Genomic DNA, 121,896 nt, shown 5'->3' with positions numbered 1-121,896 from the left:
CCTATCCTGAGGAGAAATCTGCCCTTATCACCCCTATCCTGAGGAGAAATCTGCCCCTATCCTGAGGAGAAATCTGCCCTTATCACCCCTATCCTGAGGAGAAATCTGCCCCTATCCTGAGGAGAAATCTGCCCTTATCACCCCTATCCTGAGGAGAAATCTGCCCCTATCACCCCTATCCTGAGGAGAAATCTGCCCCTATCACCCCTATCCTGAGGAGAAATCTGCCCCTATCACCCCTATCCTGAGGAGAAATCTGCCCCTATCCTGAGGAGAAATCTGCCCCTATCACCCCTCTCCTGAGGAGAAATCTGCCCTTATCACCCCAATCCTGAGGAGAAATCTGCCCTTATCACCCCTATCCTGAGGAGAAATCTGCCCCTATCACCCCTATCCTGAGGAGAAATCTGCCCTTATCACCCCTATCCTGAGGAGAAATCTGCCCTGATCACCCCAATCCTGAGTAGAAATCTGCCCCTATCACCCCTATCCTGAGGAGAAATCTGCCCTTATCACCCCTATCCTGAGGAGAAATCTGCCCCTATCACCCCTATCCTGAGTGGAAATCTGCCCCTATCACCCCTATCCTGAGGAGAAATCTGCCCCTATCACCCCTATCCTGAGGAGAAATCTGCCCCTATCACCCCTATCCTGAGAAGAAATCTGCCCCTATCACCCCTATCCTGAGGAGAAATCTGCCCCTATCACCCCTATCCTGAGGAGAAATCTGCCCCTATCACCCCTATCCTGAGGAGAAATCTACCCCTATCACCCCTATCCTGAGGGGAAATCTGCCCTTATCACCCCTATCCTGAGGAGAAATCTGCCCCTATCACCCCTATCCTGAGGAGAAATCTGCCCTTATCACCCCTATCCTGAGGAGAAATCTGCCCCTATCACCCCTATCCTGAGGGGAAATCTACCCCTATCACCCCTATCCTGAGGAGAAATCTGCCCTTATCACCCCTATCCTGAGGAGAAATCTGCCCCTATCACCCCTATCCTGAGGGGAAATCTGCCCTTATCACCCCTATCCTGAGGAGAAATCTGCCCCTATCACCCCTATCCTGAGGAGAAATCTGCCCCTATCACCCCTATCCTGAGGAGAAATCTGCCCCTATCACCCCTATCCTGAGGAGAAATCTGCCCTTATCACCCCTATCCTGAGGAGAAATCTGCCCCTATCCTGAGGAGAAATCTGCCCTTATCACCCCTATCCTGAGGAGAAATCTGCCCCTATCCTGAGGAGAAATCTGCCCTTATCACCCCTATCCTGAGGAGAAATCTGCCCCTATCACCCCTATCCTGAGGAGAAATCTGCCCCTATCACCCCTATCCTGAGGAGAAATCTGCCCCTATCACCCCTATCCTGAGGAGAAATCTGCCCCTATCCTGAGGAGAAATCTGCCCCTATCACCCCTCTCCTGAGGAGAAATCTGCCCTTATCACCCCAATCCTGAGGAGAAATCTGCCCTTATCACCCCTATCCTGAGGAGAAATCTGCCCCTATCACCCCTATCCTGAGGAGAAATCTGCCCTTATCACCCCTATCCTGAGGAGAAATCTGCCCTGATCACCCCAATCCTGAGTAGAAATCTGCCCCTATCACCCCTATCCTGAGGAGAAATCTGCCCTTATCACCCCTATCCTGAGGAGAAATCTGCCCCTATCACCCCTATCCTGAGTGGAAATCTGCCCCTATCACCCCTATCCTGAGGAGAAATCTGCCCCTATCACCCCTATCCTGAGGAGAAATCTGCCCCTATCACCCCTATCCTGAGAAGAAATCTGCCCCTATCACCCCTATCCTGAGGAGAAATCTGCCCCTATCACCCCTATCCTGAGGAGAAATCTGCCCCTATCACCCCTATCCTGAGGAGAAATCTGCCCCTATCACTCCTATCCTGAGGAGAAATCTGCCCCTATCGCCCCTATCCTGAGGAGAAATCTGCCCTGATCACCCCTATCCTGAGGAGAAATCTGCCCTTATCACCCCTATCCTGAGGAGAAATCTGCCCTTATCACCCCTATCCTGAGGAGAAATCTGCCCCTATCACCCCTATCCTGAGGAGAAATCTGCCCCTATCACCCCTATCCTGAGGAGAAATCTGCCCCTATCACCCCTATCCTGAGGAGAAATCTGCCCCTATCACCCCTATCCTGAGGAGAAATCTGCCCCTATCACCCCTATCCTGAGGAGAAATCTGCCCCTATCACCCCTATCCTGAGGAGAAATCTGCCCCTATCACCCCTATCCTGAGGAGAAATCTGCCCCTATCACCCCTATCCTGAGGAGAAATCTGCCCCTATCGCCCCTATCCTGAGGAGAAATCTGCCCCTATCGCCCCTATCCTGAGGAGAAATCTGCCCCTATCACCCCTATCCTGAGGAGAAATCTGCCCCTATCACCCCTATCCTGAGGAGAAATCTGCCCCTATCACCCCTATCCTGAGGAGAAATCTGCCCCTATCACCCCTATCCTGAGGAGAAATCTGCCCCTATCACCCCTATCCTGAGGAAAAAAATGGATTTTTGTAAGATCTTACCGTTAAATCCTTTTCTCTGTCGCTCATTGACAGACGCAGTCCTCTTGATTAGTAACACATTGGGTTATACTGCCCTCTACAGGAGTAGGACACTAGACGGAAGGAAAACGTTCTGGCCACACCCTAGGGGCAGTCCCAGAGGGTATATCCTCTCTCTCTGCTACAGCAAATCAGTTATGTCACAAAGCAGTGTCAGAGAATTTAACCCAACCCAACTAAAAAAAACAGAGGGGCGGGTACTGCGTCTGTCAATGAGCTAAGAGAAAAGGATTTTACGGTAAGATTTTACAAAAATCCATTTTTCTCTGTCGCTCATTGACAGACGCAGTCCTCTTGATTAGTTACAAATTGGGACGTCCCAAAGCAGTGCCACAAATGAGGGGTGGGATAACAGAAATCAAAATTTAAAACCAGAAGGCCCAACCGGTGCCGACTAGAAGTCTAAAAGGCTCATCGGACCAAAGGATGAGACTCAACTGAAAACCCAACAAACCCTCGAGGTAGACCACCGGTCTCCTCAAATTGCGGCCTGCAGAACCTTGCGGCCAAAAGACGCATCCGCCGATGCCATCACATCAACTTTATAAAATTTAGTAAAGGTATGCACCGACGACCAGGTAGTCGCCTTGCAAACCTGGACCACTGACGCCTGATGGCGGAAGGCCCAGGAAGCACTAAGCGCCCGAGTGGAGTGCGCCTTAACAGGGAACGGAGGATTCCGACCCTTAATAGAATAAGCCTGTACCACCGTCTGTCTAATCCATTTGGCAATGGTCGCGGCAGATGCAGGCAACCCCTTTCTGGGGCCATCCGTGATCACAAAAAGTGAATCCGTCTTACAAAACGATTCCGTAGTTTTCAGGTATACCCCGATTGTCCGAACCATATCCAAGGAATGCAACGCACATTCCTGAGGATGATTGGGCTGAGGACACCAGGAAGGTAACACAATATCTTCATTCAGATGAAATTCTGAAACCACTTTAGGAAGGAAGGATGGATTCGGATGAAGAACTACCTTATCCCTATGAATCACCAGATATGGGGAACGACAGGATAATGCGGCCAGTTCTGAAACCCTGCGTGCAGAAGTAATGGCCACCAAGAAGGCCACCTTCTGGGATGACGTAAGCAAGGGAATCTCCCTAATATCTTCAAAAGGAGGTTTCTGTAGAACCGACAACACCAAATTAAGATCCCAGGGCAGTAAGGGCGCGCGCACTGGCGGAGCCAAGTGCCGCACCCCCTGGATGAAATTCCGCACCAAGGAATGAGTAACCAAAGGCTTCTGAAAGAAGATTGCTAACGCTGAAAGCTGAACCTTGATAGTGCTCAAGGCCAGCTTCTGCTCAACCCCCTGTTGCAGAAAAGCCAAGATTTGGGTCACCGAATATGCACGTGGAGGAAATCCAAGGGATTCACACCACGCGATATAAGTCTTCCATGTGCGATGATAGACTTTTCTGGAAGTCGCTTTCCTTGCTTTAATTAAAGTGGGAATAACTGAAGTTGACAATCCCTTGTCCTTCAGCACCTGAGTCTCAATGGCCAGGCCATTAAAGCCAGCGATTGTAAAGCAAGATGGAAGATCGGTCCCTAAGACCGCAGATCCTTCCTGGGAGGAAGTTGCCAAGGAACGTCCGTGACCAGCCTGACCAAGTCGGCGTACCAGGGTCGACGAGTCCAGTCCGGAGCTACCAGGATAACTGGAATTCCCTCCACCTCTATCCTGCAAAGAAGTTTCAGCAGCAACTTGAGAGGAGGGAAGACATACAGTAGCTGATACTGTCCCCACGGGGCGACCAGCGCGTCTGCTGCATCCGCTCGAGGATCTCGGGAGCGGGCTACAAACCTCCGCACCTTCCTGTTGAGCCGAGCTGCCAACAGATCCATCTCCGGGGTGCCCTAATGAAGGCACAGCTGGTGAAATACCTCTGGATGAAGAGGCCATACCCCTTGATCCAGAATCTGACGGCTGAGATAATCTGCCTGCCGATTTTCCACCCCCGGAGTGAATACCGCAGAGAGAGCCGGAACAAACCGTTCCGTCCAACGAAGGATGCTGGCCACTTCGATGGCCGCCAGGACACTCTAGGTGTCGTGGCCTTGTCCGACTGGATCCGAACCGGGCTGCCCTGGAGCTGCTCGGTCCAGTAAATCAGACAAAGTCTGATCGCACTCAGTTACAATACATTTATCGGTAACCTGGATTCTATCGGAAGAAATGACTTCCTCTGGCTGAGCCTCGGAGACCGAAGCTACCAAACCAGAGACTCCCTGGTCTGCTCGCTCAACCGGATCCGATTGTCCAGATTCCAATTCCATTTGAAAAGAATCCCCTTTTGGAAAATTCGGGCATGAGACTGGGCATACGGTACTGCCTCTAAGCAGGCCACCATCAGCCCCAGGATCCTCATGCAAGTCCGAAGGGAAGACCAGTTGACGGACAGTAACATCCGAATCGTTCACTGATTCTTCCGGAGCTTCTCCGTAAGGAGACACACCCTTGCCAAGGATGTCTCCAAAGTTAGGCCCAGATAGTTCAACCTCCTGGTGGGAACTAGGAATGATCTTTGGGAAAAGTGAAGAAAACGCTGATCTGTTCAGATGGACTCCATCTTGAATTCTTGTACCCGGACAAAATGATTGAGTGTTCTTAAGTCCAGAATTGGACGCACCTTGCCCTCCTTTCTGGGTATTGTGAATAGGTTCGAATAGAACCCCTGAAAACGTTCTGCTCAAGGAACGGGAACTACCGCTCCCTGTTGCATCAAGTCCATTACTGCCCCCCGCAAAGCTCTTAAGCGATCCGGGGATAGTCGAATGTTGGAAGGGAAGAATCGCACCGGTAGAAGTGATCGAAACTCGATCTTGTATCCCGACCGTATGACCTCGCGAACCCCTTTGTCCGGGATTCTGGAAAGCCATGGATCCGGAAACCGGTGAAGACGTCCCCCCACCCCAGAGATGGGTGAGGGCGCACCTTCAGGCTGTATTGGTCTTATCTTCAGGTTTGGCTGAGCCGGACTTTTGTTTACCCGACCAGCGCCCTTTGAAACCCCCTGAAGGGGCTTTGGAGGGCTTCCCCTTATCGCCCGCCCCAGCGGAACGAACAAACTTTTTATGAGCGGAAAAGGAAGGTCCTCGTCTGTTACGAGGTCCTTTACCCTTAGCATTCTGTGGCAAAAAAGTGCTCTTGCCCCCAGTGAGATCCTTTATAATCTCATCCAAGGTGGCCCCAAACAGGCGTTCCCCTTGAAAAGGGAGATTAGCCAAAGCTTTTTTGGAACCTTGATCCGCCGACCAGCACTTTAACCACAACACGCGTCTGAGGACCACTGCTGAAACCGATGCACGCCCTAGCAAGGGAGTGGCGTCCAGGGCGGCGTCACAGATGAACTGTAGTCCTTGTATAATCTGCTCCATCAAATCTGATGTTGCCGGGGGGATACTTCTCCCCTCTAGGTCACGGCGTAACAATTTGGTCCATTCTGTCAATGTTTGTGAAACTAAACCAATGGCAACCACTGGCCTAAAGGCTGACCCTATCAGGGAAAAAATGGAGCGGGATTCCGCTTCCACTTTACGATCCACCAGATCCCAAAAGGACGGAGCGTCCTCCAACGGGATAACAGTGGCTTTATTTAGTCTGGAAATCGGTGAGTCCACCACTGGTGGTACCGTCCATTTTTTAAGGAGGGATTCCTCAAACGGATAGCGTCTAGCAATGCGTTTGGAAATAGCAGGGGTTCGTTTCGGACGATCCCATTCTTCCTTAATTAGATTACCAAAACATTTGGGCAAGGGAAAAACCTTCGCCATTTTGGTAGGCTTGCTGGTACCAAAAGGAATTTCAGTATCAGCTACCTCTGCCGGTGTAACCTCCAGGCTTAAGGTTTCCCGGACAGACACAACTAGTGCGTCCACCAACGCCTCTTCATGTGCTATGGCGGAGGCAGAACCGTCCTCCTCACTATCTGAGGGAGCATTACCTGAGACAGCAGCCCCAGAAGAGGGACCTGCAGCTGCAGTGACAAGCTCAGAATCCATATCTGAAGTATCAGATGAAATAGGGGTAGGCGGGGGTCGCTTTCTTGCCCCCCGTCCCCTGACAGGCCACCTCCACCCGGGATACCAAAGATTCCAAAACTGCTGATAATGCATCAATCATAAGTGGGGCACTGGAGGGTCCTGCGGCCACCTCGAGGGGATCAGGTGGGGATACATGTGTGGCAGGGTCCATGATTAATCCAAGACACTTGCCAGCAAACAAAAAATAATTGCAAAGAAAAAACTTTTTTTTTTTTTTTGTAATCCCCCAGCGCAACAGCGCCCCTCAGTGTTACATGCTTCGGACCCCACAGAGAGAGAGAGAGACCCCAAGGGCTCACCACCTGATGCACAGAAGCTTCTACCAACCTACTCTGAGCGCTGTCTCTTACAGACAGGAAGTCTTTTGGATCGTTTTCCCGGGTAAAGGAGGCGGCTCCGCCCCTTTACACGCCTTCCGGCGCCTCCCATGCTACCCTCGAGGTAGCTGGTCAACTCTAAAATGGCCGCCCCCATGCCGGAGACACGAGGCTACGCCAAGATGGCGGCCCTGCGGGCCCCTGTGGAAAGATGGCAGCGGCCTGCTATATTGTGCGGCCTGCGGGAGGATGGTGGCGGCGGATGGCGGTGTCCAGGCAATTGCAACCTATGTATAAGGTAGGATCATATCACCCTCTTACATGGCCATCCTAACAGTAATGTCAGCCACTGACTTCAGTCATGGTCCCTTTACAGTGCCCACTCATACAATGACTTCCGATAGTCAGCTCCCAAACCAAGCCTCCTGGTTCTCATTCACTAAATCACCCTCTAGAGGGGGATCTGTGACACCTGTTATAGGATGGAGGGGGGACCCAGGATCATGAGGGTCCGATCATCCCAGGGAGGGGCCCGCGTCCACCCACAAACCCGTCAGGGGGAGAGGGGGAACATTTTACTCAACATAGCGGAACCAGGCGGGCGCCAACTCCTGACAGAACCCCTTCTCCACCGAGGTGGGGGGGCTGTCGACCATTACGGACGCCGCGACTCAGTTTCCAACTGGTCGTCGGCGTCCCGGCGAGACGTTTAACTCGCAGGGTCAGTCCCTGTCCAGTGGGACTATGTCGCGGCCGACCCAGCGCGGAGCTATGGTCTGCACGCGCTCGTAGGCTGACTGGGGTGACCACTGGATCTCAACATCCAGCCCGTCGCCCGGCTCCAGCATAATTGCTTGAAGATCTCACAGGAACAACTGGAGAAAAAAGCTGCCTAAAAAAAATTTTTCTAAAAAAATCTTGCCAGGACCAAAGATCCCAGCAAGGAACTTAGGTCCTTACTCCTGACTAGACAGAAAAAAACTGACATCCTGTAGCAGAGAGAGAGAGGATATACCCCCTGGGACTGCCCCTAAGGTGTGGCCAGAACGTTTTCCTTCTGCCTAGTGTCCTACTCCTGTAGAGGGCAGTATAACCTAATTTGATATTAATCAAAGAGGACTGCGTCTGTCAATGAGCGACAGAGAAATCTGCCCTTTTCACTCCTATCCTGAGGAGGAATCTGCCCTGGTCACCCCTTTCCTGAAGAGTAATCTGCCCCTATCACGAGGAGAAATCTGCCCCTATCACCCCTATCCTGAGGAGAAATCTGCCCTGGTCACCCCTATACAGAGGAGAAATCCTCACCTATCACCCCTATCCTGAGGAGAAATCTGCCCCTATCCCGAGGAGAAATCTGCCCCTATCACCCCTATCCTGAGGAGAAATCTGCCCCTATCACCCCTATCCTGAGGGGAAATCTGCCCCCATCACCCCTATCCTGAGGGGAAATCTGCCCCCATCACCCCTATCCTGAGGGGAAATCTGCCCCCATCACCCCTATCCTGAGGGGAAATCTGCCCCCATCACCCCTTTCCTGAGGAGAAATCTGCCCTGGTCACCCCTATCCTGAGAAATCTGTCCTAGTCACCCCTATCCGGAGGAGAGACTGGCCCTCGTCTCTCCTATCCGGAGGAGAGACTGGCCCTCGTCTCTCCTATCCGGAGGAGAGACTGGCCCTCGTCTCTCCTATCCGGAGGAGAGACTGGCCCTCGTCTCTCCTATCCGGAGGAGAAAGCAGCCCTCGTCTCTCCTATCCGGAGGAGAAAGCGGCCCTCGTCTCTCCTATCCGGAGGAGAAAGCGGCCCTCGTCTCTCCTATCCGGAGGAGAAAGCGGCCCTCGTCTCTCCTATCCGGAGGAGAAAGCGGCCCTCGTCTCTCCTATCCGGAGGAGAAAGCGGCCCTCGTCTCTCCTATCCGGAGGAGAAAGCGGCCCTCGTCTCTCCTATCCGGAGGAGAAAGCGGCCCTCGTCTCTCCTATCCGGAGGAGAAAGCGGCCCTCGTCTCTCCTATCCGGAGGAGAAAGCGGCCCTCGTCTCTCCTATCCGGAGGAGAAAGCGGCCCTCGTCTCTCCTATCCGGAGGAGAAAGCGGCCCTCGTCTCTCCTATCCGGAGGAGAAAGCGGCCCTCGTCTCTCCTATCCGGAGGAGAAAGCGGCCCTCGTCTCTCCTATCCGGAGGAGAAAGCGGCCCTCGTCTCTCCTATCCGGAGGAGAAAGCGGCCCTCGTCTCTCCTATCCGGAGGAGAAAGCGGCCCTCGTCTCTCCTATCCGGAGGAGAAAGCGGCCCTCGTCTCTCCTATCCGGAGGAGAAAGCGGCCCTCGTCTCTCCTATCCGGAGGAGAAAGCGGCCCTCGTCTCTCCTATCCGGAGGAGAAAGCGGCCCTCGTCTCTCCTATCCGGAGGAGAAAGCGGCCCTCGTCTCTCCTATCCGGAGGAGAAAGCGGCCCTCGTCTCTCCTATCCGGAGGAGAAAGCGGCCCTCGTCTCTCCTATCCGGAGGAGAAAGCGGCCCTCGTCTCTCCTATCCGGAGGAGAAAGCGGCCCTCGTCTCTCCTATCCGGAGGAGAAAGCGGCCCTCGTCTCTCCTATCCGGAGGAGAAAGCGGCCCCCGTCTCTCCTATCCGGAGGAGAAAGCGGCCCTCGTCTCTCCTATCCGGAGGAGAAAGCGGCCCTCGTCTCGCCTATCCGGAGGAGAAAGCGGCCCTCGTCTCTCCTATCCTGAGGAGAAATCTGCCCCTATTACCCCTATCCTGAGGAGAAATCTGCCCCTATCCTGAGGAGAAATCTGCCCCTATCCTGAGGAGAAATCTGCCCCTATCACCCCTATCCTGAGGGGAAATCTGCCCCTATCAACCCTATCCTGATGGGAAATCTGCCCCTATCACCCCTATCCTGAGGAGAAATCTGCCCCTATCACCCCTATCCTGAGGGGAAATCTGCCCCTATCACCCCTATCCTGAGGAGAAATCTGCCCCTATCACCCCTATCCTGAGGGGAAATCTGCCCCTATCACCCCTATCCTGAGGGGAAATCTGCCCCTATCACCCCTATCCTGAGGAGAAATCTGCCCCTATCACCCCTATCCTGAGGAGAAATCTGCCCCTATCACCCCTATCCTGAGGAGAAATCTGCCCCTATCACCCCTATCCTGAGGACAAAGCTGCCCCTGTCATTCCTATTGTAAGAAGAAATCTACCCTTACCCCCCCCCCTATTCTGAGGAGAAATCTTCTTTGGTCCCCCATACGATTGTTTCCTGGTGTCAGTCTGGATCAGGAAGGAGTTTAATCCCCTCATCTCCTGATCAGGCAAAATCAAGAAGTTGGGTTTATGAACCTCTTTGTGTCCCCATCGGAGGGAGGAGACAATTCCAACACCCAGCCCACTGGCCCCCATTGGACGGAGGACACAATTCCAACACCCAGCCCACTGGCCCCCATCGGAGGGAGGACACAATTCCAACACCCAGCCCACTGGCCCCTATTGGAGGGAGGAGACAACTCCAACACCCAGCCTACTGGCCCCCATTGGACGGAGAAGACAACTCAAACACCCAGCCCACTGGCCCCCATCGGAGGGAGGAGACAACTCCAACACCCAGCCCACTGGCCCCCGTTGGACGGAGAAGATAACTCGAACACCCAGCAAACTGGCCCCCGTTGGACAGAGAAGACAACTCCAACACCCAGCCCACTGGCCCCCATCGGAGGGAGGAGACAACTCCAACACCCAGCCCACTGGCCCCCGTTGGACAGAGAAGATAACTCGAACACCCAGCCCACTGGCCCCCATTGGGAAGAGGAGATAACTTGAACACCCAGCCCACTGGCCCCCATTGGGAAGAGGAGACAAGTACACTCAGAGCACTGGCCCCCATTGGACAGAGGAGACAAGTACACTCAGAGCACTGGTCCCCATTGGATGGAGACAACTTGAACACCCAGCCCATTGGCCTCCTCTTGGCCACCTCCAGAGGGGCTTTCCCTTAGTGTAAGTTGCACCTAGTGTTCGGCTCCTGTAGGTGGCGACATCAAACCCATCCATGAAATAGTGAAGTTGTGTCCTTCAATAAATGATAGAGAAATGCCGCTTGCCTGGCAGTCACACTTTACATCACCTGACTCAAGAACAAATCTGCACAGCAACCAGGCAAGCAGCATTTTCCGAAGGTATTTGTATAAAAGAGCCATGGCGGGGTGGAATACGGAGAGAAGGTTTATTGAAGTCCTGGGTACAGAGGTTCTCCCCCCACCCCCACCCAGCCCTGTAAAAAGGAATGGTCATAAGGGAACACAGTGCTGAAAATCACATTATACCATAAAAATGTACAAAAGCCCCGGGGGAGGGGCACTGGGGGGGAGGGGAGGAGGGGGTTTTGAATATATAAATATGTACAAGAGTAGATGGGACCAGTCCTATCTGCAGTCTCTGTCCTTATAAAGGTCCCTGCGGGGAGGGGACCCCGGCCGCGATGTAGATATAAGGGGAGGTGGAGCACTCAGCAGATTAATGGGCGGAGTTTTGCTAAGCAGTCCAGTTCCAGGATGATGGTAGAGCTGGCCCAGCATTGACGGAGTAGCGGGCTGCATGGCGATGTGGGTGGGTAGCCCATAAAGGCGCGCTCGTTCAAAGTCCTCCCGCAGTATGTGGGCTCGTTCCTCTCGCTGTTCATACAGACGCTGGGGAGCCGCGGAGGGCAAGCGGAGAGGAGGCGGGTCCGCTCTACGGTACACATCTCTCCAGGCTTCCAGTGCATTGGGGTACTGCTCCCCAAGAAAAGATCCTCGCAGCCTTTCAAAAGGGGGAGACGGATGGGGCAAGTGGAGTCCCGGTAGGGGTGAGCGTCCCACCTCGAAGCTCAGCAGTTCCGGTTCCTCCTTCACTTTCACTTTGGAAGGATGGTCCGGCGTCAGACGAGGTTTCATCTCCGAGCTGCTCCCGGGTCTCACCGCAACATAAGGGGAGAGGTTACGGCTGGGGCCACGGTCCTCAGTGCCCGGGATGCGGGGGGTTTGTGTTAGAGGGGACATCCGTGGAGGCAAACGAGAGTAAAGTAAATCCCTGTGATGGCAAAAACAAGAAGATGATTAGAAATGAGAATCCATCGAAGACCTAAAAACCCACCAGAGACTTCACCTACCGCTCCTTCTCCTCCTTCATATGGACTGCGTGTGGATCCAAGTCCCCGACTTTACCACACATCTGAGGTGGTGCCACAGGAAAGGAAGGTGGAGTGCGGTGCAACCGATTCCAAGGATCGTGTGGATTAGGGAAGTTATGAACCGTAGAGGCTTCCTTCTGACTGAACACCGAGGAGGGATCTAGAAGGAAAGTTCGGGGGTGATTATTTATCTCCAGAAACGCGGGTCTTCCTAAGCAAGGTGTGGAAGAGACAAAGTGGACTACGCCTTCACAATTCCCCTACTGAGATACCTCTAGCCCAAAATCTACATACCAATACCCATTACCTACTCCACCCGATCCCTACACCCTTCAAATCATACCCTCTACCCCAACCAACCCCTACACCCTTCAAATCATACCCACTACCCTCTCCACCCAACCCCTACACCCTTCAAATCACTCCCACTACCTACTCCACCCAACCCCTACACCCTTCAAATCATACCCACTACCCTCTCCACCCAACCCCTACACCCTTCAAATCATACCCACTACCCTCTCCACCCAACCCCTACACCCTTCAAATCATACCCACTACCTACTCCACCCAACCCCTACACCCTTCAAATCATACCCTCTACCCCAACCAACCCCTACACCCTTCAAATCATACCCACTACCCTCTCCACCCAACCCCTGGAGCCTTCAAATCACTCCCACTACCTACTCCACCCAACCCCTACACCCTTCAAATCATACCCACTACCCTCTCCACCCAACCCCTACACCCTTCAAATCATACCCACTACCTACTCCACCCAACCCCTACACCCTTCAAATCACTCCCACTACCCTCTCCTCCCAACCCCTACACCCTTCAAATCATACCCACTACCCTCTCCACCCAACCCCTACACCCTTCAAATCATACCCACTACCTACTCCACCCAATCCCTACCCCCTTCAAATCATACCCTCTACCCCAACCAACCCCTACACCCTTCAAATCATACCCACTACCCTCTCCACCCAACCCCTGGAGCCTTCAAATCATACCCACTACCCTCAACCCCAACCAACCCCTACACCCTTCAATTCATACCCTCTACCCTCTCCACCCAACCCCTACACCCTTCAAATCATACCCACTACCCTCTCCACCCAACCCCTACACCCTTCAAATCATACCCACTACCCTCTCCACCCAACCCCTACACCCTTCAAATCATACCCACTACCCTCTCCACCCAACCCCTACACCCTTCAAATCATACCCACTACCCTCTCCACCCAACCCCTACACCCTTCAAATCATACCCACTACCCTCTCCACCCAATCCCTACACCCTTCAAATCATACCCACTACCCTCTCCACCCAACCCCTACACCCTTCAAATCATACCCACTACCTTCTCCACCCAACCCCTGGAGCCTTCAAATCATACCCACTACCTACTCCACCCAACCCCTACACCCTTCAAATCATACCCACTACCCTCTCCACCCAATCCCTACACCCTTCAAATCATACCCACTACCCTCTCCACCCAATCCCTACACCCTTCAAATCATACCCACTACCCTCTCCACCCAACCCCTGGAGCCTTCAAATCATACCCACTACCTACTCCACCCAACCCCTACACCCTTCAAATCATACCCACTACCCTCTCCACCCAATCCCTACACCCTTCAAATCATACCCACTACCCTCCCCACCCAATCCCTACACCCTTCAAAATCATACCCACTACCCTCTTCACCCAACCCCTGGAGCCTTCAAATCATACCCACTACCTACTCCACCCAACCCCTACACCCTTCAAATCATACCCACTACCCTCTCCACCCAATCCCTACACCCTTCAAATCATACCCACTACCCTCTCCACCCAATCCCTACACCCTTCAAATCATACCCACTACCCTCTCCACCCAACCCCTACACCATTCAAATCATACCCACTACCCTCTCCACCCAACCCCTACACCCTTCAAATCATACCCACTACCCTCTCCACCCAACCCCTACACCCTTCAAATCATACCCACTACCCTCTCCACCCAACCCCTACACCCTTCAAATCATACCCACTACCCTCTCCACCCAACCCCTACACCCTTCAAATCATACCCACTACCTACTCCACCCAACCCCTACACCCTTCAAATCATACCCACTACCCTCTCCACCCAACCCCTGGAGCCTTCAAATCATACCCACTACCTACTCCACCCAACCCCTACACCCTTCAAATCATACCCACTACCCTCTCCACCCAATCCCTACACCCTTCAAATCATACCCACTACCCTCCCCACCCAATCCCTACACCCTTCAAAATCATACCCACTACCCTCTTCACCCAACCCCTGGAGCCTTCAAATCATACCCACTACCTACTCCACCCAACCCCTACACCCTTCAAATCATACCCACTACCCTCTCCACCCAATCCCTACACCCTTCAAATCATACCCACTACCCTCTCCACCCAATCCCTACACCCTTCAAATCATACCCACTACCCTCTCCACCCAACCCCTACACCATTCAAATCATACCCACTACCCTCTCCACCCAACCCCTACACCCTTCAAATCATACCCACTACCCTCTCCACCCAACCCCTACACCCTTCAAATCATACCCACTACCCTCTCCACCCAACCCCTACACCCTTCAAATCATACCCACTACCTACTCCACCCAACCCCTACACCCTTAAAATCATACCCACTACCCTCTCCACCCAACCCCTACACCCTTAAAATCATACCCACTACCCTCTCCACCCAACCCCTACACCCTTCAAATCATACCCTCTACACCAACCAACCCCTACACCCTTCAAAACCACTCCCACTACATACTCCACCCAACCCCTACACCCTTCAAATCACTCCCACTACCCTCTCCACCCAACCCCTACACCCTTCAAATCATACCCACTACCCTCTCCACCCAACCCCTACACCCTTCAAATCATACCCACTACCCTCTCCACCCAACCCCTACACCCTTCAAATCATACCCACTACCCTCTCCACCCAACCCCTGGAGCCTTCAAATCATACCCACTACCTACTCCACCTAACCCCTACACCCTTCAAATCATACCCACTACCTACTCTACCCAACCCCTGGAGCCTTCAAATCATACCCACTACCCTCTCCACCCAACCCCTGGAGCCTTCAAATCATACCCACTACCTACTCTACCCAACCCCTACACCCTTCAAATCATACCCTCTATCCCAACCAACCCCTACACCCTTCAAATCATACCCACTACCCTCTCCACCCAACCCCTACACCCTTCAAATCACTCCCATTACCCTCTCCACCCAACCCCTACACCCTTCAAATCATACCCTCTACCCCAACCAACCCCTACACCCTTCAAATCATACCCACTACCTACTCCACCCAATCCCTACAGCCTTCAAATCATACCCACTACCCTCTCCACCCAACCCCTACACCCCTATAATCATACCCACTACCCTCTCCACCCAACCCCTGGAGCCTTCAAAATTCCTTACTGTGCTACCTCCAGCTGAGAATTGGAGCCTCTACACACCAATCTAAACCTAATACCCACTACCTCTACACAATCCTTAGAGCCTTAAAATCATACCTACTACCTACTCTACCCAACCCCTACAGCCTTCAAAACATACCCACTACCTATTTTACCCAACCCCTGGAGCCTTAAAATCATACCTACTACCTACTATACCCCAACCCCTGGAGCCCTCAATTCATACCTACTACCTACTCCAACCAACCCCTACAGCCTTCAAATTACACCCACTACCTACTCCCTCCCCCCCTACAGCCTTCAAATCCTACCCCCTACCTACCCCACCCAACCCTACAAATCATACCCACTACCCTCTACGCCCAACCCCTGGAGCCCTCAAATCATACCCACTACCCTCTCCACCCAACCCCTGCACCCTTCAAATCATACCCACTACCCTCTCCACCCAATCCCTACACCCTTCAAATCATACCCACTACCTTCTCCACCCAACCCCTACAGCATTCAAAACATACCCACTACCTATTTTACCCAACCCCTGGAGCCTTTAAATCATACCTACTACCTATTATACCCCAACCCCTGGAGCCCTCAAATCATACCCACTACCTACTCCAACCAACCCCTACAGCCTTCAAATTACACCCACTACCTACTCCCCCGCCCCCTACAGCCTTCAAATCCTACCCCCTACCTACTCCACCCAACCCTACAGCCTTCAAATCATACCCACTACCCTCTACGCCCAACCCCTGGAGCCCTCAAACCATACCTACTACCCTCTCCACCCAACCCCTACAGCCTTCAAATCATACCCACTACCCTCTCCACCCAATTTCTACAGCCTTCAAATCACACCCACTACCTACTCTACCCTAACCCTGCAGCCTTTAAATCATACCTACTCCACCCAACCACTGGAGCCTACAAAACATCCCCACTACCCTCTCCACCCAACCCCTGGAGCCTTCAAATTATACCCACTACTTATTCCACCCAAGCCCTGGGAGTCTATAATTATACCAACTACTTACTCCACCCAACCCCTGGAGCAGGGGTCTCCGAGCTCCAGTTATTCAGGAACTACAATTCCTATCAAGCCTAGTCATGTCTGTGAATGTCAGAGTTTTACAATGTCTCATGGGACGTGTAGTTCCGCAAACAGCTGGAGGGCCGTAATTTGGAGATCACTGCCCTAGAGCCTTCAAAACATACCCACGACCTATTCTACCCAACCCCTGGAGCCTTCAAATCATACCTACTACCTACTCTACCCAACCCAGGGACCCTTCAAATCATACCTACTACCTACTCTACCCAACCCCTGGAGCCTTCAAATCATATTTACAACCTTCTCCACCCAACCCCTGGAGTCTTCAAATCATACCTACTACCTACTCTACCCAACCCAGGGACCCTTCAAATCATACCTACTACCTTCTCCACCCAACCCCTGGAGCCTTCAAATCATATCCACTACCCCCTCTCCCCCCAACCCCTGGATCCTTCAAAACATACACACTACTTACTATACCCAATGCCTACAGCCTTCAAAAATTACCCAGTACCTACTCCACCCAAACCCTGGAGCCTTTACATCATACCCACCATCTACTCCACCCAACCCCCGAAGCCCTCAAAACACATCTACTACCTACTCTACCCGACCCCCGGACCCTCCAAATCATATCCACTACCCTCTCCACCCAACCCCTAGAGCCTTTAAATCATACCCACCCCCTACAGCCTTCAAATCATATCTACTACCTACTCTATCCAACCCCCGGACCCTCCAAATCATATCCACTACCCTCTACACCCAACCCCTAGAGCCTTTAAATCATACCCACCCCCTACAGCCTTCAAATCATATCTACTACCTACTCTACCCAAGCCCTGGAGTATCCAAATCATATCCACTAGCTTCTCCCCCCAACCCCCAGAGCCTTTAAAATGTACCTACTACCTACTCTACCCAACCCCTACAGCCTTCAAAACATACCCACTACCCTCTCCATAATACTGGACTGGTTCCCCCATCTATCACGTTCACCTCTACCCAGTAATCATGACCCTTACATTAAAGACTCTCTCCTCACTAGAAAATGTAGAGAAATGGGATATTTGACTTACCGTAAAATCCATTTCTCTGATGTTCATTGACTCTTCATCTTCATGACCATAGGGTTATACTGAATCCTACAGGAGTAGGACAACTAGGCAGACAAAAAAACTTGACCACACCTATGGGACAGTCCCTGGGGGTATAATCCCACTCTCTGCTATAGGTATTTAGTTTTGTAACAAGCAGTGTCAGAAGAAAAAACCCAACTCCACAGAGGGGCGGGTGCTGTGTCCGTCAATGAACATCAGAGAAATGGATTTTACGGTAAGTCAAAAATCCCATTTTCTCTTTCGTTCATTGATGGACACAGCTCTTCATCTTCATGACCATTGGGATGTCCCAAAGCAGTGTCAAACATGAGGGTGGGAACAGTAGAAAAAAACTTCACCAAGGCTAAACATAACCAACAAGGTAACTTGGAGTTCAATTAACAACTGGAGCTCAGCTGAACAAAACATAGAAAAACACCCGCAAAGAGGACAAGTCCTCTAAACGTCAGCCTGCAAAACTTTGCAGCCAAAAGAAGCATCCGCAGATGCCAAAACATCCACTTTATAAACCTTTGTGAACGTGTGCACTGACGACCAAAGAGCTGCCTTGCAAACCTAGATCACTGATGCCTGATGACGGAAGGTCCAGGAGGCGTAGAATGCGCCTTAACAGGGAAAGGAGGAACCTGACCCTTAATTGAATAGGCCTGAACCATCGGTCTGACCCATCTGGAAATGGTCGCAACAGAAGCAGCCAGCCCCCTGCGAGGTCCATCCGTGAGGACAAATAGTGAGTCTGACTTTCTAAAAGACTCAGTAGCTGCCAGGTACACCATTTTTGCCCAAACCACTTCCTTAGGATGCTTAGGCCTGGGACACAGGGAAGGCAAGACAATGTCTTCATTCAGATGAAAATCAGAGACGACCTTGGAAGGAATGACGGACAGGGTCAAAGAGCCACCTTATCTCTGTGAACCACCAGGTAAGGTGAACGACCGCCAGTTAAGACACCCTGTGCACAGAAGTAATTGCCCCAATAAGGACACCTTCTGGGACAACGTAAGCAGGGGAATGTCCCAAATTTTTTCTAAGGCAGGCTTCTGGAGAACTAACACCAAATTGAGGTCCCATGGCGGCAATGGAGACCGCAATGGCGGAACCAAGTGTCTCACTCCCTGGAGACAAGTACGCACCAAGGAGTGTGTGGCCAACAGACATTGAAAAAAAACCTTCAAGGTCGAGACCTGGCCCTTGATGGTACTCAAGGCCAGGTGCTGCTCACCCCCTCATTAGAGGAAAGCCAAAATCCGAGTCACCGAAAAGGAGCGAGGTTGAACCCTGAGAGACTCACACCACGTAATGTACCTCTTCCAAGTACGATGGTAAATCTTTCTAGAAGTAGATTTACTAGCTTTTAACAGCGTAGGAATCACCAAGTCAGACAACCCCCTATCCTTCAGCACCTGGCTTTCAACAGTCAAGCCGCTAAAGCCAGCAACTGTAAAGCAGGATGGAAGATTGGCCCTTGGGACAGCAGATCTACCCTGGGAGGAAGTCTCCAAGGAGCATCGGCGACCAGCCGTACCAGATCAGCGTGGCCAGTCTGGAGCCACTAGGATGACTGGAATCCCTTCTGCCTTGATCCTGCGCAGGAGTCTTGAGAGGAGTAAATCAGACAATACTGACTCCAAGGAGCCACTAAATCATCTGTAATGTGGGCTAGAGGATCCCAAACCTCTGCGCTTTCCTGTTGAGGGGAGAGGCCAACAGATCCACTTTGGGAGTACCCCATTGGAGACAAAACTGATGGAACACCTCGGGATTAAGTGACCATTCCCCTTGGTCCAACGCCTGTCGACTGAGGTAGTCCGCCTGCAAATTTTACACTCCTGGAATATGCACAGCAGAAAGCGCTGAAACGAATCGTTCTGCCCACTTTAGAATGCCGGCTACTTCCAGAGCCGCCAGGACACTTCTTGTGCTCCCTTGGTGATTGACGTAGGCCAAGGCGGTGGCATTGTCTGATTGAATCCGTACCGGATACCCCTGGAGACGATTTGTCCAATGATCCAAAGTCTGATCGTTCGGAGCTGCAGTACATTGGTCGGTAGCCTGGACTCTTTCAGAGTCCAGACCCCCTGAGCACACTCTGTGCCGGACAGGCTGGCATCTGTGGTGATGACCGGCCAGTACAGGGGAAGAAATTATTTTCCCTGATGAAGTGCCAGAGAACGAAGCCACCAAACCAGGGACCCCCTCATGCTCCGGCTCAACAGGATAGGATTATCTAGAGACTAAGGAGTCTTGTTCCATTTCACCAGAATCTCATTTTGCAGAGATCTCATGTGAAACTGTGCAAATGGAACCGCCTCAAAGGTAGACACTATCAGGCCCAGCATCCGCATGCATGTCCGAAGAGATGACCGTCTGCTGGACAGCAGAAGCAGAATTGCCTCCTGCAACTTCTGAAGTTTTTCCAGAGGAAGAAACACTCGGGCTGAGACCGAGTCCAGAGTCGGACCCGGATAGTTCAGGCTTGTGGATGGAACTAGAGCGGACTTCTGAAGACTCAGAATCCAACCAAACTCCCTAAGAGTTTGCACATTAATTTCCAAGTTGTCCAATAGAGCAGTCCAAGACTGCTCGCAACAGTAGATCGTCCAGGTACCCCAATACCACGATCCCCTGCTGACCCATTAATGCTAGAACCCGGGCCAAAAAGGGTAATGCCAAAAACTGATAATGCTCCTTGCCCACGGCAAAGTGGAGAAAGCGCTGGTATGCGATACATATCCGGATGTGAAGGTAGGCGTCTGATGTCGAAGGAGGCAAGAAAATCCCCTTGATGTAGGGTCGCCACTACTGTGCAAATTGATTGCATTCGGACAAAGCGTTTAGCACCATGAGGTCCAGAATTGGACATACCTTTCCCTCCTTCCTGGGAACTGTAAACAGGTTTGAGTAAAAACCTTAAAACATTCCGATGTTGGAACAGGAACAATCCCCCCATGAAGTAACAAGTCTTGCACTGCCCCATAGAGATCCCCTAAACGATCTGAGGATAAGTGCAGGTTGGAAGGAAAGAACCTTTCCGGAGGACACGATCGAAACTCGATCTTGTAGCTGGAGCGGGTGAGGGTGCCCCTTCATGCGGATGAAGTCTTGTCCGCCGGTCTGGCAGAACTCACTCATTGTTTGCCGGGCCAAGACCTCTTAGAACCCCTGATGGAGGCCCTAAAGGGCTTAAATCCCTGGTCTTGAGACCCTTAGGGACGTAAAGGCCGCTTGTGAGCCAAAAAGAAGGACCCCCGTCTGTGATGGGACTCTTTACCCTTGGAAGCCTGAGGGGGAAGAGTACTCTTTCCCCCTGTGAGGCCTTTAATGATGTCATCCAAGGAAGCTCCAAATAGGTGATCCCCAACAAAGGGAAGATCATTTCAGCCAGATATTGCACCGCAGGGCTACTGCTGAGACAGACAGCCTACAAATCGAGTTAGCCGCATCCAAAGAGGCATCACAAAATTTAGCCCTTGGACCAACTGATCCGCCAGCTCTGCAGAGGCAGGAGGGAGCTGTTTCTCCTCCAGCTCTCAACATAGAAGTTTTGCCAGTCTGTCATAGCTTGCGACACCAGGGCAATAGTAAATACTGGCCTAAGTGCTGAACCAGCCGCAGTAAACATATGGTGGGTCAAGGCCTCCGACCACAAGCCTGCAATAGACCACCGGGAAGAGGGGGACCCTGACTGAGAGGGAGGGGAGCCCGGGGGTCTGATCATCCCAGGGAGGGGCCCACGTCCACCCCAAAACCCTCCAGGGGTAGAGGGGGGGACAGCTACTTACCACACCAGGAACAGGGTGGGCACCGCTCCGGACAGGACACCGCTCCATGGTAATGTGGGTGCTGTTGCCCAGGAGGAAATGCTGCGACTCAGGCGGAAGCCAGTTCGTATGCGTGATATTTAACTCGCAGGCCAGCCCCGGTCCAGTAGGGCTATGTTGTGGTCGACCTAGCGCGAAACTGCGGTATGCACACACTCACTGGGCGGACTGGGGGATCCTAAAGATCTATTATCCAGTCTGATTCTCAGTCCGGCACTTGGTTGTAGATTCCACAGGAACAAAATAATAAAAAGGAAAAAAATTCCATTTAAAAAGAAAAAATTGCCAGGACCAGATATCCCACCAAGGAGCAAGGTCCTTACTTCTGACTAGGCAGAAAAAAACTGAGTGCCCATAGCAGAGTGGGAATATACCCCAGGGGCTCCCCCATAGGTGTGGTCAAGTTTTTTTGTCTGCCTAGTGTCCTACTCCCTGTAGGGGGCAGTATAACCCAATGGTCAGAGCGGTGTCCGTCAATGAACGAAAGAGAAATTTAGTTATTTGTACACAACGTGCAGTCTTCTCTATATGGGAAATGTGCGACGTCTTCTCTATATGGGAAATGTGCAACGTCTTCTCCATATGGGAAATGTGCAACGTCTTCTCCATATGGGAAATGTGCGACGTCTTCTCCATATGGGAAATGTGCGACGTCTTCTCTATATGGGAAATGTGCGACGTCTTCTCTATATGGGAAATGTGCAACGTCTTCTCCATATGGGAAATGTGCGACGTCTTCTTCATATGGGAAATGTGGGACGTCTTCTCTATATGGGAAATGTGCGACGTCTTCTCTATATGGGAAATGTGCAACGTCTTCTCCATATGGGAAATGTGCAACGTCTTCTCCATATGGGAAATGTGCAACGTCTTCTCCATATGGGAAATGTGCGACGTCTTCTTCATATGGGAAATGTGGGACGTCTTCTCTATATGGGAAATGTACGACGTCTTCTCCATATGGGAAATGTGGGACGTCTTCTCCATAAGGGAAATGTGTGACGTCTTCTCTATTTGGGAAATGTGGGACGTCTCCTCCGTATGGGAAATGTGTGACGTCTTCTCTATATGGGAAATGTGTGACGTCTTCTCCATAAGGGAAATGTGTGACGTCTTCTCTATATGGGAAATGTGTGACGTCTTCTCCATAAGGGAAATGTGTGACGTCTTCTCTATATCGGAAATGTGTACAGTCTTCTCTATATGGGAAATGTGTACAGTCTTCTCTCTATTGGAAATGTGCGCAGTGTCATAGCCCTTTTACACCCTTCCATAAGAACTATATGCTGTATGAAGGCAGCACAAGACCCACAATGTTACCAGACATCATCCAAACCGAGAGAAGAACCAATGTGGAATACTTCCAGCAAGCCACACAAGACAACCCAACTGGTCTACTTACTGTAAGTGGGGTTTCCTAGACCACCAAAAGCACCATTTGTCAGGGATGCCAGGTGAGAGAATCCAGGAGCCCGAATGAATTGATCTGAAAGGAAAAACGGAAGAATACGGTTAGTCCACCCAAAAAGGACACTTTATTTTTCAGTAGATGTTCCAAAGGTAACCCACCAAACTGTATGTTGTACATTGTATACCCCCTGTATGTTGTACATTGTATACCCCTGTATGTTGTACATTGTATACCCCTGTATGTTGTACATTGTATACCCCTGTATGTTGTACATTGTATACCCCTGTATGTTGTACATTGTATACCCCCTGTATGTTGTACATTGTATACCCCCTGTATGTTGTACATTGTATACCCCCTGTATGTTGTATATTGTATACCCCTGTATGTTGTACATTGTATACCCCTGTATGTTGCACATTGTATACCCCTGTATGTTGTACATTGTATACCCCCTGTATGTTGTACATTGTATACCCCCTGTATGTTGTACATTGTATACCCCCTGTATGTTGTACATTGTATACCCCCTGTATGTTGTCCATTGTATACCCCCTGTATGTTGTACATTGTATACCCCTGTATGTTGTACATTGTATACCCCCTGTATGTTGTACATTGTATACCCCCTGTATGTTGTACAGTGCATACCCTCTGTATGTTGTACATTGTATACCCCCTGTATGTTGTACATTGTATACCCCTGTATGTTGTACATTGTATACCCCTGTATGTTGTGCTCTTTAAGGTGCCCATCTAATAGTTTTTTGAAGCCATCGATGCTCCCTGCTGGTACCACTGCTTGTGGAAGAGAATTCCACATCCTTACTATTCTGACAGTAAAGAACCCCTTACGTATTTTAAGGTTAAACCGTTTTTCCTCTAGTTTTAGTGAGTGGCCATGTGTCTTATTGTATTCCCTTTCTACAGTACAGTAAACGTTTGTGGGGAATGGTGTCAAAGGCCTTTGCAAAGTCCAGATACACCACATCCACAGGCCTTCCTTTATCCATATACACCACATCCACAGACCTTCCTTTATCCAGATACACCACATCCACAGGCCTTCCTTTATCCAGATACACCACATCCACAGGCCTTCCTATATCCAGATACACCACATCCACAGACCTTCCTTTATCCAGATACACCACATCCACAGGCCTTCCTATATCCAGATACACCACATCCACAGGCCTTCCTATATCCAGATACACCACATCCACAGGCCTTCCTTTATCCAGATACACCACATCCACAGGCCTTCCTTTATCCAGATACACCACATCCTCAGGCTTTCCTTTATCTAGATGGCAGCTCACTTCATCATAGAAGGTGTGACAGGAGTCAGTTTGGGCATGGGGGTTGTGGACCCCAAATTACTTTAAAGAGGTTGAGAGGCACCATTTCCAGCCTTGTGTGGCTCTTATGTTTAAGTCACCCTGCATCATTTATGGATGCAGGGTGACCAGGAGGGTGGTGTACACTGAGAATATGGTTTGGACTACTTCAAATGGGACAGTATATGCATTACCAGTATCTCTCAGGAAATATGGAGATCCATCTTATTCCTATACACTGTAAGGCACAGGAAGTGCAACTCCTAATTTGGGCGTCCAGGAACTATGAGAGACACCCTGTCTGCTAATCAATGTGTATTAGCTGCAGAGAGAGGGGGGATTGTTTCCAGCAGCCCCTCCTAAAGAATGTCTACTGATTAACTAAGTGCTTTTGTCTAAAATAGGACAGTATGTTAATTGGGTCGGAGACTATTGATAAGTATGTTAATGAGCTCACAAGGCTGTCTACTAAGGGATGTAATTACACAGTCATTGTTCATGTGGTATTCTCAAAGTGTATATAAATGCTGTGTTTCTTTCAATAAATAAGAAGAGAGTTATTCTCACTTGACCTCAATACAGAGCCTTGTCTCGTACTTGAGGAGGGGGGGGGGGGGGGGATTATTTGTATGGGCTTCATGTATGGTGGATTGGAGTGGTCGATAGCTGTCCTGGTGTTCGGGAGCGGATTATCCTAGACGACTGTAACCCCTTTCAAACTTTGGGGTGTTGTTACAATAGATATGGAAAGGTTGGGAGACAAGGATTTCGGGACTTAAATTTTCATAAAATTATTTTTTATTAAACAAACACTTTAAAAACGTCTAATAATACAAGCAGATGAAAAATCTACATTGAGCATAAGACCAAAAGCGGTCGACAGTATGCGATACAGTATTACATGAGGTACTGGACCTTCATATAGTATGAAAACAATTGTGTACAGAACAAGTTGTATTGTGCATAGATCCAATGTGATATACTTCGAAGCAGACAGAGCCTGTCGGCGGACACCTCGATGCTCAAGGTGCCAGTCAGCAGGGTCGGCTGAAGTTTACAGTAGATACATAGTATACATTACTTGTGACAATTTGCTCAACATGTTTCGCCTTCTTGATGAAAGCTTCATCCGGAGCTTACTAATTGCTTTGTCTGTACATTGTATATTCTGAAATCTTTTGATAATATAACGAGGAGGACTAAGAGACGGTCACGGAGCTCATAAATTGGGGAGCCGATATTCACATGGAGTGTAAATACAAACGCTCCTGTATGTTTATGTCGGTCCTGCGGAATACTTTGTTTAGGTAAGGGTAATTAGACCTGCCTTGTAAGTGGCAGACGCCTGTTGAGCTATATTCCGTCACGAAAGTCCTCCCCGGATGGGGAACCGCCGCCATGGACTGTACACAATTGTTTTCATACTATATGAAGGTCCAGTACCTCATGTAATACTGTATCGCATACTGTCGACCGCTTTTGGTCTTATGCTCAATGTAGATTTTTCATCTGCTTGTATTATTAGACGTTTTTAAAGTGTTTGTTTAATAAAAATTAATTTTATGAAAATTTAAGTCCCGAAATCCTTGTCTCCCAACCTTTCCATATCCAATGATTTAATGTAGGATAGGGGCACTTTCAGGTGATATATATAATGACCCAGATTGCTGCTATCTGGTGAGTCATTCGTTTTGGAAAAAAAAAAAAAAAGTGTTGTTACAATAGGTGGCAAGCGGCGGGATGACTTCCACAGCCCAGAAGGACAGCTACAAGAGGACACAATCCATGGAAGCGGAATTCGAAAGGAGGTTGCGAGAGATATCAGTAGATCGCAGGGAACCAGGGTCAGAGCAGGTCCTGCTACGTTTGGGTAATTCAATTCGCTGGGAACTCTGGAAAGAAGTGCTTGCCCGTGAGCAGCGACGCCAGGGAAAAATATTCCCCTCCTACCAGGAAAGGTACTGGTCACAGTACGAAGTGCGAATGGAGTTTTTGGGGAGACAACCGCATGAGGAACGGAAAGCCGAGTTAAGCAGGCTGGTCCAGGCCGAGATACGGTTGGATGAGGACTACAGAGCACTCCATTGGTATATAACCCGAATGTGTGCCCATGGTAAGCAGACAACAGCCCAACAGAAGGCTTTGGCTAGGACAGCCTGGGGCTGTTATTAGAGAGGCTGTCCCAGAAACCTGACTTTGGGAGCGATTCGGAGTGGTGTTTGGAGGAAATTGCGGATTATAGAGAAGAGATGATGGATGTCATGGATATAGACTGGGCACTGGAAGATTTGGAGTTTTTAGCCAATCAGGAATGGGAGCTGGAGATCGCCTACAGACGGCTGCTTGACTCTGTTCAGCGCCAGGGCTGGGCTCCCCTTACCTGGGAAAATCCAGAAGTATCAGCTGTCTGGAAATCATGGCTGAAGATCCGACAATGTGGCACAGTAATAGTGTGCTTTGCTCACCTGCAACCCCAGCTTTAAATACGGAGGTTTTATGGCAGATGCAGCAACTGTTGACTCACCTGGATGAACCTGTTTCTGCACAGGATGAGATTGGATGGAGGAATGCGGCTGTCCAGCAGCAGGATAAAGGTATGGGAGAAGAGGAAGCCATCTTCATGCCCCAACCACGGATTACAAATTTAATGGACTTTCCATCGGAGGATGATTTGGATTATAAATCATCTGCAAAAGTGTTGGCACTGGGCCCAAGTGCCACCAGTCTGTGTCCTGGACTTTCAGCAATTCCAGAGACTGGAGATTTATTAGACGTTTCTGCTGAGGAGGAACCTCCCAGTGAGCTTACAGCAGATGAGCAGCCATCCAGGCATAGCGCTGCTGACCTCTGGATGCAACAATTGGTGACCCGGGAAGGTGTGTGCCAGGCCACTGGCATTGCAGTTTACTTGCCAGCAGAACCACTGGCATCAGGGCCTTATATCACTGAGCTCTGTCCAACACCAAGAGCAGCATCTGTGGAGTTACAAGAAACTTCTACAGCAGAAGCGCTGACAACTGGACAGAGGGTCCAAGACCTCTGCCCTACACCTGTGGTAGTTCTGGAGGCCCAGGGTGAAAAGGAGGCGGTCCCTTCCCAGCAGCAGAGTGTTTCCCAGAATGATGACACCAACCCAGCAGAAGGGCTGGCAACAGAGCAGAGTGCTGCTGGCTTCTGCCCTCAACTTACAAAGGATGGATTTCCTGAGCAGGTGGATGAGACTACAATCCCCACCTGTATACCCCAGGGACGCTGGGCAGTTGGCCCAGATCCCCAACAGCATGAGAAAGTGAGCCCCACCACCCTGTCCTCTCTCCAGCAGCTGAAAGGAATCCTGGGAGAAGGGCCAGTTCATGCTTCTTCCCCACAGAGGAGATGTTCTACAAGAGAGGCAGAGGTTGGCTGGGTGAGTGACGTTCTGTCACTGTCTCTGTTCATGTGGGTGCAGACATTGGAGCACTGGAACTACGGACTAACTTCGACGTAAACCCGTTTGGGGTCTCCTTCTGTGTGTCTCCTGCCGAAAGGGGAGAAATGTGACAGGAGTCACTTTGGGCATGGGGGTTGGGCAATTTGGGCATCCAGGAACTATGAGAGACACCCTGTCTGCTAATCAATGTGTATTAGCTGCAGAGAGAGCGGGGGGGGGGATTGTTTCCAGCAGCCCCTCCTAAAGAATGTCTACTGATTAACTAAGTGCTTTTGTCTAAAATAGGACAGTATGTTAATTGGGTCTGAGACTATTGATAAGTATGTTAATGAGCTCACCTGGCTGTCTACTAAGGGATGTAATTACACAGTCATTGTTCATGTGGTATTCTCAAAGTGTATATAAATGCTGTGTTTCTTTCAATAAAGAAGAAGAGAGTTATTCTCACTTGACCTCAATACGGAGCCTTGTCTCGTACTGGGGGGGGGGGGGGGGGGATTATTTGTATGGGCTTCATGTATGGCGGATTTTAGTGGTCGATAGCTGTCCTGGTGTTCGGGAGCGGATTATCCTAGACAACTGTAACCCCTTTCATACTTTGGGGTGTCGTTACAGAAGGTTAATATATTGGTTTGGCAAGAACGATTTTTCATGAATCCATGCTGATTACTACTAATAATACCGTTTTCATTACTAAAGTCTTGTATGTGGTCCCTTAACATCCCCTCCAGAATCTTGCAGACTATTGATGTTAGGCTGACCGGCCTATAGTTACCCGGGATATATCTCGGCCCTTTTTAAAATATTGGTACCACGTTGGCTTTTTTTCCAATCAGCTGGCACCATACCCGTCTGTAACTTAATTAAGGAACCGATAGCAGGAGCGGGATTGCATCGTCTGACAATTGATCCATACATGAAGTTCGCAGCAGTGGATTTTGTCTGTGCATGTTCTATCCCAGAAGTTGGTAAGAGGCCATCTTTATCTTACCACGGGGGTGACTTATTCTGAGATATCTCCTTCTTGCCATCCTAGTAGTGGAATTTTCTGCCCACTTATATATTATCTCTGGTAAGGAGGCAAGCCCTTTGGTGGCGGGATCTTCAGTCACGAGCACAAGACACAGCACTTTGAGTTTTCATTGACTTCACAGCTTTAATTGAGAGCACCATTTGGATTTGATTGTTTCAGGAATTTTTGGGACTTTGTTGTTTCACTTTGTGCACTCCATACACGTGGTTTTATTCACGTCATTGTGGAAGATCACTTTTTGGACACCTTGGTCCTTATTTGAGAAAAGCACATTTTGTATATTTGTTTTGTATATTTGTTATGTACACATTGTGATTTCTTATCATTTAGCGCACCTATTTATTCATTTCTTTTCTTTAGTATTAATATGCATTTTTATGTTGGAGTTTAGCCACCCAGGGTTTATTTTTGCTCTTTTAAATAAATTTTCCTTTGGAATGCACTGGCCAATCCCTTTGTTTAGTATGCTCTTGAAGCACTCCCATTTTTCTTTGTTCCCAGGGTTCTATCCCAATTGATATTTTCTAGCAGCGAGCGCAGTATCGGGAAATTGGCTCTTTTGAAATTCAGTGTCCTTATATTACCCTTGTGTTTCCTATTACTATAATTAATACTGAAAATAATTGACCTATTCCTTCTGCCCAGTCTATATCTGGATAATTAAAGTCCCCCATTATAATGACATTTCCCACCAGACTCCACCTAGATATCACCTTTGTGTAGGCCATGAGTGCTCATCCTATACTTTGCCCACCAGACTCCACCTAGAGATCACCTATGTGTAGGCCATGGGTGCTCATCCTATACTATGCCATGAGACTCCACCTAGAGATCACCTTTGTGTAGGTCATGGGTGCTCATCCTATACTATGCCATGGGACTCCACCTAGAGATCACCTTTGTGTAGGCCATGGGTGCTCATCCTATACTAAGCCATGAGACTCCACCTAGAGATCACCTTTGTGTAGGCCATGGGTGCTCATCCTATACTATGCCATGAGACTCCACCTAGATATCACCTTCATGTAGGCCATGGGTGCTCATCCTATACTTTTCCCACCAGACTCCACCTAGATATCACCTTCGTGTAGGCCATGAGTGCTCATCCTATACTATGCCATGGGCCTCCACCTAGAGATCACCTTTGTGTAGGCCATGAGTGCTCATCCTATACTATGCCATGGGACTCCACCTAGAGATCACCTTTGTGTAGGCCATGAGTGCTCATCCTATAATGTGCTCACCAGGCTCCACCTAGAACATGGACTACCTTTGTGTAGGCCATGGGTGCTCACCCTATACTGTGCCCACCAGGCTCCATCCCATACTGTGCAGAAGCTGACCAGTGAATGGAGGTTATAAACACTCCAGACGGCTCTATTCATTGAGCATGACCGTGCAGAATATCAAAGCTGGAATACTCACCAACAGGCCCGGAGTGATGAAGGAACGGGGAAGCCGAAGATGTGACCTGAAACTGACCAGGGGTATGAGATACAGCACCTGAGGAAACAAAAATCACCATGAGAAGGTAAATACAATCCCCTCCACAGCACCTGGGGACACCTATAGAAACCTACAGGATGGCAGACAGCCAGAGGAGGAAGAGTATAAGGACTTCCTATCAACATGCAAGACGACTAAAGAGCAGAAATAAAGATTTGTAGAAAGGAGATCCAGACTGGAAACATCAAACAAAGGACTAACACCACATAAAAATCGTGCAACAGAAGCATGCAATCCTTTACCAGTCATGAGGGTGGGGGGCCGAGACAGCTCGTGTGTGGAGGGGAGAGAGCCGAGTCCCGCACTCAGGCAAAGGAGGTCACTACGGAATTCAGGCTTATGTGGAGCCCCTTGTGCAAGCTGTGACATAGAGGAGTCCCATGTGAGACACAGACAAACACATGTGAGGTCAGAAGGTGGTCAGGGAGGACAGAAATTCCCAGGTGAGACAAGAGAGAAGGGGAGGGCTTAGGGTTAGGACCTTAAGGAGGAGTCCTTTCCAGAGAAGAGAACAAGGAGAGGGGAGGTAAGGAACAAAGAGGAAGAGGGGCGGCTAGAGAAGAAAACAAGGAGAGAGGAGGTAAGGAACAAGGAGAGAGGAGGTAAGGAACAAGGAGAGAGGAAGTAAGGAACAAGGAGAGAGGCGGTAAGGAACAAGGAGAGAGGAAGGAACAAGGAGAGAGGCGGTAAGAAACAAGGAGAGAGGCGGTAAGGAACAAGGAGAGAGGAAGGAACAAGGAGAGAGGCGGTAAGGAACAAGGAGAGAGGAAGGAACAAGGAGAGAGGAGGTAAGGAACAAGGAGAGAGGAGGTAAGGAACAAGGAGAGAGGAGGTAAGGAACAAGGAGGAAGAGGGGCGGCTAGAGAAGAAAACAAGGAGAGAGGAGGTAAGGAACAAGGAGAGAGGAGGTAAGGAACAAGGAGAGAGGAAGGAACAAGGAGAGAGGCGGTAAGAAACAAGGAGAGAGGCGGTAAGGAACAAGGAGAGAGGAGGTAAGGAACAAGGAGAGAGGAGGTAAGGAACAAGGAGAGAGGCGGTAAGGAACAAGGAGAGAGGCGGTAAGGAACAAAGAGAGGCGGTAAGGAACAAGGAGAGAGGAGGTAAGGAACAAGGAGAGAGGAGGTAAGGAACAAGGAGAGAGGCAGTAAGGAACAAGGAGAGAGGCAGTAAGGAATAAAGAGGAAGAGGGGAGGCCAGAGAAGAGAACAAGGAGAGAGGCGGAAAGGAACAAGGAGAGAGGAGGTAAGGAACAAGGAGAGAGGAGGTAAGGAACAAGGAGAGAGGCGGTAAGGAACAAGGAGAGAGGCGGTAAGGAACAAGGAGAGAGGAAGGAACAAGGAGAGAGGAGGTAAGGAACAAGGAGAGAGGCGGTAAGGAACAAGGAGAGAGGAAGGAACAAGGAGAGAGGCGGTAAGAAACAAGGAGAGAGGCGGTAAGGAACAAGGAGAGAGGAAGGAACAAGGAGAGAGGCGGTAAGGAACAAGGAGAGAGGAAGGAACAAAGAGAGGCGGTAAGGAACAAGGAGAGAGGCGGTAAGGAACAAGGAGAGAGGCGGTAAGGAACAAGGAGAGAGGAGGTAAGGAACAAGGAGAGAGGAGGTAAGGAACAAGGAGAGAGGAGGTAAGGAACAAGGAGAGAGGAGGTAAGGAACAAGGAGAGAGGCAGTAAGGAATAAAGAGGAAGAGGGGAGGCCAGAGAAGAGAACAAGGAGAGAGGCGGTAAGGAACAAGGAGAGAGGCGGTAAGGAACAAGGAGAGAGGAGGTAAGGAACAAGGAGAGAGGCGGTAAGGAACAAGGAGAGAGGCGGTAAGGAACAAGGAGAGAGGCGGTAAGGAACAAAGAGAGGCGGTAAGGAACAAGGAGAGAGGAGGTAAGGAACAAGGAGAGAGGAGGAAAGGAACAAGGAGAGAGGAGGTAAGGAACAAGGAGAGAGGCAGTAAGGAACAAGGAGAGAGGCAGTAAGGAATAAAGAGGAAGAGGGGAGGCCAGAGAAGAGAACAAGGAGAGAGGCGGAAAGGAACAAGGAGAGAGGAGGTAAGGAACAAGGAGAGAGGAGGTAAGGAACAAGGAGAGAGGCGGTAAGGAACAAGGAGAGAGGAGGTAAGGAACAAGGAGAGAGGCGGTAAGGAACAAGGAGAGAGGAAGGAACAAGGAGAGAGGAGGTAAGGAACAAGGAGAGAGGCGGTAAGGAACAAGGAGAGAGGAAGGAACAAGGAGAGAGGCGGTAAGAAACAAGGAGAGAGGCGGTAAGGAACAAGGAGAGAGGCGGTAAGGAACAAGGAGAGAGGAAGGAACAAGGAGAGAGGCGGTAAGAAACAAGGAGAGAGGCGGTAAGGAACAAGGAGAGAGGAAGGAACAAGGAGAGAGGCGGTAAGGAACAAGGAGAGAGGAAGGAACAAGGAGAGAGGCGGTAAGGAACAAGGAGAGAGGCGGTAAGGAACAAGGAGAGAGGCGGTAAGGAACAAGGAGAGAGGCGGTAAGGAACAAGGAGAGAGGAGGTAAGGAACAAGGAGAGAGGAGGTAAGGAACAAGGAGAGAGGAGGTAAGGAACAAGGAGAGAGGCAGTAAGGAATAAAGAGGAAGAGGGGAGGCCAGAGAAGAGAACAAGGAGAGAGGCGGTAAGGAACAAGGAGAGAGGCGGTAAGGAACAAGGAGAGAGGAGGTAAGGAACAAGGAGAGAGGCGGTAAGGAACAAGGAGAGAGGCGGTAAGGAACAAAGAGAGGCGGTAAGGAACAAGGAGAGAGGAGGTAAGGAACAAGGAGAGAGGAGGAAAGGAACAAGGAGAGAGGAGGTAAGGAACAAGGAGAGAGGAGGTAAGGAACAAGGAGAGAGGCAGTAAGGAATAAAGAGGAAGAGGGGAGGCCAGAGAAGAGAACAAAGGAGAGAGGCGGAAAGGAACAAGGAGAGAGGAGGTAAGGAACAAGGAGAGAGGAGGTAAGGAACAAGGAGAGAGGCGGTAAGGAACAAGGAGAGAGGAGGTAAGGAACAAGGAGAGAGGCGGTAAGGAACAAGGAGAGAGGCGGTAAGGAACAAGGAGAGAGGCGGTAAGGAACAAGGAGAGAGGCGGTAAGGAACAAGGAGAGAGGCGGTAAGGAACAAGGAGAGAGGCGGTAAGGAACAAGGAGAGAGGCGGTAAGGAACAAGGAGAGAGGCGGTAAGGAACAAGGAGAGAGGCGGTAAGGAACAAGGAGAGAGGAGGTAAGGAACAAGGAGAGAGGAGGTAAGGAAAAAGGAGAGAGGCGGTAAGGAACAAGGAGAGAGGAGGTAAGGAACAAGGAGAGAGGCGGTAAGGAACAAGGAGAGAGGAGGTAAGGAACAAGGAGAGAGGAGGTAAGGAACAAGGAGAGAGGTGAGGAACAAGGAGAGAGGAGGTAAGGAATAAAGAGGAAGAGGGGAGGCCAGAGAAGAGAACAAGGAAAGAGGAGGCAAGGAACAAAAAGGAAGAGGGGAGGCTAGAGAAGAGAGGAGGCTAGAGAACAAGGAGAGAAATCGGAGTCTGTAGATAATGAGGACAGTATTACACCGCGGAATCATGAAATGGTCGATTAGAAGGGTAAATAAACTTGCTTTTGTGATGAGATTGACATTCCAGAGATTTCTCCAACACTGAGCGTTCAAGTCCAACTAGTTAATAAATAATTGTGGTAAAGCAAGGAAACTCCTTTACAGTGATATCACAGCACTTACCTGGGGGTCACCCTGTCCCACATCCACCATAACCCTGACACCCCCACAGCACAGGCCCAGACCTCGCTGGACTGGCACTTCATGTGCGTGGAAGAAGAGATCCTATATTCTCCATCTGTGACTGATGGTAGGTGTGACACATACATGGGAACCCCTTCTACAAACGGCACCAACCAATTCCTGAAGACAAGATTGTGCCATATAGTTGACCACCAAGACTAATCTAGGGGCTATTTTCAGCTCAATACCATACATGGCCTAATACCAGAGTCTCCAAGCACTGGACCATCTCACCACATCTAACAAAGGTGCACATGTGGGCGGGGGGGGGGGGGGGCAAAACTCTACTGCTCTGAGCAGGGAGGTCCCTTCAGAGGTCTGCTTTTCACTTCCAGATTTTGGTTTCCATGAGAAATGTGACCTCGTACTCTTCTCTTATGTGGTGTATCTGGTGTAGACATCGGCTTAGCAGAAGCGACTATACAGAGGAGGACAATATGATGGGATGAGCTCACACCGTACCTTCACTCGCTCTTGATGACGTAGAATCATATATGCCACACGGACATGCATTGCACACCAGCGCCCGGACCTCTGTGATAGAAAACAAGAATGACATGTAAGACCCCCAACAATGTCTGCAGAGACCCCCCTCATCACAAGGAGTCTCTAACCAATCACAAGGATTCACCACTTATTAAAAATGACTAAAAAAAACAAATAAAATGATTGTGACAAATGACTATCAATTTATACAAAAGATTTACATGTACTAATAATATATAAAATAGAAAACAATCTATAAATGATAAAATATCTATCATTCTATAAAGGACCCCACAGACAGGAAGGACATGAAGCTGGGAGTCCTGGTCTGTGGCCTGCACACAATCTGCAGCCTATACACATGGTGGGGATGCAGTATTCGACTTACCCGAGGTTTGAACTGTTCCGTTATCTACAAAGGAAACACACGGAAAGAACCGGATTAGTATCTTATTTATTATAGGTACTTATGTAGCACCATCAATTTACACAGCACTATATATATATATTGTACATTCACATCAGGCCCTGCCCTCAAGGAGCTTATTTTTCCTTTACTGAGCTCTTCCAGAAATTGTATTTACAACAGATAGAGGCGCCATGAGAGTTTACAGGAACCCAGAGGGCCTGAACTATACAAGTCTGGCAGATTATTGGCTGTCTGTATACTGTCTATTTCTAACATCAATAAAATCCAGACCAGCAATCCATCCCTTTCACCAGTGTGTGTAGTTCTAACATCAAGCCCACCAACCTCTTCCTATCATCAACGAAGTCTGACCACCAATCCCTTCCTTTCATCAACGAAGTCTGACCACCAATCCCTTCCTTTCATCAACGAAGTCTGACCACCAATCCCTTCCTTTCATCAACGAAGTCTGACCACCAATCCCTTCCTTTCATCAACTAAGTCTGACCACCAATCCCTTCCTATCATCAACGAAGTCTGACCACCAATCCCTTCCTTTCATCGACGAAGTCTGACCACCAATCCCTTCCTTTCATCGACGAAGTCTGACCACCAATCCCTTCCTTTCATCGACGAAGTCTGACCACCAATCCCTTCCTTTCATCGACGAAGTCTGACCACCAATCCCTTCCTTTCATCGACGAAGTCTGTCCACCAATCCCTTCCTTTCTTCAACGAAGTCTGACCACCAATCCCTTCCTTTCATCAACAAAGTCTGTCCACCAATCCCTTCCTTTCATCGACGAAGTCTGACCACCAATCCCTTCCTTTCATCGACGAAGTCTGACCACCAATCCCTTCCTTTCATCGACGAAGTCTGACCACCAATCCCTTCCTATCATCGACGAAGTCTGACCACCAATCCCTTCCTTTCATCGACGAAGTCTGACCACCAATCCCTTCCTTTCATCGACGAAGTCTGACCACCAATCCCTTCCTTTCATCAACGAAGTCTGACCACCAATCCCTTCCTTTCATCGACGAAGTCTGACCACCAATCCCTTCCTTTCATCGACGAAGTCTGACCACCAATCCCTTCCTTTCATCGACGAAGTCTGACCACCAATCCCTTCCTTTCATCGACGAATTCTGACCACCAATCCCTTCCTTTCATCGACGAAGTCTGACCACCAATCCCTTCCTTTCATCGACGAAGTCTGACCACCAATCCCTTCCTTTCATCGACGAAGTCTGTCCACCAATCCCTTCCTTTCATCAACGAAGTCTGACCACCAATCCCTTCCTTTCATCAACAAAGTCTGTCCACCAATCCCTTCCTTTCATCAACAAAGTCTGTCCACCAATCCCTTCCTTTCATCAAAGAAGTCTGATCACCAATCCCTTCCTTTCACCAACGAAGTCTGACCACCAATCCCTTCCTTTCATCAATGAAGTCTGATCACCAATCCCTTCCTTTCATCAACAAAGTCTGATCACCAATCCCTTCCTTTCATCAACAAAGTCTGTCCACCAATCCCTTCCTTTCATCAACGAAATGTGATCACCAATCCCTTCCTTTCACCAACGAAGTCTGACCACCAATCCCTTCCTTTCACCAACGAAGTCTGATCACCAATCCCTTCCTTTCATCAATGGAGTCTGATCACCAATCCCTTCCTTTCATCAACGAAGTCTGACCACCAATCCCTTCCTTTCATCAACGAAGTCTGTCCACCAATCCCTTCCTTTCATCAATGGAGTCTGATCACCAATCCCTTCCTTTCATCAACGAAGTCTGACCACCAATCCCTTCCTTTCATCAACGAAGTCTGACCACCAATCCCTTCCTTTCATCAACGAAGTCTGACCACCAATCCCTTCCTTTCATCAACAAAGTCTGTCCACCAATCCCTTCCTTTCATCAACGAAATGTGATCACCAATCCCTTCCTTTCACCAACGAAGTCTGACCACCAATCCCTTCCTTTCATCAACGAAGTCTGATCACCAATCCCTTCCTTTCATCAATGGAGTCTGATCACCAATCCCTTCCTTTCATCAACGAAGTCTGACCACCAATCCCTTCCTTTCATCAATGGAGTCTGATCACCAATCCCTTCCTTTCATCAACGAAGTCTGACCACCAATCCCTTCCTTTCATCAACGAAGTCTGTCCACCAATCCCTTCCTTTCATCAACGAAGTCTGTCCACCAATCCCTTCCTTTCATCAATGGAGTCTGATCACCAATCCCTTCCTTTCATCAACGAAGTCTGATCACCAATCCCTTCCTTTCATCAACGAAGTCTGATCACCAATCCCTTCCTTTCACCAATGGAGTCTGATCACCAATCCCTTCCTTTCATCAACGAAGTCTGATCACCAATCCCTTCCTTTCATCAACGAAGTCTGTCCACCAATCCCTTCCTTTCATCAATGGAGTCTGATCACCAATCCCTTCCTTTCATCAACGAAGTCTGACCACCAATCCCTTCCTTTCATCAACGAAGTCTGTCCACCAATCCCTTCCTTTCATCAACGAAGTCTGTCCACCAATCCCTTCCTTTCATCAATGGAGTCTGATCACCAATCCCTTCCTTTCATCAACGAAGTCTGACCACCAATCCCTTCCTTTCATCAACGAAGTCTGTCCACCAATCCCTTCCTTTCATCAACGAAGTCTGATCACCAATCCCTTCCTTTCATCAACGAAGTCTGATCACCAATCCCTTCCTTTCACCAATGGAGTCTGTCCACCAATCTATTCCTATCATCAATGGAGTCTGACCAGCAATCATCAACAGAGTCTGACCAGCAATCATCAACAGAGTCTGACCAGCAATCATAAACAGAGTCTGACCAGCAATCATAAACAGAGTCTGACCAGCAATCATAAACAGAGTCTGACCAGCAATCATCAACAGAGCCTGACCAGCAATCATCAACAGAGTCTGACCAGCAATCATCAATGGAGTCTGACCAGCAATCATCAATGGAGTCTGACCAGCAATCAATGGAGTCTGACCAGCAATCATCAATGGAGTCTGACCAGCAATCATCAATGGAGTCTGACCAGCAATCAATGGAGTCTGACCAGCAATCAATGGAGTCTGACCAGCAATCAATGGAGTCTGACCAGCAATCAATGGAGTCTGACCAGCAATCAATGGAGTCTGACCAGCAATCAATGGAGTCTGACCAGCAATCAATGGAGTCTGACCAGCAATCAATGGAGTCTGACCAGCAATCATCAACAGAGTCTGACCACCAAACCCTCCCAATCATCAATGGAGTCTGACCACCAATCCATTCCAATCATCAATGGAGTCTGACCACCAATCCATCCCAATCATCAATGGAGTCTGACCGCCAATCCATTCCAATCATCAATGGAGTCTGACCACCAATTCCTTCCAATCATCAATGGAGTCTGACCACCAAACCCTTCCTATCATCAATGTTGTCTGACCACCAAACCCTTCCAATCATCAATGTTGTCTGACCACCAAACCCTTCCTATCATAAATGGAGTCTGACCACCAATCATCAATGAAGTCTGACCACCAATCTTCCAGCTCCTTGAGGTATAGAAATCTGAGGTGAAATCGGTGTATTCGTAGCTGTGCACATATACAGTAGAGGATATTTCGGTAATGGCCACAATGACGCCCGGAAAACTCACCTGAGGAGCCTTGTGGGTAATGGTTGGAGGCACAGAGCATTGTGAGGCCAGCTCAGAACTTGTGCTCTGCAAACAGAAAATACAGATCAGAAAACAGGGCGAGAAGGGAAAGACGAGTCTGAGACGCCCGCTCAACGCCACTCACCTTAGGCTGAAAAGCCCCCTGTAGAGATCCAAAGGAGACACTGGGAGGTAGTACAGGGGGCAGTGCAGTAATAACAGGAGAGAATGGAGGGAAAAACTGTGGGAAGAAAAAAGAAAGTCTAATTAGTAGAGGACACAACCAAATCTGGGACTTTCAGGTATGGACTGGGGGGGCAAATGAGGGGTCATGGCCTAAGCAGTGTGCACCCCCCAGCAGATGATACAGGACATGGGATGAAGAGACATGGAAGGAATAGAGAGAGAAGCTGCTTACAGTACTCGGATTCTGCCTGTACAGACTTTCTATTTTACCCGGATATTTCTCAAACTGCAAAAAGAGGGAAAGAGAGGAGGTTAGGGAGATCAGCTGAAAGAAGAGGCCACATGGGAGACATGCATGTTATATACATATATACTGCACAGTACACCGGGGACAGCCAAGAGGTGTACAGCCACCCAGACGGGACACACCAGGAGGAAGGATCAGACAGCATGGAAGATTGCACCATCAAGGTGTATAGAGGAGACGGGAGGAGAGCAGAGAGGAGACGGGAGGAGAGCAGAGAGAAGACGGGAGGAGAGCAGAGAAGAGACGGGAGGAGAGCAGAGAAGAGACGGGAGGAGAGCAGAGAGGAGACGGGAGGAGAGCAGAGAGGAGACGGGAGGAGAGCAGAGAGGAGACGGGAGGAGAGCAGAGAGGAGACGGGAGGAGAGCAGAGAGGAGACGGGAGGAGAGCAGAGAAGAGACGGGAGGAGAGCAGAGAAGAGACGGGAGGAGAGCAGAGAAGAGACGGGAGGAGAGCAGAGAAGAGACGGGAGGAGAGCAGAGAAGAGACGGGAGGAGAGCAGAGAGGAGACGGGAGGAGAGCAGAGAGGAGACGGGAGGAGAGCAGAGAGGAGACGGGAGGAGAGCAGAGAGGAGACGGGAGGAGAGAAGAAAGGAGACGGGAGGAGAGCAGAAAGGAGACGGGAGGAGAGCGTAGAGGAGACAGGAGGAGCGTAGAGAGGAGACAGAGGAAATGGAGGAGTGTAGAGGAGCGTAGAGGGGAGACCGAGGAGACCGAGGAGCGTAGAGGGGAGACGGAGGAGCGTAGAGGGGAGACGGAGGAGCGTAGAGAGGAGACGGAGGAGCGTAGAGGGGAGACGGAGGAGCGTAGAGGGGAGACGGAGGGGACGGAGGAGCGTAGAGGGGAGACGGAGGGGACGGAGGAGCGTAGAGGGGAGACGGAGGGGACGGAGGAGCGTAGAGGGGAGACGGAGGGGACGGAGGAGCGTAGAGGGGAGACGGAGGGGACGGAGGAGCGTAGAGGGGAGACGGAGGGGACGGAGGAGCGTAGAGGGGAGACGGAGGGGACGGAGGAGAGTAGAGGGGAGACCGAGGGGACGGAGGAGCGTAGAGGGAAGACCGAGGGGACGGAGGAGCGTAGAGGGAAGACCGAGGGGACGGAGGAGCATAGAGGGAAGACCGAGGGGACGGAGGAGCGTAGAGGGGAGACCGAGGGGACGGAGGAGCGTAGAGGGGAGACCGAGGGGACGGAGGAGCGTAGAGGGGAGACCGAGGGGACGGAGGAGCGTAGAGGGGAGACCGAGGGGACGGAGGAGCGTAGAGGGGAGACCGAGGGTACGGAGGAGCGTAGAGGGGAGACCGAGGGGACGGAGGAGCGTAGAGAGGAGACCGAGGGGACGGAGGAGCGTAGAGGGGAGACCGAGGGGACGGAGGAGCGTAGAGAGGAGACTGAGGGGACGGAGGAGCATAGAGAGGAGACAGGAGGAACGTAGAGAGGAGATAGAGGAGATGGAGAAGTGTAGTGGAGCAAAGAGAGGAGACCGAGGAGCGTAGAGGGAGAGAGTGGGGTTGCAGAGACAAGGTGTACAGGAGGGCTGGTGAAGTGACAAAGTGTACGGGGGAGGTGGGGGGTGCAGAGACAAGGTGTACAGGGAGGTGTGGGGTGCAGAAACAAGGTGTAAGGGGGAGGTGTGGGGTGCAGAGACAAGGTGTACAGGGAGGTGTGGGGTGCAGAAACAAGGTGTAAGGGGGAGGTGTGGGGTGCAGAGACAAGGTGTACAGGGAGGTGTGGGGTGCAGAGACAAGATGTACGGGGGAGGTGTGGGGTGCAGAGACAAGATGTACGGGGGAGGTGTGGGGTGCAGAGACAAGGTGTACGGGGGAGGTGTGGGGTGCAGAGACAAGGTGTATGGGGGAGGTGTGGGGTGCAGAGACAAGGTGTACGGGGGAGGTGTGGGATACAGAGACAAGGTGTACGGGGGAGGTGTGGGGTGCAGAGACAAGGTTTAAGGGGGAGGTGTGGGGTGAAAGGACAAGGTGTACGGGGGAGGTGTGGGGTGCAGAGACAAGGTGTACGGGGAAGGTGTGGGGTGCAGAGACAAGGTGTATTTTGGGAGGTGTGGGGTGCAGAGACAAGGTGTACGGGGGAGGTGTGGGGTGCAGAGACAAGGTGTACGGGGGAGGTGTGGGGTGCAGAGACAAGGTGTACGGGGGAGATGGTGGGTGCAGAGACAAGGTGTAAGGGGGCGGCGTGGGGTGCAGAGACAAGGTGTAAGGGGGCGGCGTGGGGTGCAGAGACAAGGTGTAAGGGGGCGGCGTGGGGTGCAGAGACAAGGTGTAAGGGGGCGGCGTGGGGTGCAGAGACAAGGTGTAAGGGGGCGGCGTGGGGTGCAGAGACAAGGTGTAAGGGGGCGGCGTGGGGTGCAGAGACAAGGTGTAAGGGGGAGGTGTGGGGTGCAGAGGCAAGGTGTACGGGGGAGGTGTGGGGTGCAGAGACAAGGTGTACGGGGGAGGTGTGGGGTGCAGAGACAAGGTGTACGGGGGAGGTGTGGGGTGCAGAGACAAGGTGTACGGGGAAGGTGTGGGGTGCAGAGACAAGGTGTATTTTGGGAGGTGTGGGGTGCAGAGACAAGGTGTATTTTGGGAGGTGTGGGGTGCAGAGACAAGGTGTACGGGGGAGGTGTGGGGTGCAGAGACAAGGTGTACGGGGGAGATGGGGGGTGCAGAGACAAGGTGTAAGGGGGCGGCGTGGGGTGCAGAGACAAGGTGTAAGGGGGTGGCGTGGGGTGCAGAGACAAGGTGTAAGGGGGAGGTGTGGGGTGCAGAGACAAGGTGTACGGGGGAGGTGTGGGGTGCAGAGACAAGGTGTACAGGGGAGGTGTGGGGTGCAGAGACAAGGTGTAAGGGGGAGGTGTGGGGTGCAGAGACAAGGTGTACGGGGGAGGTGTGGGATGCAGAGACAAGGTGTAAGGGGGAGATGTGGGATGCAGAGACAAGGTGTAAGGGGGAGGTGTGGGGTGCAGAGACAAGGTGTAAGGGGGAGGTGTGGGGTGCAGAGACAAGGTGTAAGGGGGAGGTGTGGGGTGCAGAGACAAGGTGTACGGGGCAGATGGGCAGAGTGTGAATGGAGATGTAAAGAATGTGGGAGTGTCCATAGGAGGTAATGAAGAAGCAGGGAGGGGTCAGACCCCGGGGGTACCTGAACAGGTAAAGTATTTGGGAACAGGGAGAGGCCACAAGCAGTTGGGTGATGGCAGAGGTGATGCGTTAGACTCACGTTGTGGGGGTAGGGTGTGAAGTGCTGGTGCGTGTGCTGGTGCGTATGCTGATGGTTGTGCTGGTGGAACTGGTACATGGGTCTGACTGCAGCACCAAGCTCAGCTGTGCCCCCTGGAGCCGCCAGGAACCGGGAACTCATTTCTTGTCCAATAAGATTATGTTCTGTAAAAGAAGAGACAGATCAGGGACAATCGTATATTCCAGTATTGTCCGAAATTCCCCAACCCCGGGAAAATTCCATAGAGAACCTCCGCATCCCACCATCTTTATACCCCGTGCCTGGAACATCCTCACACCAAATTGTAAGCTTCGCAGTCTAGCATTAGTTCAGCCCCCCCTCCCCCCATGTACAACCCACACACAAATCTACTACTTACCGGCTAGCACAGTCGAAGGGGGGTGGCCAGGGGCTTGCAGAAGTGGGGGAGGGGGTGGAAGACCCTGGGAAGGTGTATACAGGTTCATGTGATTGTGGGAGGGAGGACGCATCATGGAAGGAAGAGTGGGTGGAGCCGTATGAACAGGTAGAGAGATGGAAGGGGTGGGAGTTCTCCTGGACACCGGTGTCGGCACAGATTTCGGGACGCTGCTCCTGTGGGAACTGAGAGAAGAGGATTATGTAGAGGTGACATCATGTGACCTGCACCGTATCTTCAGCCTCGGTCCAACACTCACCTGCTAGCTCTGGGCTCCACGTTTGTTGTGGGAGGAGTCTCAGCAGGTACTGGCTCTACTTTGGGGGAAGCTCTGGGTGGACTGGGTGGTGGAGGAATGGGTGATGGGCACCGAGGAGGCGGGATAATTTCAATCTCGGGTTCTTGGCTCTTTTCACAACTTCTTCCCAGGCCAGAAATCTGGGAAAGGACGGTGAGCTTGGGGCGGCCTCCTGACACCTGCGGAGAGGCTGTGGACAAAGAACATCCCATCAGAATGAGAGGACGTAGGCTGTACCATGACCAATCATCCTTCATCCTTCTACACACCATCCAAAACAACATGGAGGTTCTCAGACACAAAATGACAATTCATGAACCACCCCCCAATATGGATCCCAGAACCAAACCCAAGAAATAAAAATAAAGGCATCACCGATGGCACACCAGACCCAAAGATCAGAGCTCGTACATGTAGTCATAGATATGGTGAAGGACACTGCCAAGTCATCACTCGGACCCTAGAGGAACAGAAACAGAAAACGTCAACCCAAGAGAGACGACCGTCAGTCCAATACATGAGGCGACCATCACCTCACATCGACCACCTACCTGCTCATCACAGCTACTTTCCGCATCACACTGCAAATAATCACAGGAGAAGAAGATATGAGACACACAACTGAGGTGAGAGGAAGAACACACACTGCAACTGAACCCATCAGCACACACTCTATGAGTGGATCACCCCGACAAACACACTCTATGAGTGGATCACCCCGACAAACATACTCTATGAGTGGATCACCCCGACAAACACACTCTATGAGTGGATCACCCCGACAAACACACTCTATGAGTGGATCACCCCGACAAACATACTCTATGAGTGGATCACCCCGACAAACACACTCTATGAGTGGATCACCCCGACAAACATACTCTATGAGTGGATCACCCCGACAAACATACTCTATGAGTGGATCACCCCGACAAACACACTCTATGAGTGAATCACCCCGGCAAACACACTTTATGAGTGGATCACCCCGACAAACACACTTTATGAGTGGATCACCCCGACAAACATACTCTATGAGTGGATCTCCCCGACAAACACACTATGAGTGAATCACCCCGACAAACACACTTTATAAGTTGATCACCCCGACAAACACACTCTATGAGTGGATCACCCCGACAAACACACTTTATGAGTGGATCACCCCGACAAACATACTCTATGAGTGGATCACCCCGACAAACACACTTTATGAGTGGATCACCCCGACAAAGACACTCTATGAGTGGATCACCCCGACAAACACACTCTATGAGTGGATCACCCCGACAAACACACTTTATGAGTGGATCACCCCGACAAAGACACTCTATGAGTGGATCACCCGACAAACACACTTTATGAGTGAATCACCCCGACAAACACACTTTAAGAGTGAATCACCCCGACAAACACACTTTATGAGTGGATCACCCCGACAAACACACTTTATGAGTGGATCACCCCGACAAACACACTTTATGAGTGGATCACCCCGACAAACACACTTTATGAGTGGATCACCCCGACAAAGACACTCTATGAGTGGATCACCCTGACAAACACACTCTATGAGTGAATCACCCGGACAAACACACTTTATGAGTGGATCACCCGACAAACACACTTTATGAGTGGATCACCCCGACAAACACACTCTATGAGTGGATCACCCCGACAAACACACTATGAGTGAATCACCCCGACAAACACACTCTATGAGTGGATCACCCCGACAAACACACTTTATGAGTGGATCACCCCGACAAACACACTCTATGAGGGGATCACCCCGACAAACACACTTTATGAGTGAATCACCCCGGCAAACACACTTTATGAGTGGATCACCCCGACAAACACACTTTATGAGTGGATCACCCCGACAAACACACTCTATGAGTGGATCACCCCGACAAACACACTTTATGAGTGGATCACCCCGACAAACACACTTTATGAGTGGATCACCCCGACAAACACACTCTATGAGTGGATCACCCCGACAAACACACTTTATGAGGGGATCACCCCGACAAACACACTTTATGAGTGGATCACCCCGACAAACACACTTTATGAGTGGATCACCCCGACAAACACACTTTATGAGTGGATCACCCCGACAAACACACTTTATGAGTGGATCACCCCGACAAACACACTTTATGAGTGGATCATGAAGGCGCAAACATTTTATGGGAGGATCATCTGAATGATGTGTAATAGAGAGGGATAGCTGCAGGATTTATGCTAAAAATCAGAATACTTACAATGTAGCCGGCGTCCAGACAACAGTGCCGACAGTCCTGTAAGAGACAATAAAGTGTAATTCCTCGGAAATGAACATGGAGAACATAGAGAAGCTCTACACGTGACCATCATGAATGACTCACCTGACCAGCAGCATGCTCAGGACCAGAATGTCGCACACACTCCTCTTGAGAACCCAACCCAGTGCAGTGCCGCTTCTGTCATAACAAAGCAGAGGAACGAATCAGAAAGGGACCAATTGTGTCATTTAAAATCAAGTGAATAATCAGGGAACTGCATTTCATAGGATCATAATCATCATAGTTATAGATAGTCAGGTCCATCTAGTTAAACCATGAAAAAAAAAAAAAAAAGGAAAGCTGACACCGCACACAATAATCCTAAACTGCTTCATATAAGAAAAAATACAGCGTTCTCAAATCAGAGGTGATCAAACATGGAGTGAAGGGACAGGAGACCATGTTCCTAGAACAGATCTCAGTGGAGGGACAGGAGACCATGTTCCTAGAACAGATCTCAGTGGAGGGACAGGAGACCAGGTTCCTATAACAAATCTCAGGGGAGGGACAGGAGAACATGTTCCTAGAACAGATCTCAGTGGAGGGACAGGAGAACATGTTCCTAGAACAGATCTCAGTGGAGGGACAGGAGACCATGTTCCTATAACAGATCTCAGTGGAGGGACAGGAGACCATGTTCCTATAACAGATCTCAGTGGAGGGACAGGAGAACATGTTCCTAGAACAGATCTCAGTGGATGGACAGGAGACCATGTTCCTAGAACAGATCTCAGTGGAGGGACAGGAGAACATGTTCCTAGAACAGATCTCAGTGGATGGACAGGAGAACATGTTCCTAGAACAGATCTCAGTGGAGGGACAGGAGACCATGTTCCTAGAACAGATCTCAGTGGAGGGACAGGAGAACATGTTCCTAGAACAGATCTCAGTGGAGGGACAGGAGAACATGTTCCTATAACAGATCTCAGTGGAGGGACAGGAGAACATGTTCCTAGAACAGATCTCAGTGGAGGGACAGGAGACCATTTTCCTATAACAGATCTCAGTGAAGGGCCAGGAGACCAGGTTCCTAGAACAGATCTCAGTGGAGGGACAGGAGACCATGTTCCTAGAACAGATCTCAGTGGAGGGACAGGAGACCATGTTCCTAGAACAGATCTCAGTGGAGGGACAGGAGAACATGTTCCTATAACAGATCTCAGTGGATGGACAGGAGACCAGGTTCCTAGAACAGATCTCAGTGGAGGGACAGGAGACCATGTTCCTATAACAGATCTCAGTGGAGGGACAGGAGACCATGTTCCTAGAACAGATCTCAGTGGAGGGACAGGAGAACATGTTCCTATAACAGATCTCAGTGAAGGGACAGGAGACCATGTTCCTATAACAGATCTCAGTGGAGGGACAGGAGACCATGTTCCTAGAACAGATCTCAGTGGAGGGACAGGAGAACATGTTCCTAGAACAGATCTCAGTGGAGGGACAGGAGACCATGTTCCTATAACAGATCTCAGTGGAGGGACAGGAGAACATGTTCCTATAACAGATCTCAGTGGAGGGATAGGAGACCATGTTCCTAGAACAGATCTCAGTGGAGGGACAGGAGAACATGTTCCTAGAACAGATCTCAGTGAAGGGACAGGAGACCATGTTCCTAGAACAGATCTCAGTGGAGGGACAGGAGACCAGGTTCCTAGAACAGATCTCAGTGGAGGGACAGGAGACCAGGTTCCTAGAACAGATCTCAGTGGAGGGACAGGAGACCATGTTCCTATAACAGATCTCAGTGGAGGGACAGGAGACCATGTTCCTATAACAGATCTCAGTGGAGGGACAGGAGACCAGGTTCCTATAACAGATCTCAGTGGAGGGACAGGAGACCAGGTTCCTATAACAGATCTCAGTGGAGGGACAGGAGAACATGTTCCTATAACAGATCTCAGTGGATGGACAGGAGACCAGGTTCCTAGAACAGATCTCAGTGGAGGGACAGGAGACCATGTTCCTATAACAGATCTCAGTGGAGGGACAGGAGACCATGTTCCTAGAACAGATCTCAGTGGAGGGACAGGAGACCATGTTCCTATAACAGATCTCAGTGGAGGGACAGGAGAACATGTTCCTATAACAGATCTCAGTGAAGGGACAGGAGACCATGTTCCTATAACAGATCTCAGTGGAGGGACAGGAGACCATGTTCCTAGAACAGATCTCAGTGGAGGGACAGGAGAACATGTTCCTAGAACAGATCTCAGTGGAGGGACAGGAGACCATGTTCCTAGAACAGATCTCAGTGGATGGACAGGAGACCATGTTCCTAGAACAGATCTCAGTGGATGGACAGGAGACCATGTTCCTAGAACAGATCTCAGTGGAGGGACAGGAGACCATGTTCCTATAACAGATCTCAGTGGAGGGATAGGAGACCATGTTCCTAGAACAGATCTCAGTGGAGGGACAGGAGAACATGTTCCTATAACAGATCTCAGTGGAGGGATAGGAGACCATGTTCCTAGAACAGATCTCAGTGGAGGGACAGGAGACCATGTTCCTAGAACAGATCTCAGTGGAGGGACAGGAGACCATGTTCCTATAACAGATCTCAGTGGAGGGACAGGAGACCATGTTCCTATAACAGATCTCAGTGGAGGGACAGGAGACCATGTTCCTAGAACAGATCTCAGTGGAGGGACAGGAGACCATGTTCCTATAACAGATCTCAGTGGAGGGACAGGAGACCATGTTCCTATAACAGATCTCAGTGGAGGGACAGGAGACCATGTTCCTATAACAGATCTCAGTGGATGGACAGGAGACCAGGTTCCTAGAACAGATCTCAGTGGAGGGACAGGAGAACATGTTCCTATAACAGATCTCAGTGGAGGGACAGGAGACCATTTTCCTATAACAGATCTCAGTGAAGGGCCAGGAGACCATGTTCCTAGAACAGATCTCAGTGGAGGGACAGGAGACCAGGTTCCTAGAACAGATCTCAGTGGAGGGACAGGAGACCATGTTCCTATAACAGATCTCAGTGGAGGGACAGGAGAACTTGTTCCTAGAACAGATCTCAGTGGAGGGACAGGAGAACATGTTCCTATAACAGATCTCAGTGGATGGACAGGAGACCAGGTTCCTATAACAGATCTCAGTGGAGGGACAGGAGACCATGTTCCTATAACAGATCTCAGTGGATGGACAGGAGACCATGTTCCTATAACAGATCTCAGTGGAGGGACAGGAGAACATGTTCCTATAACAGATCTCAGTGGAGGGACAGGAGACCATGTTCCTATAACAGATCTCAGTGGAGGGACAGGAGACCAGGTTCCTAGAACAGATCTCAGTGGATGGACAGGAGAACATGTTCCTAGAACAGATCTCAGTGGAGGGACAGGAGAACATGTTCCTATAACAGATCTCAGTGGATGGACAGGAGACCATGTTCCTATAACAGATCTCAGTGGAGGGACAGGAGAACATGTTCCTATAACAGATCTCAGTGGAGGGACAGGAGACCATGTTCCTAGAACAGATCTCAGTGGAGGGACAGGAGACCATGTTCCTAGAACAGATCTCAGTGGAGGGACAGGAGACCATGTTCCTATAAAAGATCTCAGTGGATGGACAGGAGAACATGTTCCTAGAACAGATCTCAGTGGAGGGACAGGAGACCATGTTCCTATAACAGATCTCAGTGGAGGGACAGGAGAACATGTTCCTATAACAGATCTCAGTGGAGGGACAGGAGAACATGTTCCTATAACAGATCTCAGTGGATGGACAGGAGACCATGTCCCTAGAACAGATCTCAGTGGAGGGACAGGAGAACATGTTCCTATAACAGATCTCAGTGAAGGGCCAGGAGACCATGTTCCTATAACGGATCTCAGTGGAGGGACAGGAGAACATGTTCCTAGAACAGATCTCAGTGGAGGGACAGGAGAACATGTTCCTATAACAGATCTCAGTGGATGGACAGGAGAACATGTCCCTATAACAGATCTCAGTGGAGGGACAGGAGACCAGGTTCCTAGAACAGATCTCAGTGGAGGGACAGGAGACCATGTTCCTATAACAGATCTCAGTGGAGGGACAGGAGACCATGTTCCTATAACAGATCTCAGTGGAGGGACAGGAGACCATTTTCCTATAACAGATCTCAGTGGAGGGACAGGAGACCAGGTTCCTAGAACAGATCTCAGTGGAGGGACAGGAGACCATTTTCCTATAACAGATCTCAGTGGAGGGACAGGAGACCATGTTCCTATAACAGATCTCAGTGGAGGGACAGGAGACCATGTTCCTATAACAGATCTCAGTGGAGGGACAGGAGACCATTTTCCTATAACAGATCTCAGTGGAGGGACAGGAGACCAGGTTCCTAGAACAGATCTCAGTGGAGGGACAGGAGACCATTTTCCTATAACAGATCTCAGTGGAGGGACAGGAGACCATGTTCCTATAACAGATCTCAGTGGAGGGACAGGAGACCAGGTTCCTATAACAGATCTCAGTGGAGGGACAGGAGACCATGTTCCTATAACAGATCTCAGTGGATGGACAGGAGACCATGTTCCTAGAACAGATCTCAGTGGAGGGACAGGAGACCATTTTCCTATAACAGATCTCAGTGAAGGGCCAGGAGACCATGTTCCTAGAACAGATCTCAGTGGAGGGACAGGAGACCAGGTTCCTAGAACAGATCTCAGTGGAGGGACAGGAGAACATGTTCCTAGAACAGATCTCAGTGGAGGGACAGGAGACCATTTTCCTATAACAGATCTCAGTGAAGGGCCAGGAGACCATGTTCCTAGAACAGATCTCAGTGGAGGGACAGGAGACCAGGTTCCTAGAACAGATCTCAGTGGAGGGACAGGAGAACATGTTCCTAGAACAGATCTCAGTGGAGGGACAGGAGACCAGGTTCCTAGAACAGATCTCAGTGGAGGGACAGGAGAACATGTTCCTATAACAGATCTCAGTGGATGGACAGGAGACCATGTTCCTAATCTCAGTGGAGGGACAGGAGACCATGTTCCTATAACAGATCTCAGTGGAGGGACAGGAGAACATGTTCCTATAACAGATCTCAGTGGAGGGACAGGAGACCATGTTCCTAGAACAGATCTCAGTGGAGGGACAGGAGAACATGTTCCTAGAACAGATCTCAGTGGAGGGACAGGAGACCATGTTCCTAGAACAGATCTCAGTGGAGGGACAGGAGACCATGTTCCTAGAACAGATCTCAGTGGAGGGAGAGGAGACCATGTTCCTAGAACAGATCTCAGTGGAGGGACAGGAGACCATGTTCCTATAACAGATCTCAGTGGATGGACAGGAGAACATGTTCCTAGAACAGATCTCAGTGGAGGGACAGGAGACCATGTTCCTATAACAGATCTCAGTGGAGGGACAGGAGAACATGTTCCTAGAACAGATCTCAGTGGAGGGACAGGAGAACATGTTCCTAGAACAGATCTCAGTGGAGGGACAGGAGACCATGTTCCTATAACAGATCTCAGTGGATGGACAGGAGACCAGGTTCCTATAACAGATCTCAGTGGAGGGACAGGAGACCATGTTCCTATAACAGATCTCAGTGAAGGGCCAGGAGACCATGTTCCTATAACAGATCTCAGTGGAGGGACAGGAGAACATGTTCCTAGAACAGATCTCAGTGGAGGGACAGGAGAACATGTTCCTATAACAGATCTCAGTGGATGGACAGGAGAACATGTTCCTAGAACAGATCTCAGTGGAGGGACAGGAGACCATGTTCCTATAACAGATCTCAGTGGAGGGACAGGAGACCAGGTTCCTAGAACAGATCTCAGTGGAGGGACAGGAGACCAGGTTCCTATAACAGATCTCAGTGGAGGGACAGGAGACCATGTTCCTAGAACAGATCTCAGTGGAGGGACAGGAGACCATGTTCCTAGAACAGATCTCAGAGGAGGGACAGGAGACCATGTTCCTATAACAGATCTCAGTGGAGGGACAGGAGAACATGTTCCTATAACAGATCTCAGTGGATGGACAGGAGACCATGTTCCTAGAACAGATCTCAGTGGATGGACAGGAGAACATGTTCCTAGAACAGATCTCAGTGGATGGACAGGAGAACATGTTCCTAGAACAGATCTCAGTGGAGGGACAGGAGACCATGTTCCTATAACAGATCTCAGTGGAGGGACAGGAGACCATGTTCCTATAACAGATCTCAGTGGATGGACAGGAGACCATGTTCCTAGAACAGATCTCAGTGGATGGACAGGAGACCAGGTTCCTATAACAGATCTCAGTGGAGGGACAGGAGACCATGTTCCTATAACAGATCTCAGTGAAGGGACAGGAGACCATGTTCCTAGAACAGATCTCAGTGGAGGGACAGGAGACCATGTTCCTATAACAGATCTCAGGGGAGGGACAGGAGACCATGTTCCTATAACAGATCTCAGTGGAGGGACAGAAGAACATGTTCCTAGAACAGATCTCAGTGGATGGACAGGAGACCAGGTTCCTATAACAGATCTCAGTGGAGGGACAGGAGACCATGTTCCTATAACAGATCTCAGTGAAGGGACAGGAGACCATGTTCCTAGAACAGATCTCAGTGGAGGGACAGGAGACCATGTTCCTATAACAGATCTCAGGGGAGGGACAGGAGACCATGTTCCTATAACAGATCTCAGTGGAGGGACAGGAGACCATGTTCCTATAACAGATCTCAGTGGAGGGACAGGAGAACATGTTCCTATAACAAATCTCAGGGGAGGGACAGGAGACCATGTTCCTATAACAGATCTCAGGGGAGGGACAGGAGACCATGTTCCTATAACAGATCTCAGTGGAGGGACAGGAGACCATGTCCCTATAACAGATCTCAGTGGAGGGATAGGAGACCATGTTCCTATAACAGATCTCAGGGGAGGGACAGGAGACCATGTTCCTATAACAGATCTCAGTGGATGGACAGGAGACCATGTTCCTATAACAAATCTCAGTGGAGGGATAGGAGACCATGTTCCTATAACAGATCTCAGGGGAGGGACAGGAGACCATGTTCCTATAACAGATCTCAGGGGAGGGACAGGAGACCATGTTCCTATAACAGATCTCAGTGGATGGACAGGAGACCATGTTCCTAGAACAGATCTCAGTGGAGGGACAGGAGAACATGTTCCTATAACAGATCTCAGGGGAGGGACAGGAGACCATGTTCCTATAACAGATCTCAGTAGAGGGACAGGAGACCATGTTCCTATAATAGATCTCAGTGGAGGGACAGGAGACCATGTTCCTATAACAGATCTCAGTGGAGGGACAGGAGAACATGTTCCTAGAACAGATCTCAGTGGAGGGACAGGAGACCATGTTCCTAGAACAGATCTCAGTGGAGGGACAGGAGAACATGTTCCTAGAACAGATCTCAGTGGAGGGACAGGAGACCATGTTCCTAGAACAGATCTCAGTGGAGGGACAGGAGACCAGGTTCCTATAACAGATCTCAGGGGAGGGACAGGAGACCATGTTCCTAGAACAGATCTCAGTGGAGGGACAGGAGACCATGTTCCTAGAACAGATCTCAGTGGATGGACAGGAGAACATGTTCCTAGAACAGATCTCAGTGGAGGGACAGGAGAACATGTTCCTAGAACAGATCTCAGTGGAGGGACAGGAGACCATGTTCCTATAACAGATCTCAGTGGAGGGATAGGAGACCATGTTCCTAGAACAGATCTCAGTGGAGGGACAGGAGACCATGTTCCTAGAACAGATCTCAGTGGAGGGACAGGAGACCATTTTCCTATAACAGATCTCAGTGAAGGGACAGGAGACCAGGTTCCTAGAACAGATCTCAGTGGAGGGACAGGAGACCATGTTCCTAGAACAGATCTCAGTGGAGGGACAGGAGACCATGTTCCTATAACAGATCTCAGGGGAGGGACAGGAGACCATGTTCCTATAACAGATCTCAGTGGAGGGACAGGAGACCATGTTCCTATAACAGATCTCAGGGGAGGGACAGGAGACCAGGTTCCTATAACAGATCTCAGTGGATGGACAGGAGAACATGTTCCTATAACAGATCTCAGGGGAGGGACAGGAGAACATGTTCCTAGAACAGATCTCAGTGGAGGGACAGGAGACCATGTTCCTAGAACAGATCTCAGTGGAGGGACAGGAGACCATGTTCCTATAACAGATCTCAGGGGAGGGACAGGAGACCATGTTCCTAGAACAGATCTCAGTGGAGGGACAGGAGAACATGTTCCTATAACAGATCTCAGTGGAGGGACAGGAGACCATGTCCCTATAACAGATCTCAGTGGAGGGACAGGAGAACATGTTCCTATAACAGATCTCAGTGGAGGGACAGGAGACCATGTTCCTAGAACAGATCTCAGTGGAGGGACAGGAGACCATGTTCCTATAACAGATCTCAGTGGAGGGACAGGAGAACATGTTCCTATAACAGATCTCAGTGGAGGGACAGGAGAACATGTTCCTATAACAGATCTCAGTGGAGGGACAGGAGACCAGGTTCCTATAACAGATCTCAGTGGAGGGACAGGAGACCATGTTCCTAGAACAGATCTCAGTGGAGGGACAGGAGACCAGGTTCCTAGAACAGATCTCAGTGGATGGACAGGAGACCAGGTTCCTATAACAGATCTCAGTGGAGGGACAGGAGACCATGTTCCTAGAACAGATCTCAGTGGATGGACAGGAGACCAGGTTCCTATAACAGATCTCAGTGGAGGGACAGGAGACCATGTTCCTAGAACAGATCTTAGTGGATGGACAGGAGACCAGGTTCCTAGAACAGATCTTAGTGGATGGACAGGAGACCAGGTTCCTAGAACAGATCTCAGTGGAGGGACAGGAGACCAGGTTCCTATAACAGATCTCAGTGGAGGGACAGGAGACCAGGTTCCTATAACAGATCTCAGTGGAGGGACAGAAGACCAGGTTCCTAGAACAGATCTCAGTGGAGGGACAGGAGACCATGTCCCTATAACAGATCTCAGTGGAGGGACAGGAGACCATGTTCCTATAACAGATCTCAGTGGAGGGACAGGAGAACATGTTCCTATAACAGATCTCAGTGGATGGACAGGAGACCATGTTCCTATAACAGATCTCAGTGGAGGGACAGGAGACCATTTTCCTATAACAGATCTCAGTGGAGGGACAGGAGACCATGTTCCTATAACAGATCTCAGTGGAGGGACAGGAGACCATGTTCCTATAACAGATCTCAGTGGAGGGACAGGAGACCAGGTTCCTATAACAGATCTCAGTGGAGGGACAGGAGACCATGTTCCTAGAACAGATCTCAGTGGAGGGACAGGAGAACATGTTCCTATAACAGATCTCAGTGGAGGGACAGGAGACCATTTTCCTATAACAGATCTCAGTGAAGGGCCAGGAGACCATGTTCCTAGAACAGATCTCAGTGGATGGACAGGAGACCATGTTCCTAGAACAGATCTCAGTGGAGGGACAGGAGAACATGTTCCTAGAACAGATCTCAGTGGAGGGACAGGAGACCATGTTCCTATAACAGATCTCAGTGGATGGACAGGAGACCAGGTTCCTAGAACAGATCTCAGTGGAGGGACAGGAGAACATGTTCCTATAACAGATCTCAGTGGATGGACAGGAGACCATGTTCCTATAACAGATCTCAGTGGAGGGACAGGAGAACATGTTCCTAGAACAGATCTCAGTGGAGGGACAGGAGAACATGTTCCTAGAACAGATCTCAGTGGAGGGACAGGAGACCATGTTCCTAGAACAGATCTCAGTGGAGGGACAGGAGACCATGTTCCTAGAACAGATCTCAGTGGAGGGACAGGAGACCATGTTCCTAGAACAGATCTCAGTGGAGGGACAGGAGACCATGTTCCTAGAACAGATCTCAGTGGAGGGACAGGAGACCATGTTCCTAGAACAGATCTCAGTGGAGGGACAGGAGAACATGTTCCTAGAACAGATCTCAGTGGAGGGACAGGAGACCATGTTCCTAGAACAGATCTCAGTGGAGGGAGAGGAGACCATGTTCCTAGAACAGATCTCAGTGGAGGGAGAGGAGACCATGTTCCTAGAACAGATCTCAGTGGAGGGACAGGAGAACATGTTCCTATAACAGATCTCAGTGGATGGACAGGAGAACAGGTTCCTATAACAGATCTCAGTGGAGGGACAGGAGACCATGTTCCTAGAACAGATCTCAGTGGAGGGACAGGAGACCATGTTCCTAGAACAGATCTCAGAGGAGGGACAGGAGACCATGTTCCTATAACAGATCTCAGTGGATGGACAGGAGAACAGGTTCCTATAACAGATCTCAGTGGAGGGACAGGAGAACAGGTTCCTATAACAGATCTCAGTGGAGGGACAGGAGACCATGTTCCTAGAACAGATCTCAGTGGAGGGACAGGAGAACATGTTCCTAGAACAGATCTCAGTGGATGGACAGGAGAACATGTTCCTAGAACAGATCTCAGTGGAGGGACAGGAGACCATGTTCCTATAACAGATCTCAGTGGAGGAACAGGAGAACATGTTCCTATAACAGATCTCAGTGGAGGGACAGGAGACCATGTTCCTAGAACAGATCTCAGTGAAGGGCCAGGAGACCATGTCCCTATAACAGATCTCAGTGGAGGGATAGGAGACCATGTTCCTATAACAGATCTCAGGGGAGGGACAGGAGACCATGTTCCTATAACAGATCTCAGGGGAGGGACAGGAGACCATGTTCCTATAACAAATCTCAGTGGAGGGATAGGAGACCATGTTCCTATAACAGATCTCAGGGGAGGGACAGGAGACCATGTTCCTATAACAGATCTCAGGGGAGGGACAGGAGACCATGTTCCTATAACAGATCTCAGTGGATGGACAGGAGACCAGGTTCCTATAACAGATCTCAGGGGAGGGACAGGAGACCATGTTCCTATAACAGATCTCAGTAGAGGGACAGGAGACCATGTTCCTATAATAGATCTCAGTGGAGGGACAGGAGACCATGTTCCTATAACAGATCTCAGTGGAGGGACAGGAGAACATGTTCCTAGAACAGATCTCAGTGGATGGACAGGAGACCAGGTTCCTATAACAGATCTCAGTGGAGGGACAGGAGACCAGGTTCCTAGAACAGATCTCAGTGGAGGGACAGGAGACCATGTTCCTAGAACAGATCTCAGTGGAGGGACAGGAGACCATGTTCCTAGAACAGATCTCAGTGGAGGGACAGGAGACCATGTTCCTATAACAGATCTCAGTGGAGGGATAGGAGACCATGTTCCTAGAACAGATCTCAGTGGAGGGACAGGAGACCATGTTCCTATAACAGATCTCAGTGAAGGGACAGGAGAACATGTTCCTATAACAGATCTCAGTGGAGGGACAGGAGAACATGTTCCTAGAACAGATCTCAGTGGAGGGACAGGAGACCATGTTCCTAGAACAGATCTCAGTGGAGGGACAGGAGACCATGTTCCTAGAACAGATCTCAGGGGAGGGACAGGAGACCATGTTCCTATAACAGATCTCAGTGGAGGGACAGGAGACCATGTTCCTATAACAGATCTCAGTGGAGGGACAGGAGACCATGTTCCTAGAACAGATCTCAGTGGATGGACAGGAGACCATGTTCCTATAACAGATCTCAGTGGAGGGACAGGAGACCAGGTTCCTATAACAGATCTCAGGGGAGGGACAGGAGACCATGTTCCTATAACAGATCTCAGTGGAGGGACAGGAGACCATGTTCCTAGAACAGATCTCAGTGGATGGACAGGAGACCATGTTCCTATAACAGATCTCAGTGGAGGGACAGGAGACCAGGTTCCTAGAACAGATCTCAGTGGAGGGACAGGAGACCATGTTCCTATAACAGATCTCAGTGGAGGGACAGGAGACCATGTTCCTAGAACAGATCTCAGTGGAGGGACAGGAGAACATGTTCCTATAACAGATCTCAGTGAAGGGACAGGAGACCATGTTCCTATAACAGATCTCAGTGGAGGGACAGGAGACCATGTTCCTAGAACAGATCTCAGTGGAGGGACAGGAGAACATGTTCCTAGAACAGATCTCAGTGGAGGGACAGGAGACCATGTTCCTATAACAGATCTCAGTGGAGGGACAGGAGAACATGTTCCTATAACAGATCTCAGTGGAGGGATAGGAGACCATGTTCCTAGAACAGATCTCAGTGGAGGGACAGGAGAACATGTTCCTAGAACAGATCTCAGTGAAGGGACAGGAGACCATGTTCCTAGAACAGATCTCAGTGGAGGGACAGGAGACCAGGTTCCTAGAACAGATCTCAGTGGAGGGACAGGAGACCAGGTTCCTAGAACAGATCTCAGTGGAGGGACAGGAGACCATGTTCCTATAACAGATCTCAGTGGAGGGACAGGAGACCATGTTCCTATAACAGATCTCAGTGGAGGGACAGGAGACCAGGTTCCTATAACAGATCTCAGTGGAGGGACAGGAGACCAGGTTCCTATAACAGATCTCAGTGGAGGGACAGGAGAACATGTTCCTATAACAGATCTCAGTGGATGGACAGGAGACCAGGTTCCTAGAACAGATCTCAGTGGAGGGACAGGAGACCATGTTCCTATAACAGATCTCAGTGGAGGGACAGGAGACCATGTTCCTAGAACAGATCTCAGTGGAGGGACAGGAGACCATGTTCCTATAACAGATCTCAGTGGAGGGACAGGAGAACATGTTCCTATAACAGATCTCAGTGAAGGGACAGGAGACCATGTTCCTATAACAGATCTCAGTGGAGGGACAGGAGACCATGTTCCTAGAACAGATCTCAGTGGAGGGACAGGAGAACATGTTCCTAGAACAGATCTCAGTGGAGGGACAGGAGACCATGTTCCTAGAACAGATCTCAGTGGATGGACAGGAGACCATGTTCCTAGAACAGATCTCAGTGGATGGACAGGAGACCATGTTCCTAGAACAGATCTCAGTGGAGGGACAGGAGACCATGTTCCTATAACAGATCTCAGTGGAGGGATAGGAGACCATGTTCCTAGAACAGATCTCAGTGGAGGGACAGGAGAACATGTTCCTATAACAGATCTCAGTGGAGGGATAGGAGACCATGTTCCTAGAACAGATCTCAGTGGAGGGACAGGAGACCATGTTCCTAGAACAGATCTCAGTGGAGGGACAGGAGACCATGTTCCTATAACAGATCTCAGTGGAGGGACAGGAGACCATGTTCCTATAACAGATCTCAGTGGAGGGACAGGAGACCATGTTCCTAGAACAGATCTCAGTGGAGGGACAGGAGACCATGTTCCTATAACAGATCTCAGTGGAGGGACAGGAGACCATGTTCCTATAACAGATCTCAGTGGAGGGACAGGAGACCATGTTCCTATAACAGATCTCAGTGGATGGACAGGAGACCAGGTTCCTAGAACAGATCTCAGTGGAGGGACAGGAGAACATGTTCCTATAACAGATCTCAGTGGAGGGACAGGAGACCATTTTCCTATAACAGATCTCAGTGAAGGGCCAGGAGACCATGTTCCTAGAACAGATCTCAGTGGAGGGACAGGAGACCAGGTTCCTAGAACAGATCTCAGTGGAGGGACAGGAGACCATGTTCCTATAACAGATCTCAGTGGAGGGACAGGAGAACTTGTTCCTAGAACAGATCTCAGTGGAGGGACAGGAGAACATGTTCCTATAACAGATCTCAGTGGATGGACAGGAGACCAGGTTCCTATAACAGATCTCAGTGGAGGGACAGGAGACCATGTTCCTATAACAGATCTCAGTGGATGGACAGGAGACCATGTTCCTATAACAGATCTCAGTGGAGGGACAGGAGAACATGTTCCTATAACAGATCTCAGTGGAGGGACAGGAGACCATGTTCCTATAACAGATCTCAGTGGAGGGACAGGAGACCAGGTTCCTAGAACAGATCTCAGTGGATGGACAGGAGAACATGTTCCTAGAACAGATCTCAGTGGAGGGACAGGAGAACATGTTCCTATAACAGATCTCAGTGGATGGACAGGAGACCATGTTCCTATAACAGATCTCAGTGGAGGGACAGGAGAACATGTTCCTATAACAGATCTCAGTGGAGGGACAGGAGACCATGTTCCTAGAACAGATCTCAGTGGAGGGACAGGAGACCATGTTCCTAGAACAGATCTCAGTGGAGGGACAGGAGACCATGTTCCTATAAAAGATCTCAGTGGAGGGACAGGAGAACATGTTCCTATAACAGATCTCAGTGAAGGGCCAGGAGACCATGTTCCTATAACGGATCTCAGTGGAGGGACAGGAGAACATGTTCCTAGAACAGATCTCAGTGGAGGGACAGGAGAACATGTTCCTATAACAGATCTCAGTGGATGGACAGGAGAACATGTCCCTATAACAGATCTCAGTGGAGGGACAGGAGACCAGGTTCCTAGAACAGATCTCAGTGGAGGGACAGGAGACCATGTTCCTATAACAGATCTCAGTGGAGGGACAGGAGACCATGTTCCTATAACAGATCTCAGTGGAGGGACAGGAGACCATTTTCCTATAACAGATCTCAGTGGAGGGACAGGAGACCAGGTTCCTAGAACAGATCTCAGTGGAGGGACAGGAGACCATTTTCCTATAACAGATCTCAGTGGAGGGACAGGAGACCATGTTCCTATAACAGATCTCAGTGGAGGGACAGGAGACCATGTTCCTATAACAGATCTCAGTGGAGGGACAGGAGACCATTTTCCTATAACAGATCTCAGTGGAGGGACAGGAGACCAGGTTCCTAGAACAGATCTCAGTGGAGGGACAGGAGACCATTTTCCTATAACAGATCTCAGTGGAGGGACAGGAGACCATGTTCCTATAACAGATCTCAGTGGAGGGACAGGAGACCAGGTTCCTATAACAGATCTCAGTGGAGGGACAGGAGACCATGTTCCTATAACAGATCTCAGTGGATGGACAGGAGACCATGTTCCTAGAACAGATCTCAGTGGAGGGACAGGAGACCATTTTCCTATAACAGATCTCAGTGAAGGGCCAGGAGACCATGTTCCTAGAACAGATCTCAGTGGAGGGACAGGAGACCAGGTTCCTAGAACAGATCTCAGTGGAGGGACAGGAGAACATGTTCCTAGAACAGATCTCAGTGGAGGGACAGGAGACCATTTTCCTATAACAGATCTCAGTGAAGGGCCAGGAGACCATGTTCCTAGAACAGATCTCAGTGGAGGGACAGGAGACCAGGTTCCTAGAACAGATCTCAGTGGAGGGACAGGAGAACATGTTCCTAGAACAGATCTCAGTGGAGGGACAGGAGACCAGGTTCCTAGAACAGATCTCAGTGGAGGGACAGGAGAACATGTTCCTATAACAGATCTCAGTGGATGGACAGGAGACCATGTTCCTATAACAGATCTCAGTGGAGGGACAGGAGACCATGTTCCTAGAACAGATCTCAGTGGAGGGACAGGAGAACATGTTCCTAGAACAGATCTCAGTGGAGGGACAGGAGACCATGTTCCTAGAACAGATCTCAGTGGAGGGACAGGAGACCATGTTCCTAGAACAGATCTCAGTGGAGGGAGAGGAGACCATGTTCCTAGAACAGATCTCAGTGGAGGGACAGGAGACCATGTTCCTATAACAGATCTCAGTGGATGGACAGGAGAACATGTTCCTAGAACAGATCTCAGTGGAGGGACAGGAGACCATGTTCCTATAACAGATCTCAGTGGAGGGACAGGAGAACATGTTCCTAGAACAGATCTCAGTGGAGGGACAGGAGAACATGTTCCTAGAACAGATCTCAGTGGAGGGACAGGAGACCATGTTCCTATAACAGATCTCAGTGGATGGACAGGAGACCAGGTTCCTATAACAGATCTCAGTGGAGGGACAGGAGACCATGTTCCTATAACAGATCTCAGTGAAGGGCCAGGAGACCATGTTCCTATAACAGATCTCAGTGGAGGGACAGGAGAACATGTTCCTAGAACAGATCTCAGTGGAGGGACAGGAGAACATGTTCCTATAACAGATCTCAGTGGATGGACAGGAGAACATGTTCCTAGAACAGATCTCAGTGGAGGGACAGGAGACCATGTTCCTATAACAGATCTCAGTGGAGGGACAGGAGACCAGGTTCCTAGAACAGATCTCAGTGGAGGGACAGGAGACCAGGTTCCTATAACAGATCTCAGTGGAGGGACAGGAGACCATGTTCCTAGAACAGATCTCAGTGGAGGGACAGGAGACCATGTTCCTAGAACAGATCTCAGTGGAGGGACAGGAGACCATGTTCCTAGAACAGATCTCAGAGGAGGGACAGGAGACCATGTTCCTATAACAGATCTCAGTGGAGGGACAGGAGAACATGTTCCTATAACAGATCTCAGTGGATGGACAGGAGACCATGTTCCTAGAACAGATCTCAGTGGATGGACAGGAGAACATGTTCCTAGAACAGATCTCAGTGGATGGACAGGAGAACATGTTCCTAGAACAGATCTCAGTGGAGGGACAGGAGACCATGTTCCTAGAACAGATCTCAGTGGAGGGACAGGAGACCATGTTCCTATAACAGATCTCAGTGGAGGGACAGGAGACCATGTTCCTATAACAGATCTCAGTGGAGGGACAGGAGACCATGTTCCTATAACAGATCTCAGTGGAGGGACAGGAGACCATGTTCCTATAACAGATCTCAGTGGATGGACAGGAGACCATGTTCCTAGAACAGATCTCAGTGGATGGACAGGAGACCAGGTTCCTATAACAGATCTCAGTGGAGGGACAGGAGACCATGTTCCTATAACAGATCTCAGTGAAGGGACAGGAGACCATGTTCCTAGAACAGATCTCAGTGGAGGGACAGGAGACCATGTTCCTATAACAGATCTCAGGGGAGGGACAGGAGACCATGTTCCTATAACAGATCTCAGTGGAGGGACAGAAGAACATGTTCCTAGAACAGATCTCAGTGGATGGACAGGAGACCAGGTTCCTATAACAGATCTCAGTGGAGGGACAGGAGACCATGTTCCTATAACAGATCTCAGTGAAGGGACAGGAGACCATGTTCCTAGAACAGATCTCAGTGGAGGGACAGGAGACCATGTTCCTATAACAGATCTCAGGGGAGGGACAGGAGACCATGTTCCTATAACAGATCTCAGTGGAGGGACAGGAGACCATGTTCCTATAACAGATCTCAGTGGAGGGACAGGAGAACATGTTCCTATAACAAATCTCAGGGGAGGGACAGGAGACCATGTTCCTATAACAGATCTCAGGGGAGGGACAGGAGACCATGTTCCTATAACAGATCTCAGTGGAGGGACAGGAGACCATGTCCCTATAACAGATCTCAGTGGAGGGATAGGAGACCATGTTCCTATAACAGATCTCAGGGGAGGGACAGGAGACCATGTTCCTATAACAGATCTCAGTGGATGGACAGGAGACCATGTTCCTATAACAAATCTCAGTGGAGGGATAGGAGACCATGTTCCTATAACAGATCTCAGGGGAGGGACAGGAGACCATGTTCCTATAACAGATCTCAGGGGAGGGACAGGAGACCATGTTCCTATAACAGATCTCAGTGGATGGACAGGAGACCATGTTCCTAGAACAGATCTCAGTGGAGGGACAGGAGAACATGTTCCTATAACAGATCTCAGGGGAGGGACAGGAGACCATGTTCCTATAACAGATCTCAGTAGAGGGACAGGAGACCATGTTCCTATAATAGATCTCAGTGGAGGGACAGGAGACCATGTTCCTATAACAGATCTCAGTGGAGGGACAGGAGAACATGTTCCTAGAACAGATCTCAGTGGAGGGACAGGAGACCATGTTCCTAGAACAGATCTCAGTGGAGGGACAGGAGAACATGTTCCTAGAACAGATCTCAGTGGAGGGACAGGAGACCATGTTCCTAGAACAGATCTCAGTGGAGGGACAGGAGACCAGGTTCCTATAACAGATCTCAGGGGAGGGACAGGAGACCATGTTCCTAGAACAGATCTCAGTGGAGGGACAGGAGACCATGTTCCTAGAACAGATCTCAGTGGATGGACAGGAGAACATGTTCCTAGAACAGATCTCAGTGGAGGGACAGGAGAACATGTTCCTAGAACAGATCTCAGTGGAGGGACAGGAGACCATGTTCCTATAACAGATCTCAGTGGAGGGATAGGAGACCATGTTCCTAGAACAGATCTCAGTGGAGGGACAGGAGACCATGTTCCTAGAACAGATCTCAGTGGAGGGACAGGAGACCATTTTCCTATAACAGATCTCAGTGAAGGGACAGGAGACCAGGTTCCTAGAACAGATCTCAGTGGAGGGACAGGAGACCATGTTCCTAGAACAGATCTCAGTGGAGGGACAGGAGACCATGTTCCTATAACAGATCTCAGGGGAGGGACAGGAGACCATGTTCCTATAACAGATCTCAGTGGAGGGACAGGAGACCATGTTCCTATAACAGATCTCAGGGGAGGGACAGGAGACCAGGTTCCTATAACAGATCTCAGTGGATGGACAGGAGAACATGTTCCTATAACAGATCTCAGGGGAGGGACAGGAGAACATGTTCCTAGAACAGATCTCAGTGGAGGGACAGGAGACCATGTTCCTAGAACAGATCTCAGTGGAGGGACAGGAGACCATGTTCCTATAACAGATCTCAGGGGAGGGACAGGAGACCATGTTCCTAGAACAGATCTCAGTGGAGGGACAGGAGAACATGTTCCTATAACAGATCTCAGTGGAGGGACAGGAGACCATGTCCCTATAACAGATCTCAGTGGAGGGACAGGAGAACATGTTCCTATAACAGATCTCAGTGGAGGGACAGGAGACCATGTTCCTAGAACAGATCTCAGTGGAGGGACAGGAGACCATGTTCCTATAACAGATCTCAGTGGAGGGACAGGAGAACATGTTCCTATAACAGATCTCAGTGGAGGGACAGGAGAACATGTTCCTATAACAGATCTCAGTGGAGGGACAGGAGACCAGGTTCCTATAACAGATCTCAGTGGAGGGACAGGAGACCATGTTCCTAGAACAGATCTCAGTGGAGGGACAGGAGACCAGGTTCCTAGAACAGATCTCAGTGGATGGACAGGAGACCAGGTTCCTATAACAGATCTCAGTGGAGGGACAGGAGACCATGTTCCTAGAACAGATCTCAGTGGATGGACAGGAGACCAGGTTCCTATAACAGATCTCAGTGGAGGGACAGGAGACCATGTTCCTAGAACAGATCTTAGTGGATGGACAGGAGACCAGGTTCCTAGAACAGATCTTAGTGGATGGACAGGAGACCAGGTTCCTAGAACAGATCTCAGTGGAGGGACAGGAGACCAGGTTCCTATAACAGATCTCAGTGGAGGGACAGGAGACCAGGTTCCTATAACAGATCTCAGTGGAGGGACAGAAGACCAGGTTCCTAGAACAGATCTCAGTGGAGGGACAGGAGACCATGTCCCTATAACAGATCTCAGTGGAGGGACAGGAGACCATGTTCCTATAACAGATCTCAGTGGAGGGACAGGAGAACATGTTCCTATAACAGATCTCAGTGGATGGACAGGAGACCATGTTCCTATAACAGATCTCAGTGGAGGGACAGGAGACCATTTTCCTATAACAGATCTCAGTGGAGGGACAGGAGACCATGTTCCTATAACAGATCTCAGTGGAGGGACAGGAGACCATGTTCCTATAACAGATCTCAGTGGAGGGACAGGAGACCATGTTCCTAGAACAGATCTCAGTGGAGGGACAGGAGAACATGTTCCTATAACAGATCTCAGTGGAGGGACAGGAGACCATTTTCCTATAACAGATCTCAGTGAAGGGCCAGGAGACCATGTTCCTAGAACAGATCTCAGTGGATGGACAGGAGACCATGTTCCTAGAACAGATCTCAGTGGAGGGACAGGAGAACATGTTCCTAGAACAGATCTCAGTGGAGGGACAGGAGACCATGTTCCTATAACAGATCTCAGTGGATGGACAGGAGACCAGGTTCCTAGAACAGATCTCAGTGGAGGGACAGGAGAACATGTTCCTATAACAGATCTCAGTGGATGGACAGGAGACCATGTTCCTATAACAGATCTCAGTGGAGGGACAGGAGAACATGTTCCTAGAACAGATCTCAGTGGAGGGACAGGAGAACATGTTCCTAGAACAGATCTCAGTGGAGGGACAGGAGACCATGTTCCTAGAACAGATCTCAGTGGAGGGACAGGAGACCATGTTCCTAGAACAGATCTCAGTGGAGGGACAGGAGACCATGTTCCTAGAACAGATCTCAGTGGAGGGACAGGAGACCATGTTCCTAGAACAGATCTCAGTGGAGGGACAGGAGACCATGTTCCTAGAACAGATCTCAGTGGAGGGACAGGAGAACATGTTCCTAGAACAGATCTCAGTGGAGGGACAGGAGACCATGTTCCTAGAACAGATCTCAGTGGAGGGAGAGGAGACCATGTTCCTAGAACAGATCTCAGTGGAGGGAGAGGAGACCATGTTCCTAGAACAGATCTCAGTGGAGGGACAGGAGAACATGTTCCTATAACAGATCTCAGTGGATGGACAGGAGAACAGGTTCCTATAACAGATCTCAGTGGAGGGACAGGAGACCATGTTCCTAGAACAGATCTCAGTGGAGGGACAGGAGACCATGTTCCTAGAACAGATCTCAGAGGAGGGACAGGAGACCATGTTCCTATAACAGATCTCAGTGGATGGACAGGAGAACAGGTTCCTATAACAGATCTCAGTGGAGGGACAGGAGAACAGGTTCCTATAACAGATCTCAGTGGAGGGACAGGAGACCATGTTCCTAGAACAGATCTCAGTGGAGGGACAGGAGAACATGTTCCTAGAACAGATCTCAGTGGATGGACAGGAGAACATGTTCCTAGAACAGATCTCAGTGGAGGGACAGGAGACCATGTTCCTATAACAGATCTCAGTGGAGGAACAGGAGAACATGTTCCTATAACAGATCTCAGTGGAGGGACAGGAGACCATGTTCCTAGAACAGATCTCAGTGAAGGGCCAGGAGACCATGTCCCTATAACAGATCTCAGTGGAGGGATAGGAGACCATGTTCCTATAACAGATCTCAGGGGAGGGACAGGAGACCATGTTCCTATAACAGATCTCAGGGGAGGGACAGGAGACCATGTTCCTATAACAAATCTCAGTGGAGGGATAGGAGACCATGTTCCTATAACAGATCTCAGGGGAGGGACAGGAGACCATGTTCCTATAACAGATCTCAGGGGAGGGACAGGAGACCATGTTCCTATAACAGATCTCAGTGGATGGACAGGAGACCAGGTTCCTATAACAGATCTCAGGGGAGGGACAGGAGACCATGTTCCTATAACAGATCTCAGTAGAGGGACAGGAGACCATGTTCCTATAATAGATCTCAGTGGAGGGACAGGAGACCATGTTCCTATAACAGATCTCAGTGGAGGGACAGGAGAACATGTTCCTAGAACAGATCTCAGTGGATGGACAGGAGACCAGGTTCCTATAACAGATCTCAGTGGAGGGACAGGAGACCAGGTTCCTAGAACAGATCTCAGTGGAGGGACAGGAGACCATGTTCCTAGAACAGATCTCAGTGGAGGGACAGGAGACCATGTTCCTAGAACAGATCTCAGTGGAGGGACAGGAGACCATGTTCCTATAACAGATCTCAGTGGAGGGATAGGAGACCATGTTCCTAGAACAGATCTCAGTGGAGGGACAGGAGACCATGTTCCTATAACAGATCTCAGTGAAGGGACAGGAGAACATGTTCCTATAACAGATCTCAGTGGAGGGACAGGAGAACATGTTCCTAGAACAGATCTCAGTGGAGGGACAGGAGACCATGTTCCTAGAACAGATCTCAGTGGAGGGACAGGAGACCATGTTCCTAGAACAGATCTCAGGGGAGGGACAGGAGACCATGTTCCTATAACAGATCTCAGTGGAGGGACAGGAGACCATGTTCCTATAACAGATCTCAGTGGAGGGACAGGAGACCATGTTCCTAGAACAGATCTCAGTGGATGGACAGGAGACCATGTTCCTATAACAGATCTCAGTGGAGGGACAGGAGACCAGGTTCCTATAACAGATCTCAGGGGAGGGACAGGAGACCATGTTCCTATAACAGATCTCAGTGGAGGGACAGGAGACCATGTTCCTAGAACAGATCTCAGTGGATGGACAGGAGACCATGTTCCTATAACAGATCTCAGTGGAGGGACAGGAGAACATGTTCCTATAACAGATCTCAGTGGAGGGACAGGAGAACATGTTCCTATAACAGATCTCAGTGGAGGGACAGGAGACCAGGTTCCTATAACAGATCTCAGTGGAGGGACAGGAGACCATGTTCCTAGAACAGATCTCAGTGGAGGGACAGGAGACCAGGTTCCTAGAACAGATCTCAGTGGATGGACAGGAGACCAGGTTCCTATAACAGATCTCAGTGGAGGGACAGGAGACCATGTTCCTAGAACAGATCTCAGTGGATGGACAGGAGACCAGGTTCCTATAACAGATCTCAGTGGAGGGACAGGAGACCATGTTCCTAGAACAGATCTTAGTGGATGGACAGGAGACCAGGTTCCTATAACAGATCTTAGTGGATGGACAGGAGACCAGGTTCCTAGAACAGATCTCAGTGGAGGGACAGGAGACCAGGTTCCTATAACAGATCTCAGTGGAGGGACAGAAGACCAGGTTCCTATAACAGATCTTAGTGGATGGACAGGAGACCAGGTTCCTAGAACAGATCTCAGTGGAGGGACAGAAGACCAGGTTCCTATAACAGATCTCAGTGGATGGACAGGAGACCAGGTTCCTATAACAGATCTTAGTGGATGGACAGGAGACCAGGTTCCTAGAACAGATCTCAGTGGAGGGACAGGAGACCAGGTTCCTATAACAGATCTCAGTGGAGGGACAGAAGACCAGGTTCCTAGAACAGATCTCAGTGGAGGGAGAGGAGACCATGTTCCTATAACAGATCTCAGTGGAGGGACAGGAGACCATGTCCCTATAACAGATCTCAGTGGAGGGACAGGAGACCATGTTCCTATAACAGATCTCAGTGGAGGGACAGGAGAACATGTTCCTATAACAGATCTCAGTGGATGGACAGGAGACCATGTTCCTATAACAGATCTCAGTGGATGGACAGGAGACCATGTTCCTATAACAGATCTCAGTGGATGGACAGGAGACCATGTTCCTATAACAGATCTCAGTGGAGGGACAGGAGACCATGTTCCTATAACAGATCTCAGTGGAGGGACAGGAGACCATGTTCCTATAACAGATCTCAGTGGAGGGACAGGAGACCATGTTCCTATAACAGATCTCAGTGGAGGGACAGGAGACCATGTTCCTATAACAGATCTCAGTGAAGGGCCAGGAGACCAGGTTCCTATAACAGATCTCAGTGGATGGACAGGAGACCAGGTTCCTATAACAGATCTCAGTGGATGGACAGGAGACCATGTTCCTATAACAGATCTCAGTGGAGGGACAGGAGACCATGTTCCTATAACAGATCTCAGTGGAGGGACAGGAGACCATGTTCCTATAACAGATCTCAGTGGAGGGACAGGAGACCATGTTCCTATAACAGATCTCAGTGGAGGGACAGGAGACCATGTTCCTAGAACAGATCTCAGTGGAGGGACAGGAGACCATGTTTCTATAACAGATCTCAGTGGAGGGACAGGAGACCATGTTCCTAGAACAGATCTCAGTGGAGGGACAGGAGACCATGTTCCTAGAACAGATCTCAGTGGAGGGACAGGAGACCATGTTCCTATAACAGATCTCAGTGGATGGACAGGAGACCAGGTTCCTATAACAGATCTCAGTGGAGGGACAGGAGACCATGTTCCTATAACAGATCTCAGTGGAGGGACAGGAGACCATGTTCCTATAACAGATCTCAGTGGAGGGACAGGAGACCATGTTCCTAGAACAGATCTCAGTGGAGGGACAGGAGACCATGTTCCTAGAACAGATCTCAGTGGAGGGACAGGAGACCATGTTCCTATAACAGATCTCAGTGGATGGACAGGAGACCAGGTTCCTATAACAGATCTCAGTGGAGGGACAGGAGACCATGTTCCTAGAACAGATCTCAGTGGAGGGACAGGAGACCATGTTCCTATAACAGATCTCAGTGGATGGACAGGAGACCAGGTTCCTATAACAGATCTCAGTAGAGGGACAGGAGAACATGTTCCTATAACAGATCTCAGTGGAGGGACAGGAGACCAGGTTCCTATAACAGATCTCAGTGGAGGGACAGGAGACCATGTTCCTAGAACAGATCTCAGTGGAGGGACAGGAGACCATGTTCCTATAACAGATCTCAGTGTATGGACAGGAGAACATGTTCCTATAACAGATCTCAGTGGATGGACAGGAGACCATGTTCCTAGAACAGATCTCAGTGGAGGGACAGGAGACCATGTTCCTATAACAGATCTCAGTGGAGGGACAGGAGAACATGTTCCTATAACAGATCTCAGTGGATGGACAGGAGACCATGTTCCTATAACAGATCTCAGTGGAGGGACAGGAGACCATGTTCCTAGAACAGATCTCAGTGGAGGGACAGGAGACCATGTTCCTATAACAGATCTCAGTGGATGGACAGGAGAACATGTTCCTATAACAGATCTCAGTGGAGGGACAGGAGACCATGTTCCTATAACAGATCTCAGTGGAGGGACAGGAGACCAGGTTCCTATAACAGATCTCAGTGGAGGGACAGGAGACCATGTTCCTATAACAGATCTCAGTGGAGGGACAGGAGACCAGGTTCCTAGAACAGATCTCAGTGGAGGGACAGGAGACCATTTTCCTATAACAGATCTCAGTGGAGGGATAGGAGACCATGTTCCTAGAACAGATCTCAGTGGAGGGACAGGAGACCATGTTCCTAGAACAGATCTCAGTGGAGGGACAGGAGACCATGTTCCTATAACAGATCTCAGTGGAGGGACAGGAGACCATGTTCCTAGAACAGATCTCAGTGGAGGGACAGGAGAACATGTTCCTATAACAGATCTCAGTGGAGGGATAGGAGACCATGTTCCTAGAACAGATCTCAGTAGAGGGACAGGAGACCATGTTCCTAGAACAGATCTCAGTGGAGGGATAGGAGACCATGTTCCTAGAACAGATCTCAGTGGAGGGACAGGAGACCATGTTCCTAGAACAGATCTCAGTGGAGGGACAGGAGACCATGTTCCTATAACAGATCTCAGTGGATGGACAGGAGACCAGGTTCCTAGAACAGATCTCAGTGGAGGGACAGGAGACCATGTTCCTAGAACAGATCTCAGTGGAGGGACAGGAGACCATGTTCCTAGAACAGATCTCAGTGGAGGGACAGGAGACCATGTTCCTATAACAGATCTCAGTGGAGGGACAGGAGAACATGTTCCTAGAACAGATCTCAGTGGAGGGACAGGAGACCATGTTCCTATAACAGATCTCAGTGGATGGACAGGAAACCATGTTCCTAGAACAGATCTCAGTGGAGGGACAGGAGACCATGTTCCTATAACAGATCTCAGTGGAGGGACAGGAGACCATGTTCCTATAACAGATCTCAGTGGAGGGACAGGAGACCATGTTCCTATAACAGATCTCAGTGGAGGGACAGGAGACCATGTTCCTATAACAGATCTCAGTGGAGGGACAGGAGACCATGTCCCTATAACAGATCTCAGTGGATGGACAGGAGACCAGGTTCCTAGAACAGATCTCAGTGGAGGGACAGGAGACCATGTTCCTATAACAGATCTCAGTGAAGGGACAGGAGACCATGTTCCTATAACAGATCTCAGTGGAGGGACAGGAGACCATGTTCCTATAACAGATCTCAGTGGAGGGACAGGAGACCATGTTCCTAGAACAGATCTCAGTGGAGGGACAGGAGAACATGTTCCTATAACAGATCTCAGTGGAGGGACAGGAGACCATGTTCCTAGAACAGATCTCAGTGGAGGGACAGGAGACCATGTTCCTATAACAGATCTCAGGGGAGGGACAGGAGACCATGTTCCTATAACAGATCTCAGTGGAGGGACAGGAGACCATGTTCCTAGAACAGATCTCAGTGGATGGACAGGAGAACATGTTCCTATAACAGATCTCAGTGGAGGGACAGGAGACCATGTTCCTAGAACAGATCTCAGTGGATGGACAGGAGACCATGTTCCTATAACAGATCTCAGGGGAGGGACAGGAGACCATGTTCCTAGAACAGATCTCAGTGGAGGGACAGGAGAACATGTTCCTATAACAGATCTCAGTGGATGGACAGGAGACCAGGTTCCTAGAACAGATCTCAGGGGAGGGACAGGAGACCATGTTCCTAGAACAGATCTCAGTGGAGGGACAGGAGAACATGTTCCTATAACAGATCTCAGTGGATGGACAGGAGACCAGGTTCCTAGAACAGATCTCAGTGGATGGACAGGAGACCATGTTCCTATAACAGATCTCAGTGGAGGGACAGGAGACCATGTTCCTAGAACAGATCTCAGTGGAGGGACAGGAGACCATGTTCCTAGAACAGATCTCAGTGGAGGGACAGGAGAACATGTTCCTATAACAGATCTCAGTGGATGGACAGGAGACCAGGTTCCTAGAACAGATCTCAGTGGAGGGACAGGAGACCATGTTCCTATAACAGATCTCAGTGGAGGGATAGGAGACCATGTTCCTATAACAGATCTCAGGGGAGGGACAGGAGACCAGGTTCCTAGAACAGATCTCAGGGGAGGGACAGGAGACCATGTTCCTATAACAGATCTCAGGGGAGGGATAGGAGACCATGTTCCTATAACAGATCTCAGGGGAGGGACAGGAGACCATGTTCCTATAACAGATCTCAGTGGAGGGATAGGAGACCATGTTCCTATAACAGATCTCAGTGAAGGGCCAGGAGACCATGTTCCTATAACAGATCTCAGTGGAGGGACAGGAGAACATGTTCCTAGAACAGATCTCAGTGGAGGGACAGGAGACCATGTTCCTATAACAGATCTCAGGGGAGGGACAGGAGACCATGTTCCTATAACAGATCTCAGTGGAGGGACAGGAGACCATGTTCCTATAGCAGATCTCAGTGGAGGGACAGGAGACCAGGTTCCTATAACAGATCTCAGTGGAGGGACAGGAGACCATGTTCCTATAACAGATCTCAGTGGATGGACAGGAGACCATGTTCCTATAACAGATCTCAGTGGAGGGACAGGAGACCATGTTCCTAGAACAGATCTCAGTGGAGGGACAGGAGACCATGTTCCTATAACAGATCTCAGTGGAGGGACAGGAGACCATGTTCCTAGAACAGATCTCAGTGGAGGGACAGGAGACCATGTTCCTATAACAGATCTCAGTGGAGGGACAGGAGACCAGGTTCCTATAACAGATCTCAGTGGAGGGACAGGAGACCATGTTCCTATAACAGATCTCAGTGGAGGGACAGGAGACCAGGTTCCTAGAACAGATCTCAGTGGAGGGACAGGAGACCATTTTCCTATAACAGATCTCAGTGGAGGGATAGGAGACCATGTTCCTAGAACAGATCTCAGTGGAGGGACAGGAGACCATGTTCCTATAACAGATCTCAGTGGAGGGACAGGAGACCATGTTCCTATAACAGATCTCAGTGGAGGGACAGGAGACCATGTTCCTAGAACAGATCTCAGTGGAGGGACAGGAGAACATGTTCCTATAACAGATCTCAGTGGAAGGACAGGAGACCATGTTCCTATAACAGATCTCAGTGGATGGACAGGAGACCATGTTCCTATAACAGATCTCAGTGGAGGGATAGGAGACCATGTTCCTAGAACAGATCTCAGTAGAGGGACAGGAGACCATGTTCCTAGAACAGATCTCAGTGGAGGGATAGGAGACCATGTTCCTAGAACAGATCTTAGTGGATGGACAGGAGACCAGGTTCCTAGAACAGATCTTAGTGGATGGACAGGAGACCAGGTTCCTAGAACAGATCTCAGTGGAGGGACAGGAGACCAGGTTCCTATAACAGATCTCAGTGGAGGGACAGGAGACCAGGTTCCTATAACAGATCTCAGTGGAGGGACAGAAGACCAGGTTCCTAGAACAGATCTCAGTGGAGGGACAGGAGACCATGTCCCTATAACAGATCTCAGTGGAGGGACAGGAGACCATGTTCCTATAACAGATCTCAGTGGAGGGACAGGAGAACATGTTCCTATAACAGATCTCAGTGGATGGACAGGAGACCATGTTCCTATAACAGATCTCAGTGGAGGGACAGGAGACCATTTTCCTATAACAGATCTCAGTGGAGGGACAGGAGACCATGTTCCTATAACAGATCTCAGTGGAGGGACAGGAGACCATGTTCCTATAACAGATCTCAGTGGAGGGACAGGAGACCATGTTCCTAGAACAGATCTCAGTGGAGGGACAGGAGAACATGTTCCTATAACAGATCTCAGTGGAGGGACAGGAGACCATTTTCCTATAACAGATCTCAGTGAAGGGCCAGGAGACCATGTTCCTAGAACAGATCTCAGTGGATGGACAGGAGACCATGTTCCTAGAACAGATCTCAGTGGAGGGACAGGAGAACATGTTCCTAGAACAGATCTCAGTGGAGGGACAGGAGACCATGTTCCTATAACAGATCTCAGTGGATGGACAGGAGACCAGGTTCCTAGAACAGATCTCAGTGGAGGGACAGGAGAACATGTTCCTATAACAGATCTCAGTGGATGGACAGGAGACCATGTTCCTATAACAGATCTCAGTGGAGGGACAGGAGAACATGTTCCTAGAACAGATCTCAGTGGAGGGACAGGAGAACATGTTCCTAGAACAGATCTCAGTGGAGGGACAGGAGACCATGTTCCTAGAACAGATCTCAGTGGAGGGACAGGAGACCATGTTCCTAGAACAGATCTCAGTGGAGGGACAGGAGACCATGTTCCTAGAACAGATCTCAGTGGAGGGACAGGAGACCATGTTCCTAGAACAGATCTCAGTGGAGGGACAGGAGACCATGTTCCTAGAACAGATCTCAGTGGAGGGACAGGAGAACATGTTCCTAGAACAGATCTCAGTGGAGGGACAGGAGACCATGTTCCTAGAACAGATCTCAGTGGAGGGAGAGGAGACCATGTTCCTAGAACAGATCTCAGTGGAGGGAGAGGAGACCATGTTCCTAGAACAGATCTCAGTGGAGGGACAGGAGAACATGTTCCTATAACAGATCTCAGTGGATGGACAGGAGAACAGGTTCCTATAACAGATCTCAGTGGAGGGACAGGAGACCATGTTCCTAGAACAGATCTCAGTGGAGGGACAGGAGACCATGTTCCTAGAACAGATCTCAGAGGAGGGACAGGAGACCATGTTCCTATAACAGATCTCAGTGGATGGACAGGAGAACAGGTTCCTATAACAGATCTCAGTGGAGGGACAGGAGAACAGGTTCCTATAACAGATCTCAGTGGAGGGACAGGAGACCATGTTCCTAGAACAGATCTCAGTGGAGGGACAGGAGAACATGTTCCTAGAACAGATCTCAGTGGATGGACAGGAGAACATGTTCCTAGAACAGATCTCAGTGGAGGGACAGGAGACCATGTTCCTATAACAGATCTCAGTGGAGGAACAGGAGAACATGTTCCTATAACAGATCTCAGTGGAGGGACAGGAGACCATGTTCCTAGAACAGATCTCAGTGAAGGGCCAGGAGACCATGTCCCTATAACAGATCTCAGTGGAGGGATAGGAGACCATGTTCCTATAACAGATCTCAGGGGAGGGACAGGAGACCATGTTCCTATAACAGATCTCAGGGGAGGGACAGGAGACCATGTTCCTATAACAAATCTCAGTGGAGGGATAGGAGACCATGTTCCTATAACAGATCTCAGGGGAGGGACAGGAGACCATGTTCCTATAACAGATCTCAGGGGAGGGACAGGAGACCATGTTCCTATAACAGATCTCAGTGGATGGACAGGAGACCAGGTTCCTATAACAGATCTCAGGGGAGGGACAGGAGACCATGTTCCTATAACAGATCTCAGTAGAGGGACAGGAGACCATGTTCCTATAATAGATCTCAGTGGAGGGACAGGAGACCATGTTCCTATAACAGATCTCAGTGGAGGGACAGGAGAACATGTTCCTAGAACAGATCTCAGTGGATGGACAGGAGACCAGGTTCCTATAACAGATCTCAGTGGAGGGACAGGAGACCAGGTTCCTAGAACAGATCTCAGTGGAGGGACAGGAGACCATGTTCCTAGAACAGATCTCAGTGGAGGGACAGGAGACCATGTTCCTAGAACAGATCTCAGTGGAGGGACAGGAGACCATGTTCCTATAACAGATCTCAGTGGAGGGATAGGAGACCATGTTCCTAGAACAGATCTCAGTGGAGGGACAGGAGACCATGTTCCTATAACAGATCTCAGTGAAGGGACAGGAGAACATGTTCCTATAACAGATCTCAGTGGAGGGACAGGAGAACATGTTCCTAGAACAGATCTCAGTGGAGGGACAGGAGACCATGTTCCTAGAACAGATCTCAGTGGAGGGACAGGAGACCATGTTCCTAGAACAGATCTCAGGGGAGGGACAGGAGACCATGTTCCTATAACAGATCTCAGTGGAGGGACAGGAGACCATGTTCCTATAACAGATCTCAGTGGAGGGACAGGAGACCATGTTCCTAGAACAGATCTCAGTGGATGGACAGGAGACCATGTTCCTATAACAGATCTCAGTGGAGGGACAGGAGACCAGGTTCCTATAACAGATCTCAGGGGAGGGACAGGAGACCATGTTCCTATAACAGATCTCAGTGGAGGGACAGGAGACCATGTTCCTAGAACAGATCTCAGTGGATGGACAGGAGACCATGTTCCTATAACAGATCTCAGTGGAGGGACAGGAGAACATGTTCCTATAACAGATCTCAGTGGAGGGACAGGAGAACATGTTCCTATAACAGATCTCAGTGGAGGGACAGGAGACCAGGTTCCTATAACAGATCTCAGTGGAGGGACAGGAGACCATGTTCCTAGAACAGATCTCAGTGGAGGGACAGGAGACCAGGTTCCTAGAACAGATCTCAGTGGATGGACAGGAGACCAGGTTCCTATAACAGATCTCAGTGGAGGGACAGGAGACCATGTTCCTAGAACAGATCTCAGTGGATGGACAGGAGACCAGGTTCCTATAACAGATCTCAGTGGAGGGACAGGAGACCATGTTCCTAGAACAGATCTTAGTGGATGGACAGGAGACCAGGTTCCTATAACAGATCTTAGTGGATGGACAGGAGACCAGGTTCCTAGAACAGATCTCAGTGGAGGGACAGGAGACCAGGTTCCTATAACAGATCTCAGTGGAGGGACAGAAGACCAGGTTCCTATAACAGATCTTAGTGGATGGACAGGAGACCAGGTTCCTAGAACAGATCTCAGTGGAGGGACAGAAGACCAGGTTCCTATAACAGATCTCAGTGGATGGACAGGAGACCAGGTTCCTATAACAGATCTTAGTGGATGGACAGGAGACCAGGTTCCTAGAACAGATCTCAGTGGAGGGACAGGAGACCAGGTTCCTATAACAGATCTCAGTGGAGGGACAGAAGACCAGGTTCCTAGAACAGATCTCAGTGGAGGGAGAGGAGACCATGTTCCTATAACAGATCTCAGTGGAGGGACAGGAGACCATGTCCCTATAACAGATCTCAGTGGAGGGACAGGAGACCATGTTCCTATAACAGATCTCAGTGGAGGGACAGGAGAACATGTTCCTATAACAGATCTCAGTGGATGGACAGGAGACCATGTTCCTATAACAGATCTCAGTGGATGGACAGGAGACCATGTTCCTATAACAGATCTCAGTGGATGGACAGGAGACCATGTTCCTATAACAGATCTCAGTGGAGGGACAGGAGACCATGTTCCTATAACAGATCTCAGTGGAGGGACAGGAGACCATGTTCCTATAACAGATCTCAGTGGAGGGACAGGAGACCATGTTCCTATAACAGATCTCAGTGGAGGGACAGGAGACCATGTTCCTATAACAGATCTCAGTGAAGGGCCAGGAGACCAGGTTCCTATAACAGATCTCAGTGGATGGACAGGAGACCAGGTTCCTATAACAGATCTCAGTGGATGGACAGGAGACCATGTTCCTATAACAGATCTCAGTGGAGGGACAGGAGACCATGTTCCTATAACAGATCTCAGTGGAGGGACAGGAGACCATGTTCCTATAACAGATCTCAGTGGAGGGACAGGAGACCATGTTCCTATAACAGATCTCAGTGGAGGGACAGGAGACCATGTTCCTAGAACAGATCTCAGTGGAGGGACAGGAGACCATGTTTCTATAACAGATCTCAGTGGAGGGACAGGAGACCATGTTCCTAGAACAGATCTCAGTGGAGGGACAGGAGACCATGTTCCTAGAACAGATCTCAGTGGAGGGACAGGAGACCATGTTCCTATAACAGATCTCAGTGGATGGACAGGAGACCAGGTTCCTATAACAGATCTCAGTGGAGGGACAGGAGACCATGTTCCTATAACAGATCTCAGTGGAGGGACAGGAGACCATGTTCCTATAACAGATCTCAGTGGAGGGACAGGAGACCATGTTCCTAGAACAGATCTCAGTGGAGGGACAGGAGACCATGTTCCTAGAACAGATCTCAGTGGAGGGACAGGAGACCATGTTCCTATAACAGATCTCAGTGGATGGACAGGAGACCAGGTTCCTATAACAGATCTCAGTGGAGGGACAGGAGACCATGTTCCTAGAACAGATCTCAGTGGAGGGACAGGAGACCATGTTCCTATAACAGATCTCAGTGGATGGACAGGAGACCAGGTTCCTATAACAGATCTCAGTAGAGGGACAGGAGAACATGTTCCTATAACAGATCTCAGTGGAGGGACAGGAGACCAGGTTCCTATAACAGATCTCAGTGGAGGGACAGGAGACCATGTTCCTAGAACAGATCTCAGTGGAGGGACAGGAGACCATGTTCCTATAACAGATCTCAGTGTATGGACAGGAGAACATGTTCCTATAACAGATCTCAGTGGATGGACAGGAGACCATGTTCCTAGAACAGATCTCAGTGGAGGGACAGGAGACCATGTTCCTATAACAGATCTCAGTGGAGGGACAGGAGAACATGTTCCTATAACAGATCTCAGTGGATGGACAGGAGACCATGTTCCTATAACAGATCTCAGTGGAGGGACAGGAGACCATGTTCCTAGAACAGATCTCAGTGGAGGGACAGGAGACCATGTTTCTATAACAGATCTCAGTGGATGGACAGGAGAACATGTTCCTATAACAGATCTCAGTGGAGGGACAGGAGACCATGTTCCTATAACAGATCTCAGTGGAGGGACAGGAGACCAGGTTCCTATAACAGATCTCAGTGGAGGGACAGGAGACCATGTTCCTATAACAGATCTCAGTGGAGGGACAGGAGACCAGGTTCCTAGAACAGATCTCAGTGGAGGGACAGGAGACCATTTTCCTATAACAGATCTCAGTGGAGGGATAGGAGACCATGTTCCTAGAACAGATCTCAGTGGAGGGACAGGAGACCATGTTCCTAGAACAGATCTCAGTGGAGGGACAGGAGACCATGTTCCTATAACAGATCTCAGTGGAGGGACAGGAGACCATGTTCCTAGAACAGATCTCAGTGGAGGGACAGGAGAACATGTTCCTATAACAGATCTCAGTGGAGGGATAGGAGACCATGTTCCTAGAACAGATCTCAGTAGAGGGACAGGAGACCATGTTCCTAGAACAGATCTCAGTGGAGGGATAGGAGACCATGTTCCTAGAACAGATCTCAGTGGAGGGACAGGAGACCATGTTCCTAGAACAGATCTCAGTGGAGGGACAGGAGACCATGTTCCTATAACAGATCTCAGTGGATGGACAGGAGACCAGGTTCCTAGAACAGATCTCAGTGGAGGGACAGGAGACCATGTTCCTAGAACAGATCTCAGTGGAGGGACAGGAGACCATGTTCCTAGAACAGATCTCAGTGGAGGGACAGGAGACCATGTTCCTATAACAGATCTCAGTGGAGGGACAGGAGAACATGTTCCTAGAACAGATCTCAGTGGAGGGACAGGAGACCATGTTCCTATAACAGATCTCAGTGGATGGACAGGAAACCATGTTCCTAGAACAGATCTCAGTGGAGGGACAGGAGACCATGTTCCTATAACAGATCTCAGTGGAGGGACAGGAGACCATGTTCCTATAACAGATCTCAGTGGAGGGACAGGAGACCATGTTCCTATAACAGATCTCAGTGGAGGGACAGGAGACCATGTTCCTATAACAGATCTCAGTGGAGGGACAGGAGACCATGTTCCTATAACAGATCTCAGTGGAGGGACAGGAGACCATGTCCCTATAACAGATCTCAGTGGATGGACAGGAGACCAGGTTCCTAGAACAGATCTCAGTGGAGGGACAGGAGACCATGTTCCTATAACAGATCTCAGTGAAGGGACAGGAGACCATGTTCCTATAACAGATCTCAGTGGAGGGACAGGAGACCATGTTCCTATAACAGATCTCAGTGGAGGGACAGGAGACCATGTTCCTAGAACAGATCTCAGTGGAGGGACAGGAGAACATGTTCCTATAACAGATCTCAGTGGAGGGACAGGAGACCATGTTCCTAGAACAGATCTCAGTGGAGGGACAGGAGACCATGTTCCTATAACAGATCTCAGGGGAGGGACAGGAGACCATGTTCCTATAACAGATCTCAGTGGAGGGACAGGAGACCATGTTCCTAGAACAGATCTCAGTGGATGGACAGGAGAACATGTTCCTATAACAGATCTCAGTGGAGGGACAGGAGACCATGTTCCTAGAACAGATCTCAGTGGATGGACAGGAGACCATGTTCCTATAACAGATCTCAGGGGAGGGACAGGAGACCATGTTCCTAGAACAGATCTCAGTGGAGGGACAGGAGAACATGTTCCTATAACAGATCTCAGTGGATGGACAGGAGACCAGGTTCCTAGAACAGATCTCAGGGGAGGGACAGGAGACCATGTTCCTAGAACAGATCTCAGTGGAGGGACAGGAGAACATGTTCCTATAACAGATCTCAGTGGATGGACAGGAGACCAGGTTCCTAGAACAGATCTCAGTGGATGGACAGGAGACCATGTTCCTATAACAGATCTCAGTGGAGGGACAGGAGACCATGTTCCTAGAACAGATCTCAGTGGAGGGACAGGAGACCATGTTCCTAGAACAGATCTCAGTGGAGGGACAGGAGAACATGTTCCTATAACAGATCTCAGTGGATGGACAGGAGACCAGGTTCCTAGAACAGATCTCAGTGGAGGGACAGGAGACCATGTTCCTATAACAGATCTCAGTGGAGGGATAGGAGACCATGTTCCTATAACAGATCTCAGGGGAGGGACAGGAGACCAGGTTCCTAGAACAGATCTCAGGGGAGGGACAGGAGACCATGTTCCTATAACAGATCTCAGGGGAGGGATAGGAGACCATGTTCCTATAACAGATCTCAGGGGAGGGACAGGAGACCATGTTCCTATAACAGATCTCAGTGGAGGGATAGGAGACCATGTTCCTATAACAGATCTCAGTGAAGGGCCAGGAGACCATGTTCCTATAACAGATCTCAGTGGAGGGACAGGAGAACATGTTCCTAGAACAGATCTCAGTGGAGGGACAGGAGACCATGTTCCTATAACAGATCTCAGGGGAGGGACAGGAGACCATGTTCCTATAACAGATCTCAGTGGAGGGACAGGAGACCATGTTCCTATAGCAGATCTCAGTGGAGGGACAGGAGACCAGGTTCCTATAACAGATCTCAGTGGAGGGACAGGAGACCATGTTCCTATAACAGATCTCAGTGGATGGACAGGAGACCATGTTCCTATAACAGATCTCAGTGGAGGGACAGGAGACCATGTTCCTAGAACAGATCTCAGTGGAGGGACAGGAGACCATGTTCCTATAACAGATCTCAGTGGAGGGACAGGAGACCAGGTTCCTATAACAGATCTCAGTGGAGGGACAGGAGACCATGTTCCTATAACAGATCTCAGTGGAGGGACAGGAGACCAGGTTCCTAGAACAGATCTCAGTGGAGGGACAGGAGACCATTTTCCTATAACAGATCTCAGTGGAGGGATAGGAGACCATGTTCCTAGAACAGATCTCAGTGGAGGGACAGGAGACCATGTTCCTATAACAGATCTCAGTGGAGGGACAGGAGACCATGTTCCTATAACAGATCTCAGTGGAGGGACAGGAGACCATGTTCCTAGAACAGATCTCAGTGGAGGGACAGGAGAACATGTTCCTATAACAGATCTCAGTGGAAGGACAGGAGACCATGTTCCTATAACAGATCTCAGTGGATGGACAGGAGACCATGTTCCTATAACAGATCTCAGTGGAGGGATAGGAGACCATGTTCCTAGAACAGATCTCAGTAGAGGGACAGGAGACCATGTTCCTAGAACAGATCTCAGTGGAGGGATAGGAGACCATGTTCCTAGAACAGATCTCAGTGGAGGGACAGGAGACCATGTTCCTAGAACAGATCTCAGTGGAGGGACAGGAGACCATGTTCCTATAACAGATCTCAGTGGATGGACAGGAGACCAGGTTCCTAGAACAGATCTCAGTGGAGGGACAGGAGACCATGTTCCTAGAACAGATCTCAGTGGAGGGACAGGAGACCATGTTCCTAGAACAGATCTCAGTGGAGGGACAGGAGACCATGTTCCTATAACAGATCTCAGTGGAGGGACAGGAGAACATGTTCCTAGAACAGATCTCAGTGGAGGGACAGGAGACCATGTTCCTATAACAGATCTCAGTGGAGGGACAGGAGACCATGTTCCTATAACAGATCTCAGTGGAGGGACAGGAGACCATGTTCCTATAACAGATCTCAGTGGAGGGACAGGAGACCATGTCCCTATAACAGATCTCAGTGGATGGACAGGAGACCAGGTTCCTAGAACAGATCTCAGTGGAGGGACAGGAGACCAGGTTCCTATAACAGATCTCAGTGGAGGGACAGGAGACCAGGTTCCTAGAACAGATCTCAGTGGAGGGACAGGAGACCATGTTCCTAGAACAGATCTCAGTGGAGGGACAGGAGACCAGGTTCCTATAACAGATCTCAGTGAAGGGACAGGAGACCATGTTCCTATAACAGATCTCAGTGGAGGGACAGGAGACCATGTTCCTAGAACAGATCTCAGTGGAGGGACAGGAGACCAGGTTCCTAGTGGAGGGACAGGAGACCAGGTTCCTAGAACAGATCTCAGTGGAGGGCCAGGAGACCATGTTCCTATAACAGATCTCAGTGGAGGGACAGGAGACCATGTCCCTATAACAGATCTCAGTGGATGGACAGGAGAACATGTTCCTAGAACAGATCTCAGTGGAGGGACAGGAGACCATGTTCCTAGAACAGATCTCAGTGGAGGGACAGGAGACCATGTTCCTAGAACAGATCTCAGTGGAGGGACAGGAGACCATGTTCCTATAACAGATCTCAGTGGAGGGACAGGAGAACATGTTCCTATAACAGATCTCAGTGGAGGGACAGGAGACCATGTTCCTATAACAGATCTCAGTGGAGGGACAGGAGACCAGGTTCCTATAACAGATCTCAGTGAAGGGACAGGAGAACATGTTCCTATAACAGATCTCAGTGGATGGACAGGAGACCATGTTCCTAGAACAGATCTCAGTGGATGGACAGGAGACCATGTTCCTAGAACAGATCTCAGTGGAGGGCCAGGAGACCATGTTCCTAGAACAGATCTCAGTGGAGGGACAGGAGACCATGTTCCTATAACAGATCTCAGTAGAGGGACAGGAGACCATGTTCCTATAACAGATCTCAGTGGAGGGACAGGAGACCATGTTCCTAGAACAGATCTCAGTGGAGGGACAGGAGACCATGTTCCTATAACAGATCTCAGTAGAGGGACAGGAGACCATGTTCCTATAACAGATCTCAGTGGAGGGACAGGAGACCAGGTTCCTAGAACAGTTCTCAGTGGAGGGACAGGAGACCAGGTTCCTAGAACAGATCTCAGTGGAGGGACAGGAGACCATGTTCCTAGAACAGATCTCAGTGGAGGGACAGGAGACCATGTTCCTATAACAGATCTCAGTAGAGGGACAGGAGACCATGTTCCTATAACAGATCTCAGTGGAGGGACAGGAGACCATGTTCCTATAACAGATCTCAGTGGAGGGACAGGAGACCAGGTTCCTAGAACAGATCTCAGTGGAGGGACAGGAGACCATGTTCCTAGAACAGATCTCAGTGGAGGGACAGGAGACCATGTTCCTATAACAGATCTCAGTAGAGGGACAGGAGACCATGTTCCTATAACAGATCTCAGTGGAGGGACAGGAGACCATGTTCCTATAACAGATCTCAGTGGAGGGACAGGAGACCATGTTCCTATAACAGATCTCAGTGGAGGGACAGGAGACCAGGTTCCTATAACAGATCTCAGTGGAGGGACAGGAGACCATGTTCCTAGAACAGATCTCAGTGGATGGACAGGAGACCATGTTCCTAGAACAGATCTCAGTAGAGGGACAGGAGACCATGTTCCTATAACAGATCTCAGTGGAGGGACAGGAGACCATGTTCCTATAACAGATCTCAGTGGAGGGACAGGAGAACATGTTCCTATAACAGATCTCAGGGGAGGGACAGGAGACCATGTTCCTAGAACAGATCTCAGTGGAGGGACAGGAGACCAGGTTCCTATAACAGATCTCAGTGGAGGGACAGGAGACCATGTTCCTAGAACAGATCTCAGTGGAGGGACAGGAGACCAGGTTCCTATAACAGATCTCAGTGGAGGGACAGGAGACCATGTTCCTAGAACAGATCTCAGTGGAGGGACAGGAGAACATGTTCCTATAACAGATCTCAGGGGAGGGACAGGAGACCAGGTTCCTAGAACAGATCTCAGTAGAGGGACAGGAGACCATGTTCCTAGAACAGATCTCAGTGGAGGGACAGGAGACCATGTTCCTAGAACAGATCTCAGTGGAGGGACAGGAGACCATGTTCCTATAACAGATCTCAGTGGAGGGACAGGAGACCATGTTCCTAGAACAGATCTCAGTAGAGGGACAGGAGACCATGTTCCTAGAACAGATCTCAGTGGAGGGACAGGAGACCATGTTCCTATAACAGATCTCAGTGGAGGGACAGGAGACCATGTTCCTAGAACAGATCTCAGTAGAGGGACAGGAGACCATGTTCCTAGAACAGATCTCAGTGGAGGGATAGGAGACCAGGTTCCTAGAACAGATCTCAGTGGAGGGACAGGAGACCATGTTCCTAGAACAGATCTCAGTGGAGGGACAGGAGACCAGGTTCCTAGAACAGATCTCAGTGGAGGGACAGGAGACCATGTTCCTATAACAGATCTCAGTGGAGGGACAGGAGACCAGGTTCCTATAACAGATCTCAGTGGAGGGACAGGAGAACATGTTCCTATAACAGATCTCAGTGGAGGGACAGGAGACCATGTTCCTAGAACAGATCTCAGTGGATGGACAGGAGACCATGTTCCTATAACAGATCTCAGTGGAGGGACAGGAGACCATGTTCCTAGAACAGATCTCAGTGGATGGACAGGAGAACATGTTCCTAGAACAGATCTCAGTGGAGGGACAGGAGACCATGTTCCTATAACAGATCTCAGGGGAGGGACAGGAGAACATGTTCCTATAACAGATCTCAGTGGATGGACAGGAGACCATGTTCCTAGAACAGATCTCAGTGGATGGACAGGAGAACATGTTCCTAGAACAGATCTCAGTGGATGGACAGGAGAACATGTTCCTATAACAGATCTCAGTGGAGGGACAGGAGAACATGTTCCTATAACAGATCTCAGTGGAGGGACAGGAGAACATGTTCCTATAACAGATCTCAGTGGAGGGACAGGAGACCATGTTCCTATAACAGATCTCAGTGGAGGGACAGGAGACCATGTTCCTATAACAGATCTCAGTAGAGGGACAGGAGACCATGTTCCTATAACAGATCTCAGTGGAGGGACAGGAGACCATGTTCCTAGAACAGATCTCAGTGGAGGGATAGGAGACCATGTTCCTAGAACAAATCTCAGGGGAGGGACAGGAGACCATGTTCCTAGAACAGATCTCAGTGGAGGGATAGGAGACCATGTTCCTAGAACAGATCTCAGTGGAGGGACAGGAGACCATGTTCCTATAACAGATCTCAGTGGAGGGACAGGAGACCATGTTCCTATAACAGATCTCAGTGAAGGGACAGGAGACCATGTTCCTATAACAGATCTCAGTGAAGGGACAGGAGACCATGTTCCTATAACAGATCTCAGTGGATGGACAGGAGACCATGTTCCTATAACAGATCTCAGTGGAGGGACAGGAGACCAGGTTCCTAGAACAGATCTCAGTGGAAGGACAGGAGACCATGTTCCTATAACAGATCTCAGTGGAGGGACAGGAGAACATGTTCCTAGAACAGATCTCAGTGGAGGGACAGGAGAACATGTTCCTATAACAGATCTCAGGGGAGGGACAGGAGACCATGTTCCTAGAACAGATCTCAGTGGAGGGACAGGAGACCATGTTCCTATAACAGATCTCAGTGAAGGGACAGGAGACCATGTTCCTATAACAGATCTCAGTGGATGGACAGGAGACCATGTTCCTATAACAGATCTCAGTGGAGGGACAGGAGAACATGTTCCTAGAACAGATCTCAGTGGAGGGACAGGAGACCAGGTTCCTATAACAGATCTCAGTGGAGGGACAGGAGACCATGTTCCTAGAACAGATCTCAGTGGAGGGACAGGAGACCATGTTCCTAGAACAGATCTCAGTGGAGAGACAGGAGACCATGTTCCTAGAACAGATCTCAGTGGAGGGACAGGAGACCATGTTCCTATAACAGATCTCAGTGGAGGGACAGGAGAACATGTTCCTATAACAGATCTCAGTGGAGGGACAGGAGACCAGGTTCCTATAACAGATCTCAGTGGAGGGACAGGAGACCATGTTCCTAGAACAGATCTCAGTGGATGGACAGGAGACCATGTTCCTAGAACAGATCTCAGTGGAGGGACAGGAGACCATGTTCCTATAACAGATCTCAGTGGAGGGACAGGAGACCATGTTCCTAGAACAGATCTCAGTGGAGGGACAGGAGAACATGTTCCTATAACAGATCTCAGTGGAGGGACAGGAGACCAGGTTCCTATAACAGATCTCAGTAGAGGGACAGGAGACCATGTTCCTAGAACAGATCTCAGTGGAGGGACAGGAGACCATGTTCCTAGAACAGATCTCAGTGGAGGGACAGGAGACCATGTTCCTAGAACAGATCTCAGTGGAGGGACAGGAGACCAGGTTCCTATAACAGATCTCAGTGGAGGGACAGGAGACCATGTTCCTAGAACAGATCTCAGTGGATGGACAGGAGACCATGTTCCTAGAACAGATCTCAGTGGAGGGACAGGAGAACATGTTCCTATAACAGATCTCAGTGGAGGGACAGGAGACCATGTTCCTATAACAGATCTCAGTGGAGGGACAGGAGACCATGTTCCTAGAACAGATCTCAGTAGAGGGACAGGAGACCATGTTCCTAGAACAGATCTCAGTGGAGGGACAGGAGACCAGGTTCCTATAACAGATCTCAGTGGAGGGACAGGAGAACATGTTCCTATAACAGATCTCAGTGGAGGGACAGGAGACCATGTTCCTAGAACAGATCTCAGTGGATGGACAGGAGACCATGTTCCTATAACAGATCTCAGTGGAGGGACAGGAGACCATGTTCCTATAACAGATCTCAGTGGATGGACAGGAGAACATGTTCCTAGAACAGATCTCAGTGGAGGGACAGGAGACCATGTTCCTAGAACAGATCTCAGTGGAGGGACAGGAGACCATGTTCCTAGAACAGATCTCAGTGGATGGACAGGAGAACATGTTCCTAGAACAGATCTCAGTGGATGGACAGGAGAACATGTTCCTAGAACAGATCTCAGTGGAGGGACAGGAGACCATGTTCCTATAACAGATCTCAGGGGAGGGACAGGAGAACATGTTCCTATAACAGATCTCAGTGGATGGACAGGAGACCATGTTCCTAGAACAGATCTCAGTGGATGGACAGGAGAACATGTTCCTAGAACAGATCTCAGTGGATGGACAGGAGAACATGTTCCTAGAACAGATCTCAGTGGAGGGACAGGAGACCATGTTCCTATAACAGATCTCAGGGGAGGGACAGGAGAACATGTTCCTAGAACAGATCTCAGTGGATGGACAGGAGAACATGTTCCTAGAACAGATCTCAGTGGAGGGACAGGAGACCATGTTCCTATAACAGATCTCAGGGGAGGGACAGGAGAACATGTTCCTATAACAGATCTCAGTGGAGGGACAGGAGACCAGGTTCCTATAACAGATCTCAGTGGAGGGACAGGAGACCATGTTCCTATAACAGATCTCAGTAGAGGGACAGGAGACCATGTTCCTATAACAGATCTCAGTGGAGGGACAGGAGACCATGTTCCTATAACAAATCTCAGGGGAGGGACAGGAGACCATGTTCCTAGAACAAATCTCAGGGGAGGGACAGGAGACCATGTTCCTAGAACAGATCTCAGTGGAGGGATAGGAGACCATGTTCCTAGAACAGATCTCAGTGGAGGGACAGGAGACCATGTTCCTATAACAGATCTCAGTGAAGGGACAGGAGACCATGTTCCTATAACAGATCTCAGTGAAGGGACAGGAGACCATGTTCCTATAACAGATCTCAGTGGATGGACAGGAGACCATGTTCCTATAACAGATCTCAGTGGAGGGACAGGAGACCAGGTTCCTAGAACAGATCTCAGTGGAAGGACAGGAGACCATGTTCCTATAACAGATCTCAGTGGAGGGACAGGAGAACATGTTCCTAGAACAGATCTCAGTGGAGGGACAGGAGACCATGTTCCTAGAACAGATCTCAGTGGAAGGACAGGAGACCATGTTCCTATAACAGATCTCAGTGGAGGGACAGGAGAACATGTTCCTATAACAGATCTCAGGGGAGGGACAGGAGACCATGTTCCTAGAACAGATCTCAGTGGAGGGACAGGAGACCATGTTCCTATAACAGATCTCAGTGAAGGGACAGGAGACCATGTTCCTATAACAGATCTCAGTGGATGGACAGGAGACCATGTTCCTATAACAGATCTCAGTGGAGGGACAGGAGAACATGTTCCTATAACAGATCTCAGTGGAGGGACAGGAGACCATGTTCCTATAACAGATCTCAGTGGATGGACAGGAGACCATGTTCCTATAACAGATCTCAGTGGAGGGACAGGAGAACATGTTCCTAGAACAGATCTCAGTGGAGGGACAGGAGACCATGTTCCTATAACAGATCTCAGTGGAGGGACAGGAGACCAGGTTCCTATAACAGATCTCAGTGGAGGGACAGGAGAACATGTTCCTAGAACAGATCTCAGTGGAGGGACAGGAGAACATGTTCCTAGAACAGATCTCAGTGGAGGGACAGGAGAACATGTTCCTATAACAGATCTCAGGGGAGGGACAGGAGACCATGTTCCTAGAACAGATCTCAGTGGAGGGACAGGAGACCATGTTCCTATAACAGATCTCAGTGAAGGGACAGGAGACCATGTTCCTATAACAGATCTCAGTGGATGGACAGGAGACCATGTTCCTATAACAGATCTCAGTGGAGGGACAGGAGAACATGTTCCTATAACAGATCTCAGTGGAGGGACAGGAGACCATGTTCCTATAACAGATCTCAGTGGATGGACAGGAGACCATGTTCCTATAACAGATCTCAGTGGAGGGACAGGAGAACATGTTCCTAGAACAGATCTCAGTGGAGGGACAGGAGACCAGGTTCCTATAACAGATCTCAGTGGAGGGACAGGAGACCATGTTCCTAGAACAGATCTCAGTGGATGGACAGGAGAACATGTTCCTAGAACAGATCTCAGTGGAGGGACAGGAGACCATGTTCCTAGAACAGATCTCAGTGGATGGACAGGAGACCATGTTCCTATAACAGATCTCAGTGGAGGGACAGGAGAACATGTTCCTAGAACAGATCTCAGTGGAGGGACAGGAGACCATGTTCCTATAACAGATCTCAGTGGAGGGACAGGAGACCATGTTCCTATAACAGATCTCAGTGGAGGGACAGGAGACCATGTTCCTATAACAGATCTCAGTGGATGGACAGGAGACCATGTTCCTATAACAGATCTCAGTGGAGGGACAGGAGAACATGTTCCTATAACAGATCTCAGTGGAGGGATAGGAGACCAGGTTCCTATAACAGATCTCAGTGGAGGGATAGGAGACCATGTTCCTATAACAGATCTCAGTGGAGGGACAGGAGACCATGTTCCTAGAACAGATCTCAGTGGAGGGACAGGAGACCAGGTTCCTATAACAGATCTCAGTGGAGGGATAGGAGACCATGTTCCTATAACAGATCTCAGTGGAGGGACAGGAGACCATGTTCCTAGAACAGATCTCAGTGGAGGGACAGGAGACCATGTTCCTATAACAGATCTCAGTGGAGAGACAGGAGACCATGTTCCTAGAACAGATCTCAGTGGAGGGACAGGAGACCATGTTCCTATAACAGATCTCAGTGGAGGGACAGGAGACCATGTTCCTATAACAGATCTCAGTGGATGGACAGGAGACCATGTTCCTATAACAGATCTTAGTGGAGGGACAGGAGACCATGTTCCTATAACAGATCTCAGTGGATGGACAGGAGACCATGTTCCTATAACAGATCTCAGTGGAGGGACAGGAGACCATGTTCCTATAACAGATCTTAGTGGAGGGACAGGAGACCATGTTCCTATAACAGATCTCAGTAGAGGGACAGGAGACCATGTTCCTATAACAGATCTCAGTGGAGGGACAGGAGACCATGTTCCTATAACAGATCTTAGTGGAGGGACAGGAGACCATGTTCCTATAACAGATCTCAGTGGAGGGACAGGAGACCATGTTCCTATAACAGATCTCAGTGGAGGGACAGGAGACCATGTTTCTATAACAGATCTCAGTGGAGGGACAGGAGACCAGGTTCCTATAACAGATCTTAGTGGAGGGACAGGAGACCATGTTCCTAGAACAGATCTCAGTGGAGGGACAGGAGAACATGTTCCTAGAACAGATCTCAGTAGAGGGACAGGAGACCAGGTTTCTATAACAGATCTCAGCGGAAGGACAGATTTCAGCGGAGGGACAGGAGGATAGATCTCAGCAGAAGGAGAGGGGGACATGGGGTGGATTCCTAAAGGCACATTAGACTGTGCAGTTTGCAAGTGAAGTTGCTCCAGATCTTATTAAATGAGGGGAAGCTCTGCTGACTTCCATCATCCAATCATGTTTTTTTTTCCTTGCATGTGATTGGGTATTCCTTGCTTCATTTTATTACGCTCTGGAGCAGCTGCACAGTCTTTAGTAAATCTTCTCACCCCAGATCTCTCCTACAAAGACATCAGAAGTCCTGATTACAGAACACCTTATTATGGATCTTGAGAATAAGGGGCCCCTCGGAGTTACCTGTCCATTGAAGGGGCGCTCCTCACGGTGGCTCTCACTCACTCCGGGATCCTCTGAACTGCCTCCGTCACTTCGCTTTCTCTTCCCTGGGGGGCGCTTCTTGTATGGCTCCTCCAGGTGTGTCGGCTCCACGGAGACATCTTTCTGCAAGAAGGGAAGACAGAGGATTTCAAACTATGAATGCAGATGCTGAACGGCTCCTTTATCCTGAAAGGAGGGTGAGAAGAACATGTGATGACCCGATGGTCACCAGACATGGATGTTCTGAGGGGAGGGGCGGGTAGTAGGAAGGCAAGCAGAACATGTAATGACCCCGATGGTCACCAGACATGGATGTTCTGAGGGGAGGGGCAGGTAGTAGGAAGGCTAGCAGAACATGTAATGACCCCGATGGTCATCAGACATGGATGTTCTGAGGGGAGGGGCAGGTAGTAGAAAGGCAAGCAGAACATGTGATGATACTGATGGTCACCAGACATGGATGTTCTGAGGGGAGGGGCGGGTTGTAGGAAGGCAAGCAGAACATGTAATGACCCCGATGGTCACCAGACATGGATGTTCTGAGGGGAGGGGCAGGTAGTAGAAAGGCAAGCAGAACATGTAATGACCCCGATGGTCACCAGACATGGATGTTCTGAGGGGAGGGGCAGGTAGTAGAAAGGCAAGCAGAACATGTGATGACCCGATGGTCACCAGACATGGATGTTCTGAGGGGAGGGGAGGGGCAGGTAGTAGAAAGGCAAGCAGAACATGTAAGGACCCCGATGGTCACCAGACATGGATGTTCTGAGGGGAGGGGCAGGTAGTAGAAAGGCAAGCAGAACATGTAATGACCCCGATGGTCACCAGACATGGATGTTCTGAGGGGAGGGGCAGGTAGTAGGAAGGCTAGCAGAACATGTAATGACCCCGATGGTCATCAGACATGGATGTTCTGAGGGGAGGGGCAGGTAGTAGAAAGGCAAGCAGAACATGTGATGATCCTGATGGTCACCAGACATGGATGTTCTGAGGGGAGGGGCGGGTAGTAGGAAGGCAAGCAGAACATGTAATGACCCCGATGGTCACCAGACATGGATGTTCTGAGGGGAGGGGCGGGTAGTAGAAAGGCAAGCAGAACATGTAAGGACCCCGATGGTCACCAGACATGGATGTTCTGAGGGGAGGGGCAGGTAGTAGGAAGGCAAGCAGAACATGTAATGACCCCGATGGTCACCAGACATGGATGTTCTGAGGGGAGGGGCGGGTAGTAGGAAGGCAAGCAGAACATGTAATGACCCCGATGGTCACCAGACATGGATGTTCTGAGGGGAGGGGCAGGTAGTAGAAAGGCAAGCAGAACATGAGATGACCCCGATGGTCACCAGACATGGATGTTCTGAGGGGAGGGGCAGGTAGTAGGAAGGCAAGCAGAACATGTAATGACCCCGATGGTCACCAGACATGGATGTTCTGAGGGGAGGGGCGGGTAGTAGGAAGGCAAGCAGAACATGTAATGACCCCGATGGTCACCAGACATGGATGTTCTGAGGGGAGGGGCAGGTAGTAGGAAGGCAAGCAGAACATGTGATGACCCCGATGGTCACCAGACATGGATGTTCTGAGGGGAGGGGCGGGTAGTAGGAAGGCAAGCAGAACATGTGATGACCCCGATGGTCACCAGACATGGATGTTCTGAGGGGAGGGGCGGGTAGTAGGAAGGCAAGCAGAACATGTAAGGACCCCGATGGTCACCAGACATGGATGTTCTGAGGGGAGGGGCGGGTAGTAGGAAGGCAAGCAGAACATGTAATGACCCCGATGGTCACCAGACATGGATGTTCTGAGGGGAGGGGCAGGTAGTAGAAAGGCAAGCAGAACATGAGATGACCCCGATGGTCACCAGACATGGATGTTCTGAGGGGAGGGGCAGGTAGTAGGAAGGCAAGCAGAACATGTAATGACCCCGATGGTCACCAGACATGGATGTTCTGAGGGGAGGGGCAGGTAGTAGAAAGGCAAGCAGAACATGAGATGACCCCGATGGTCACCAGACATGGATGTTCTGAGGGGAGGGGCAGGTAGTAGGAAGGCAAGCAGAACATGTAATGACCCCGATGGTCACCAGACATGGATGTTCTGAGGGGAGGGGCGGGTAGTAGGAAGGCAAGCAGAACATGTAATGACCCCGATGGTCACCAGACATGGATGTTCTGAGGGGAGGGGCGGGTAGTAGGAAGGCAAGCAGAACATGTAATGACCCCGATGGTCACCAGACATGGATGTTCTGAGGGGAGGGGCAGGTAGTAGGAAGGCTAGCAGAACATGTAATGACCCCGATGGTCATCAGACATGGATGTTCTGAGGGGAGGGGCAGGTAGTAGAAAGGCAAGCAGAACATGTGATGATCCTGATGGTCACCAGACATGGATGTTCTGAGGGGAGGGGCGGGTAGTAGGAAGGCAAGCAGAACATGTAATGACCCCGATGGTCACCAGACATGGATGTTCTGAGGGGAGGGGCAGGTAGTAGAAAGGCAAGCAGAACATGTAATGACCCCGATGGTCACCAGACATGGATGTTCTGAGGGGAGGGGCAGGTAGTAGGAAGACAAGCAGAACATGTGATGACCCCGATGGTCACCAGACATGGATGTTCTGAGGGGAGGGGCGGGTAGTAGGAGGAATGGACCCCACACTCATTCCTTCATATCTCACACCAACCATGGATGGTCTCACCAGGCATCTTCTCTTGGCCAGCCCATCCACAGCAGCCTGAAATCACGTCTGAAATGTGAAGGACAGGTAAGTAGGGCTGAGGACATGTGCAGGAAGAGAGCCAAGCCTCCAAAATTCTGCTCCACCTCTCCCCTCATCACAAAAATAGAGGGTTCCTAAACCCACCAGTCCTTCTCATTGGCTGGTAGGACAGGAATAGGAGCAAGACAATGGCCAACTGGTTTTTGAGGTCCTGGCTGTATTACCCCACCTGGAGATGGTAAGTGGGCATCTGGTATGCCAACACCTACCTAACTGGACAAATGCCGGTTGCAGGTAGGTAGGCCAGGATCGAGGAGGACTTCCCTCAAAAACAATTCAGCAATTCCAGCCCCGGTATTTCTATCCCGATAGGTTCCCTTTAAGTTCCAACTCCACACAAAAATGAGATGCTCTGCATGGCTGCTATCAAAGCTGGAAGATCTGCCTTCTTCTCCCTCTCTAGGACCGGGACTTCTCTACTACAAAGTCCCCTGCATGTTGGCTCCACCCATGGAGAAAAAACTGAAGAACGCAGCTAAATGAAGGAGAATCACCGGTGTCTACGGAGATCCCTCACACGCGGCAGCAGAGGTACATCTCCAGATTTCATGAGTCCACCAGAGTCTCCCAAGCAGCTTAACTGACCACCAGCGCCCCCTGGTGAACCCCACCCCCTGGTGAACCCCACCCCCTGGTGTACCCCACCCCCTGGTGTACCCCACCCCCTGGTGAACTCCATTCAACAATGCAAGATAATGTCCAGGGCTTCCCTCAGATGCCCTTCCAAGCCTCTCCAATCCACTTTTGCCAAATGGGTCCAATAAACTGTCCAAACCACTGTGTGCCTTTCCTTCCCCAATATCTTCCAATGTGTGTTCCGCCCGCCATCTTTGTACCCCCCGTGATAGTGTGCTCCTCCCACCACTTCCCAAACCATCCAATAAAAAGCGCATCCCATTCAATTCCAGGGAGGTCAGTGGATCAGCGATCCCCGATGTTCCTCCTCAATTTTCTTTTGAGTTGTACAGAGAGGGGAACACCGGGGGGGGGGGGGGGAGGGGGGGGGTACTGATCCACTGACTTACCTGGAATGGAATATGTGGTTTTTAAAGGATAATTTGGTAAGTGGCTGCACAGGCGGAGCTTTCTATCAGGGGTGGTGCATAGGTGGTGGGCGGAGCTTTCTATCACAGGTGGTGGGTGGAGCTTTCTATCACGGGTGGTGCACAGGTGGTGGGCAGAGCTTTCTATCACGGACGGTGCACAGGTGGTGGGCGGAGCTTTCTATCACGGGTGGTGCACAGGTGGTGGGTGGAGCTTTCGATCACAGGTGGTGCACAGGTGGTGGGTGGAGCTTTCTATCACGGGTGGTGCACAGGTGGTGGGCGGAGCTTTCTATCACGGGCGATGCACAGGTGGTGGGTGGAGCTTTCTATCACGGGTGGTGCACAGGTGGTGGGCGGAGCTTTCTATCACGGGTGGTGCACAGGTGGTGGGTGGAGCACTGATGGTGGTATCTTCACATTGGAAGACATTGGGGAGGGAAAGGTGAATAAAGGAGGACACATAGTTGGGGATTTGGACAGTTGATTGGATCCATTTGCCAGAAGTGGGTTGGAAAGTCATCAGAGGGATAACATCCTCACCTTTTATAATCTCCACATCCATACCCCCGACCAACCCCAACATCTATCGTCTCTACCATACAACCACATCACTCCCTTCATATCATACCACCGTACCCGGACCTATCTATACATATCATACCACCGTACCCGGGCCTATCTATACATATCATACCACCGTACCCGGACCTATCTATACATATCATACCACCGTACCCGGACCTATCTATACATATCATACCACCGTACCCGGACCTATCTATACATATCATACCACCGTACCCGGACCTATCTATACATATCATACCACCGTACCCGGGCCTATCTATACATATCATACCACCGTACCCGGACCTATCTATACATATCATACCACCGTACCCGGACCTATCTATACATATCATACCACCGTACCCGGACCTATCTATACATATCATACCACCGTACCCGGGCCTATCTATACATATCATACCACCGTACCCGGGCCTATCTATACATATCATACCACCGTACCCGGGCCTATCTATACATATCATACCACCGTACCCGGGCCTATCTATACATATCATACCACCGTACCCGGACCTATCTATACATATCATACCACCGTACCCGGGCCTATCTATACATATCATACCACCGTACCCGGACCTATCTATACATATCATACCACCGTACCCGGGCCTATCTATACATATCATACCACCGTACCCGGGCCTATCTATACATATCATACCACCGTACCCGGACCTATCTATACATATCATACCACCGTACCCGGACCTATCTATACATATCATACCACCGTACCCGGACCTATCTATACATATCATACCACCGTACCCGGGCCTATCTATACATATCATACCACCGTACCCGGGCCTATCTATACATATCATACCACCGTACCCGGGCCTATCTACACATATCATACCACCGTACCCGGGCCTATCTATACATATCATACCACCGTACCCGGGCCTATCTATACATATCATACCACCGTACCCGGGCCTATCTACACATATCATACCACCGTACCCGGACCTATCTATACATATCATACCACCGTACCCGGGCCTATCTATACATATCATACCACCGTACCCGGGCCTATCTATACATATCATACCACCGTACCCGGGCCTATCTATACATATCATACCACCGTACCCGGGCCTATCTATACATATCATACCACCGTACCCGGGCCTATCTATACGTATCATACCACCGTACCCGGGCCTATCTATACATATCATACCACCGTACCCGGGCCTATCTATACATATCATACCACCGTACCCGGGCCTATCTATACATATCATACCACCGTACCCGGGCCTATCTATACATATCATACCACCATACCCGGGCCTATCTATACATATCATACCACCGTACCCGGGCCTATCTATACATATCAAACCACCGTACCCGGGCCTATCTATACATATCATACCACCATAACCGGGCCTATCTATACATATCATACCACCGTACCCGGGCCTATCTATACATATCATACCACCGTACCCGGACCTATCTATACATATCATACCACTGTACCCGGACCTATCTATACATATCATACCACCGTACCCGGGCCTATCTATACATATCATACCACCGTACCCGGGCCTATCTACACATATCATACCACCGTACCCGGGCCTATCTATACATATCATACCACCGTACCCGGGCCTATCTATACATATCATACCACCGTACCCGGGCCTATCTACACATATCATACCACCGTACCCGGACCTATCTATACATATCATACCACCGTACCCGGGCCTATCTATACATATCATACCACCGTACCCGGGCCTATCTATACATATCATACCACCGTACCCGGGCCTATCTATACATATCATACCACCGTACCCGGGCCTATCTATACATATCATACCACCGTACCCGGGCCTATCTATACGTATCATACCACCGTACCCGGGCCTATCTATACATATCATACCACCGTACCCGGGCCTATCTATACATATCATACCACCGTACCCGGGCCTATCTATACATATCATACCACCGTACCCGGGCCTATCTATACATATCATACCACCATACCCGGGCCTATCTATACATATCATACCACCGTACCCGGGCCTATCTATACATATCAAACCACCGTACCCGGGCCTATCTATACATATCATACCACCATAACCGGGCCTATCTATACATATCATACCACCGTACCCGGGCCTATCTATACATATCATACCACCGTACCCGGACCTATCTATACATATCATACCACTGTACCCGGACCTATCTATACATATCATACCACCGTACCCGGGCCTATCTATACATATCATACCACCGTACCCGGGCCTATCTATACATATCATACCACCGTACCCGGGCCTATCTATACATATCATACCACCGTACCCGGGCCTATCTATACATATCATACCACCGTACCCGGGCCTATCTATACATATCATACCACCGTACCCGGGCCTATCTATACATATCTTACCACCGTACCCGGACCTATCTATACATATCATACCACTGTACCCGGACCTATCTATACATATCATACCACCGTACCCGGGCCTATCTATACATATCATACCACCGTACCCGGGCCTATCTATACATATCATACCACCGTACCCGGGCCTATCTACACATATCATACCACCGTACCCGGGCCTATCTATACATATCATACCACCGTACCCGGGCCTATCTATACATATCATACCACCGTACCCGGGCCTATCTATACATACCATACCACCGTACCCGGGCCTATCTATACATATCATACCACCGTACCCGGGCCTATCTATACATATCATACCACTGTACCCGGGCCTATCTATACATATCATACCACCGTACCCGGGCCTATCTATACATATCATACCACCATAACCGGGCCTATCTATACATATCATACCACCGTACCCGGGCCTATCTATACATATCATACCACCGTACCCGGACCTATCTATACATATCATACCACCGTACCCGGGCCTATCTATACATATCATACCACCGTACCCGGGCCTATCTATACATATCATACCACCGTACCCGGGCCTATCTATACATATCATACCACCGTACCCGGGCCTATCTACACATATCATACCACCGTACCCGGGCCTATCTATACATATCATACCACCGTACCCGGACCTATCTATACATATCATACCACCGTACCCGGGCCTATCTATACATATCATACCACTGTACCCGGGCCTATCTATACATATCATACCACCGTACCCGGGCCTATCTATACATATCATACCACCATAACCGGGCCTATCTATACATATCATACCACCGTACCCGGGCCTATCTATACATATCATACCACTGTACCCGGACCTATCTATACATATCATACCACCGTACCCGGACCTATCTATACATATCATACCACCGTACCCGGGCCTATCTATACATATCATACCACCGTACCCGGGCCTATCTACACATATCATACCACCGTACCCGGGCCTATCTATACATATCATACCACCGTACCCGGGCCTATCTATACATATCATACCACCGTACCCGGGCCTATCTATACATACCATACCACCGTACCCGGGCCTATCTATACATATCATACCACCGTACCCGGACCTATCTATACATATCATACCACCATAACCGGGCCTATCTATACATATCATACCACCGTACCCGGGCCTATCTATACATATCATACCACCGTACCCGGGCCTATCTATACATATCATACCACCGTACCCGGGCCTATCTATACATATCATACCACTGTACCCGGGCCTATCTATACATATCATACCACCGTACCCGGGCCTATCTATACATATCATACCACTGTACCCGGGCCTATCTATACATATCATACCACCGTACCCGGGCCTATCTATACATATCATACCACCGTACCCGGGCCTATCTATACATATCATACCACCGTACCCGGGCCTATCTATACATTATATTACCACAAGTATTGGGACGCCGGCCTTTACACACACATGACCTTTAATGACCCCCCCAGTCTTAGTCTGTAGGGTTCAATATTGAGTTGGCTCCGCCCTTTGCAGCTATAACAGCTTCAACTCTTCTGGGAAGGCCGTCCACAAGGTTTAGGAGTGTCTATGGGAATGTTTCACCATTCTTCCAGAAGACCATTTGTGAGGTCAGGCACTGATGTTGGGCGAGAAAGCCTGGTTTGCAGTCTCCATTCTATCTCATCTCAAAGGTGTTCTATGGGGTTGAGGTCAGGACTCTGTGCAGGCCAGTCAACTTCCTCCACCCCAAACTCGCTCAAAACCTCACCCCGATAGAACACCTTTGGGATGAGATAGCCTGGTTTGCAGTCTCCATTCTTTCTCCTCCAACATCAGTGCCTGACCTCACAAATGCTCTTCTGGAAGAATGGTGAAACATTCCCATAGACACTCCTAAACCTTGTGGACGGCCTTCCCAGAAGAGTTGAAGCTGTTATAGCTGCAAAGGGCGGAGCCAACTCAATATTGAACCCTACAGACTAAGACTGGGGGTCATTAAAGTTCATGTGTGTGTGTAAAGGTAGGCGTCCCAATACTTTTGGTAATATAGTGTATATAGAGAGGCGTCCTAATACTTTTGGTAATATAGAGTATATAGAGAGAGGGGGTGTATAGTGTATATAGGGAGGGGGGAGGGGTGTATAGTGTATATAGAGAGGGGGGGGGTGTATAGTGTATATAGGGAGGGGGAAGGGGGTGTATAGTGTATATAGAGAGGGGGGAGGGGGTGTATAGTGTATATAGGGAGGGGGAAGGGGGTGTATAGTGTATATAGAGAGGGGGGAGGGGGTGTATAGTGTATATAGGGAGGGGGAAGGGGGTGTATAGTGTATATAGAGAGGGGGGAGGGGGTGTATAGTGTATATAGAGAGGGGGTGTATAGTGTATATAGAGAGGGGGGGTGTATATAGGGAGGGGGAAGGGGGTGTATAGTGTATATAGAGAGGGGGGAGGGGGTGTATAGTGTATATAGAGAGGGGGGAGGGGGTGTATAGTGTATATAGGGAGGCGTCCCAATACTTTTGGTGATAGGGTGTATAATCATACCCGGGCCTCTCTATACAAACTATCCATCTACACAGATCCCTGACCACTCCGGGCTTTCTGTCATCCAATCAGTGCCCCACCTGCATGGCCTCCAGGCTGCCATAACTGCTGATACAGAATCCATCGATCAGATCTTCTTCTCGGATTGCCGGGTTCTCCTCTCCCCTCCTCCGCCGTCTCTTCTTGCGTTGGGGGCGTGGCCAGACTACCGGCTCAGGGCTGGAGGACAAGGAGTTGGCTGGAGAAGGACCTCTATGGCGGTTTCTTTGGGCTTTAGAGCGTCGGCGCGGGAGGCGGGGCCCGGGGTGGGCTCTAGGCATATGGGGTGGAGCCTCCATTTGGCTCTTTTGATTCATCCCCCAGGATAGAGCATATCTGACAGGCAACCAATCAGCGATGGCGGAGGAGGCGGCCAACAATCGGTCAATAAACGCCTAGAAATGTTTGTTTATGGAGAGGAGGCGGGGCACCGGAGGTCGTCTGTAGAGGGTCAGCATCCAATCACATCCCCCGTAGTGCCGGAAAAGGCCAAACCAGGAGGTCTGATCACCCCTGAGAGGAGAACTGAGGTAGTCACCAAAGAGAAGACAACCAACGTCCCGAAACACCGAGGATGGGGGCTACGGGGTCCCGAAACACCGAGGATGGGGGCTACGGGGTCCTGAAACACCGAGGATGGGGGCTACGGGGTCCCGAAACACCGAGGATGGGGGCTACGGGGTCCTGAAACACCGAGGATGGGGGCTACGGGGTCCCGAAACACCGAGGATGGGGGCTACGGGGTCCCGAAACACCGAGGATGGGGGCTACGGGGTCCCGAAACACCGAGGATGGGGGCTACGGGGTCCTGAAACACCGAGGATGGGGGCAACGGGGTCCCGAAACACCGAGGATGGGGGCTACGGGGTCCCGAAACACCGAGGATGGGGGCTACGGGGTCCCGAAACACCGAGGATGGGGGCTACGGGGTCCCGAAACACCGAGGATGGGGGCTACGGGGTCCCGAAACACCGAGGATGGGGGCTACGGGGGCCCGAAACACCGAGGATGGGGGCTACGGGGTCCCGAAACACCGAGGATGGGGGCTACGGGGTCCCGAAACACCGAGGATGGGGGCTACGGGGTCCCGAAACACCGAGGATGGGGGCTACGGGGGCCCGAAACACCGAGGATGGGGGCTACGGGGGCCCGAAACACCGAGGATGGGGGCTACGGGGTCCCGAAACACCGAGGATGGGGGCTACGGGGTCCCGAAACACCGAGGATGGGGGTCCCCTATATTATGGGGGGAGGGGGGATGTCAGTAGAAGGGGGTCCCCTATATTATGGGGGAGGGGGATGTCAGTAGAAGGGGGGTCCCCTATATTATGGGGGGAATGTCAGTAGAAGGGGGGGTCCCCTATATTATGGGGGGAGGGGGGATGTCAGTAGAAGGGGGTCCCCTATATTATGGGGGAGGGGGATGTCAGTAGAAGGGGGTCCCCTATATTATGGGGGGAATGTCAGTAGAAGGGGGGGGGTCCCCTATATTATGGGGGAGGGGATGTCAGTAGAAGGGGGGGTCCCCTATATTATGGGGGAGGGGGATGTCAGTAAAAGGGGGTCCCCTATATTATGGGGGGAGGGGGATGTCAGTAGAAGGGGGGGTCCCCTATATTATGGGGGAGGGGGGATGTCAGTAGAAGGGGGGGGTCCCCTATATTATGGGGGAGGGGGGATGTCAGTAGAGGGGGGGTCCCCTATATTATGGGGGGAGGGGGGATGTCAGTAGAAGGGGGGTCCCCTATATTATGGGGGGATGTCAGTAGAAGGGGGGGTCCCCTATATTATGGGGGAGGGGATGTCAGTAGAAGGGGGGGTCCCCTATATTATGGGGGGAGGGGGATGTCAGTAGAAGGGGGGTCCCCTATATTATGGGGGGAGGGGGATGTCAGTAGAAGGGGGGGTCCCCTATATTATGGGGGGAGGGGGATGTCAGTAGAAGGGGGGGTCCCCTATATTATGGGGGGAGGGGGATGTCAGTAGAAGGGGGGGTCCCCTATATTATGGGGGGAGGGGGATGTCAGTAGAAGGGGGGGTCCCCTATATTATGGGGGAAGGGGGATGTCAGTAGAAGGGGGGTCCCCTATATTATGGGGGGAGGGGGATGTCAGTAGAAGGGGGGGTCCCCTATATTATGGGGGGAGGGGGATGTCAGTAGAAGGGGGGTCACCTGTGGGGGGAGGGGTATTCTATAGTGGGTGGGTGTAGGGTGATACTCTATATTATGGGGGAGGGGTGGGGATCCTGGGGGGTCCAATCCTGTATATTACAGTGGGGGAGGGGTGATATTCTATATTGGGGGATAATCATCCAGTATATAATATATATGGGGGAGGGGATCTGTATATTATATTGGGGGAGGGGATCTGTATATTATATTGGGGGAGGGGGTCTGTATATTATATTGGGGGGAGGGGGGTCTGTATATTATATTGGGGGAGGGGGGTCTGTATATTATATTGGGGGGAGGGGATCTGTATATTATATTGGGGGGAGGGGGGTCTGTATATTATATTGGGGGAGGGGGGTCTGTATATTATATTGGGGGGAGGGGATCTGTATATTATATTGGGGGGAGGGGGGTCTGTATATTATATTGGGGGAGGGGATCTGTATATTATATTGGGGGGAGGGGGGGTCTGTATATTATATTGGGGGGAGGGGGATCTGTATATTATATTGGGGGGAGGGGATCTGTATATTATATTGGGGGGTTGTATATAATACAGATTGGGGGGGGAGGGGGTTGTATATAATGCAGACAGATTGGGGGGGGAGGGGTGTATTTGCCGATCCTCGGTGGGGGGAGGGGGTGTTTCTCTCTCTCTCGGTGTTTCTCTTTTTCTCCCCCCGGTGATTTCCGTCTCCCCCGGACCTCTCCTCCGTCTCCGGTCTTTTCCCTTTCTCTTCAGGCTCCGCCTACTTGACGCGACGTACTGCGTGCCTGCAGCGGAATGACGTCATGCGCAGGGAACGGAAGGGGCGGCCATGTTGCTGTGGAGAAATCTCCGGAAATATGGCCGCCCGCCGCCATTATGCCGGAGCCTCGGCCTTCAGAAATATGGCCGGCAGTGGGCGGAGCCTGGGAGGAAAAATTCCCTCTCTATAACTGGGCCCCTTCTGATTGGTGGAGAGACTGACCACATTATATGTACAGAGGAGGTCGGCTGATAGAATTACTGCCCGTCCTGTGTGACACTGCATGTGCGCGGGACAGACGTGCGTGGGACAGACGTGCGCGGACAGACGTGTGCGGGACAGACGTGTGCGGGACAGACGTGTGCGGGACAGACGTGTGCGGGACAGACGTGTGCGGGACTGACGTGCGTGGGACTGTTGTGTGCAGGAGCACAGGGGGGGGGGGGGCACTTTAACTTAATTTAACCTTCTGAGCCCTGGAAGATTTACCCCCTCCTGATAGGCCATAGTTTGCGATACGGCACTGCGTTCCTGTCGCTGGGAATTGCGCAGTTGTAAAGAAGCTCAATGTGACCAAATGGCTTCCACCCCAGAGTCCTCAAAGAACTTAAACCTCGTACACACGCAACGAATTTCCACCGACCGGTCGTCTGTCTTTTGTCCAGAGTGGTGTCTGTTGGTTGGAATGTGCTCTAGACTGCACACAAATTTTACCTCACGACAGAATTCTACTTCAGAAGTGATGTCATGTGATAGGAGTGATGTCATGTGATAGAAGTGATGTCATGTGATAGAAGTGATGTCATGTGTTGGATTGCTTTCTTTGTGTTCTTTCCTCTCTGAGCATGCCCAGTCTTGCTCATCAGATTTTTCCCTGTCGAAATCTGTACTGACTGCACGAAAATCGGACGTGTTTTAACGGAGGACAAAAATTTTATAACCTGCACACCAGGATTTTTTTCGGCCGAAAAGTCGGAGTCGGTTGTCGGAAGCATCATACTAACAATCCGACAATCGGCAGATCGGTCGTCAGACGAAAATTCCTGGCCTAATTTCAACACGTGTGTACAAGGCTTTAGTATAAACAAATCACCAGGACCAGATGGCTTACACCCCAGAGTCCTCAAAGAACTTAGTGTGACCAAATCACCAGGACCGGATGGCTTACACCTGAGAATCTTCAAAGAACTTAGTGTGACCAAATTAGTAGGACCAGATGGCTTACACCTAAGAGTCCTCAAAGAACACAGTGTGAATAAATCACCAGGACCAGATTGCTTACACCCAAGAGTCCTCAAAGGAAAACACTATGTGACCAAATCACCAGGACCAGATGGCTTACACCAAAGAGTCCTCAAAGAACTTACCGTGACAAAATCACCAGGACCAGATGGCTTACACCAGAAAGTCCTAAAGAACGTAATGTGACCAAATCACCAGGACTAGATGGCTTATACCGGACAGATCTCAAAACACCTAGTGTGATTAAATCACCAGGACCAGATGGCTTACACCTGAGAGTCCTCACATAACTTAGTGTGAGCAAATCACCAGGACCAGATGGCTTACACCAAGAGTTCTCAAAGAACTTAGTGTGAACAAATCACCAGGACCGGATGGCTTACACCAAGAGTTCTCAAAGAACTTAGTGTGAACAAATCACCAGGACCAGATGGCTTACACCTGAGAGTCCTCACATAACTTAGTGTGAGCAAATCACCAGGACCAGATGGCTTACACCAAGAGTTCTCAAAGAACTTAGTGTGAACAAATCACCAGGACCGGATGGCTTATGCCCCGTACACACGTGCAGATTATCTGCAGACTTTTGTCTGCAGACTTACCAAAACCATATAATATGAGGTCAAACCTAAACACTTTCAATTTGTATGTAATCCGGCAGGCCCTTGCACTACATAGAAAAGGTAAGTCTGCAGACAAAAGTCTGCAGATAATCTGCACGTGTGTATGGGGCATTACACCAAGAGTTCTCAAAGAACTTAGTATGAACAAATCACCAGGACCGGATGGCTTACACCCCAGAGTCCTCAAAGAACACAGTGTGACAAAATCAGCAGGACCAGATGGCTTACACCCGAGAGTCCTCAAAGAACTTAGTGTGACCAAATCACCTGGACAGGAAGGCCTACACCTGAGAGTTTCCAAAGAACCTAGTGTGAATAAATTACCAGAACCAGATGACCTAAACCTGCAAGTTTTCAAAGATATTAGTGTGAACAAATCACCAGAACTGTAGGGCTTACATCCGAAAGTCCTCAAAGAACTTAGTGTGAATAAATCACTTGGACCGGATGGCTTACACCCGAGAGTCCTCAAAGAACTTAGTGTGAGCAAGCCACAAGGACCATAATGCTTGCCCCCGAGAGTCCGCAAAGAACTTAGTATGGCCAAATCAGTTCCCCACAAATGGTTGATTTATAAATTAAGGTCTACAGGCATCGACCACAAGGTTTGCTCTTGGATACGGAACTGGTTAAAGGGGCGTGTCCAAAGGGTGGTAGTAAATAATGCATACTCGGACTGGTCTGAGGTGGTAAGTGGAGTCCCCCAAGGCTCAGTTCTGGGTCCAATTTTGTTCAATTTATTCATAAATAGCATTGAGGATGGGGTCAGTAGCTCGATCTCAGTTTTTGCAGATGACACAATATTGGGCAGGGCAATAACTTCACATCGGGAGGAGAAATCTTACAGAATGACCTGAAAAAAATAACAGAGTGGGCAACTACATGGCAAATGAGGTTTAATGTGGAGAAGTGCAAGGTATTGCACTTAGGGAACAATAACGTAAAAGCAAAATACACAAGAGGGGGGGGACCTTTGGGGGTATCAAAAATGGAGAAAGATCTGGGAGTCTTGGTAGAGGATAGACTAGGCAATAGCATGCAATGTCAAGCTGCAGCTGCCAAAGCCAGCAGAATATTAGCATGCATAAAGAAAGGGATGTATTCCAGAGATAAAACTATAATCCTTCCACTTTATAAAACTCTGGTCCGACCGCATCTGGAGTATTCTGTCCAGTTCTGGTCGCCAGTCCTCAGGAGGGATGTGTTGGAGCTGGAGAGAGTCCAGAGAAACAAAACTCATTAGGGGATTAGAGGACCTTAATTACGAAGAGCGTTTGGAGGTGCTTGATTTATTCTCCCTGTAGAAGAGAGGCCTGAGAGGGGACATGATAGCAATTTAAAAATACCTCAATGGTGATCAGAGCATAGAAAAAAAACGATTCAGTCGCAAGGAATGCATGAGGACTCGAAGCCATACAATGCGATTAGAGGAGAAGAGATTTAACCTCAGGCTAAGCAGGGGGTTCTTTACAGTAAGGGCTACAAGACTGTGGAATTCTCTGCCACAAATGGTGGTAACTGCGGGGAGTATGGCTACTTTTAAAAGACTCAAGGACATTAACATTCAGTGCCGGTTCACATTTATGCGATCACAGAGATCGCATGTAATTCGGAGCGCACTGCTCCTAAAATTACATGCAATGTCTGTGCGGTGCAAATCCAACCATACAGCTTGTATGGCTGAACACACACAGGACCCTTTTTTTGGTCCGCAGCAGAATCGGATCGCATGGTGGTTCACACTAATGCGATTCGATTCTGTGCAAACTCTCAGATCGCACTGCGATCTGATCTGGGGGTGTCGTTAACTTTGAATTGACACCCCCAGCGTATCACATATGGCAGTGTGAACTGCCTGTGCTGCGGATGCAATGCGGGAACACGCTGTATATTTGCAGCGTTCCCGCATCACATAAATGTGAACCGGCACTCAAGGGTATGGGGTAATGATTCACACCGACACAGGTTGAACTGGATGGACTATTGTTTTTATTCAACCTCAACTACTATTTAACCTGGACCGGATAGCTTACATCCGGGAGTACTCAACGAACTTGGTGTGAATTAAATGACTTACACCTGAGAGTTCTCAAAGAACTTAGTGTGGCCAAAATAACTAGAACCGGTTTAATAATACCTGAGAGTTCTCAAAGAACTTAGTGTTAATAAATCACCAGAACTGGAAGGCTTACACCCGAGAGCTCTCAAAGAGCTTAGTGTGAATAAATCACCAGCTCCATATGGCTTCTACTCAAACGCTCTCAAATAACTTAGTGTGACCAAATGGCTCTCACCCAAGAGTCCTCAAAGAGCTTAGTGTGACAAAATGGCTTACACCCGAGAGTCCTCAAAGAACTCAGTGTGATCAAATCACCTGGACAGGATGGCCTCAACCTGAGAGTTCTCAAAGATATTAGTGTGAGCAAATCACCAGAACTCGATGGCTTACACCCAGAGAAAATAATGAAATTAAATTCAATGCCCCAAATTTGTATGTAATCCAACAGTGCTCCCTGGTGATCTTCAAAGTCAGATCAGAGTTATAGAAACTTAGCGAATAAACCCCCTTTGAGGTATTTTTTCATATGGAAAGCAAGATCCCCGCCTACATTCCTATAGGATAAACGTTTCTTGTCAGTGAGGAGAGGGGGAGAATTGAACAGACCAAGAAAGGAGTAAGATGTTTTGAAGGAGGTTCTGGGACATTGATGGGTGATATTTGAAGCTGAGGCTGCACAGCGTGACATCCCAGGCAACAGAAATAGAAGTTTGTTTGGTAAAGTATATATTTCTATTTTTCCTACAGGCAATTAATTTGCCGCATACACCTGACTGAACCATTCTTACACTTAGACTTGTAGCATCAAGGTTTGAATTTAGTGCAGTATGATTGGTTTAATTTTTATTATCTTGTATTTTTAGGCTAATTTTGGCCATAGTAAATGGGTCAGTTATGATGTATTCTTAATAATAGATTAACTTAATAGTTTATTTTACCAAAGACTATCTGGACTTTTAACAAGACTCAGTGCATGGTGTAACAAGTTTTGTCCATGCATTTCTTTAAACATTGTGTTGTGAACATCTGTTGGCTGAGAGAAGTCACGTGTCAAATCTGTTAGATTTTGTTACCATCTTTTGTGTACTCTTGGTAGGCTATTAATCGTATTCTAGTAGTCATTGGTTTTGGTTACCTAAATATTCTGTAATAATATTCTTTGATTACATTTCTCACATTACCTGTGTGATACATTTTATTGAAATAGTTCCACATTTTTTTTATTATTATTATTATACAGGATTTATATAGTGCCAACAGTTTGCACAGCGCTTTACAATTTGAGGGAAGACAATACAGTTCAGAACAGGAGGAACTAGAAATAAACATTTTGTGTTTATTACCAGTTATATTTTTTGACATTTATTCTGCACTGAAGTATTTAATAAATATATATATTTTTGCACAAAACTGTATTCTTCTTATCTTCAGTTTAGTGACACTTAAAACGATCTCGTATTTTTGTTGATTTATGGAAATAAGTTAAGAACCTCCTTACTTACAGATCTTTGCTTATTTGCATAAATAGACTCTGTTTATCAGAGCAGTATAAACATTCTGACAGCTTACACCCCACAGTCCCCAAAGAACACAGTGTGAATAAATCACCAGGACGAGATGGCTTACACCCAAGAGTTCTCGATTCACTTAGTGCAGGGGTCGGCAACCCGCGGCTCCGGAGCCGCATGTGGCTCTTTTACTTCTTTGCCGCGGCTCCGGGGCGGATACTAGCGAGGGGAGGAGGCGCTCCTCACTGTACTGGCTGTGACTCGCATGGGGGCGGTGCGTGCGTTAGTCACGCACCGTCCCGACGTCACCTTCCCGCCCGCTGTCAGATCGGAGGGCAGCGGCGCGCATGCAGGAGAAGGATGACGTCCATCCAGACTCCCGTGCCAGGCACCAGTGTGAGGTAAGTGAACTTATGCCTGGGGGGGAGCCTGAGCGCGGCCCGGCTCACACACTGCATTGAAGGGGGTTATGTATGGTGGTCTCTGCAAGTGATGCCCCGGCCCACACACTGCATTGAAGGGGGTTATGTATGGTGGTCTCTGCAAGTGATGCCCCGGCCCACACACTGCATTGAAGGGGGTTATGTATGGTGGTCTCTGCAAGTGATGCCCCGGCCCACACACTGCATTGAAGGGGGCATGTATGGTGGTCTCTGCATATTCAGGGGGCATGGAAGTGAAGTGATGCCTCAGGGGGGGGGGACCTGGCCCACACACTGCATTGAAAGGGGCATGTATGGTGGTCACTACTACATTGAAAGGGGCATGTATGGTGGTCACTACATTGAAAGGGGCATGTATGGTGGTCACTACATTGAAAGGGGCATGTATGGTGGTCACTACTACATTGTAAGGGGCATGTATGCTGGTCACTACATTGAAAGGGGCATGTATGGTGGTCACTACATTGAAAGGGGCATGTATGGTGGTCACTACATTGAAAGGGGCATGTATGGTGGTCACTACTACATTGTAAGGGGCATGTATGCTGGTCACTACATTGAAAGGGGCATGTATGGTGGTCACTACATTGAAAGGGGGCATGTATGGTGGTCACTACTACATTGAAAGGGGCATGTATGCTGGTCACTACATTGAAAGGGGCATGTATGGTGGTCACTACATTGAAAGGGGCATGTATGGTGGTCACTACTACATTGTAAGGGGCATGTATGCTGGTCACTACATTGAAAGGGGCATGTATGGTGGTCACTACATTGAAAGGGGCATGTATGGTGGTCACTACTACATTGTAAGGGGCATGTACGCTGGTCACTACATTGAAAGGGGCATGTATGGTGGTCACTACTACATTGTAAGGGGCATGTATGCTGGTCACTACATTGAAAGGGGCATGTATGGTGGTCACTACTACATTGTAAGGGGCATGTATGCTGGTCACTACATTGAAAGGGGCATGTATGGTGGTCACTACATTGAAAGGGGGCATGTATGGTGGTCACTACTACATTGTAAGGGGCATGTATGCTGGTCACTACATTGAAAGGGGCATTATTAATTATTATTTACATCAGACACTGATTATTATTTATGGTACACTGGGGCCCTGATTAATTTTCTATGGCATTTTGGGGCATTGATTATTGGGCATAGCAAATTTTGCTATGGGGCCCTCTGATTTCTAATTACGTCCCTTTTTTGGACCCCCGGTAGGCCAGCCATGGATAAAGGCAAGAAAAGAAAAATTTCTGAAGAAAACAGAGTGTTTAATGATACATGGACAGAATCATTTGCATTCTCTACTGACAAGACTGGTTTACCAGTATGCTTAATATGTGGTGAGAAATTTGCAAACAACAAAAAGTCGAATATTGCAAGACATTTCCAGAATAAACACACAGCCTTTGCTGAAAAATATCCAGATGGAGATGAGAGACGAAAAGCCGTTGCAGAACTTATGAGGAAGGTTGATAGGAGCAAAAATAATTTCAAGAAGTGGGTGAAGTCTGCAAATTCCACAACATATGCTAGTTTTGTAGCCGCTCAGGAAATAGTCAAGCACGGGAAGCCGTTCACAGATGGAGAGTATATAAAAGAAGCATTCATTAAGATTTCGGAACATCTATACATGGACTTCAAAAACAAGAATGAAATTGTGCAGAAAATCAAAGACATGCCTCTCTCTGCGAAGACTGTCAAAGACAGAACCCTAAAAATGGCAGAAAACATTAGCAAGCAGCAAATTCAAGACATTAATTCAGCTGTGGCTTACTCCATCGCCTGTGATGAGTCCAAAGATAAAGGTGATATTGAACAAATAGCGCTGTTCTGCCGATATGTGAACTCTTTTGGGCCACAGGAAGAACTGATTGAGCTGATACCACTAAAAGACCAAACAAGGGGTGAGGATGTCTGTAAGGCTGTCCTGGACTTTTTAAGTGCTAAAAAAATAAACACCAACCACCTGGTCTCAGTCGCTACTGATGGGGCACCGAGCATGAGAGGAGCACAGAAGGGCTTTGTGGCTCTACTGCAGAAGGCACTGGGTAGAACGCTGCTGTCATTTCATTGCATCCTGCACCAAGAGGCATTGTGTGCTCAAACATTTCCCCCCGAATGCACAAAAGTGATGGATGTGGTCATTCAGATTGTTAATAAGATAATGGCAAAGGGTTTAAACCACCGTCAGTTCCGTTTGCTATTGGATGAGGTGGAAAGCACATATTCTGACCTCCTGCTCCACAACAAGGTCCGGTGGCTGTCCAGAGGCGAGGTGCTAAAACGCTTTGTCACATGTTTGGAAGAAGTAAAAACCTTCCTGGCCAGCAAAGAGCTCACCTTTGCTGAGCTGGAACAGCCAGAGTGGCTGGAAAAATTACATTTTATGGTAGACATGACAGCCCATCTAAACACGCTAAATACAACCCTTCAGGGGAAAGGAGGCACAGCCCTGCACATGCTGGAGGAGGTTTTGGCATTCGAGCGCAAGTTGACAGTGTTTGTCAAAGATTTCCAGAGAGGTACACTGTCTCACTTTCCCTCTTTGAGAGAGTTCAAACAAAGTCATGATACGATAAATGTGGAATATTTCACGTCTGCAATCACCGCAATGCAAAGCTCGTTTGGGAAACGATTCTGTGAGTTCAGAGAGGAAAAAACCACATTATCCTTCCCTGTCACTCCCCTGGCGATCGATCCATCCCTATTGAATATGACTGCATTTGCAGGTGTAAGTCAACCTGATCTTGAGATGGAACTGGCCGATATAGCCGACAAAGATATATGGGTGTCCAAGTTCAAATGCTTGACCGCTACTCTTGAGGATGTTGCCCGTCAGAAGGCCATTCTGGCTCAGAATCATAAATGGAGTGACATTGAAAACCTTCCCAAACAGGACAAACTTGTATTTGAAACATGGAATGCCATCCCCAACACTTATATAAACATGAAAAAGTATGCATTTGGAGTCCTGTCGATCTTCGGTTCCACATATGTATGTGAGCAGGTCTTCTCCAACATGAACTATATTAAAAACAAACAACGATCACGCCTCACAGATGACAGCTTGCAAGCCTGTGTGAAAATGAAGGTGACATCTTACAGCCCTGATGTGCAGACACTGAGCACTGAGGTTCAGGAGCAAAAGTCCCATTAACCAGGTAAATTAAATATTTTAATTAGCTATTAATTTGCAAAAATATATTTTACATTGTTAAGTGAAAGTCCTTTTTTTCTTCAGATTGACAGCTGACTGCACGATCCTGTGTATATATAGCATTAAGGTAAGAAACAATATATGCAGTGTTATATTTGTTTTAAATGTCGCAATGGTTTTGCGGCTCCCAGTTTTTTTTTTTCTTCGGAAACGGGTCCAAGTGGCTCTTTTTGTCTTAAAGGTTGCAGACCCCTGATATAGGCAGTCATAGCTATGCTGAAACATGTGAATGAGATGATAGAGGAGGTCACAGGCATGCTAGAACACGGGAATGAGATGATTGCGGCAGTAACAGGCATGCTAGAACATGGAGATGAGACGATAGAGGCAGTCATAGGCATGCTAAAACACAGAAATGACATGATAGAGGAGGTCAGAGCTGTGCTGGAACATAGGAATGCGATGATATGGAATGACATTGACATTTTTATCCCTAGAGGAGGTCATAGCCATGTTAGAATATGGGAATGAGTTTATATAGGATGACCTTTATCTTGTCATCATTAGAGAAGTTCATAGCCATGCTGGAACATGGGAATGAGATGATAGAGGAGGTCATAGCCATGCTGGAACATGGGAATGAGATGATAGAGGAGGTCATAGCCATGCTGGAACACGAGATTGAGATAATAGAGGAGGTCATAGGCACGCTAGAACATGGGAATGCAGTGATATGAAATGCCCCTAAACTTGTCATCACTAGAGGTAATAGCCATGCTTGAAAATGGGAATGAGATGATAGAGGAGTTCATAGGTGTGATGTGATCGACGCACAATGTGCTTGTGTTCTTCCGTCAGTATACGGCTTCCTTCAGTCTTGAACATAGGTATCAGATATTCTAGCTACCTATTGCAACCAAGAACTAGACAGGGGGCGTGGCCTGCAGCGGCATGAAGTGGGAAGCAAGTGAGCAGAGCTCCACCGGCTTACAATCATTTCACCCGAAAATTCTGATCCCCGAGCTCCTGTTTTGGGTCCCCCATATAGTACTTGTGACCCCGCATCTACTGAGCCATGTCACCGCCAAAGAAACCAGCAGATACTCTCGCTAAACTTGATAAATACCGCCGGAACGACAAGGATACCTCCTCCCAAGATGGCGCCGAGGCGGGGCTAAGGTGAGCGCGGCGGGAGCAGAGACTATGCTGGAGCCAATATCCCTGCGTCAGGCCTCCCTCACTGCCAATCGAGGAGGTCAAGGTGGATATATCCTTGATCCGTCAGGATCAACAGAAGCTGCAGGAAAGGGTCACAGAGACCGAGCGCAGAATCGGCGGCAAGAAAGGATTCCCTGCCCCCCCTGCAGAGTGCCTCTGATCGTCTTCAGCTCCAGGTGAGACAGCTACTGATAAAACAGGACGAATAGATTGAGGCGCTGCAATGTTAGGCTAATAGGTCTGCCTGAGGGAGCTGAGGAATCTGATCCAGCGGATTTTTTGGAGCAGCTCCTAATAAACACATATAGTGGTGATGCCTTTTCCCCTACCTTTGCAGTGGAGCGCGCGCCCACCGTCTCTCGGGCAGACCTCCACCTCAGGGGCCCCCCCCCGCACCTTCATTGCTAAACTACTCAACTACAGGGATAGAGACACCATCCTCAGATTGAACAGGGAGAAGGGCATTAACCCTTTTGGAAACAGCAGGATTGCAATTTTCCCTGATTTCTCTGCCGAATCGCATAGCTTTCCTTGAAGCTAAACGCAGGCTCCGCATCAAACATATCAAATACGCCATGTTTTCTCTGTCGCTCATTGACAGACACAGATTCCATATCTTGATATCCGTAGGGTATTACTGCCCCCTACAGGAGTAGGACACTAGGCAGAAAAAAAGTTCTGGCTACACCTATGGGCAGTCCCAGGGGGTATACCCTCTCTCTCCCTGCTATGGGATGTCAGTTTTTTTCTGTCTAGTCAGGAGTAAAGACCTAAGTTCCTTGCTGGGATCTCTGGTCCTGGCAAGTTTTTTTAGATATTCTTTTTTTTTAGCTAGCTTTTTTTCTCCGAATTGTTCCTGTGAGATCTACAAGCAATTATGCCGGATCTGACGACGGGCTGGATGCTGAGATCCAGTGGTCACCCCAGCCGGCCTCCGAGCGCGTGCATGCCCTAGCTCCGCGCTGGGTCGGCCGCGACATAGTCCCACTATGTGGGTTAAACGTCCCGCCGAGTCACATACGACCGGTCGGCGACCGAGTAGCAGCGTCCTTTTTGGCCGACACCCCCCCCCCCCCACTGAGCGGCGAGGGGTTTTGTCTGGAGTGGCACCTGCTCTGTTCTGGTATGGTGAGTAAATGTTTCCCCCCTTTTCCTCATGGCTGACTCTGGGGAGGACGCGGGCCCCTTCCTGGGATGGTCAGACCCTCACTTATCTGGGTTCCCCTCTGTCCCCCTGTTAGGGTTGGCAACTTTCTGAAATGGAAATAAGGAACGGGAGGAGGGGGCGGGGCGGGGGATGTTTTTTCCAGTGCAAAAAATAAGACAACATTTTAAGGAAGTGTATTACAAATATCTTTATATAATTATACTTCCATAACTTTTTCTTTGCTTTCCTTACCATTTTATTTGCTACTCTCCCCCCCCCCTTTTTTTGCTCTCCTTCCCCTTTTCTCTGCTATCTTTCCCTTTTCTTTGCACTCCTTCTGTTTTCTTTGCTCTCCTTCCCCTGTCTTTGCTCTCCTTCTGCTGTCCATCCATTTTCTTTGCTCTCCTTCCCCTTTTTATTGCTATCCTTCTCTTTTCTCTGCTCTTATTCCCCTTTTCTTTGCTCTACTATCCCTTTTCTCTGCTCCTCTTCCCCATTTTTTGCTCTCCTTCTCTTTTCTCTGCTCTCCTTCCCCTTTTCTTTGCTCTCCTTCCTTTTCTTTGCTCCTTCTGCTGTCCTTCAATTTTCTTTGCTCTCTTATCCCTTTTCTCTGCTCCTCTTCCCCTTTTTTTAAATCTCCTTCCCTTTTCTCTGCTCTCCTTCCCTTTGCCCTCCTCTTCCCCATTTTACTGCTCTCCGTCCCATTTTGTTGTCTCTTCTTCCCATTTTATTTGCTCTCCTGATGGGATGCTCTCCTTCCTCTTATCTGCTGCTTTGCCTAATATCCCTTTTCTTTGCTCAACCTTCCCCTTTCCTTTGCTCTTCTCCCCTTTTCTCTCTTCTGCTTACCTTTTTTTCTCTTGTGCTCTGCTCGCTTTCTTGCAGCAGCAGCTAGTTTTCTTTCTTCTTCTCTTCTTCTTCTTGGTACCGCGGGCGCCGGGCGGGAATGCAGGGAGGGGTTACGTCGTGACGTCATCGGCACAGCATTACGGAATTGGTCAGAAGGCGGAGGGGAGGGGACGCACAGTCACTACATGATGAAAGTGATGAACACCAATAAGGTACCGCGGAATACGGAACAAAGTGCGTTCCGTATCAGTTTGATACGGAACAGCACTTGTCTGTTTAAATACGGGACGATTCCGTATTTTACGGAACGGTTGGCAACCCTGCCCCCTGTGCACCCCCCTCCTGTGGTGTCCCTCTCCCCCCCCCCTGGGGGGTGTTTGTGTGTGTGTGGGGTGGCTGGCTGTTTGTGCAGGCCGCTAAGGGTGCGAGGGGGGGGGGTCCCAACGGTGCGGACGGCTGTTGTGCGGGGGGGGGGCTTCCTCCCTGGCTCCCCAGGGCCTACCTGCCGATCGATCGTCTGTTAGTGTGGTGGGGGCCCCCGGGGATCCCCTTACCGCCGCAGCATGTGGGGCCGCCATTTTCTTGTAGCCTACCTTGTGTAGTTCATGGCGGCGGCCATCTTGGTACACCCAGCTCATTTTTTCTTCAGAGCTGGGCTGCAGTGGGAGTTCCTGGAGGCGTGAGGGGCTGGAGCCCCTCCCTAGACCTGGGCACATCGCTCCACAGGCCTTTCTTTCCATGCGGACAGCGCTGCTGAGCGGTCCTCTACAGAACTTTTTGGGGGTCTCTCCTCTCTCTGCGGGGGTTTATGGGCACGCTGCCTGGCCACTGGGGGGCCACTGTAGCTCTTGGGAGACTTTTAAAAAAAAAAATTCTTTGTTCTTGTCATTTTTTGCTGACAGGTTCCCGTGGTGTACCATGGACCCTGCTGCACTTGTGTCTCCACCTGATCCCCTTGAGGTGGCCGCAGGGCCCTCCGGTCCCCAGCTCACCATTGATGCACTTTCGGCGGGCCTGGAGTCATTTGTGTCCCGGGTGGAGGTGGCCTGTCAGGGACGGGGGGCTAAAAAGCGACCCCCGCCTACCCGTCTCGTCTGATGCCTCAGATTCTGAGCCAGTCGCTGCTGACGCGGGTCTCCCCTCTGGGGCTGCTGTGTCGCGCCCGTGTCCTCCGATAGTGAGCATGACCTTTCTGCCTCCGCTGTAGCTCAAGACAAGGCTGATGCGCTGATTGTGTCTGTCCGGGAGACCCTAAAGCTGGAGGATGCAGCTGCGGCTGCAACTGATACGCAGGTTGCTTTTGGCACTCGCAAGCCCTACAGGGTGACAAAGATTTTTCCTTTTCCCAAATGCTTTGACAATATCGTTAGGAAGGAGTGGGCGCTACCAGTTTGAAGAGTCCCTCCTTAAGAAATGGATGGTGCCACCTTCGGTGGATCCAAAGGTCTCCAGGCTAAAAAAGGCTACTGTTATCCCGGTGGAGGATTCCCCGTCCTTTAGGGATCCGGTTGATCGTAGGGCGGAATCTGTGTCCCGCTCCATGTTCTCCCTAGCGGGGTCGGCCTTCAGACCAGTGTTTACCATTGCTCTGGTTTCACAAACATTGACTGAATGGGCCAAGTTGTTACGCCATGACCTGGAGGGGAGAAGCCTCCCCCCTGCCATGGCGGAGTTACTGGACCAGATGGTGCAGGGGCTGCACTTTGTTTGCGATGCCGCACTGGAGACTGCTCCACTGCTGGGGCGTTTGTCGTTCTCGGTGGTGGTCCTCCGGCGCATGCTATGGTTGAAGTGCTGGTCGGCGGATCAGGCTTCCAAAAAAGCCTTGACTGATCTTCCTTTTCAGGGGGATTGCCTGTTTGGTGCTACCTTGGATTATATTATCAAAGGTCTCACTGGGGGCAAGAGCACCTTTCTACCGCAGGCTGCCAAGGGTAAGGAACCTCTTTGCAGACGGGGACCCTCCTATTCAGCCGACAAGAAGTTTTTTCGTTCTTCCGGGGCGGGTGACAAGGCGAAGCCCTCCAAGGCCACCTCTGGGGGTTTCAAGAGACCCTGGTCTGGTAAGCAGAAATCTGGTTCTTCCAGACCTGAGGACAAGTCCGCTTCGGCCTGAAGGTGCGCCCCCCACCCTTGTCAGGGGTGGGCGTCTTTGCCGGTTCCCGGACCCATGGCTCTCCAGGATCCCGGACAAATGGGTTCACGAGGTAATTCGGTCGGGTACAAGATCGAGTTTCGGTCTGTCCCAGCGGTGAGGTTCTTCCCTTCCAATGTGCGACTGTCCCCGGATCGCCTAAGGGCTCTGTTGGGGGCAGTGTAGGACTTGATACTACAGGGAGTGGTAGTTCCGGTTCCCTGTGGGGAACGTTTTCAGGGTTTTTACTCAAATCTGTTCACAGTGCCCAGGAAAGAGGGCAAGGTGCATCCAATTCTGGACTTAAAGGCGCTCAATTGTTTTGTCCGGGTGCAAAAATTCAAGACTGAGTCCATTCGCACAGTGGTGGCTTCCCTGCATCAAGGGGACTTTCTGGCCTCCATAGACATCAAGGATGCCTATCTTCACGTTCCCATTTACACAGGACATCAATGTTTTCTGCGCTTTGCTGTGGGAGAGGACCATTATCAGTTTGTGGTGTTACCCTTTGGTCTCGCCTCTGCTCCCCGGGTCTTCACAAAGGTTTTGGCCCCAGTTCTGGCGCTGTTGCGGCAGCGAGGCATATCGGTTCTGGGCTACCTGGACGGCCTCCTCCTCCGTGCGGAGTCTCTGCAGGCTCTGCTGTCAAACTTGGAGATCACCATGACCTCTTTGGAAGAGTTCGGGTGGCTTGTGAACCTGCAGAAGTCGTCTCTGGTTCCCTCCAGGAGGCTGGACTATCTGGGCCTGACTTTGGATGCATCCTTGGCCAAGGTGTTTCTCCCTGCGGAGAAACGCCAGAAGATACAGTCGGCGACTCAGCTGTTACTGTCCGCCAACTGGCCGTCCCTTCGGACCTGCATAAGAGTTCTGGGACTGATGGTGGCGTCTTTCGAGGCAGTACCTTTTCCTCAGTTTCATACGAGGACTCTATAAAAGGAGATTCTTCTCAAATGGAACCGGAATCCCGATTCCCTGGACAATCGGATCCGGTTGAGCGAGCGGACCAGGGAATCCCTGGTTTGGTGGCTTCGGTCTCCGATGCTCAGTTAGGGGAAGTCTTTTCTTCCGATCTATTGGACGATTGTCGCCACGGATGCCAGTCTATCCGGGTGGGGAGTGGTTCTCGGCAGACTTTCTGCTCAGGGGCTCTGGTCCCTGGAAGAATCCAGGTTACCGATAAATGTGTTGGAACTGAGAGCGATCAGGCTTTGCCTGGTTCGGATTCAGTCGGACAATGCCGCGGCCGTGGCTTATGTCAATCACTAGGGGGGCACCAAGAGTGTTCTGGCGGCCGTGGAAGTGGCCGGCATCCTTCGTTGGGTGGAACGTTTTGTTCCAGCTCTCTCCGCGGTTCACATTCCGGCGTGGAAAATTGGCAGGCGGATTTTCTCAGCCGTCAGACCTTGGATCAAGGGAAATGGTCTCTTCATCCAGAGGTGTTTCACCAGTTGTGCCTTCGTTGGGGCACCCCAGATGTGGATCTGTTGGCGTCTCGGCTCAACAAGAAAGTGCAGAGGTTTGTAGCCCGCTCCCGCGATCCTCTGGCGGATGCCACAGACATGCTGGTTGCCCCGTGGGGGCAGTATTAGCTGCTGTATGCCTTTCCTCCTCTCAAGTTGCTGCCTGTTAGGGATACAAGTGGTAAAACAAGATGGGATAAATGAGGGTGTGTGAAAAACAGCCGATCCCTAGTTTGAAATACTAGGGATGCCTTGTCGCTGGCCTTGCAGCTTCCGCATGCATTTGCAAATATGTGTTAACTAAACTCCTGCTTTTAACTTATTTGTTAGACAGGTTTATTTTGGTTTGTTAGCAGACTGGTGGGTAAGTATTTCAAACTAGGGATCGGCTGTTTTTCACACACCCTCATTTATCCCATCTTGTTTTTCAATTGACAGGGATGGAGACACTGTGCAGTGCTCGCCAGTTCTCATATAAAGTCCCAAATTGCCCATTTCTTGTAGGGATACAAGTGGTAGCCTGATGGCAGAGGAAGGCCCCACGTGTGCCGGAGGGCGGAGCTTAGACGGGAACCCCCAAGTTAAGTGACACAGGCTAACCTGAGGTGCGGAATCTAAGTATCCACCAGTTTTAGCCAGAGCCTCTAGTGATGAGGATGGACTTTGCTGCGTGTGGATACCAGGTCGCAGTCCTCAGGGTCGCCCCACCAAGGGAGAAACCGGTCAAGATCCGAAGGCAGATAAGCAGACAAGGGAGATCCGAGAGAATGGTCAAACAAGCCGGGGGTCAGAACGGGCAGCAGGTCAACAAGGTCAGGAACAAGCCAAAGGTCCAAACGGGTAACAGGAAGCAGGCTTCAGGAACACAGGAGGAGCTGCAGACAAGACAGCAAAGACACAGTGCTGCTGAGCTGTTTAAATAAGGCAGTCTGTTTGCCAATTCTGCAATTAGTCTGCTCTAGGTTAACCCTTAAGATTGCAGACTCATGACAGCACATCAGTGTGCTCAGGAAGCATTCCTAACCCTGCCGAAACTTCTTCGCAGGATAGAGGTGGAAGGAATTCCAGTCATTCTCGTGGCTCTGGACTGGCCTCGTCGGGCCTGGTACGCCGACTTGGTCAGGCTGGTCGCGGACGCTCCTTGGCAACTTCCTCTCAGGGAGGATCTGCTGTCTGAGGGGCCGATCGTCCAACCTGCTTTACGGTCGCTGGCTTTGACGGCTTGGCTGTTGAGAGCCAGGTCTGCTTCAGTTATTCCTACTCTGCTTAAAGCGAGGAAAGCGACTTCTAGAAAGATCTATCATCACACATGGAAGTCTTATATCGCGTGGTGTGAGTCCCTCGGGGTTCCTCCACGCTCTTACTCGGTGTCTCGGATCTTGGCCTTCCTGCAACGGGGGGTTGAGCAGAAGCTGGCTGTGATGGTGTTTACCGTCACTGGAATTTAAGGACAGATGCAAGGTCATTTGTTCCCATTTGCCATGAGTTCTCTGACCAGGAGGGTGGTGAACACTGAAAATATGGTTTGGACTACTACAAATGGGACAGTCATATTCAGGAATAATGTCTCCCTTGTAATATGATGATTTTATTCCCTGTACAGTATGAGGTCTCTGACCAGGAAGTCCAACTCCTAATATGGTCATTCCAGGAAGTTCCATGAGGAGACGGGCTGGCTAACAATGTTGCTTTTTGTCTGAGGTGGCTTTCCATTCACCTATTGTCAGGTGTGCTAATGACTTCACCTGTTGTCTGCTAAGGGATGTATTGACACTCAGAGTAATGTGTATTGAGGGCTCGTTAGGGAACCATTGTTCTGTGTCTGGCTATTGTGTACATTGATTGCCCCCTGGGGCTTCTGTCTCCTTGCACATGGCAGTCCTTCTGGTCAAGCTATCTGACCAATCACTGCTGACTCATTTTCAAGCCCTCATTTGCATGGCTGGAGAGGACCTTATGGGGAACTGCAGGTACTGTGCAATTGACCAATGGGAAAGCGGTTGTTGGGGGAAGGATGTTCCAAATTCTGTATAAAAAAGTGTGCTGTGTTCTTCCAATAAATTGTCTTCCTGTTTGAACTTACATACAGCCTTGCCTGGTGTTTGTTCTAATGGATTCCGGATGGCACATAGCTGTAGTTCGGATCCCGGATCCTTGGTTGACCGAACCTTCAGACGTTGCGATCTGCAAGCTGACTGACTAGAAACAGAGGAGTGTCGGGAGAGCGGACAGAGCGAGCAAGGGTCTCGTCACACTGGCCTTGAGCACTATTAAGGGTCAGGTTTCAGCCTTGGCAATTTTCTTCCAGAGGCCACTGGCCACTCATTCCCTGGTGCGGAA

General features: G+C 49.8%; 2 protein-coding genes across 6 annotated transcripts; one reads left to right on the top strand and one right to left on the bottom strand.

Moving 5' to 3' along the window:
* Positions 1-11,243: 11,243 nt before the first annotated feature.
* Positions 11,244-101,129, bottom strand: FBRS (fibrosin). 5 transcript variants are annotated; one of them, XM_082261057.1, is made up of 20 exons: positions 100,817-101,129; positions 91,254-91,397; positions 45,483-45,557; positions 45,360-45,395; positions 43,638-43,667; positions 43,462-43,546; positions 43,048-43,276; positions 42,750-42,973; positions 42,371-42,534; positions 39,082-39,135; positions 38,809-38,904; positions 38,664-38,729; positions 34,963-34,986; positions 34,551-34,622; positions 33,909-33,965; positions 30,583-30,700; positions 30,260-30,337; positions 23,023-23,106; positions 12,092-12,272; positions 11,244-12,012 (listed from the first exon to the last, which is right to left on the bottom strand). In XM_082261057.1, the coding sequence occupies exons 1-20, from the start codon at positions 101,090-101,092 to the stop codon at positions 11,367-11,369; spliced, it is 2,739 nt and encodes a 912-aa protein (XP_082117183.1). In that variant the 5' UTR covers positions 101,093-101,129; the 3' UTR covers positions 11,244-11,366. The 5 variants fall into 5 exon arrangements, with proteins under 5 accessions (XP_082117183.1, XP_082117184.1, XP_082117186.1 ...); XM_082261058.1 differs by having other exon boundaries at positions 43,498-43,546; XM_082261060.1 differs by lacking the exon at positions 33,909-33,965.
* A 9,681-nt stretch (positions 101,130-110,810) lies between these two features.
* On the top strand, positions 110,811-112,860 carry LOC309557756 (general transcription factor II-I repeat domain-containing protein 2-like; the record flags this gene model as incomplete). Its single annotated transcript, XM_082260523.1, has 2 exons — positions 110,811-112,749; positions 112,830-112,860. The coding sequence occupies one exon, from the start codon at positions 110,811-110,813 to the stop codon at positions 112,743-112,745; it is 1,935 nt and encodes a 644-aa protein (XP_082116649.1). The 3' UTR covers positions 112,746-112,749; positions 112,830-112,860.
* Between the last annotated feature and the right edge of the window lie 9,036 nt (positions 112,861-121,896).

Source organism: Pelophylax lessonae (assembly GCF_965119305.1).
Source record: "Pelophylax lessonae genome assembly, chromosome: 6".
In the NCBI taxonomy this organism is placed as follows: Eukaryota; Metazoa; Chordata; class Amphibia; order Anura; family Ranidae; genus Pelophylax; species Pelophylax lessonae.
Note: the sequence above shows the minus strand (reverse complement) of the source record. Positions and strands in the feature narration are given on the sequence as shown.

What these genes read in the sequence shown, in the direction of transcription:
- FBRS (XM_082261057.1), bottom strand. Translation starts at nt 101,092, where the DNA reads ATGAATCAAAAGAGCCAAATGGAGGCTCCACCCCATATGCCTAGAGCC. An exon ending in TCACACCCTACCCCCACAAC is followed by an intron (nt 39,136 to 42,370) that starts GTGAGTCTAACG and finishes CTCTTTTTGCAG; the next exon opens with TTTGAGAAATATCCGGGTAA. An exon ending in ACAGGCAGAATCCGAGTACT is followed by an intron (nt 38,905 to 39,081) that starts GTAAGCAGCTTC and finishes TTCTTCCCACAG; the next exon opens with TTTTTCCCTCCATTCTCTCC.